Genomic DNA, 144,179 nt, shown 5'->3' on the forward strand with positions numbered 1-144,179 from the left:
GTCATGGTGGTATGCAACTTGCTCTGTAGTCATGGCTTGCTATATGGGTCTGTCTGCTTACCCAGGGAACATTGCATGTTGTGTGAATTGTGACACATTGGTGTTCCATTTGCCACGCACCCAGCAGCGGCTGCCTTACTGCATTGACTGTGTATGACCCGTCACAGGGGTGATGTTATATATGGGTACGAAGCATCAACCACAGATTGTCTGTTTGTAGAGTAGTCTGTTGCTATGGGGCATGTTTGGTGTTGTGTTTTCGTGTAATTGGCACATACAGGTTGTTGACTGTGTCTCTCTTTGCAGCATTGCAGTGCTCCTGTAACCGGACCTGAGAGTGCGCAGGCAGGAGGTCAGCACTCAAAACCAGAGCTAAGTGTCTTGTTGTTTTTCTTACGAACTGCTCTGCATAGGCTTGCTGGGGAGTGTACTGATGCATGGATGTATGTGTGGTTCAATTTGGAATGTTTTTTTCTCCCTAATCACCCGTGATCCTATGCAATTTTGAAACCTGTACCCTCTACCCGGTGTTCCTGCTTCCCGTGCCTATCCAAGCAACGTTCCCTGACCCTCTTTCCCCACTGGGGTTGCGGATGCCTGTGTAAGCCCCGAACTTGCAGGCGCCAAAACCCTAGAGGGGGTGGTTGGTTCGTACCACTCCTGAGCCTGGACTACAGAAGGCCATGACAAAGATGTCCAAGTCTGTTTGGATTGTGTATGTGTTCATGCAGGTTGTACATTTTCGTGCATTCCCTAGTTTCATGTGTCATTCCTCCTCCCCTCTCCTGCTGCTTATTCCAGTCATCCAGTGTGTCAACACCTGTCCCGACTGCATATCCCTGAACCTCCTTCCCCACCAGGGTCTCAGGGGCCTGTGTGAGTCTGACCTTGCAGGCACCCGGGACATGGTGGGGGTGGTTGTTTCGTGACACTCCCGCGCCTGTACAGGGGACCTGTGACAATAGACATCCATTCATGGTGCATCGTCCTATGTCATGTACCACACATGTCTCACATCCTGTCGTGACATTGTTTTGCTGTGCTACCTTGGTTGTTGCATCATTGTGGTAGTACTTGGCCTTTGTGAGGTACTGCTACGTCAAGTCATCTACTGGAGGGTGTTTGGGTTCGTTTTTATGCCTTGGATTTTGTGATTTTGGAAATGAGTGTGGATTCTGAGGGTTCAGGCATCTTTTTACACACAAGGTGGGAGATGGTGACGAAGGGTAAAGGTGATCATGTGGCCAGGTGGAATTGAGGTTTGGTGGCTCCATGACCCAGGTGCAGTTGTTCAGTGGGTCATGGTCATTTGTGAGGGAGGGTGGGGGGGGGTTGTAGTTGATAGTTGCCTTGCCCTGCAGTGTGATGGGAACTCTGACATAGTAATGGTGGTATCCTATGTACATGTTGTGTTCTGCTGATCAATGCCTGTTCATGTGTTGTGTTTTCCTTTCAGGTGCGAGGGGATAGTTGTGGTTTGACATGCTGGGGTGTACACATGGTGGATGTTCACATGTAATGTGTAGGGAACACTGATGGTCACTTCAGTGCACATGCATATGTGGAGTGCATGTCCTTGCAGAACCACACACTTGCACTCTGATGCACTACATGTACTCCCACCCTTGCATATCCACGTGTACACTGTTTGCCTTCTGGTGCCCACTGTGTCCCGGCAGCACATGTTCTGTGACCGATCATGGATCCAGTACATGCCTAATTTGCTGTTTGACGTGGTCTGTCACTTAGATGTGATGCTCAGGGTGTGCATCACACACAATGGCTGTTCACTGTGCTGTGCGCTGAGCAGTGTGATGCAGGAGTAGGACACTGCACACATGAGCTGCAGTGTTGATTTTGCAATGCATAATGTGCATGTAGACAGGCATTCATTGTGATGTTACGTCTACGACTGTTGTAATGCATTTGGAAATGACTTATTTTGGGTGGGAGGTTGTTGGTCTGTCATTTCATCTGATTCCGGGTCAGGAAGCAGTGTCCGATGCCACTGTGCATTTAGGACATGGAAATGTGTACCTTATCGTTACTGCGTTGGTGTATGGGTATTGCGTGCCATGTCATGTTGATGTTTGGGATGGTTTGAGTGACATGACAGTGATGGCCATGGCCTGTTTTGCAGGTGTGTGTGATGCACACCTTGCATGTCCGTGTCATCCGCTTCTCAGAGCAACTAGCTGGGGGTAGATTTCTCTCCACAGCAGGGCCTTCCCCCTGGAACAGACTTCCGGTCTGACTTGAACTTGAGGGGAATCATCTGCAGTTCTGGAAGCACCTCAAGACCTTCCTCTTTGCTTCTGCTTACTGTCTGCCTCTCCCTTGCAGAATTCTCCACTGGAACTGCACAGGAGCTGCAACTGGCCCACTCTCACCGACCTCGGTCCCTGGCCCAGCCACTCTCCACTTGCACTGCCTCCCTGGCAACCCCTGCACTGCAGTACTGTCTCTCTATCCCTACAGCCCTCCCTTCCCAGCACTTGTCTGCACTTACCTTTGTAGTTGCCACCAGGCGACCTATGTATTATTTTTTTGGGCTACTTCCCCTGTACTGGACTCCCCCCCACCCTTCCCCTTGCACTTTTCCCATTCCCCCTACCCCTGCACTTGCACGATCCCAATGACACCTGGCCTAGTAGTACCGTTCCCTGTGTTCCCTTGTTCCCCCCTCCCTGCCTCATTGCGCCTTGGAATACTTGTGTATGGCCCATATCATGTCAAATGTCATATGTGTGCCTTTTGGTCACACAGGATAGCTTGTGTTTAAGTAGCTAGGGATGCAGACGATGTGGCACTTCCATGGCAACTTTCTCAGGGTGGTAGGGTTGTGACAGTTAACTGTCTCTTTGTCATCATCGATTGTCACCTGGTATGTGCCAGGCCTGTGTGCACTCCGCAGGGGTGGGAGTTTAGGTGAAAAATGTGGCCACAAGCTGGGTCCGGGCTTCCATGCCACGTGCCCTGTCCCCTCCCATGGGCAGCGCCTGTGCCTGTGGTTGGGGATGTGGGGGCACCACCATGTCCACCGGGACGCCCTGCCGTGTTGCAACATTGTGCAGGACACATGCTGCCACAATGATCCTGCACACTACTGGTGGTGCATAGAGTAGTTGGCCACCAGAGCGGTCAAGGGAGCGGAAACGTGACTTGAGCACTCCGAATGTGCGCTCCACTATGCCCCTGGTTGCAATATGGGCGGCGTTGTATCTTACCTGGGGTGGTGTGGTGGGGTTCCGGATTGGCATCATCATGTGGTTGCTCAGAGGGTAGGCACTGTCCCCTGGGAGGTGATAATAGTTGAGATTATTAGGGTTTGGATATTTGTCTCTGTGTGACTTGCATGCATGTGCAAGGGCATTTGTACTGACCTAGGAGCCATGTGTCGCCATGCTGCCCAGCTTCCAGGGCCCGGCTCAGGGCGGACATTCTGTATATGAAACTGTCATGGGTGGAGCCAGGGTAGTTTGCATAGACAGAGGTGATGATTCCCTTTGCATCACATACCACCTGTACATTGATGGAATGCCAGTGCTTGCGGTTTCGGTAGATGTGCTCAATGGCCCTAGGTGGACGTAGGACCACATGGGTGCAATCTATGGCACTGAGCACTTTGGGGAAGTGTGCCACCCTGAAAAAATCCAGGACAACGGCCTGCCTTTCTGCGGGTGTTCTGGGCATGTATATGTGCCTGCGGACTGAGGGGCGCGCTGTCATGATTGCCAGTACCTGGTGTACGCAGCGTGACTGCGTGGCCTGTGAGACCCCCCCACTATGGCAGTAGTCCGCTGAAATGACCCAGTGGCCAAAAAATGCAGGACATTGAGCAGCTTCTCCAAGGGGCTCAATGCTTGGGAGCAAAGGGTGGGGGATGTGAGGTCATCTTCCCACTCCCTGACCAGGTCTAGGATGATATGGGGTGGAAACCTATACCTGCCATAGACCTGGTCATCAGGCATCCCAAAAAGGCTTGTCCGTGGTGCGAAAATGCGTGCCCTGGCTATTCTCCTCCTCCTGCGGTGTCCCACGATCAGTGCAGCGACAAATGGGGCATTCATCGTAGCTGTATATACGCGTTTGTTGTTTGCGCGCACTTTTATGCTGTGCGCGGGGACGCTTCCGCCTGCCTTCGTGTGGCAGACGCGTTGACGCCTGTGCACGTCTTTTGCCGTGCACGGGTTTCCCGTATTCGGATACGGTCGGAGTGTCATCGCGTGGGATCGGAGGGGAGTGAGCGTCCACGCAACTGGCCTGGGTACGTGTGTTTCGGGGTGCGCGGGAAGTTCCACACGCGATTAGCCTGGGTACGTGTGTTCCGGGGTGCCGGGAACTTTCACACGCGATTGGTGGAAATCCACGTGTGTTCTGTCATCACGTGCAATGAGGGAAACACCTGCGCGCGTCACGTCACAGACGCGCTCACGCGCTAAGGGCCTTTGGTCCAATGAAATCGCATATGCGTGCTGCCGTGCATAAGCGCATGGGCCCTTTCCTCGTATTACACGTGGACGTGCAGTTTTTCACGCGCGCTGAAATGCGCATGCACTTCTGTAAGCGTCACGTCACAGGGGCGCTTGCGCTTGTGGGGCCTTCTGTCCAATGAAAATGCATATGCGTGCAGGCGCGCTTACGCGCTAAGGGCCTTTCCTCGAATTACACGCTGACGTGCAGATTTTTCACGTGCCAAATCACTCCGTATTAAGCTGGCCACGCGTAAGCACACGGAAGACCACGCTCCTGCCCAGAAGGCCGAACTACTGCCCCCCAGAGCCCCTAGCACGCTCCCACCTGCCATCTGCTGCTGCCTGACTGCCTGCTGCCCATGTGCCCTGCCATTTGCTGCCTGCACATCAGCCAGGGGTGCTGTTGCTGTGACCACCCCTGCTGGAACCGAAGACTCCCGACTGGGATTCCATCGCTCCACAGCCCAGCCCCAGGACCCAGTTGCCCACCCACTCCTGCCTCTGGGGTTGTCATGTCGGGGCAAACACCATCTGTGACCACTGACAACCCCCGGCCAGAGAGGCAGAGGGGCACCAGCTTCAGTGCCACCGAAGTTGGTGTCCTGGTGGAGCAAGTCCTGGGGCAGTATGATGCCCTCTTCGGAAGTTCCCGCGCCGACAAGGAAGGACGGACTCGGATCTGGACTGACATCGTGACTGCCATCAACGCGGAGGGGGTGGCAGTCCGCGACTTACAACATGTCAAGAAGCGCTGGGAGGACTTCAGGTCCAGGACCCTGAACAAGGCCCGGCGCCTCTTGAAGGCAGCGGATGCCAAGGGGCGCCGGGGCCACTTGTCGGAAGAACAGATGAGGGTCCTGGAACGCATATCCCCAGCGCTCCATGTCCAGGTCCTTGAGAAGCAGACCCGTCTGGAGTCGAGCGGTCAGTCTACATGCATCCTGATTGTGAGCAGTGCGTGTGGTGATTATTCAGTAGTGTGCAGGTTGCACATCTGTTTGTATGGAGTCGAGTATGGGTGGGGGTGTACAGGGCCGTGGGGCTGACACATGCGAGGGCTGTAATGTGTGAGACATGGATGGTGCTTGTGTGTGTAGGCTTGCATGCCAAATGCAGTATTGTGGGCACACATGTTTGGATGAATGTGTATGTAAGTAGACATGTCCGTGATGTCACGCATGTATGTTGTTTTCGGCTGCATGTATCAGCACTGTGTACATGTGCATGTGTGTGTATTTGACAAGGGTGCAACAGTGATGCAACATGGATGCATGTGACAGCGGTATTTGGAAGCCTGATTGACAGATGTGACATGGATGCCCGTCTGAACAGTGGGACACTTGGCAGAGGTGTACACATGCATGCAAGTGTGGTGGTGTGTGTACATGTGTGGTGCACTTCCTGTGTTGCATGTGATGTCTGGCTCACCTTTAGCTGCTCATGCTGTTGTATGAGTATGGATGGTGGTGGCAGTTACGATATGGCTGTGGTATGGCTCATGTGTGCAAGTTGTAATGACATGTGTGTTGGGGATTGGGATGACATGTCTGAGGTTTGCCAATGCCACTCATGTACAACTGTCATGTGTGTATGTGTCCATTGTACAGTGCCCTGATGCCTGTGTTTTGTTTCTCCCTGTCTGCAGCGTCAACTGATGAAGAGGGCGGAGAAGGTGCTGTGGAGCACAGCGGCGGGGATCCGACCGCCAGCCGGAGACGCAAGGCCCGGCTCCCCTCCCAGGTTGTCATCTCATCGGGGAGTGAGGAGTCCGGTGCCGCGTCCCAGGCAGCAGCTGCCGGGGGGAGGTCCAAGAGGCGGAGGTTGGAGTTGGACTCCTCGGCAGCAGAAGGGGCAGCTGGGACACCACAGGGCCCAACAGGGGAAGATGGCACGGAGTCATCCAGGTTGGTGGGGGGTTTGGTGGAGGAGGAGGCCGTGCAAGCACCAGAGACGGGGTCTGGAGGTGGGGATCCCACTGGTGCTAGTGGTGCAGTGCAGGACCAGGGACAGGAGGCAGCACAGGCCGCCGCGGAGGTGCCTGTGTGCAATCCTGTCCCCGATCCTGTCCCTGCATCATCTTGCACCAGCAGGGATGCCTACGTCCAGACCTGTTTTCAGGCAGGGGATGAGCTCACGTCAACTGGCCTTCCTCTGCCTGCGGACGTGGCTATCCAGGTCCGGGTTGAGCCTGTCCTGGCTGGTGTGGCGTTGCGTCAACGGGCCATGCGAGGTGACCTGCAGTCTTTTCATGAAGAGACTGCGAGTCATCTCGAATGGCTCGTTGACCACGTCAGCCTGCTGGGACAGGTCACCCAGGCCGGATTCCTCCGTCTGATGGGGCTTGCTCCGACCCCCTCCTCAACTGGACCCCCTACGCGCCAGTCGTCCTCTGTGCCATCTTCCCACCCATCAGTCACCTGGGTGCCCTGTGGAGCTGCCTCTGACGGTGCGGCCAGGCTGGTGGAGGAGGCATCCCTGCCACAGTCGGGAGTCGGACGTCCAGCAGGGGTGGCCACATCAACAACTGCACCCCAGCCGGCGGAGGATGTGCAGGCAGCAGGAGGCAGTGCACGGGCAGAGGCACAGCAGCAGCAGCAACGTGGTGGGAGCCATGAAGGCTCGGGGCCTTCGACATCGGAGGGGCAGGCATCGGCCGGAGGGCAGGAGGACCCAGGACAGAGAGTGTCTTCCGTGTGGTAGCGGTTGGGCCACGCCATAGATGCGGAGCGGCAGCGGGCAGAAGAGGCACGGCTCACAATGGTCAGGGCGGAGAACTCCATGCGGAGGGCCCTGAGGCGGGCCGAGTGCCTCGAGGCAATCCGCAGAGGTTTGGAGGTGGAGACATCGGCGGCCCTGCGGACCCTCGGGGCCATGGAGGAGGACCGCCTCCGGGACATTGAGGAGGAGTTCGATGATGCCCTGGCCCAGAACATCCACAAGTGAGCCGTGAAACTAGCCCGCTGCCCTTGTACATAGTTTCTAGGTAGTGTTAGGTTTCATTTTTGTTTTTATTTTATTTGGACCTTTCGGACATTGGCCACATTTTTGTATATAGTTTATTTTATTAGTTAGTGTAGTTAGATAGGTTTCCTTTATTTTGTTGGGATGATGGACCCTGGATTGTTCCCATGTACATACTTGACAGTTGGATTGTATTTTTTTTTCTATTTTTGACCATGGAGCAATGGCTTTCTTTTTTATTTCACATTGGATTTTGTTTCGTGGACATTGACTTTGGACATTACTTTGGATTTTTATTTTTGGTTTTGCTTTTTTTGACGGACATGCTTCTTTTCATTTTTGTACATTCACGTTTCTGTTTCTTCATTTTTTATTCTATTGATGTTTCCTTTAATACATATTATTTTTGGTGAACTTCAATGTGTGGTATCTCATTGGTTTCATGCATTTCATGATATGTGTTTTGAGATTCACTGACACCCATTGGGTGTATGTGAGGGACATGTGTTTGTTTCGGAACTTGCAATTGGTGTTCTGTGATGTAATTGCAAATTCATGAGTGGGTGGATGCAATACTCGGGTGGGTGTTTTGGAGGCTGACCATAGGGACCAGGGATCTAGAATGTGATGACATGTTGGCTGGGGAACATGAGTTGCACATGGGTGGGGGCCTGGTGGAGGCTGCCCCTGCACTGCTGGGGGTGGGGGTGCAGGGAGACATGAGTGGGGGCCTGGTGGAGGCTGCCCCTGCACTGCTGGGGGGTGGGGGTGGTGGGAGACATGGGTGGGGGCCTGGTGGAGGCTGCCCCTGGTGGCTGGGGGGTGGGGGTGGTGGTAGACATGGGTGGGGACCTGGTGGAGGCTGCCCCTGGTGGCTGGGGCGTGGGGGTGCAGGAAGACATGAGTGGGGGCCTGGTGGAGGCTGCCCCTGGTGGCTGGGGGTGGGGGTGATGGGAGACATGAGTTGGACATGAGTGGGGGCCTGGTGGAGGCTGCCCCTGCACTGCTGGGGGGTGGGGGTGCAGGGAGACATGAGTGGGGGCCTGGTGGAGGCTACCCCTGGTGGCTGGGGGGTGGGGGTGGTGGGAGACATGGGTGGGGACCTGGTGGTGGGTGCCCCTGCACTGCTGGGTGGTGGGGTGGTGGGAGACATGGGTGGGGGCCTGGTGGTGGGTGCCCCTGCACTGCTGGGTGGTGGGGGTGGTGGGAGACATGGGTGGGGGCCTGGTGGTGGGTGCCCCTGCACTGCTGGGGGTGGGGGTGATGGGAGACATGAGTTGCACATGGGTGGGGGCCTGGTGGAGGCTGCCCCTGCCCTGCTGGGGGGTGGGGGTGGTGGTAGACATGGGTGGGGGCCTGGTGGAGGCTGCCCCTGGTGGCTGGGGGTGGGGGTGATGGGAGACATGAGTTGGACATGAGTGGGGGCCTGGTGGAGGCTGCCCCTGCACTGCTGGGGGGTGGGGGTGGTGGGAGACATGGGTGGGGGCCTGGTGGAGGCTGCCCCTGCACTCCTCGCGTTGGGGGTGCAGGGAGACATGAGTGGGGGCCTGGTGGTGGGTGCCCCTGCACTGCTGGGTGGTGGGGGTGGTGAGAGACATGGGTGGGGGCCTGGTGGTGGGTGCCCCTGCACTGCTGGGGGGTGGGGGTGGTGGGAGACATGGGTGGGGACCTGGTGGAGGCTGCCCCTGCACTGCTGGGGTGTGGGGGTGGTGGTAGACATGGGTGGGGGCCTGGTGGAGGCTGTCCCTGCACTGCTGGGGGGTGGGGGTGCAGGGAGACATGAGTGGGGGCCGGGTGGAGGCTGCCCCTGGTGGCTGGGGGGTGGGGGTGCAGGGAGACATGAGTGGGGGCCTGGTGGAGGCTGCCCCTGGTGGCTGGGGGTGGGGGTGATGGGAGACATGAGTTGGACATGAGTGGGGGCCTGGTGGAGGCTGCCCCTGCACTGCTGGGGGGTGGGGGTGGTGGGAGACATGGGTGGGGACCTGGTGGAGGCTGCCCCTGCACTGCTGGTATGTGGGGGTGGTGGTAGACATGGGTGGGGGCCTGGTGGAGGCTGCCCCTGCACTGCTGGGGGGTGGGGGTGCAGGGAGACATGAGTGGGGGCCTGGTGGAGGCTGCCCCTGGTGGCTGGGGGGTGGGTGTGCAGGGAGACATGAGTGGGGGCCTGGTGGAGGCTGCCCCTGGTGGCTGGGGGTGGGGGTGATGGGAGACATGAGTTGGACATGAGTGGGGGCCTGGTGGAGGCTGCCCCTGCACTGCTGGGGGGTGGGGGTGGTGGGAGACATGGGTGGGGACCTGGTGGAGGCTGCCCCTGCACTGCTGGGGTGTGGGGGTGGTGGTAGACATGGGTGGGGGCCTGGTGGAGGCTGCCCCTGGTGGCTGGGGGTGGGGGTGCAGGGAGACATGAGTGGGGGCCTGGTGGAGGCTGCCCCTGGTGGCTGGGGGTGGGGGTGATGGGAGACATCAGTTGGACATGGGTGGGGGCCTGGTGGAGGCTGCCCCTGCACTGCTGGGGGGTGGGGGTGGTGGGAGACATGGGTGGGGGCCTGGTGGAGGCTGCCCCTGCACTGCTGGGGGGTGGGGGTGGTGGTAGACATGGGTGGGGGCCTGGTGGAGGCTGCCCCTGGTGGCTGGGGGGTGGGGGTGATGGGAGACATGAGTGGGGACCTGGTGGAGGCTGCCCTTCGTGGCTGGGGGGTGGGGGTGCAGGGAGACATGAGTGGGGGCCAGGTGGAGGCTGCCCCTGGTGGCTGGGGGTGGGGGTGATGGGAGACATGAGTTGGACATGAGTGGGGGCCTGGTGGAGGCTGCCCCTGCACTACTGGGGGGTGGGGGTGGTGGGAGACATGGGTGAAGGCCTGGTGGTGGGTGCCCCTGCACTGCTGGGGAGTGGGGGTGGTGGGAGACATGGGTGGGGACCTGGTGGAGGCTGCCCCTGCACTGCTGGGGTGTGGGGTGGTGGTAGACATGGGTGGGGGCCTGGTGGAGGCTGCCCCTGCACTGCTGGGGGGTGGGGGTGATGGGAGACATGAGTGGGGACCTGGTGGAGGCTGCCCCTGGTGGCTGGGGGGTGGGGGTGCAGGGAGACATGAGTGGGGGCCTGGTGGAGGCTGCCCCTGGTGGCTGGGGGGGGGTGATGGGAGACATGAGTTGGACATGAGTGGGGGCCTGGTGGAGGCTGCCCCTGCACTGCTGGGTGGTGGGGGTGCAGGGAGACATGAGTGGGGGCCCGGTGGAGGCTGCCCCTGGTGGCTGGGGGGTGGGGGTGGTGGGAGACATGGGTGGGGGCCTGGTGGAGGCTGCCCCTGCACTCCTTGGGGGTGGGGGTGCAGGGAGACATGAGTGGGGGCCTGGTGGAGGCTGCCCCTGGTGGCTGGGGGGTGGGGGTGGTGGGAGACATGGGTGGGGACCTGGTGGAGGCTGCCCCTGCACTGCTGGGGGGTGGGGGTGGTGGGAGACATGGTTGGGGGCCTGGTGGAGGCTGCCCCTGCACTCCTCGGGGGTGGGGGTGCAGGGAGACATGAGTGGGGACCTGGTGGAGGCTGCCCCTGCACTGCTGGGGGTGGGGGTGGTGGGAGACATGGGTGGGGACCTGGTGGAGGCTGCCCCTGCACTGCTGGGGTGTGGGGGTGGTGGTAGACATGGGTGGAGACCTGGTGGAGGCTGCCCCTGCACTGCTGGGGGTGGGGGTGATGGGAGACATGAGTTGGACATGAGTGGGGGCCTTGTGGAGGCTGCCCCTGCACTGCTGGGGGGTGGGGGTGCAGGGAGACATGAGTGGGGGCCTGGTGGAGGCTGCCCCTGGTTGTTGGGTTGTGGGGGTGGTGGGAGACATGGGTGGGGACCTGGTGGAGGTTGCCCCTGCACTGCTGGGGGGTGGGGGTGCAGGGAGACATGAGTGGGGGCCTGGTGGAGGCTGCCCCTGGTGGCTGGGGGGTGGGGGTGGTGGGAGACATGGGTGGGGACCTGGTGGAGGCTGCACCTGCACTGCTGGGGGGTGGGGGTGGTGGGAGACATGGGTGGGGGCCTGGTGGAGGCTGCCCCTGCACTCCTCGGGGGTGGGGGTGCAGGGAGACATGAGTGGGGACCTGGTGGAGGCTGCCCCTGCACTGCTGGGGGGTGGGGGTGGTGGGAGACATGGGTGGGGACCTGGTGGAGGCTGCCCCTGCACTGCTGGGGTTTGGGGGTGGTGGTAGACATGGGTGGGGACCTGGTCGAGGCTGCCCCTGCACTGCTGGGGGTGGGGGTGATGGGAGACATGAGTTGGACATGAGTGGGGGCCTTGTGGAGGCTGCCCCTGCACTGTTGGGGGGTGGGGGTGCAGGGAGACATGAGTGGGGGCCTGGTGGAGGCTGCCCCTGGTGGCTGGGGGGTGGGGGTGGTGGTAGACATGGGTGGAGACCTGGTGGAGGCTGCCCCTGCACTGCTGGGGGGTGGGGGTGCAGGGAGACATGAGTGGGGGCCTGGTGGAGGCTGCCCCTGGTGGCTGGGGGGTGGGGGTGGGGAGAGACATGGGTGGGGGCCTGGTGGAGGCTGCCCCTGCACTCCTCGGGGGTGGGGGTGCAGGGAGACATGAGTGGGGGCCTGGTGGAGGCTGCCCCTGGTGGCTGGGGGGTGGGGGTGGTGGGAGACATGGGTGGGGACCTGGTGGAGGCTGCCCCTGCACTGCTGGGGTGTGGGGGTGGTGGTAGACATGGGTGGGGGCCTGGTGGAGGCTGCCCCTGCACTGCTGGGGGGTGGGGGTGATGGGAGACATGAGTGGGGACCTGGTGGAGGCTGCCCCTGGTGGCTGGGGGGTGGGGGTGCAGGGAGACATGAGTGTGGGCCTGGTGGAGGCTGCCCATGGTGGCTGGGGGTGGGGGTGATGGGAGACATGAGTTGGACATGAGTGGGGGCCTGGTGGAGGCTGCCCCTGCGTGGCTGTGGGGTGGTGGGAGACATGGGTGGGGGCCTGTGGAGGGTGCCCCTGGTGGCTGGGGGTGCAGGGGGACATGCATTGGTGGGCAGTAGTGCAAGTTGACATGTGGGTTGGCTGGGGGGCATGGCCATGGTGGATGGGGTGCCTGCAGGACATGTGCAGGGTAGGCCCCTGTGGGGTGAGCCACCTGCAGGGGCCGTGGAGGGTGTAGAGGGAACACCTGGGAGGGCCCACACGTGCAATTCACGTGTGGTGCTCCCCGCGCTCCCCTGAAATACACGTACCCTGCTGGAATCGCGTGTGTAACTTCCCCTGCACCCTGAAATACACGTACCCTGCTGATATCGCGTGTGGAACTTCACGTGCACCCCTGAAATACACGTACCCTGCGGAAATCGCGTGTGTAACTTCCCCTGCACCCTGAAATACAGGTACCCTGCTGATATCGCGTGTGGAACTTCACGCGCACCCCGAAATACACGTACCCTGATGGAATCGCGTGTGGAACTTCCCGCTCACCCCTGAGATACGCGTGCCCTGCTCGCACGGGCCCAATCGCGTGTGGAAATTCCCGCGCACCCCTGAAATACATGTACCCTGCTGGAATCGCGTGTGTAACTTCCCCTGCACCCTGAAATACACGTACCCTGCTGATATCGCGTGTGGAACTTCACATGCACCCCTGAAATACACGTACCCTGTGGAAATCGCGTGTGTAACTTCCCCTGCACCCTGAAATACACATACCCTGCTGATATCGCGTGTGGAACTTCACACGCACCCCGAAATACACGTACCCTGATGGAATCGCGTGTGGAACTTCCCGCGCACCCCTGAGATACGCGTAGCCTGCTCGCACGGGCCCAATCGCGTGTGGAAATTCCCGCGCACCCCTGAAATACACGTACCCTGCTGGAATTGCGTGTGTAACTTCCCCTGCACCCTGAAATACACGTACCCTGCTGATATCGCGTGTGGAACTTCACGTGCACCCCTGAAATACACGTACCCTGCCGAAATCGCGTGTGTAACTTCCCCTGCACCCTAAAATACACGTACCCTGCTGATATCGCGTGTGGAACTTCACGCGCACCCCAAAATACACGTACCCTGATGGAATCGCATGTGGAACTTCCCGCGCACCCCTGAGATACGCGTACCCTGCTCGCACGGGCCCAATCGCGTGTGGAAATTCCCGCGCACCCGTGAAATACACGTACCCTGATGGAATCGCGTGTGGAACTTCCCGCGCACCCCTGAAATACGCATAGCCTGCTCGCACAGGGCCAATCGCGTGAGGTACTTCCCGCGCACCCCAGTGATACACGTAGCCCGCTTGCTGTGCTGGTACAGGGTTAGCGCAGCCCTTTGCGCTGGATTGGGTATGTTGATGGCTTTTCCCTGCGCGAGAGGCGTTCTTGGGGGCGTAACTGGCGCTGCTGCAGGGTCGCTGCGCCACTGTGCGCCACGGCTGGTTTTGGTGGCTGGAATCCATGAATACGCTGTGCGTGGAAATGGATTTTGGCGCACGCGGCTGGCGCAGGGATTCGCACGCACACACTGTGCGCCAGCCGCGTGCGCCACTTGTGCGCTGAATTCTATTAATTACCCCCCTCCATGTCCACATACGTTTACTGCAGTGACAGCTATACTTCAGGTGGCAACGATGATTCCTCAGCGTTTTGTTGACCCGACAACACAGAGGAGGGCAGAGGGAGTGACAGCGGTTTCCAGACCTCACAGGTGATAGAGTCCAAGCCGCGCAGCCCTTCCCCAGCCATGAGTAACCCAGGGGCATCCTGCACTGCACACGGGGCATCACAGTGTTTAAAAAAAAAACTCGTTGCTACTCTACATCATTGGATCCTGAGTTAGAGGAAGGGACCCTGCAATGTGAGGCATCCTCACACTACATGCAGCCATTTTGACTGGCCAGGCACAACAAGGACATATTCATAGGGGCATCATGCTCTTCCTCATCCCAGTATTATTTATAAAAAAAACATGTTCTTCCATTGCTGCAGTGAACAAAACAGGAATGCACAGAATAAACTAAGAACACCAGGCAAAGTTAAAATTACGAGAGGATATTAAAATGTGCATTTCAAAAAGGAATATATATATATATTTTAAAAAGAAAACAGCAACAACAGTTACCACTCGCAAGTTATCACTCAGGCCATAACGGCCAATCTTAGTGGTGCCGGAGACATGCCCATGCATACCATCCCACCACCTGCAATGTTCCTACCTGAAGTGGGTGAACCCACATTAACATGGAAAGGATGGCTAAAAACGTTTGAACATATGCCAAGGTGGTTTGTGGCAGAAATTACAGTGTTGAAAGAAAAAAATCCCTTTTATTACATTGTTTAGGCCCAGCTGGCCAGGAGAAATTTGGGGACCTGCCTGGATGGATAGCCGATGAGTGTGGGGATATGAATGAATACGAGAAATCGATATTAAAGAAGAACAAGCACTATGAACAAAAACTAAGTGCCATCTTGGAACATTACAAGTTTGATAAAAGAATACAGGAGGAAGGTGAAAGTGTTGAACAATACATCATGGCCTTTAGAAAGCTGGCCAGGCAAGCAAATTCAATAAACAATTGGAATAGAGATTGAGAGACCAACTTATGTTAGAATGTAATAGTAACAAAGTTCGTGAGAAGCGGTGGACCAAAGATGATCCACCTTTGGAGACAGTTCTATGAATGGCCAAAGAGGTTGAACACACTGAGAAGTGCACACAAGTCTTAGAGAACAGAGTAAGAGAAGTTACAATCAAGAACATGTCATCAATTAATTCCCTATAGACAACAAATGAAGAGCTGGTTGCCAGTGTGAGTAACTCGAAACAGGAGGAGGGGAAGTAACAGGGATGTGAGAGAACCCAAGTTTACCAAATACAACTGGGAGAACAGAGATGCCAAAGAAACAATGATAGGTTGAGGCCATGGCACTGAATTTCAACAAGGTTGAAGTAGCCAAAGAGGAAGAGGATGTGCTACTATGAGAACATGCTACAGATGTGACAGTCCATCCCATTGGGGCAACAGCCAAGAGTGCTCTTCTCTAAGGATAATTTGCAGACATTGCAATGGGAGAGGACATCTAGCTAGATGCTTCATAAATAGAGGGACCTACTTGAAATGGATTGGAAATTAAGATAGCGATGAAGGAGAAGAATGTTTATCAGTAGTCGGTGGTGAAGATGAAGAGTTTGACAGTCCCAAGACCAACATAATAGTAAATGGCAAACCAATTACGAGGATGGTTGATTCAGATGCAAAGTACACACTCATCCGAAATGTAGTGTGGAAAAAAATGGGACCAGAGTACTTGCATGAAGTTGACATTAAGCCAAGGGCTTATGGTGGCTCACAAATTGACATAATTGGATGGTTCAAAGCTGCATTAGGATTTAAAGACAGATTGGCTGAGGGACTTGTATACGTCTCGAAGAAAGGATCATCTCTGTCACTTAGTTAGCACATCTACGATTACTCAAAGTACGCCTGGATCCGAATGTGGCAAAATCAGTCTTCTTGATTGGGTTACCTAAAATTGACAAAGGAAAAGTGAGAACAGAAATATTCAGGAATGGGATTGGTGTGTGAAAGGTTTTGCACATCGCATTTTTCTGAAACAAGGGTGCAAACCAGTAGCACAGAAGTTGCAAAGTGTCCCGATATCCATGAGCAATAAGGTGAAGTCTGAACTCAGTAAACTGGAGGAACAAGGAATAATAGAAAGAATTGATGCCTCCCAATTGGTCTCGCCACTGTTAGTGGTGAGAAAGAGTTCAGGAAAAGTATGGGTGTGCATCGACTAAAGGGAGCTAAATAAATGTGTAATCCCTGAAAGACATCGTTTACCAAATATCCAGGAATTGATTTAAATGTTAGGTTCTGCAAATATATTTTCAACGCTCGATTTTACTGCAGCATACCATCAAGTAAAGCTGCACAAGGCATTGAGGCATCTAACTGTCTTCATCACACCAGAAGGGCTGTTTCAATACCACAGAATGCCGTTTGGTCTAATATCTGCAGCCTCAGTTTTCCCAAAAATAATGTGCCGAATATTTGATGGTGATGAAGGCATAATTTTATTTCCAGATGACATCTTGATATATGCTGACAGAGAGGGAGAACATGAAAGGAGATTGGAGGAGGTCTTTAAGGAATTGCACGATGTTGATATGACGCTCAGCAGAGAGCAATCGAAGATCAATAGGAGAGAGAATAAGTACCTGGGACATGTAATATCAAAGGATGGAATCATGCCTAAGAAGGATTTGGCAAACTCTATAGAAAATATGGCCACTCCAACCTGAAAGGAACAGGTCAAGACATTTTTAGGTATGGTTGAATACCTGCAGACCACACAGTTGCTCAACGAAATATGATTCACGTGAATAAAAGATTCACTTTTGAAGGATGTAAGGATGAATTTCAATACATTAAAAGTGCTCTGAAGACAGCACTGGCATTGAGAAACTATCTGCAACGGGGATGAACAATAATCACAACTGATGCAAGTAATTTAGCTTTAGGTGCTGTTTTGATGCAGATCCACGAAGGAAAAGAGCATGTGATAGCATTTGCATATCATTTTCTGAAAGGAGCAGAAAAAGCATTTGCAAGCATAGAAAAAGAGGCTCTTGCAATTAAATGGGCCACAGATACATTTAGGAGCTTTGTGTGGGGAATCCAATTTGAGTTACATACAGATCATAAACCGCTAGTTGAAGTGTTCTCAACCAAGGGCCTTGACAAAGTATCAGGCAGGATAAGAAGATTGGTTTTCAGGTTACAGGAATGAGATTTTTCGATAACGTATATTCCAGGTGTGAGAAACTATGCAGCGGACTAACTGTCTGGAATGTTGAGTTATGAAGAGGAATCTGAGGAGGATGAAGAGGAGCAAGAGATGATTTGTGAAATTTGTGAACCCCCGATATCAAAACAGGAGTCTTGTGAAGAGATAGCCAAAGATGTGAAAATGGTGCTGATAATCAGAGGCCTGGAGGAGGACAGTTTGTCTATTAAGAAAATGTGTGAAGCAGGAATAGAAGGATTCTGGAAAATAAAAGATGAACTGTATATTCAAGATGGTGATTTGATGAGAGGAGATAAGTTGTTACCCCCAGAGGGGATCAGGGAGAAGGTGATACGTCTTGGACATGAAGGACATCAAGGAATTGAGAAAAACAAATGCAGAATAAGGGCTACCTATTGGTAGCAAGAATGTGACATGCTAATAGAAAGAAGCATCAGAAATTGTATCTATTGTATCAACTGTGATTAAGGATGTGTGAGTGAAAAGTATCTGATGGTTCTGACAGACATACCGAGAGGCCCTGGAAAAAATAGCTATTGATCTACTGGGGCCTGTGTGGAGTGAGGGGTGTCAGACTGTTTGTATTGTTGTCATTGATTTGTTGATGAGATGGGCGGAGCTAAGGATGACGCTAAATGTGACCACCAAGAGAATGATTGGTTTTTTGAAAGAGCTATGTGGTTGTGAAGGCTATCCTGAGGAGGTTTTGACTGACAATGCGTCACAGTTTGAATCTATAGAAATGGAGGAGTATTTTAAGGGGAAATCCATTACACACAAAACTAGGGCCATATATCATCCCCAGACAAAAGGCATAGTGGAAAGGTACAATAAAGTGATTAAGAAGGCTATTAGGTGGGCATGGTCTAATGGGAGAGATTGGAAGGAAGTGGTGAGGAGAACGGTCGTGGTTCATAGGTACACACAGCACAACACAAGTGGTGTATCTCCTATCGAGATTACCAGAGGGAGCAAGGCCAACACCAAATCTTTTCCGGGATGGATGGTGGAGGTGACTGGCATGAGAGTTGAGTTTGATGAAGTGGAAGGGAATGTCAGAAAGAGGCAATTTCCACAAGATAACAGGAAGTTTAGGGCAGTGAAGGTTCCACAGGTTGGATGTTGGGTTAGAATCAAACTGCTGGTGGTCATATGAGAAAACAGGTGTCATTGGTCCAAACCGATCGAGGCATGGCATAGTTGGATGACATTGCAGTTTTCAACGCTACATGAGAAGAACATGTTGCCCACCATGGACACGTGTTTCAGGCTCTTCAACAAGCTAATCTGACCATCAAAGCAAGCAAGTGCCAAGTTGGTTAGAGGTCATTACCTTGGACATGAGGTAGTAGGTGGTGGGGTAACACCTCTACCTAGTAAAGTAAATGCAGTACAAAACTGGGAGACCACCACTATTCAAACTCAGGTGAGGCCTCACTGAGTACTATAGGAATTTCATAGCTGACTATAGAACTATAGAGCACCTTTGAATACCATTTCCTCTCCAAAGTACTCTAAGAAGGTGAAATGGAATGTGGAGTGCCAGAAAGCTTTTCAGTGGCTGAAAGATGCCCTGTGTCAAGCTCCAGTGCTGAGAGCTACGGATTATGACCAAACCTTCCTTATGGAGACCGGTGCATACAATACAGGTATAGGGGCAGTCTTGAGTCAGATAGATGACAAAGGCAGGGAGCACCCCATCTGCTACATCAGCAAGAAATTAAAGGATATGGAAAAGAGGTGGGAAACAATTGAAGATGAGTGTTTTGCCTTTACATGGTCTTTGAAGAAGTTTAGGCCATACTTGTATAGAACTACTTTCAAAATTCAAACTGACCACCAACCTCTGAGAAGGCTGATGCAGATGAAGGGAAAATATCCTAAACTGCTCAGGTGCTCAATTAGCCTGCAAGGATTTGACTTCACCATAGTTCATAGGCCAGGAAGTAAAACAAAAGAATGCTGATGGACTCTCCAGGAAGTATGAACAACTGGAACAAGAGATCCATCCAGGAGTAGAATCAGGTCTCCAGTCCATTCGTCTGGATGGGGCGAGGGGTTTGGTGAGTGTTAGAGTAGATTTTCCTTTTTGAGTGAAATCCTCTCCACCTGTGAGAACCCCCACACTTTTTGCTGGTCTCTTGGGCCATATCTAATTCTCCTGAGAGAGTGGCAACCTTTTCCACACTCACTCATTCTTTTATTGTAACCTGTGAACCCTTTTACCTCTTCTGGATACTTTGTAATTGAGTTATGCTTTCCTCCATGTCTTCTGGCACCTACATTTTATTATTGCAGCACCCAGCAGCACCCAGCACTTTCTGTGCTGTGTTGCTGGAAGCTCCTTGAGCCTTCCTTTTTTTATTTTACCTGTGTTAACACATGTTACCAGGGCAGGGGGACTACCTTGTGTTCCTTCTGTATTTTATTTTGGGAAAGTGTTCAGGGGAAACATTGGGCCTCATTACAAGCCTGGCTGTCCGGTAATAAGGCACCGGCCCCTGCAGGCATGGTTTTCATGGATGCACTGGCACCGTTAGCAATGGTGCCAGTGCTTCTGTGTTCCCATTCCTGAGGAGTCCTATGGGGCTCCACGGGAATGGGGACTTACACTTTCCATCACCTGACATCCTGGCCCAATGCCGCGTGGCATTTCCCAGTGGCACCGTGATATCAGGCAGCAGAACAGTGTTACGAGGTCGGCGGCAGCCAGCCGGTAGCACCAGCGGGCTACCGTCGAACCCATGATGAGACCCACTGGGCCTCATTATAAGGCTGGCGCTCCTGTAATGAAAGGCTCAGAGCATAGCTGAGCCACTTTCAGCTGGGCCTAACTTCCAGAACCCATCCCTCCACTTAAAGGGAAAACCAAAGAACAGCCTGGCTGTGCTGTAACTGCTTGCCTGCCATAGAGTCATTTTCAAAACCCGAAGGGAAGATTGAACCCCGTGCCGTGCTGTGCAGTGCAGGCCAGAGAGCCATTGCAGATCCAGTCCAGTCGTGTGTGCGGTGTCCAGAGGGCCTTGCTCATCACTGACCAGACCAGTTCGGTGTGCCCAGCAGTCTGTCCCAGAAAGTATCCCTGACCAGATCCCTGACAGTTCCATTCAAAAATATATAGTGAGTATCCTTAGTATAGGACAGAAAAAACATTCATAATTTCTTCATACTTTATGCTAGAAAACATCCTAAGCTTTCTAAAGAACCCAAAACCGCATCTCAATGCCTTATAGTTTTTCCGCAATCGCGCTTTACCACGCAGAGAAAAGTTTGCTGCAAATGTTTCGTTTGGTTCAAATCTATAACGTTGAAATAGCTGTACATTGCACCCAACCTCAAAATTATGTTTTCTACTTGCTTATTACTCTGAAATCATTGTTAGTGTTTGTCTGATAGCATACAAAGCGGCTCCCATTAGTATGTCCACCATTTCAGTGATTGAAATCCATTTTCAGTGTTTTTACCATTCCATTCAAGCCAACTTTAAAACCATTTTGACAAGTTTGCAATCATTCCTGTTTCTCTCTCTGTGTTTGATGGGGGAAATAGGGATTGATACTATTTGCTTAAATTCTGCATTCCTGAAACCTGTACTCTCTCCTTCTATATTCTTTATATTGTATATTGGGGGGATTGAAGGATGTGCAGGGGGAAAATATTAACCACATTGCCATTTGATTGAACACACACAAAAGTATTATTTCCATGCTGCATTATTTTTCCCATCATTACTCCTTGTGATTAAAGAGATTGTTTAGTGTAACATCACCCATTGGTGATCATAGTATAACCATTAAAAATAGTACAATATATATATTGTGCCAGCCATAAATAAATATTTTAACTTTGCACACCAGCCTGCTTCCTGGTTCAGTGTGACCAGGGGTTTAATCAAAGAGAGGGCCGTGAAATAAGTGGTACATCGTTCAGAAATAAAAGAATTTATAGACACAAATAATTAATTAAGGGTTTCAGCTGTGCATCACACGCTAGGCATTGACTTAGGTGAAGTGCCGGGTTGAAATCACTTACAAGATTGGGGGCTCGTGGCTGGGATTTCTGAATTAGACATACCACTTGTGACAGCTTAATACAGTGTGCTAACTAACGGGGTACATAAACCCTGTTGGGCTACCACACTGTGTTACATTGTGAAAAGCACCCTTAAATAGGAACGCTCTAAGGAATATGGTCTGTTTTGCAAAAATAAAATAAACTCCTGTAAGTTTGAAAGGAAATTAATATTTTTGGAATGGCAACCTTGGTAGAAATCAATATGGCAAAAGAACACCTGCTGCACAAATTATTTATCAGGGGTGAATGGACAGAACAGGATCAGAATGTTTGGTTGCAGGGAATTAAGGAACAGCCCACTGCAACAGGATTAAATAAATGGCAAGATCAGGGTCCATTACATATGGCACTGAGTGAACTGTATATTGCCCCTAAGGTAAAAGAAGAGCAAAGTAAGATTGCCAAAATAGCGGCATATATGTACCTCCACATTGGAGCAATACAGGAGAGATATGCCGAGAACCTAGATCTGGCAAACAAGCAACTACAATCATTGCAAAAAGCCCAAGCTGATCTGGACTATGCAGAGCAAAAGCTACAAAAGAGCCATGAATCAGAAAATGAAAACAGGCAGTACCTGATAAAAATAAAAGAAGATATGGATATCCTGCAGCAGGAGAAGGTAGAGCAGGATACCAAAGCACTGGTCCTGCAGAAGGAGTGCCAAGAAAGTTTGGACTCTCTACTACAGAGCCAGAAAAAGCTGGTACAGCAAATACATTTTAATAGAGCATGCGCAGAGCAGGTAGTCACCCTGCAAAACTGCCTAGACCAAGAAAAAGAAGAGAATACTAAATTAATCCTGAAAGACCTGGACACCCAGGCAGAATTTGATTAAGAGCGCCAGTAAGCTGGTACACTCCAAAAGCAAAGTGACGACCTGGCTTCACAGAGGGCTACTCTTATTCAGGAAAGGGACACCTTAGGCCAGGAGGTCAGTTATTTAAAAGATAAGATGGAAGAACATCACCTGGCCCTTCAGGGACTGGGTGAGCTCCAAAAAGATTACACAAAACTGTTAGAGCACTTCAGGTGGATGGAGGATGCTCTGGCAAAAAGTGACCAGGCCAGTAAGGACAGGACTCAGGAGGTAACCCTCCTGCAGCAAAAACTGGCCCAGTACTCTAAAATGATACAAGAAGCACAGAGGGTCAATGAGGCTCTCTGTGAGAAAAATTGACAGGCTCCACAGACATGTAGCTATGCAAGAACAATTGATAGAGACTAGCAGGGCCTTGATAGAGAAACAGAAAGGTCAGGTTCTTGCATGGCAACAGGGAGCAGGGGCTGAGAGAGATGAGGTCTGTTGGGAAAGGGAAACACCTGAGCATAACCTTAGGAATCCTAGTACCCGAGGCTTCCATCTCTTCAACCCCATGGACTCTGCCACCACCATGTCCACTGGCGCACATGAGCCAAGTGCCACGGGGATGGCAGACTTCAATCCAATGAGGAATATGGGGCTCATAGATCAGCACCTTCCAAGATTGGATGGGCGGGCATCTGGGTTTGGGTTCCCAAGTGCTGTAAAATTTAGTCGGGAACTCCATGAGAGTAGGCCCACTAAGGGCATCCTGAAAACCTCTGCCCAGCTAGGACAGTGGGGGGGTACTTAGCAAATCCTCGGAGCAAGGAGGAATCAGAAGACTCCTCTGAGCACCTCAGGACTCAAGAATCTAGGCCCCCACATTCTGCCAGCCATTCCCAAGCTCACAGAATCCGGGAGCCCCTAGAAGACCAGACAGGCACCTCTGGTAGGATGAGTGGACCAGGGTTACCCGAACCAAAAAAGCCAACAAGGTCAAAAGAGCATTGCTCAAGGATCCCCTAAAACAAATAAAGGCCATTAGGAGTGTTGTCGCGCCCTATCATAAGAACGCAAAATATTCAGTTTGGGAGCACCTTGAGCTCTTTGAACAAATGATGGAGACTTTACATTTGAAGGACAGCCAAAGCTGTATTCAATATGTGAAATGGACATTCTCTCCCGAGTACTCCAGCTTCTTTGCGGGGCTGGAGGACCAGAATCATTCCAGATGGTCCACCTATAGAGCGGCCATCTTGAAACATTTTTCTGTGCACAGAAATCCTCAGGAGGCTCACAAGGCAGGCTATAACTTACAATGTGGGGAAGATCAAGCCCCAGAAGAATTTGTTCAAGAATTGAAGCGTGCCTTTGTGCAGACCACTAGGAGGGTATGCACTTACAGCAAAGTGTTTGTAAATACTTTCTTCCATGCTCTCCCCAAGTACATCATGACCCAGCTAGTGAGAGACTTTCACGAGAAAAGATCACTAGACTGGGTCATTGAACAAGCCACACACATTTATGAGGTCTAAACGCCATTGGAAAACAAAAATACTCCCAAAAGCCCTAAAACAACTAACACCCCTACTGCTGCTAAAGTGGTGGAGGTGAAGGTCACCCCCATTTTAGACTTAGAGATGGGGGGGCCTAAAAACCTGCCCGCACAGAGTCAAAACAATCCCAAACCCAGAAGGCCCTCTGGCCAATCACAACCAGGGAGCCAGGGAGGCAACCCCACCAATGGTACCCCTAACTCCCCTGACTACATCAGCCCTTGCTACAAGGGCAATAGACCCATCCTGCGTTATGTGTGGACTCCTCCAGCCCAAGGGGGGGGAATCCAACCAGACCGCAGCTAACCCAGGGAACTTCCCTCCTCACTTCCCCCAGGAGGGCAGTAATCCCCCAAATACTGGACAGAATTTCTTCCCAAGGTACCCGCCAAACTTTAACCCCCAAAACAATCCATCCTTCTTTCCCCACTTTCCTGAGCCCAGACAACCCAATCTGGGAGAGGGGAGGCCAAGGGTGGAGGGGTACCCAAATTTTCCTAACCCACGGTATTATGGGTGAAGGGATAGCTACCCTTCCCGGGATCAGCGCAGGGGAGACATGAGGACCCCGTACCAGCAAGAGCGGGTGTCCCAACTAGAGCGCCATGTCCAAAACATGGCACAGGATCTGGGTCACATGCTGAGGGCTCAACAGAACCCTCAGATGAGCATGGCGGCGCAGAATGCCTCCAACCCAGGACCTGGTGCTCCAGAGCAATGACGGGGGAAGAACCCCAACAACCCACCGGTTCCCAGGGAGGAGGCACAAGGGGAAGGGGTGTGTAAAGCCTTGGAGGAAGCTTCCTTCCCCACTTGTAAAAAGCCCCTGGAAACCCAGGAAAGGGAACCAAAATCTCCTGTCCCTGAAAGTCTGCAACCCAAGGAGCAGGGGGGGGGGTAGGAGAAATAAAGAGTTCAAAAAGACCCATTTTGAGAAGCAGGTATGAATCTTCCAGTTTGAAGGAGAGGGATCCTCAGAGGATCCTGGGAAAAGGATCTTCTCCTTCAGAGATTCAAATCCAGACTGGGTAGATGTGGGGACTGAGTTAGCACCACCCATCATCCAACCCCAGAATCATCAGCATGAAAATGCCCTGGTTCAAACCCATCCTGGTGACTGCCTCCAAAAAGGGGGGGCAGCCCAGAACCAGGACCAGGGGAACCCGTAACTTCCCCCATATATAGCTGTCACCATTTTCTTTCAAATTCTCAAGACTCCAAACAGAATCCTGCCCAAATGACCTCTCTACCAGTGTCCAAAACCAAGAAACTAACCCACCAGTTGTCCAAAAATGTACATTATCTTTGCCCCCTTGAGGAAAAGAAGGGAAGATTTTATGCCCGGTCCAAATACAGGGGCAGTGTACAATTTTGGCACTGGTGGACACTGGATCCCAAGCTACCCTACTGTCAAAAAGGGCCTTTGACCAACTGAATTCGGGAAGGGGGGAGAAATACCAAATTTCTCCCAACCCTATTCCTGGACAACTTCAGAACTTCGACGGGAAGGAATTTCCCGTCGAGGGGACTGCGGATTTGGATATTAAAATTGGGCGACACAAGGTGAAGCACCCGGTCATAGTTGTGACTCCAGAGGGCACCCCTTTTTTACTAGGTAATGACATCCTGCGAAAGTTGTCACCGCTAATAGATTGTGTAAACAAGGTCCTCTGGACCAGACTAGCCGACCAATAAAATTGAAACAGAATGTCAACCACGTTAGTTTAAACGGCACATGCCACATGGTTGAACAGAAATCTGATCAATTAGAATTTCACTTCCAGAACAACCAAATCCCAAACGTGACAGTAATAGCAGTAGGACAACAAACTGGTGATGGGAGGTCCTCTCTATTTCTGAAAATCAACCTTCCTTCCAGTCTAAGGTGGCATTCCACACTGGAAGGAAAAACTCTGAAATTCTTTACAAATTCACAATCAGAAAATCCCACTCCTATAGTCCAGAAAGATGAGAAATCAGCTCAAAGCCTGGCTGATATTCAGAAAATTGGAGAGCAGTTGTTCATCCCTATTCAGGTAAATGAAGGGAAGGACTCTGATCTCGCCCGAGTGTGTGTGAGCAACGGTAAGAGCTTAATCAGCGAGGCCTTGTTCCGCGAACTCCCAAAAGATCCAGCCATTCCTACATTTAAACTGTTAGACATGTGGGAAATGGACCTGGAAACACCCAATTCCAAACATCTCCTGCCTAGCAGGTGTATGCTCAAAATTTCCATAGGCAACAAGAGCATAGTCCATAATTGTTCGGTCGTGCGAGATGTCCCTGCCACATTTTACTTAGGCAGTGACATTCTCAATCGCTTTGCCATTAGTTTGGACCTAATAAACTTCAAAGCTTGGTCCCAATTAGTGGGTCATCCCATGGGCTTTGATGACCCAGAGAAAGCATTTAGGTCAGCTCAACTGCTGCCTTATGCAATTGAAATTCAGATTGGAGAGGAAGTCTCCATCCTAGAAAGGACCTGACAATTCTCCCTGGAAGTGAAAGTTAAAAGAGGACAGAACCTGACTAACCATGATGCCTATATTCTTCTTAATGCTCACTTCCAACAGCAAGGGTTGGGGGTAAACCCAACACCACTAGTCAATATAAAACATGACACCATTCCAATAGAGGTGAATAACAGCGACTTAAAGAGTATCACTCTAGCCGCAGTCACCATTCTTGGAATGGCTGTTGATGACTGACATTTTTCCATAGATTTAGGTAATGAACTGTTAGGACCAATCCCCAAGGACTGTTTGGACAGTGATAGTGACGATGACGCAACACCAGACAAGATCATCATCTGGCATGGGGGGAATTTCCTGGTGTACACTTCCTGCCCTTATGGCAAGGAAGATGTGACCTGTGACTTCAGGAGGGATGAGGTGAACTTCCAAGTCTGTGAGGCCTGCCTTCTCCACCTGAAGCCACCAGTCCAAATCAGCACTTTGACCAGGGACTTCTCCACCCAGCTGGAGGAGGTCGCTGAGATAGCCAAACCGGAAGTCTTTCGGCAGATGGTTGAAGACAGAGCCAATCTAGCTGATGCCTGTGAGACTCTGGAGCAAAAACAACAATTGAAACAAGTTTTCTTATTTTTTCAAGATCTCTTTGCGGTGGACTCATATGACTGTGGTTGCACTGACATCCACACAACAACAATTCCCACAGACCCTGGCATGACTCCAGTGTTTGGGAAGCAATATTGCTTGCCTCTCGCATCAATGGAGTCCCTTACCGAAATAATTAAGAACCTCGAGTCCCGTGGGATAATTCGTTCAGTCCACAGCACCTTCAATAATCCGGTGCCGGGGATTTTGAAGCCAAATGACCAGTGGACACTCTGTGCCGGCCAGAGGGAGCTCAACAAACAGGTCCATACTTCCCGATGGCCTCTTCCCTACTATTGACCAAGGGCTGGCCCAGATCCAGGGGTCAAAGGTATTCACTGCCATTGACCTGACCAATGGGTACTGGACTGTACCTGTCAGTAGGGAGGTCCAATACAAGCTGGCTTTCACCTTCGGGGGGCAGCAGTACACATGGACAGGACTCCCTTCGGATACATCAACTCCTGCAATGAATTTAACATTTTTCTACACAAGGCCATGCCCGACCTGGGTGAGAGGGGTAACCTGGCCTATACACAGTTGAGGGCTGCCAGAGCAAAACTCTCCTTTCAAAAGACACAGTGGTGCAGAACCTGTGTCAATTTCTTGGGGCATGAGATTACTCCTCAGGGTCTCTGTCCCCAGGAAAAGAAAGTGGAAGCACTCCAAAATTAAAAGACCCCACAACTCTGCGGGAACTAAGGAGCCTCCTTGGACTGATTAACTACAGCAGAAAGTTAATTGAGGACTACGCTGAGATCACAAGACCCCTGATCCATCATTTGAAGGGGGGGGTCAAGTGGAAGTGGGGTCCGGAACAAGCCGAGGCAGTAAGACAATTCAAAAGAAGCCTCTCACAAGCGCCTTGCCTAGCGTACCCTGTCAAAAACAAGGAGTTCTTCTTGGAGACAGGGTTCTCAAATACATGCTTGACTGCAGTATTATATCAAACGCATGACAAGGTCAATAAAGTAATCTCCTATGCCAGTAAAACTTTATCCTCTGTGGAGGAAAAATTCAACGAATGTGAGAAGGCACTCCTGGCAACGGTGTGGGCATTGAAGAATTACCGCCCTTTTATCCAAGGGGAACACATCATAGTGGAGACTCCACACCAGCCTCTGCAATATCTCCAAAGTGAAAGAATCCGGGCCGGAAATGTGAGTAATTCCCGAATCACTTCCTGGATTCGGTCAATGCAAGGCTTTCCTGTGGAGGTCAGATATGGCCAAAACAAGAAGAGTCCCCTCGCACAAGGTCTGGCTGACTTGCATGATTGTGCCAGAGAAAACTGTCTCGAGGACGAAAGTCTTAAAATCAAGGACAACATGGAGGCATACCTTAATTCCCCACACAAAGTCTTTGAAGAAGACACGTGTGAGGGAATGCCCACTGTCTATGTGGATGGATGCTCCTACCATGTTGACAACAACGGGGAAAAAGAACTTGTGGCCGGGGTAGGGAATGCATGGGTGAATGGGTACAAAATCAGTCCCTGAAGTAGTCAAGTGGCAGAGTTGATGGCTGTGCATCAAGCCATCCTCACTGCTGTCCAACACCGACTCCATGAACTGGTCATAATTACAGATTCGGATTATGTACGAAATGGGTTCGTGGAGCATCTGGTTAACTGGAAAACCAGAGGCATGCTATGTGCTAATAACAAACCATTGAAACACGGAGAATTAATCCAAAATATTGATGATCTGGTCACCTCGAATGGGGTGACCATCTACTGGAAAAAGATCAAGGGTCATTCTAAAGTAGAGGGACCAGACAAAACTGGAAATGACCTAGCTGATCAGCTGGCCAAAACCGGAGCCATCCAAGTGGGTCTACTTGAGATCTGGTCCATGTTGGGGGAAATCCAGGTCACTGCTATCACTAGGTTCCAGACAAATGCTCACAATGAACTTTGAACTGCACAATGGAGTAAGGAGACCCCAGATGCTGATTTGGTTACGGCTCAAAAAGTGGATCCAATAATTGGTAAGTTTTATCAACACATTGAGGACCCTGAGAACTTTCCCCTGACGGATACTGATTACATAGGGAAAGAGGACCTCAGAGTGTTGTGAAATGTCAAAAAATTATCCAAATCCAAGACGGTTTGTTGGTGAGGAGATCCCTACCGGCCATGATCAGTGGGTGGTCCCTACCTCATTCCGAAGCCTGATTCTAAGTCACACTCATGATGCGGCCACAGACGGTCATAGGGGGCTTCATACAGCACTTGAAAGGTTGCATACTGGCCACACATGGGGCAGGACCTCGACCAATATTTGAAGGGGTGTCTTGTGTGTGCACAATTTCAGCCAACATCCCTCACACACCGTGCACCTCTCCAAAAGAGGGGGATGACACTACCTTGGTCATATTTACAAGTCAACTTTATTGGGCCCTTATTTCGCTCCTCTTGGGGGAACAAGTACATGTTGACCGTGACATGCTTGTTCACTAAATGGGTGGAATGTCTCCCAGTCCCAAATTGCAAGGCAGAGACAGCAGCTGCCCTGATGACCAATCACATCTTCTCGCGTTTTGGACTAGCCCAAAGGATCGAGTCAGACCGAGGTAGCCACTTCACTAGCGAAGTGATGACAAAGATGTGGGTGATACTTGGGGTCAAAAGGAAACTACACATTGCCTACCAGCTAGCCTCTAGTGGTGCAGTAGAGAGATACAACAAGGCAATTGTGAGCATAATAACAAAGTTTGTGGCAGATTCTGGGCTAAATTGGGACATCCGACTACCTATTGTCCTGATGGCCATCAGATCTACCCCTTCATCTGCAACAAAAATGTCACAGTTTGAGCTGATGACTGGACGAAGGATGGTGGTTCCCCAGCATCTGCTCTACAGGACCCAAGAGCAGACATTGATCAATGCCTCCACAACTCATGAGTATGTTGAAAATCTGAGAAAACACCTTCAACCTGCTTTTGCCTAGGCTCAGCGAAATCTAGAAAGATCTGCAGACAGTATGAAGACCCACTATGACCTAAAGACTACCAGAAAAGAATACCAAGTAGGAGAATGGGTCCAAAGGAACCAGGCCAAACAGTGCACATTTTTGCCTAGCTGGAGGGGTCCTTTTGAAATTGTGGACAAAAACTCACCAGTCGCCTATAAAATCTGTATCCCCAAAGGCAGTTTGGCATAGGGGGAGGATAAGTCGGTCCATATCAACAAACTGAAGTGTTGCTATCCTAGGCACACTCTGCAGCCACTAGATAATTCATCTGGAAACCCAGAGGGGGACATTCCAGCTCCCAAGAATTCCAACCATAAAACTATTCCACCTGTTGAAAATGAGTAATCAATTGCAAATAGAGAAGATCGTCCTGATATGTCAAAATGCATGTGTCTGCCCCACCACATGAATAGTGGTGGGGAAATGTCTACAAATATGCTCTGTTTTGTCATTCTAGGACTGAAACCATGGATACTAAAACCAAGGAGGGCCACTCGAGGACCAGGAGGAAAGATCCTAGGGGCCTGGCATATCGCTCCAGACACTTCCATCTGAAACTGGCAAGGAGAACCTGTCGATCCACCACTGATGGGAGAAGCAGCAAAAGTTTTTTCCACTTGGACCAAGAACAAAACTGAACATCTCAATCTTGCGACTTCCCCTTGATGGGCGGTCAAAAGTCAAATCGTGAGGGGGGCTTTGTGGGATGTTTTGGCCTCACTGTGTGCTGGTGGCACCAGAATAAGCAAAATGGCAGCGAAAATCCCATGCGCGCCAAAACCTAAGGAAATTGCACTCCAACAAACACAAAAAGATGGCTGCCAAATCTACCATGCATGTTGTCAGTGGTGGAATGCGGACCGTACTCTGAAACATGCCATTGGGCTGTCCAACATGTAAAAATGGAACACAGATGAAAAGCAGTGCTTGCTGAAAGAAATCCGAAATCTGCTTTTAAATCTTTTCTTGGTTGCTAAAAATACAGAATGCTGGTCCCAAACACCCACAAACATGCAATCTTCTTGTTGGGTGTCCCATGCTGTAATACAAGGAATTATTGTGCATTTGCAATATCCAGGAAAGTTGAATTGGTCACAAAAACATCCACAGCCAGTTTGCCTGCCTAGGAAAGCTGTCAAAATCTGGGCGCAGTACCAGCGGCCACCTGTGACTGTTTCAAAAGACTGTTTAAAACTTTAAAAGTGGTACTATTAAGATCTAATGTCTCAAATCTAAGTGACTTGTTATCAAGAGAAAAGTAGGTTGTCACTAATTAAACTTCATGGTTTAGAGCCTAGAATCATTTTTCAGCGTTTGTTTGAAAATTGTAAGTTTATTTTCAACAAAGAAAAATGTAACAAATTTACTTTTAAAGTAAGCATGATTTGGCTAAAACTACAAAGAAACTTCCCCCACTGAGAAAGACACCTCCCTTCTGCTTCCCACCAAAACGCCACAAAATCACATTCAGGTGTTGATGAAGAGGGGAGGAGATTTGGGCTGCTGCTCCTGGGGGAGACAAAGTACCTTCCTGGGCTGAAAAGATATGCAGATTAAAGTGTCAACAGTACTCTCTGCCAGAAGGAAGAAGGCGGGGATTGCTCTTGAGCTACATGAAACCCTTGGAGGCAGAGAGAGACAGTTTTGTTGATTCACAAATGGACAAAAATCAGATTTATAATAAGACTGATAATTTATTGTGAACAATTGTTAAAAATATAGAAACCCCGGACTTCTGAATCTAAATTTTGGGGGCACATTTTAAGAGGTGTTCTGGGACATGACTGTAGAGATTGTGGTTTTATAGCAAATGCATTGATGTCAGAAATGTGAAACATCACACAGCTATGCCCATATGCAATACGCACATGTGTACCAAGTTTGGACAAAATAGATATTGAACCCGGGTAAAAAGTGTGAACATTTGTCAAATCCAGATCCAAGATCCTACAGAGGTTCTTGGATGAATCCTACAGAGGTTCTTGGATGAATACTTGCTCCACAAAATATGTGATATAGATATGCTATTGCTATTAAGTTTGCAAAATTGTAAATATGTATTATATGAAAAGTAGATTTCATGTGCAAAAACAAAGGGAAGGGGTTTCCTGCCTCATAAACCACATCCTCATGACGAAACTCTGTTTTCTTCTCCAATCAAGGGAGAGGAAAGACCCTAGCCAATGGAATACCTAGGGGGTGTGCTTGGGATAATTCTGCATACCCACCCTTTAGTAAATACATAAATAGGGACAGCTGAGGGCTCACAGAGAGACACACTCACCCAACAATTGATTGCTGGCGTAGCACTTTGCAAGCGAAATCCATATTCCAGACTCCAGATTCCAAAAACTTTGCAAGCAGAAAGGCTCAGAGCATAGCTGAACCACTTTCAGCTGGGTATAACTTCCAGAACCCATCCCTCCACTTAAAGGGAAAACCAAAGGACAGCCTGGCTGTGCTGTAACTGCTTGCCTGCCAAAGAATCATTTTCATAACCAGAAGGGCAGATTAAACCCTGTGCCATGCCGTGCTGTGCAGTGCAGACCAGAGAGCCATTGCAGATCCAGTCCAGTTGTGCGTGCGGTGTCCAGAGGGCCTTGCTGATCACTGACCAGACCAGTCCGGTGTGCCCAGCAGTCTGTCCCAGAAAGTATCCCTGACCAGATCCCCAACGGTTCCATTCAAATATATATAGTGAGTATCATTAGTATAGGACTGTCACTAGCATGTGTACTGTCCATAAGTCATCCCTATCCAAATCCATCCCATATTATATCCAGAACTGTATTGTTAGAAATCCTTTTTGTCTTGCCTGAACTTTCCATCTCATTCCCTATTATCTTCTGTACTAGTAGTGTAAAATTAGCTTTGCCCTGATATATCTTCTGAAGAAGGCGAGCGTCTCAGCAGGCAAAAACCATCCAGTGATGTCCTGGTATAGTGGCTGTGCTGTCGTGTAGTTTGCATTTTCATAGTCTACCCCTAGTGTAAACAAACATTGTTTGTAATTTCAAAAGCACATTCTTGTTTTGCAATTTTGCCTCTTTCTAAAAAAAATGACCTCCACAAAAACGTTCATAACTTCTTCATACCTTATGCTAGAAACAAAATGTAAGTGTCTACTTGAAGCTCACATCCAAAGCTTTCTGAAGAACCCAAAAATAGCATCTCACCTCCTTATAGTTTGTCTGCAATCGCGATTACAGCATGCGGAAAAGCTTGACGCAAATTTTTCATTTGGCTCAAATCTATAGCGTGTGAAATAGCTGTACATTGCACCCGACCTCAAAATTAAGTTTTCTAGTTGCTTATCACTCTTAAATCATTGATATTGTCTGTCTGATACCATACAAAGCGGCTCCCATTAGTATTTCAACCATTTCAGTGAATTAAAACCATTTTCAGTGTTTTTACCATTCCATCAAGCCAACTTTAAAACCATTTTGACAAGTTTTCAATCATTCCTGTTTCTCTCTCTGTGTTTGCTGGGGGAAATTGGGATTGATACTATTTGCTTAAATTTTGCATTCCTGAAACCTGTACTCTCTCCTTCTATATTCTTTATATTGTATATTGGTGGGATTGAAGGGTGTGCAGGGGGAAATATTAACCCCATTGCCATTTGATTGAACACACACAAAAGTATTATTTCTATGCTGCATTATTTTTCCCATCATTACTCCTTGTGATTAAAGAGATTGTTTAGTGTGACATCACCCATTGGTGATCATTGTATAACCATTAAAAATACTGTGATATATATATTGTGCCATCCATAAATACATATTTTTACTTTGGAAACCAGCCTGCTTCCTGGTTCAGTGTGACCGGGGGGGGGGGGCTTCAAAGAGAGGGGCGTGATATAAGTGGTACATCATTCAGAAATAAAAGAACTTATAGACACAAGTAATTAATTAAGGGTTTCAGCTGTGCATCACAGGCTAGGCATTGACTTAGGTGAAGTGCCAGGTTGAAATCATGTACAGCCCCCCATATTCTGCCTTCTCCCACTTCCCCACTGATCTCTATCCAAACCCCAGGTGGATCCCCTTAAGTCTGTACTCCTCCCACTAACCTGAATGCCCAAACCTCCCAACACCAGGCAGCTCCCTCAAGTCATGCCTCCTCCCACTACACCCACTGACCTATGCCCTGACCACAGGCAGCCCCTGCTAGTCTGCCCTCCTCCCACTAGCCCCACTGACCTCGGCCATGCCCCTTGGCAGCCGCTGCTAGTCTGGCTACCTCCCACTTCCCCACTGACCTTTGTCCCAAATCCAGGCAGCTGCCTCAAGTCCTGCCTCCTCCCACTATCTGCAGCACCCTCAAGTCTGCCCTCCTCCTAATACCTCCACTGGCTCAGCCCCCAAACCCAAGGAAACCCTCTCAAGTCCTGCATCCTCGTACTACCCTACGGAACTTAGCCCCAAACCCAGGAAGCCCCCTCAAGCCTACCCTCCTCTCACTACCCCTACTGCCCCAACCACGCAACCCTAGGCAGCCCACCAGGTCCTGCCTTCTCCCACTAGCTCCATTGACTTCATGCCAGACCCTAGGAAGCCCCTGCTAGTCTGCCCTCCTCCCGCTACCCACACTGACCTCAGACCTGACCCCAGGCAGCCCCTGCTAGTCCCCCTAGCTCCCATTACCCCCACTGACCTCTTCCCCAGCACCAGATAGCTGCCCCAAATCCTGCCTCATCCGACTATACCCACTGATCTTTGACCCAACCCCAAGCAGCCCGCTCAAGTCAGCCCACCTCCTAATGCCTCCACTGCCCCATCCCCCAAATCAAAGGCAGCCCCTTCAAGTCCTGCATCTTCCCACTGCCCCGACTGAACTTAGCCTCAACCCCAGAAGCCAGCTGAAGCCCACCCTCCTCTCACAACCACTACTGCCCCAACTCCCTAACCCCAGGCAGCCCCCCAAGCCCAGCCACCTCGCACTAGCCCCACTGACCTCCACCCAGACCCCAGGCAGCCCCTGCTAGTCCACCCTCCTCCCACTAGGCCCACTCACATCTGTCTACTCCCACTAGCCCTACTGCCCCAACTCCCCAACCCCAGGTAGCCTCCTCAAGTCCTGCCACCTCCCACTTCCCCACTGACCACTGCCACAACCCCAGGCATCCTCCTCAAGTCCACCCTCTTCCCACTACTCACTACTCCGACTGACCCAACTCCCCAACCCCCGGCAGCACCCTCAAGTCCTGCCTCCTCCCACTACCACCACTGACCTCTGCCCTGACCCCAGGCAGTACCAGCTAGTCTACCCTCTTCTCTCTACCACCACTGATCTTGGACCTGACCCCAGGTAGCACCAGCTAGTCCACCCTCTATCAGCTACCCCACTGACCATAGGCAGCCCAAGATGGTGCTCCCTATTCCCACTACCTTCACTGACTCCCCTCAACCCCAGACAGCCCCAACTAGTCCTACCTCCTCCGATTACCCCCACTGACCTCTGCTGCAGAAATCCCTACTGCCCCAACTGCCCAACCCCAGGTAGTCCCCATAAGTCTTGCCTCCTCCCTCTTCCCTACGGATGTCTGCCCTGACCCATGCAACCCCTGCTAGTCTGCTCTCTTCCCGCTACCCCACTGACCTCAGCACTGACCCAAGGCAGCCCAAGATAGTACTCCCTATTCCCGTTACCCTCATTGAATCCCCTCCCAACCCCAGGTGGCCCCGCTAGTCTGCCCTCCTCCCAATAAATCCACAGACTTCTGCCCGACCCCAGGCAGCTCGGTCCAGTCTGCCCTTCTCCCACTACCCCTACTGACCTCTGTCTTACCTAAGGCAGCCCCTGCTACTCTGCCCTCATCCCACTACCACCACAGACCTTTGGCATGGCCCCCGGCAGACACCGTGCCAGTCCACCCTCTTCCCACTACCCCCACTGCCCCAACCCCCTAGGTAGCCCCTGCTAATCTGCCCTCCCATCACTACCCCCACTGACCACCAGCCTGACCCAGGCTGCCCCTGCTAATCTGTATGCTTCCCACTATCCCCAATGTCCTTCGCCCCAACCCCAGGCAGCCACCTCAATTCCACCCTTCTCCTACTATCTCCACTGCCACAGTCAGCCCCCTCATGTCCTGCATCCTCCCACTACCTGCAATGAACTTAGCCTCCACCCCAGGCAGGCCACTCAAGGCCACCCTCCTCTCACTACCCCTACTGCCCCAACCCCCCCAACCCCAGGCACCCTCCCAAGTCCTGCCTCCTCCTACTATGCCCAATTACCTTCGCCCCATCCCCAGGCAGCCACCCCAAGTCCACCCTTCTCCTACTATCTCCACTGCCCAAGGCAGCCCCCCCCAAGTCCTGCATCCCCCCACTACCTGCACTGAACTTAGCTTCAACCCCAGGCAGGCCCCTCAAGGCCACCCTGATTGGCTGCCGGCCCGTGTCTCCTCCTCCTCTTATTGGTGCTACCAGGGCAGCCCCTACCCGGCAGCCCCAGCGGCTAAGGGCCCCCTTAGGCAAAGGGCGGCTCCCTCCTTTGCGTCTCCCGGTGTGTCTGCAGGTGTCCGCAGGGGACGCCAGGGCCATTCCACCGCTTCATCTTGTGAGCTCCACCTGCTCCCTTGGCCCACCCCACCCCTACCTGTTCACTTCCTCGCAGTGTGGCTACACTTCTTTGTGTTCTGAATTTGTGGTAAACTAGGGTTTTTCTCCCTCTGCAGGATTTTCAAAGTTAGGTGGCCTCTCCACTGTGTACCTGATACCCTTTACTGTGTTCACCGTGTTCCGAATTTGTGGTAAACTAGGGTTTTTTCTCCCCCCGCAGGATTTACAAACTTAGGTGGCCTCTCCACTGTGTACCTGATACCCTTTACTGTGTTCACCGTGTTCCGAATTTGTGGTAAACTAGGGTTTTTTCTCCCCCCGCAGGATTTACAAACTCAGGTGGCCTCTCCACTGTGTACCTGATATGCTTACTATGTTCTGAATTTGTGGTAAAATAACGCCTGCCGCTCTCTTCCTGTCTGCTTACGCTTGTCCTGTCTTCCCCCACCCACTCCCTCCTATTCTATGGTGCTCTCTATCTCACCGATCTTTTCTAACTGCTTCTCCATTGACTATCCTGCTCTCCTCACTAAATCTGGTAGGAAAATGTTTAAAAGGGACATCCTGGTCTCCAACCCAGGCCTCCCTATCGCTGACACCTACACTAGTGCCTCCTCCAAGGAAACTCTCACTGACATCCTCTTTTTCGTGCCTTCTCCTGACCTATGGACCCTTCATATGGTCTCTGTGCTCCCTCCTTTCTCCTCTTCTCCCATTAATGGTGGCACCCGTTGGGATGTCCTCTTGGCTTCCTTCCACTCCTCTAAGGCCATCATTAATATCTATGCTAATGGGACCGTCTTGGTCCAAGGCCCTCAGGCCAACCTTCACCTCTTCGATAGACGCTTCCCACGCCTCATAAACTTCCTTTCCTCTCCTGCTGTGCCCCCTCCTCTGTCCTCGACTAACTTGCCTCTTCCCTCCCTCCCCACCCCCTCTCGTGCTCCTTCTTCACCTCTGCAGGGCATACCTCTGATCTGTACCCCTCCCCGGAAGTCCTTCAAAGATGGCAAACTTCTCCACATTGTCACTCTTAACTCTCGCTCTGCCGTCAAACATTCCTCTGATATCTGCCGCCTTCTTGAGGAACTTGACCTTGACGTACTCGGTCTCACTGAGACATGGTTCACGGCCAGCTCTGTCACCAGCTTTGACACACTCCTACCCGACGGTTACAAGATCCTCTCTGTTCCCAGGCCCAACCGTGCGGGGGGAGGTGTGGCCCTTATCTTCCCTGAGTGGATTCCTGCCACTGTTACTCCCACGCAGACCTACTGCTCTTTTGAATGTCTTGTCTGCCGACTCTCTCTCTCTCCTAGCCATTCCCTTACCGTGGCTACTATCTATCGGCCACCTGGTCAAATTTCCTCCTTCCTCTCCTAGTGAGCGGACCTCTCCTCCTGACTCCTGTCCTCAACCACTCAACTCCTCTTTCTTGAAGACTTCAACATCCGCCTGGATGCCTCCTGTCCCCCCTCTGGACTCTTTCGCAACCTCTGCGACTCTCTCTCACTCTCTATTCTCCTGTCTGGGCCGACTCATTCTGCAGGGCACACTCTTGATGCCCTGATCTCCTCTGACCTTCCCCTCTCTGTCCTTCTCTCCACTCCTATCTCCTGGAGTGATCACTTTCTCCTCTCCTCCCACCTCACCCTCCCTACCCCACAGGCAAAGCCACCCCCATCACTGCCACCTTCGTTCTCGGTCATCCGACCCATGAAGCGCGTGTCAGTTGAGGCTTTCGCTGCCACCTTCTTGCCCCTTCCTCCCCCTTCGGCTGACTCCCACCCTGACACAGCCCTCTCCACTCTCCACTCTGCTATATCTGATACTCTTGATATCCTTGCCCCTGTCATGAGAATCCGCCTGAAGTCCAAAGCCAAATGTAACTCCTGGTATGACTCGGATCTCGTCACCCTTAAACGCAAGTGCAGGGTGGCAGAGAGGAAATGGCGTGCTTCATGTTCATCCTCTGACAAACTGGCCTGTCACCTGCTCCAAAGGCAATACCGGCTCTCCGTTCTCACCAAGAAGAGAGCCCTTATCCAAGCCCGCATGTCTGCGCCATCTAACAATTCGGCCGAACTCTTTAAAATCTGCAAGGAGCTGGCCAACCCTGCTGCAGTCTCTACCTCTCCTGTCCCCTCCCAGGCCCTCTGCACGGCACTGGCCTCTCACTTCATTTCAAAAACTCAGGACATCCTGTCCTCACTCTCCTCCTATAACCTCCCCCCCTCTATTCCCTGCCCTTCCTCTGGCTCTTCTGCAGCCACCCCTCCTCTCTCCTTCTCTTCCTTTCCCCTTTTTTCTGCTGACGAGGTTTCAAGACAAGTCCGATCTATGAAAGTCTAGTCAAAACATGTCCACCCCTGTTCCCCCAAAACTATCAAGGACCACATTGACTCCTTGGCTCCAGCCCTTGCTGACTTCTGCACTCATTCCTTCGCCTCTGGAGTCTTCCCATCCCCTCTCAAGCACTCCCTTGTGTACCCCCTTCTTAAGAAACCCTCTTCCGACCCTTCCTGCCCAGCTAACTATCACCCAATCTCTATCACTCCCTTCCTGGGCAAGCTCCTGGAGAAACTGGCCATCTCCCAGCTTAATCTCCATGCTGAATGTGTTGGTAGTCTTCATGACCATCAGTCTGGCTTCAGAGCTGCCAGAAGCACGGAAACTGCTCTCCTGAACATCCGTGAGGACCTGCTCCCAAACCTTGACTCTAACATTCCATGTGTTCTCATTTTGCTTGATCTCTCTTCTGCCTTTGATACTGTCAACCATACCATCCTGCTCAACCGTCTCCGTGATAACCTCAGTATCACTGGTCAGGCTCTGGTGTGGCTGACCTCTTTCCTCTCAAATCGACCCTCCCAGGTCCAACTGGGGTCTTTCCTCTCTGACATCTTCTTCTCTACCTGTGGTGTCCCCCAGGGATCTAACCTCTCTCCCTGGCTGTTCAACCAGTATCTGGCACTTCTCGCCCACCACATCGCCGCTCTCTGCTACTTTCAGTGCTATGCGGATGATACCCAGCTCATTTTCAGGTTACCCTCGGCCTCCTCTTCTCCTTCCCTCATCTCTGACTGTCTTTCTGCTATCCAGGAATGGTGTGCCGCCAACGACCTCTGCCTTAATGCCAGTAAGACTGAGATTCTACTCATCGGCACTCCCACTCCCTCCTTCCCTGCTGCTCTCTGGCCGGCCTCTCTGGGCCCTCTTCCTGCTTCTACCTGCAAGGCAAAAAACCTTGGGGTCATCTTCGACTCCACACTCTCCTTCTCTCCTCACATATCCGACGTATCTAAGAAGTCACACTACCAGCTACACCTCCTCAGAGGTATCCTTCCTCTCCTCTCCTTCCCCCAGAAGCTCACTGTCTCTAGAGCCCTGGTTCTCTCTAAGCTGGACTACTGTAACAGCCTCTATCTAAATCTGCCCGCCTCTACTCTCCCCCCTTTGCAACTCATCCAGAACAGGACTGCAAGACTTGTCCTTGGCCTCAAGCCCAGGGACCGTATCTCTCCAGGACTGAAATCACTACACTGGCTCCCAGTGACTGCGAGGATCAAGTTCAAAACCCTCTGCATTGTCCACAAGGCCGTCTGGGGCCTTGGGCCAAAATACCTTCAACTCTCTCTTCCTAAATATCTTCCTTCTCGAGCTCTTCGCTCATCCGCCTCCAACTCCCTCATGGTCAGCCGCTTCTCCAAACAAAGAGTTGGGGGCAGATCACTTTCCACTGCAGGGGCCTCTCTCTGGAACAGCCTTCCTGCCTCCCTGAAACTTGAGGAGAACCACCTCCGCTTCCGGAAGCACCTCAAAACTTTCCTCTTTACCTCCGCTTTCTCTCCCCCTCTCCCCTGCTAATACTACTGAAACTGCACTGAATCTGCAACTGGGCCATTCACCGTTCTCGGCCCAGCCACTCTCCCCTGCACTGCCTCCATGGCAACCCCTGCACTATGGGACTGTGTCTGTATCCATACAGACCCCCTTCCCAGCACTTATCTGCACTTACCTCGCACTTGCCACCAGCTGGCCCTTGTTATTTACCCTGTATGCTGTATGCTAATATCCCTGTACTGCACTTTCCCCTCTCCCTTTCCCCCATGCACTTTTCCCTTCCCCTCTACCCTTGCACTTGCGCGATCTGAATGACACCTGGACTAGTAAGATCGTTGTCTGTCTCCCCTTGTTCCCCCCCCTGCCTCGTCGTGCCTTGAAACACTTGTGTATAGGCGCGTTACAAATGCCTTATCATATCATATCATATCTCTCGCTACCACTAATGCCCCAACCCCCAAACAAAGGCACCCCCCAAGTCCTGCATCCTCCCACTAGTCCCACTGACCACTGCCCGACCCCAGGCAGCCCCCGCAAGTCTGCCCTCCTCCCATTAACCCCACTGACATCGGCCCTTATTCCAGGCAGCCCCTGCTAGTCCCCACTTCTCCTGCTACCGTCACTGACAGCCCGATCCCAGGCATCCCCTGCTCGTCCGCCCTTCTCACACTAGCCACACTCACCTTTGTCTTAACCCCAGGCAGCCCCCTCAAGTCCTGCCTCCTCCCACTACCCCAACTGCTGTCTGCCCCAACCCCAGGTAGCCCCCTCAAATCCTGCCTCCTCCACCTAGTCCCACTGACCACTGAACCAACACCAGTCAGTCCATTCATGACCACCCTACTCCCACTTCTCCTACTGCCCCAACTCTCCAACCCCAGGGAGCCCCCTCAATTCCTGCCTGCCCCCACTGCCACCACTGACCCCTGTCCTGACCCCAGGCAGCCCTGTCTAGTCACTCTCCTCCCACTACCCCCACTGACCTCTATCTGACCTAAGGCAGCCCTTGCTACCCTGCCCTCATCCCACTACCCCCACTGACCTCTGTCCTGGCCCCGGCAGACACCCTGCTAGTCCACCCTATTCCCACTACACCCACTGCCCCAACCCCCTAGTCTGCCCTCCTATCACTACCCCACTGACCTCCACCCTGACCCCAGGCAGCCCCTGCTAGTCTGTGTGCCTCCCACTATCCCTGCTGACCTCTGCGCCAACCCCAGGCAGCTGTTTCAAGCCCTGCCTCCTCCCACTATCCCCAATGACCTTCGCCCCAACCCCAGGCAGCCACCTCAAGTCCACCCTCCTCCTACTATCTCCACTACCCCAGGCAGCCCCCTCAAGTCCTGTATTCTCCCACTACCTGCACTGAACTTAGCCTCAACCCAAGGCAGGCCCCTCAAGGCCACCCTCCTCTCACTACCTCTACTGCTCCAACCCCCCAACCCCAGGCAGCCCCCCAAGTCCGGCCTCCTCCCACTAGCCCCAGTGACCACTGCCTGACCCCATTCAGCCCCTGCAAGTCTGCCCCCTCACAGTACCCCCACTGACATCAGTCCTGATTCCAGGCTGCCCCTGCTAGTCCCCGCTCATCCTGCTTCCCTCACTGACATCAGCCCGATTCCAGGCAGCCCCTGCTAGTCCGCCCTTCTCACACTTGCCCCACTCACCTTTGTCTTAACCCCAGGCAGACCCCTCAAATCCTGCCTCCTCCCATTCACCCAACTGATGTCTGCCCCAACCCAAGGCAGCCCCTTTAAATCCTGCCTCCTCCACCTACTCCCACTAACCCAACACCTGTGAGTCAATTCATGACCACCCTCCTCCCACTTCTCCTACTGCCCCAACTCCCCAACCCCAGGGAGCCCCCTCATTTCTTGCCTGCTCTCATTAACACCACTGACCCCTGTCCTGACCCCAGACAGTCCCCGCTAGTCTGTCCTCCCCCCACTACCCCAACTGACTTTGGCCCTGATGCCAGAAAGCCCCCGCTAGTCTGACCTCCTGCTGCTACCCCCACTGACCTCAGTACTGACCCAGGCAGCACAAGATAGTCCTTCCTCTTTCCACTATCCTCACTGACTTCTCCCCAACCTCAGGCAGTCCCACTAGCCCTACTCTTACTGACTTCCGCCTGACCCCAGACAGCCCAGGCTATTCTGCCCTCCTCCCACTACCCCTACTGCCATAACTTCTCCTCCCATTACCACCACTGACCTCTGCCCTGGTACCCAGGCAGTACCCGCTAGTCTGCCCTCCTCCCACTACCCCTACTTTCCTTAGGCCTGACCTGAGACAGTGCCCGCTAGTCCGCCATCTTCCCGCTTCCCCACTGACCTCAGCACTGACCACAGGCAGCCCAAGATAGTACTCCCTATTCCCACTACCCTCACTGACACCCCCAACCCCAGGCAGCCCCCCCGCTAGTCCTGCCTCCTCCCACTACCCTCACTAATTTATGCTGCAGAAACCCAGGCAGCCCCGCTAGTCTGCCATCCTCCCACTAAACCCATAGACTTCCGCCCGACCCCAGGCAGCCCTGTCTCGTCCGCCAACCTCACACTACCCCTACTGACATCTTTCTGACCTAAGGCAGCCCCTGCTACTCTTTCCTCATGCCACTACCACCACTGACCTATTCCCTGGCCCCCGGCAGACCCCCTGCTAGTCCACACTCTTCCCACTACCCCCACTGCCCTAACCCCTCAGGCAGCCTCTGCTAGTCTGCCCTCCTCTCACCACCTCCGCTGGCCTCCACTCAGACCCCAGGCAGCCCATGCTAGCCTGCAGCTTTCCACTATCCCTGCTGTCCTCCGCCCCAAACCCAGGGAGTCGGCTCAAGTCCTACCTCCTCCCACTATCTTCACTGACCTTCGTCTCAACCCCAGGCAGCCCATTCAGGTCCACCCTCCTCGTATTATCTCCACTGCCCCAGGCAGCCCCCTCAAGTCCTGCATCCTCCCACTTCCCACACCGAACTTAGCCTCAACCCGCTGCAGTCCCCTCAAGGCCAGCCTCCTCCCACTACCCCTACTGTCCCAATACCCTGAACCCCAGGCAGCCCCCCAAGTCCTGCCTCCTCTCACTTGCCACACTGACCACTGTCCAACCCCAGGCAGCCCCCACAAGTCTGCCCTCCTCCCACTATCGCCACTGACATTGGCCCGATCACAGGTCACCCCCCAAAACCTGCCTCCTCCACCTACTCCTACTGACCTGGGCCCCAGCCCCAGGCCGTCCATTGATGGCCACCCTCCTCCCACTACTTCTACAACCCCAACTCCCCAACCCCAGGGAGCCCCCTCTTTTTTTTTATTAAGAAGTTGTTTTAATCAAGAAAACTTGATTTTTCAACAAATACATTACACATTATTTAAAAGAAGAACATTATTTCGAAATGAAATAAAATGAAATGCAATGTACACACACATTGGGTTACAAAAGCAGTAAAAAAAAATAAAAACAACTTGAGTAAAGAATAATTCAAACATCCATAAGATAATATAAAAGAAAACATTATTCAATATCATAAATAAAGAGAGAAATTTACAACAACAATAAACAATAAGCAGAGGGCAGAAGCCCTTAATTGTAAATGTGATAACATGCTCACAGTTTGCTGTGGTTTGGGTTTATGAATAGGAGTTTCAAACTGTAGAGATAATTCAAAATTGCATATCTAATCAGTTGTGAGTTAGAATGAAACAGCAGTTCCCATAATTTTTCAGTGGTTGTTAATAAAGTTTTAAAATGCAAGATTCTCCGCATAAGTAATGAAGGGCATTCTGTACAAAGGTCTTTCATGGATTCAATGGTTGATTTGCAGAATCTACATGGAAGCTCAGCAATCATTATTATTTTACGCTTATACAATATTTCATGCGTTGGTCAGATATTCAAACGAAAGCACAGGAAATCATTTCGCAATCGAGAATCAGGGAAAATCATCAAATATTTTTCGATAGTGCCATAACGTTTCATATTGAAGGGATTGTCGGTGAATGAGCGGTATTGATTACACGCACTTCTAGTTTATATCCAGTCAAACTCCCATAAGCGAATCTTGGCTTTATTTGGATTCTCGATTAAGAGGGCTGTAGATATACCCGATTCGCTAATGTTCTCCTGCGCTTTTGTTCTCCAGGTCAAAGGAAACACATCCTTTGAGGATAAAAGGTACTTCGCAATGATATTAATGAGTCCGACCCTGCCATCCGCCACTAAGCATTTTCTGTAGAAGGAACACATTTTCCACTTGTGCATAGCGTACATGGACAGCAGGCCCAACTCATGTCTTACAGTACAAATAGGTTTTGATAAGGGAAGGCCCAGTACTCGTTTTCAGAAACAACCCTTGATTACTGACCAGTAACTGTACGATTTTTTCGGGACAGCTTCAGTACCATACTTTATTACTGGGACAAACTTCTGTTTGTAGTAGGTTATTATTGGGAGTAAAGAAAATGTACAATATTTGCTTTAATTAAACGAGCCTGTGAGACTGATGTCAATATTTTTTGCTTAACTCTCGGTTCATCGGCATTTAAACTGTAACTGTTTGTAACAAAAGTGCCTAAATAGATGTAGGACGACACTGTGCTTAGGGTTATCAATTGAAGAGGCCATTGATGTTTGGTGCAACGTTGTTTTGATGTTCCAAATTGAATCACTTTGGTTTTCATTATGTTAACAGTTATACAGTTTAATGATGTATATCTGTCTAGGATTTGTACTAATGCACGGAGACCATTTGCAGTCTTTGAGAGAAGCACCTTATCATCTGCGTACAGTAGATGTTTAATCTGGGTATTATTGATTTTAGGTGAATCTGGAACAGCAGATTCAAAGTCTTGCCTTATGTCTGTGATAAAGAAATTAAATATCGCTGATGCTAATAGGCAGCCTTGTTTTAGGCCACGGGCAGTATGTATCGGTTCAGAGAGTAAACCTTCATTATCTAACCTGATTTGTATGAGGTGTCTGAGTGCAGTTGGATGATCCACTCCAGGACAGACCAAGGACAGCCTTTGTCCATAAGTTTTTTAAATAAGATCTCGCGGGGATGGCATCAAAGGCCATGCGGAAGTCAATAAAGGCCATATATAGTACTAGTTTTCGCTGGCGGGCATGCTGAATGATAGAATTTAGGGTGATGACATTTACCGCAGTGCCCAAGCCAGGAAGAAATTCTGTTTGGAATGGATCACGCAACTTGCACTTGTCCAACCATGTATTGAAGTGTTTTAATACTAATAATAAAGCGTGCAAATATTTTGCTTGTGCAATCGAGAAGGGCAATGGGGGGATAGGCTGAGGGATCTGCTCTTTTGCCCTTTTTGAAGATCGGAAGAAAAATAGAACATTTCCATGAGTCCGGTATACTACCTACAGTGAAGACCTGGGAGAAAATTTCAATGAGTATGGATGTCCATTCATGAGGGTGGTCTTTTAGCATACCATTATGTAGGCCATCGGGACCAACGGCTCTTGAACGGCTCAGATTTTTAATGCAGAGAAGAATGTCTGCATAATTGAGTGGAAATGCATGTGATGATACCATTTCTAGAGAATTCCAGTGGAAGTCTGGGAACGGGGATTGATAAAGGGCCTTAAAATGCTCACACCATTTGCTGTTCGGTACAGCTGACCTCAATACAGCTGCTTGACATTTGAAGGTAGCAATATTTAAACAATTCCATATACCACTTGTTGATTTAGTAAGTATCTGTTTCAACATTTCTTCTCCGTTCTTTTGATATTGGAGGAATCTCTGACTTTTCAACCAGCATCTGTAGGTGGCTTTCAACTGTCTTTTTAGCATGAATCTATTAATTAAAGGTTCAAATCTAAGATTACGGATGTCTTGCCTAAGCTTGTTTTTTTTTGTTGAAGATCGGGGTTGTATATATGTTGATGCTTAAATCTGATAGTGGAGTCTGGCATTCTGATTTGCTTAAAAGTCTGCATCATGCTAACATAACATTTGGGGGTGTTATCCAGCGAGGAATTAAAGGAATCGCTCAACAAACGGTTGTAATGCGCTAGTTTCACAGGATCCCATCGGAGGCGGGTGCCACTATTATTCACCAGAAGGGAACACAGTTGGGGAGATCTGTGAAGAGTGTGTTGAGCAGATGGAAGTCTAAGGAGCACGGTTAGTTTGTGGTGATCACTTGCGTAGGAAGGCGTGATGCGCAGGGTCTCTACTAGGGATAAATATCTTTTGCTAATATAGATATAATCCAAGGTGGCCCGGCGCGAACCACACGCCCAGGTCGAACAATTAGGCAGATTACCTAACAGGGTGTCATTGACCATGACACGCCCCCTTTCTCGCATGATTTTGCACCACCTTAATTCTTCTGATGTATGATGGTCATTGTTAGCTGGGAGAATATGCAAGTTCAAATCGCCAAGAATAATGGAAAACATTATACTGGGATCCATGGCTATATTATCAAGATGATAGGAAAGGTTTGTGAAAAATGAGTCAATTGATAAGTTTTGTCTACTCCAGTAAATGTTGACAATGGCTAGATTTAGAGTGTCTCGAGTAAGTTTCACAGCCTGAAAGTAGGGAGACGGAGAAGGATACTGAACAACTCTGAAGCCACTGTCAAGCTTGGCGGCTATAAGAAGACTGCCAGAAGGTCGCCCCAATGACTTTTTAACAGCATGTATTGAGACAATTGCATGCAAGGCCCAGCAAGGGTTATCCATAAGCCATGTTTCCTGCAGAACAATCAAGTCATATTGACACAAGTCATTATCCATGGAATTTACAAAATGAGTATGACCTCTGGTGTTCCAACAGAGAAGGGCTATGATGTCTTGCTCATGTTCTTGTTATGACTTCTTACCATACTCTTGCGAGCCTGGGAGTGTAGATGTTTGGGCAGACTATACAATTTTAGATGCATCCCTTTGTTGGGACTGGTATATGGGCGTTTGGAATTTCTCAGTTTTGGGGATACTCGGATTAGTTTCCTGAGATGAAATAAAGCCCATATCAAATAAGATCACACTTGCCTGCCAAAGAAGGTTGAATACTAGACCTGAGCGGACAAATATTCTAACCTCCGCTAGGTCATTAAGGTTTGCAAATTCAAATAACTCAATGTCAATGCTGGTGAGATCTCTAAAGTGGCACATCAGAGCAGATGTTCAGAAAACTTGTTCTATTAAGAACATATCTTGGAAAAGGTGCTGCGCGACACTTTAAGTTAAATTAGTAGAGTGGCGGTTTACCTGGGGCATGCAATTGTTGTACATTTGCACTGGATTTACGAGCCTGCAAATCAGAAGTCATGTTCATGTTTTGCCGATAAGCCTACTGGTCATTTATAATGTTAGATTCTTGTAATGTGGGGTGCGAGTTGGGCAGGGCAGGTGCTGGTGTTGCTCTGCACGCCCAATCGCTAGATTTAAATTCACTCAGGTAGGAATCGATAGAAGATTTAATGTATTCTCAGAACTCTTGCAGTGAAGACGTGAATTGTGAACTTAATTCACTCTGTGTATTACCAGCATTATTTGGAATCAACTCAGAACTTGCTTGAGTCTGAGGCGGATCTGGCAAAACAGTCTGGGCATTATTGTTCTGGCTTGTTTGTGAAGTCAGATCAGAGAGTGGCTCTCCAGTCGAGTCTGTCATGGGGTGTGTGATCGAGAGCATTGCAGTTAGCTATTCCTAAATATCTTCCTTCTCGAGCTCTTCGCTCATCCACCTCCAACTCCCTCAGGGTCAGCCACTTCTCCAAACAACGAGTTGGGGGCAGATCTCTTTCCACTGCAGGGGCCTCCCTCTGGAACAGCCTTCCTACCTCCCTGAAACTTGAGGAGAACCACCTCCGGTTCCGGAAGCACCTCAAAACCTTCCTCTTTGCCTCCGCTTTCTCTCCCCCTCTCCCCTGCTAATACTACTGAAACTGCACTGAATCTGCAACTGGGCCATTCACCGTTCTCGGCCCAGCCACTCTCCCCTGCACTGCCTCCACGGCAACCCCTGCACTACGGGACTGTGTCTGTATCCATACAGCCCCCCTTCCCAGCACTTGTCTGCACTTACCTCGCACTTGCCACCAGCTGGCCCTTGTTATTTATCCTGTATGCTGTATGCTTATAACCCTGTACTGCACTTTCCCCTCTCCCTTTCCCCCATGCACTTTTCCCTTCCCCTCTACCCTTGCACTTGCGCGATCTGAATGACACCTGGCCTAGTAAGATCGTTGTCTGTCTCCCCTTGTTCCCCCCCCTGCCTCGTCGCGCCTTGAAACACTTGTGTATAGGCGCGTTACAAATGCCTTATCATATCATATCATATCATATCATATCATATCATATCATATTCTATCTATTGAGGTGCTGATACTGCTGGGATGCTTGGTGGCGAATGTAGGGTGTAAGCCTGGATTGAGGCTCTTATTTCCTCTCTCAATTGGGCAATATTTGACTCGACATGCTGCCGCGAGTCTGAATGAGATATTGAAGGTTTAGATGTTGTGGTGTTTGCTGGAGCTCATGTCTTTGACACAGCAGTCAAAGCGGTTATACCTTTGGTTGGAAACATGGATAGGGGGGCGGTATTCGCTAAGGCGGCCTGTTTTGCGAGAGCCACTAGGTCATCAAGGGGTTTGTGTTGGACTATGGCAAGAATCTTTTCAGCATGATCAACTGAAGGAAGAACGACTATGGGCTTCTCTAGTCGGGTTGGAATTTTGACGTATTTGCGAACATTGTCTTTGGACTTAGGGCAATGGTTTCTTTTTTGACTCGCCTTTTTCATTCGTTTCCAGTCTTTCCTTGATCGTTGAGAGCCTGTCAGTTTATTTGATGCTGTGGACGAAGATTGCGTGAATAGCTCGAAAATATTTGGTGAGCATTCTGTGGTAACTTTGGGAATCAATACCAAGTCAGAGTCAATCGATGGTTGGACTGTGTCGTTGGCTTGGTGGGGTTGAATTGAGCCTCGATTATCAGATGAGTCGTGCACTAGGGATGGGGTTTCGGTAGGTGGAAGATGCGATGCCATGTTATTAGGCAACACATTAATCGGCTCACAAGGTGTGGAAATTTCCAGTTGCTTTACATTGGTACTGATAGATGCCATGGCCACGCCAAAAGGAGTTTTGACAATATTCGACTCACCGGGCATAGGAATTACCACGTGCTTAATATTGGTATTGATAGAAGCCACGGGCACACCAATAGGAGTTTTAACAAGAAATTGTTCGATGAGTTTGGTTTGCTCAGAAACCTTATGATCTAGCAACTCATACAATTTTGCAATGGTGAGTAGTGCAGTGTTCATTGCACTCAGTGTATTGTTAAGTGCCGGGGCCTCAGGAAAGGAGAAGCATTTATCTTGGGGTTTATGTATGAAGAATTCTGATATCTGATCATCTTCTTGAAAACGTGTGCACCGTGGAGTTGGCGCAATGAAGGATAATGAAGGATAATGACTCATTGATGGTTTGGTAGTGTGATTTCTCTAGCACTGAGGAAGGTACAGGATTGAGGTGGCTTAGGTGAGGAGAGGAAACACAATTTGCAGGTATTATTGTGTCATTATGTGGGTGATCTTCTTGTAGTTGGATTAGATTGAACATATGTACAAAACGTCTGAGTTAGGGCAAGATGAATTATGAGATAAATTCATAGATTCCACGGTGTCCTCGCCGACTTCGCCCGTTATTCGCAATTGTTCGTACGCTTGACGTAAATTAATTTGGGCGATTACAGTACACTGGGAAGGTTCAGTTGCTGACACTGGAATTTTATTAGTGTCTTTTGCATTTGCATCGATAGTGACTTTCGGCGTGGGGGCACAGAGTACCTGCGTAATTGGTTCGAGATAAGATGTCACTTGTATGTCTCCTGTTAAACATGCAGATTCCAGGGTGGTATCTGTTACCTCACTGGTGCTACCTTTGGGCAAGACGTTTTCAACAGGAGGACAGAGAGGTTCTGAACTGGTTGAGGGGTGGGGGGGCAGAAAGAGGGAACTTGTTTGGTGCCGGCTGGACACTCAGCAGTGCCGAGGCCTGCAAGGGCTCCTCGACACTGGTGGTTAATGGAGTCTCAGCTCCGGTATCTGTCGATGTCGACGGGAGCACAATAGTTGAAAAAGGTGTGCTGCCCGTGGACACAACGTTGCTCATCAACGAATGATCGGAGGATGACAATGGGACTTGGTCTTGTGCTTTCGGGGCGGTGGGAGTGACGAAGGGTAAAACTGACTGCTTTAAGGGTGGACGGGTTGCAACAGTGGGTTGGCTCGGGACTGTAAACGGCATTCCGGTCTTCAAGGTGTATTTAGAAGACACCATTATGTTCAGCAATATTGAGATGACAAACCTTGAGGAATACACAGAATTGTGTTTTACAGTGGTGCAAAGAAAAAATGAAAAAAATATAAGCCTATCTAAAACGAAGGCGGCAGAGGAAGTAGATAATAATAAAAAAATAGCAAGAAAAATAATAAATAAAAAAGGATTTACCAATAAAGGCTGTGGCTGTGCGCTAGTACGCTAGAAAGCGAGACAGCACCACACTTAGCACCGCACTTCACCACTGCGCGCGCGCCACTGTGCGGGCACGCTGCTAAAGTAGGATGCTGGGAAGGGAGGCGGGATCAGACCTCTGAAAACAAATGAAAAGAAAAGGGCTATTGAAAAGCCTTTCCCAACAACAAACAGGCGAAAGCCACAGGCGAAGCCAGCAGAACTCTGGCTGATTGGGTAAGTTCGCTCGTTCCATTTCCAAACAGTCCAATCACAGCGCTCGACGTTCCGTGACTTCGATTCTACAATCCTTGTGCAAACTAGAAAAGCAGCAGGTATAGCGGGTTTAAAGATGCCGAGGTTCAGAGCAGCGAGAAAGCACCACACTTAGCACCGCACTTCACCACTGCGCGTGCGCCACTGCGCGGGCACGCTGCTGAAGTAGGATGCTGGGAAGGGAGGCGGGATCAGACATCGTTTCCAAATAGTCCAATCACAGCGCTCGACGGTCCATGACTTTGATTCTACAATCCTTGTGGAAACTAGAAAAGCAGTGGGAATAGCGGGTGTAAAGATGCCGGGGTTCAGAGCAGCGAGACAGCACCACACTTAGCACCGCACTTCACCACTGCATGTCCCCAGGGAGCCCCCTCAATTCCTGCCATCTCCCACTTCCCCACTGACCACTGCCACAACCCCAAGCAGCCTCCTCAAGTCAGCCCTCTTCCCACTACCCTGACTGCCCCAAACCGCCAAACCCCAGGCAGCCCCCTCAATTCCTGACTCCTCCCACTACCACCACTGAACTCAACCTGACCCCAGGCAGTCCCTGCAAGTCTGTCCTCCTCCCAATACTCCTCTACCCCAACCCCAGGGAGCCCCATCAAGTCCTTCCACCTCCCACTTCCCCATTGACTGCTGCCACAATCTCAGGCAGCCTCCTCAAGTCCTGCCTCCTCCCACTAGAACCACTGACCTCTTCTGTGAACCCAGGCAGTCCCTGCTAGTCTGTCCTCCTTACACTACCCCAACTCATGCTGGCCCTGATGCCAGGGAGACCCAGCAAGTCTGTCCTCTTCTCGCTACCCCCACTGACCTTAGTGCTGACCCCAGACAGCCCAAGATCATCCTCCCTATTCTCACTACCCTCACTGACTTCCCCCAACCCCATGCAGCCCCAGCGAGTCCTGCCTCCTCCCACTGACCTCTGCCTCAACTAAGGCAGCACCTGCTAGTCTGCCCTCCTCCATGACTCCCCTGACCTCTGCCCTGGCCCCAGGCAGACCCCCGGCTAGTCTGTACTTTTGCCACTACTCCCACTGTCACAACCCCCAGGCCCAGGCAGCACTTGCTAGTCTTCCCTCCTTCCACTACAATTGACTTCTGCCACAACCACAGGTAGTGCCCTCTAGTCTTACTTCCTCCAACTATCCCCACTGACTTCTGCCCCAACCCCAGGCAGCCGCAGCTAATACCGCCGTCTCACATTACCCCCACTGACTTCTGACATGACCCCAGGCAGCCTTTGCTAGCCCTGCCTCCTCCAACTACCCCCACTGACTTCCACCCCAACCCCTGACAACCCCCTCTAGTGTGCCATCCTCCCACTACCCCAATGCGCCAATGCCCAGCCCCAGGCAGCCCCTCAAATCCTGTTTCCTCCCTCTAGCCCCGCTGACTGCCACCCGGAACCAAGGCAGTCCCCACTATTGCACCCTTCTGCTACTACCCAAACAGCACCAACCCCCAAGCACTACAGAGTCCCTGCTAGTCCACCCTCCTCCCACTTCACCCACTGATTTCTGCCCTGACCCCAGGCAGCCCCTTTAAGTCCACCCACCTCCCACTACCTGCACTGACATCCACTGGACCTTAGGCTGCCCCCACAAATCTTGCCTCCTCCCACTACCCCCACTGCCTCAATGCACAGGACCAAGGCCCTGCTAGTCCAGCCTCATCTCACTACCCCACTGAATTCTGCCCTGACCACAGGCAGCCCCCACTAGTCTTCCCTAGTCACTCTACACCCACTGACTTCCACTCCAAGTACAGAAGCCCCAGTTAGTCTGTCCTCCTCCCAGTATCCCAACTGACCTCCACCCTGATCCCAGGCAGCCCCTGTACATCTGCCCTCTTCCCACTACCAACACTTCCACATCCCCCCAGGCCCAGGCAACAATGGCTAGTGTGCCTTCCTCCTACCACCCTCACTGAATTCTGGCCTGACCCCAGGCAGCTCCCTCAATTCCACCCTCCTCCCACTACCCCCACTGACCTCTACACAGACCCCAGTCTGCCACCAGTAATCTGCCCTCCTACCACTGCCCCCACTACCCCAACCCAGAGGACCAGGAAGCCCCAGATAGTCCTGCCTCTTCCCACTACATCCACTGACTTGTGCCCTGACCCCAGGCAGCCCCCACTAGTTTGCCCTTCTCCCACTATCCCCACTGACCTCAACCATAATCCCAAGCAGTCCCTGCAAGTCAGAGCTCCTCCCAATACCCCCACTGCTCCAACACCCCAGTCACAGGCAGCACCGGCTGGTCTGCCCTTCTCCCACTAGCCCCACTCACCTCTGTCTCAACCCCAGGCAGCCCCCTCAAATCCTGCCCACTCTACCTACTCAAACTAACCTCATCCCCAACCCCAGGCTGTCCATTGGTGGCCAACCCTCCTCCCACTACACCTACTGACCCAAATCCCCAGCCCCAGGGAGCCCCCTCAATTACTGCCTCCTCACACTTCTTCACTGACCATTACCACCACCACCCCAGTCAGCCTCCTCAAGTCTGCCCTCTTCCCACTACCACGACTTCCCCAACCCCTCAACCACAGGCAGCCCCCTCAATTCCTTTGTCCTCCCACTACTACCACTGACCTCCTCCGTCCTAACCCCAGGCAGTCCCTGCTAGTCTGTCCTCCTCCCACTAACCCCACTGACCTTGGCTCTGACACCAGGGAGCCCCTGCTAGTCTGCCCTCCTCCCGCTATCCCCACTGACCTCAGTGCTGACCTCAGGTAGCGAAGGATAGTCCTTCCTCTTCCCACTAGCCTCACTGTCTCAGCGATGTTAACAAAGATTTCCATTAGGTGCACTTTTCCCTCCATTTATGGACCCCCCAAACCTTTTGGTTTTGTTTGGCTGACCTACCCGACTTTTTCCAGAGGAGCACAGCCGTCAGCTGCGCTCCTCTGGGCGTTTGCTCATCTGTTACGGGGAAACTCAGACTCAGACTGTCAGTACTGGGAAACCTTGTTCACCTTAGTCTTTTAGTCTTTAACTATGTTGCCATTTCTTGGTAACTTGTTATCTATGTGCCAAGCACCTCACAGAACATCGCATAGGGGCCCTTTCGTTTTATGGCCCTATACACCCTTTAAGGATTTTTGGGTGATTGTACAAGTGTGCCTAGGATGAACTGGTGGCAGTAGTTTACTTTTATAGTATTTTTACTTCTTTTTAATCAACCACATCATGTTTACCATGTTTGGCTCAAAACTGTGGCCAGTGCCGAAAATGGCTGGGCCACAAAGGCTTTTGTTCTGTCCTTTGGCTATTTTGTCCCTTTGTCTTTCCCCAGGTCGAGCAGACCCGGGAATTCCTTTTTTGGGCATGCTGCCTCCCATGAAAACCGCAACTTTCACGGGCTCCTACATGTCACGTGTGCCAGTGCCCATGAAGAGGATTGGGACTGTCTGGTCCCAATCCACACTACTGGTGCCCGTATGTCTACGTGTGCCTGAATGACTGGGACCACCATGGACAGTGATTGGTCCACGTCTGGTGGGCATTCAAGAGAGCAGATCTTCGATTAGTTATCCCAGATTTGAGCACAAATCGAATCTTGGATAAGAGAAGGGGCTCTGCATCCATTCCAGGTTGATCAACGAAAGTTCAGTCTGAATTATAGAAGAAGAAATGCTAAAGCAGACCTGTGTAGCCTCTGGAGACATGCTGAAAGGTCTGGCACCCTGAACCTGCTATTGTTCCGTCAGACCACTGTTTGTGCATAGATCACTCAAGGACTTCAAGGGGGCGCCGACCCTTTGAATTAGTGGGAACTACTACTCTCTGCACCTTCTGAATACACCCACAAAGAGCCTCATCGGAAGTGTTCCTGGGCCATCCAGCAAAATGACCAGCTCAAACCTTGGCTATTGTATAGGAGCACCTCTGTCCCAAGTTTAGAAATGAGATTTAAAGGAATAGTTCGGTCATTTGTTTTTAAGCCTAAGTCGCTCGATTTTAGAAAAATTTCCTATGGACCTTACCCGAGTTTTCGTCCATTAAACGCACGTCAAAACAGGCATCAGGGAGCTGCCATTTTGTGATAATCCTATCATTTCCTCCATCGCCCTGGCTGACCTGCTTTTGCTGCACTAAATCATATCCCCCGCCACTGAGCCTGACATTATCAAAACATTCACATTCCCCGACTCTCTCCGTGACGTTTCTGTGCTGCGTACGCAAACGCACCCAGTCGTCTTCTACGCAACTTCACACAGAACCCGGAAAGCAACACAGATCAGCTCACAACACAGCGCGCCACAATTCAGAATATGAAACTGTACTTTAAAATCAAACAGCAACACGGTAAATTTGGTAAAGTACATTTATTTGACATTAAATGTTTATAAAATATTCAGCAATTGCCATATGAACTCCGAAAGTCATTTATTTTCTTTTATTTCTATCCACAAATCCGTAAAAGTTTATTGTGAGTCATGCACTGTTCCTTTATGGTACACAGGGTGTTCGTTTCCGTTCAAAGAAGCACTTTTGTCGCACGTTGAACGGCAAGGCTGTTCCATCAAGTAGGCACTAGGCCAGCGTAAAGGTTGATATGTTGCTTCTAGCCGCTAGTACCACACAAGGGCATATGGGCCCTTGGCGATCGTCCCATAAAATCATCAGGATTGTGCAGTTGTTTACATTAAGCTGCAGCTGGCGGTTAAAAAAAAACATCTGCCGGTGTCTGAAACTGGTGGCAGTGGCAAAAGGGAAGGATATACCTGTTTTGAAAACATAAAATTTGTAATTAGTCTCGCCAGCCGATCTTTATTAATATTATTCATTTTATTTGTTACGGCCGAGCTGAAACTATTTGCTTTCAAGGATAGTGCAATGGAGTATGTTCGGCTCTAAAATCAATGCGAAAACTAACGAAATAAATCGAGGTTAGTACACAATGAGAAACGACTTTTTGTCTACATGCGTGTTGAATGTGGACCTGCATGCCCATGTGCCCGCTACAAGGACGACCCCACAAACGTTTTCAAAGCTCTTCATTCATTCATTTATTCATGCATCCATTCATTAATTCTTCATTCCGGTATAAAAGCGTCTAAAGAGTTACTTACATTATATTTGCAATTTACATTGTGTCTCTGCGTAATGCAGTCCGTAAATCCCACTGTGTTCTTGACAACGATTTTTTGTATACTGAACTAACATGAAACTCGGTCTAGTTTCAGAATGTTCTGCCTTATCGTCTCTTACGTTATTGCACCCCCACCACCCTTCAAATGAAGTTTTTTCGGCATGGTCCCTGTCTCTCAAGGTCAAAAAACAATAGAAACTTATACTGCCAGTGCGAGTGTGGGCCTCTTCAGGGCGCGAGCTAAAAATCAAAGCCGCTGACCTTCACCAGAAATGAGCATACATTCTTTCTTTGCAACATCCCGTAGTAAAGCCATCTGTGAGAACTTGAAGTTTCGAATCCATCTATGTAGTGCGCCTCAATGTGCAAAGGAGAACTGGCTTCTCTCCCATCTGCAACGGCTCGCTTGGCGCATTCTAAGACCCCCAATTTTGTCCTCATTGTCTGTGAGCTTTGAAGCCCCAAAGAACCATAACTATTGAAACTTTAAATTTTTTGGGGAAGGTCAGGGAAAGTATAAAGTACCCGAGGAGTTGCGTTGAAAGTGAGATTTATTGTTTGTTTGTTTTATTATTTGCAATACACAAGCCTCCCCTCGGTTAACAGTGCCCAGCATTTAGAAGAGATTACGGAAATTAGTTACATCAACAAAAATATATACATACACATATAGACAAGGTCAGCAATATGAGGTGAATAGAGAGAGAATTCAAAGATGACACCCAGGTTGTTCGGCACCCAGAATGGTGAAGGTAGGGGTTAGGGTTAGCGTACTTTGTATGCACACTGTACAATAACATTTATTTACAAAAAGACAATTGTATTACAATTATTTAAACCGCGATTTGTACTTCACAACCAGCTCTCCTTTGGGTGGACATGGCACAGTGGCAATGTTGGGTGGCAATGGATCAGTGCTCTGCACAGAAACGTTCAAAATTCCATATCTGTGCTTCTCTAATACAGCAACAATAATGCTTTTTACAAAGTCGAACTTCATTTCCTCATAGACTGGTTTGATCACCCATTGCTTACTTCTTTTTGAAAAGGCCTTAGTGTAGCCAGGCATCCTTACATTACCCTTAGTCCTAGATTGTTCACGGCTGAGATTCTTGTTATGGGCCAAGACCGCTAGTAGAGTCCTATGTCTCATGCCCCGTATGCTGAAATGCAAGCGCTTTGGCCTGTACTTTAGGCACATATTGTGGACACCTCCAAACCTCCTGTGTGACAGAATTCTGTCAGTCCCCTCAAATCTCTTGATAGAGTTTTATTGAAAACAATCTTCTCAATGGCTTTGTGTGTCGGTGAAGATCGATTCAACCACTTCTTCTTCCGTGCCTCAACTGGGGACAAGGGCCATGTTCACATTGGTGGAAATGTAGCTTTTCTGACCAGCGGTGCACGTTGGTACAGTGGTGCATCACTGACCGCCATTTTTCAAATAGTATTTCCACTGACCCTTCACAAGTTTTGGAGCTCCACCAAAGATGGTTGTTGATAGACTGGGACCACTCTGAAATACTTTCCAAACCTTTTTTTTTCCCTGCAGCCGAGATTTTCTTATTGATTGATTTAGCAAGATGCCATACATCAAATTGATGTTTAATATGTGGGAACTGCTCTCTCATTGTCTTGGCAATTGAAACGTATCTGTCCGTGGCTATGAGGTCGATGTGCATTCCCCTCGATTGCAGATATTCCACTGATTTTATAAATCCTAGTTTCTCCATGGCCACTGAGGATGTACATTGTGTTACCTGCACGACCACCAAACTCACAATTTTCTTACTATCCATGTCCTGAAAGTGGTAGGTGCAGTACTTGGCAGAAAATCCAGGGCTGTCGCACTGTCCATCGCCGGCTAGGCTGAATCGTTTGCCTTTGAATGTACTTGCTAGAGACAATTGTTCAATTTTCCAAGCATCACTAATGGCCGGAAACATATAATCATGTTGGTATTTGTAGTACTGCGTTTTTGAAATGAAATGGAGTCCCACAAACTGAAAGAAAGACTTTAACTTTCTAAAACTGGAGCCACTAAAAAGTGATGCAGCTGCACACAGTAGATTGCCTGCTGGCAGTTTCCCCAGCATCGGTTGTGCAGACCATGAGAACGTATGATGTAATCTACAGGCGGCATGTATTGTGACGTTACTGCCTTGTTTTTGACGAGTCACATGAATCAATGGCTTCCCACATACTTTCCCTCTGACGGAATGCCCACATTTCAGCATACTTATAATATCCATCAAACAACTGTCGAATACTATGTATTTGACCTCTTTCATTAGACTGTCATCCTGCGTCAAAGTTGTTTCGGCCTGTGACATTGTGGACATATCACCACATTTGAAAGAAATATCGCTGCTATCAAGTTCTGATGCGTCGGTGAATGCTGCTGCTGGTTCATTCTCTGTCATTTCAACATCTGCTACTTCAACATTGATGGGAGAACACAACAATGTCGACAGCTTTTTTGGAGGCAATTTTTTGGCAGGTGTAGATTGTGTGAATTGATCTGCGACTACTTCAGAACTATCTTCAATACATCCAGTATCATGTTGTTGCAGTGGTGCGGTTGTACTGTAGCAATGGTCCAATGCAACTTTGCCGGATTCTCCGGACACATTCATTTCATTTTCTGTACATTGGACATGAGCATCCCGAGTCTCAACATGCCGCGTCTGAATTAATAGTTCCTCCTTAGCCTACATAGTGTAAATGGTCTGGCAAGCAACATCTCTCATTCGCTTCACTGTCTGTGTATGTATAGTTCGTAGACCCACGGGTAACTAGAGGACAGATTGGAAAAGGGATGTTCAGTTTAAACACAAGATAAAGTATAGTACAACTTACTTGAAAAAAACATAAAATAGTCCCCAGCACAAAAAAATTCTACATTTATGAACTGTTTGTAACTAAACTTATTTTTGTTTCTTTTCTTTGCAACTTTTTTGACTCGACCTTCAACATCTGCACGCTGTTGCTCCGATACATACCCGCATGTCTCCCCTTCCTCTTGCGCTGCAATTACTATATTTTCTGTATCCGCATAGACAGCACGGAATGAGGCTCCATCGACTCCCTGAAACATAGTATTTTCATTACTGTGTATCAAAATATTGTTAGCATAAAATACACGTGAGGACGAACACACATGTACATCTCAATAGCCAAACACGATTTAAACATTGTGTGGAAGAATCAAACGACAAGTATTCAAGCTCTGATGACCTCGTTCGATGGATCTGTCAGTATCCATACCTGTGACTCTGCATGGACTGCCACGAATGATTGTGTTGAAGAGGAGGCATCAGTAACTCCCTGAAACACAGTACTTGCATTAGTATGGTTTTCAATATTGTAAACATAACACACACTTGGGGTCGACGGCACAGGTACATCTAAAGAGATAACCACAAATGTTGCATTGTCTAAAAGAATCAAGGAATATTTAAATATGATCAGATTTAATCGACTTATTTCTCCGATTTCTTTACATCTGCATCATCTAAATGGGATCTTGTGATTGTAGTGGAAGCTCCATCGTCTCCCTGAAACACAGCACTTGCGTTAATAGGGAAGAAAGTATAGCAAATGGTATCACGTTGTATGATCACGCTCCATGGAGCTGTCAGTATCCATACCTCGTGCTGCTCAAGAATATCTTGGGCTGTTGTCAATGTGGTGCGCACTTCTGAAAGCTGTTGCGCTGATTCATATCCGCATGGTCCCGCTTCCACCGGAATTACTTGAATGTCAGGCTCCGCATCAAGTGCGTGGGTTGACGATTCAACAACTGCCTGAAACATAGTATTTGCATTAGTAAGGATTACAATATTGAAAACACAACACACGCTTGGGGTCGACCGCACAGGTACATATCAACGGCTAACCACGAATGAAACATGGTGTAGAACAATCAAACGACAAGTGTTCCAGTCCTGATGATCACGGTCGATGGAGCTGTCAGTATCCATACCTCGTGCTGCTGAAGAACATCTAGGGCTGTTGTCAATGTGGTGGACGCTTCAGCATCTCCCTGAAAGACAGTACTTGCATTAGTATGGATAACACTAATTATAACTGAAAACAAACACCAGGGGACGACAACTAATGTGTATATCAATTGGAAAGCACTAACCAAAAAATTGGTAAAATAATCACACGATACATAAAAACTATTACTTGACATGCATAAAACAAGTCTGTAGCGGAATAGCCAAGTATGATTACCTGATACGCGCTAGAAGTGGTTGATAACTGCGAGCACGTGACGGAAGTAGAATGTTCTTGCTTCAGATTCAAGGGATAGTCAAGAAGTTGTAAAGGTAAATGAGTGTTTGATAATGAAATGCTAATATTTAAAATTGCCATGTAAGGAGACAGAATATTTGAGTAATGCGCAATATAGCACAGTTGCCTGTGCCCATATATAGATTTCGTTTGTGGGTTATGAAATCTAAAAATAATATATTGATAAATGTCATTATTCAAAAAGCTATACACTCACATCAATGTCGAAAGTATTACAAATTGGAAACAACACCTAAAATATCAATGAATCCATTCGGCTACCTACACACTACTGCAAGGCCTAAAGCTAAAAACGGGCAATTGACTCACCAGTGGCGGATTGTGGACGAATAGAGTGGGAATAGCGTTTGCGAGCAATTTTCGTGTCGATCGCCGTTTATTCTTCTTTGTTACCCAAGATGTGGTGTACATGTTCGAGGGAAAGTGCCGGCTGCAGATGCGGTATCAATCACCCCTCTTGTCCTCAAAGACTTGTTGGACTCTACTTTCCAGCTCATCCAGTGGATATCTGCAATGTCTGACCCATTCTCTTATTCGATCAACAGTTTTCGGGAATACATGCATTGCAGTGCCTTCAGATTTAGCATGGGTCTTCGAAGGGCAAACGATAATCGAACAGGCAGGCATTGTTGAAAATTCTGAAAATTAAATATCAAGATTATTATAAAACCTTGATGAATAAAAATGTCATAAAAAAGTAAATGAACCATACCATGCTCAATGCAAGGTTTGTTTTGGTCGTCGGAACTATACCAGTTCATCATGTGCGGCTTAGTATTTGCATAAGTTACAGAAATGTTTTAAATTATGTGACTAAACTCTGAACATGTGACTCGTCCCTTGGATGTTCTGTCTTGCACGAAAAGGAAACATGCTTACATTATAGACTGGACCCCGAAGAATGCCATTCTATGACAATTGACACAGATGAAAATAAATAGATCTATTGATAGCATAAAATTGAAACTCAAGTCAATAGCAATGAGACCGCAGCTCTATTGGATACTGTAATAGAAAATAGATTGAAATGTAAAAATGACCGAAATATGACTAGGATACATGGCCTTACCTTGACCAACAAACAGTTGGATTCAGCAGGCCGAGCAATATGTTGCAGGAGAACAGGTAGATGGCCACAAGTAGCACACTGACGAGTTTGCTCGAAGTGGTTACAGATAGCACGGCGACGAGCAGATTAGCATAGATCTCAGTGCTTCTCAGGTAGAAGGTTCAGTAGTTGACTTGCAATGCACAAAGATGTTCTCATGAGGCAAATCAAGTGGTTTATAAAGTATTAGAAACAGGGGTGTGTTTGTGAATGAATGACGTGTGTATGTCGTGGTATTATGTTTATTGCAGGGGTGCGGCCTGCCTCGGGGGAGGCCTGCCTGGAGACACGGGGTCTGAGGAGGCCATGTGAGCGATGGCCCCTGGGCACGGGATACCTTTTCAAGTGTACATGCTGTTTGGCACCTTGGCCGTTTGCGCCCGTGACAGCCCCCCATGCCAGCCCTCATCCCCGGGTGCGAACCGCGTTTGATAGAGGGGGTGGGATGGATGGGCCTGGGGCGTGCAGATAAGGCACAGGAAGACTGCTGAATGGAGACACACTTATGTGGATTGCAGGGGTGCGGCCTGCCTCGGGGGAGGCTTGCCTGGAGACACGGGGTCTGAGGAGGCCATGTGAGCGATGGCCCCTGCGCATGGGATACCTTTTGAAGTGTACATGCTGTTTGGCACTTTGGCCGTTTGCACCTGTGACAGCCCCCCATGCCAGCGCTCATCCCCGGGTGCGAACCGCCTTTGAGAGAGGGGGTGGGATGGATGGGCCTGGGGCATGCAGATAAGGCACAGGAAGACTGCTGAATGGAGACACACTTATGTGGATTGCAGGGGTGCAGCCTGCCTCGGGGAGGCCTGCCTGGAGACACGGGGTCTGAGGAGGCCATGTGAGCGATGGCCCCTGGGCGTGGGATACCTTTTGAAGTGTACATGCTGTTTGGCACCTTGGCCGTTTGCGCCCGTGACAGCCCACCCTTGCTAGCGCTCATCCCCAGGTGCGAACCACCTTTGATAGAGGGGGTGGGATGGATGGGCCTGGGGCGTGCAGGCAAGTGTGTGGGAGCAAGGGGCCATCAGGCCCCTCTCATCCTTTACTTCTCAGTAGAAACTCGTACCAAGTGCCTCCAGTAGTGGGTTCGCCCCTTGCCCTTATGTGATGTTAACTTTGGATGACATTCGCGTATATGGGAACACTGAGCAGGACATGGGGCATCCATTTTTGTACCCCCTTTCCACTCCATCTTGGTGACCAGGCCTCACTGCGATAGTGCAGCGCGCAGAGCACATGGCCCACACCCTCGTTCCCACTCTGACTGGAAAACTCCAGAGGTATTTGCAACAGCTAATAAATGTAACGCATCATTCTTCCTCTGAGATCACGGTCCTGCATGTGAACCGGCCTGAACCAAGCACATAGCTCGTTCATCTCCACAAACGTGTCCTTGCCCACGCATCCTCGCCAGTGGAAACTTACTGCCATTCTGACCCTGTGTCCCTGCAAGGTATTGTCTTCATGTGCCAGACCACTGACCACGCCATGATGCCCACCTAGCAGATCCCCAACTAACATTAGACCCCTAATGCAGTATATCGTTGCCTATCAATAACAAATGCCACATACCGGAGATTCTTGTGAGCACAGACCCACACTTCAAACAGTGTATTATAGTGGTCAAGACCCTTGACCTAAGGCCTATATAATCCAATGTTAATTGATAGTATAGATATATGTGTGACTTTTATAGAGACATAACTGACTGAAAGACTTTGAACAAGTGTTATTTAGTGCATGCATTATTGATAATATATTATGTTAGCTTAGATAGTGACCACCCCGCTTCACAGCGACCTGAACTTCACCCATTCCGAGCACAGATGTCTGACGTCCATCCTTGAATGGAGACACACTTGATTCATTTAAAAAATCGAAACTACCGTTGTTAAAATATATGTGGTGTTTTAGTTTGTATCTTATTTTGATGACACAAAAATACAAGACTTTAAACATTGTACAGTTCAGGTTGCAGCACAGCGAGAGAAAATCCCCTGTACTGACCGCTGTCACTCGGGAACGTTTCTCTTATGGCACGAATGGCACAGGCGGGTATCACTCTTCGAACTCGGTGTCCAAGCCTCTTGTGAAGCCACCATGTAAAGGAACGATAGGCAACCGGCCTGTACCACCTGTGAAAAGGAATGAAGCAAACTGTTTTTAAATGACCAAGATGAGTTTAATAAACGTTTGTTGTCAATGACAATTCTTGTAACTAATGTCATTCTGCTCGGACAACTGCTATCTAGACACTGCACACTATTGAACGACTTTCATGCATCACAATGATATGTATATGTAATTTTGGATATAGTAGAAGACCATGAAATAGGAGTGGCATGACAAGCAGAGTATACTTACTCGTTACTCGGATTACGAGGACGAACAGTTGTGCGAAGTACGTGCATAAGCACCATTATTATCCTCAACACAGACCGTGTGAGGCAGGCTGCCCTGAAGTCTGGCAGCTCGGTGATGCATTGCGGTCGTGGCTCGCCTTCCGAAATGTAGGCCACGCATCCCGAGTTTTCACAGCAGCAGCAGTTCTCATCCTCGGTTGGCATTAGCTCGCACCGATTGCATGTGCACCAGGTGGAAACACCGTCCATGCGACTAGGTCCAGGCTCTTCAGCTGTTGAATCGTCTTCCCAACTGCCGTCTGAAGACCCATCGTTTTCGCGTGTACCCCTTTCCAGTAGTTTCTCCTCGGTATACTCGGGCTCGTACATGTAGGGCATTATTGTAGCCATTGTGTGTTCAGAGCACAGAAACGAGTCACAGAATACTCAAAGTAACACAGAGAGAGGAATGGAATCGAAAATCTGCTGATGTGTGTTGTGAAACGGTCTGTTTATACTTATTGAGGAAAGAGGCGTCCTGCCATTTCCATGGCGACACGTCATTAGCTGAAGCGCAGCGAATGTTGACACGAGACGTGCTTTAGTGTTGTGAAATGGGCGGCACGCGTCTGCTGATGACAGGCTCAGGGGCGGGGAATATGATTTAGCGCCGCAAAAGCAGGTCAGCCAGGGCGATGGAGGAAATGATAGGATTATCACAAAATGGCAGCTCCTGATGCCTGTTTTCGCGTGCTTTAAATGGACGAAAACTCGGGGAAAGGTCCATAGGACATTTTTCTAAAATCGAGGAACTTAGTCTTAAAAACACATGGCCGACCCGTAGGTGCAATACATTTTTTTTTTACCAAACCATTCCTTTAAGGTATCGCCAGTTTGTGGTCCTGGGTCCTCTGCGGCTGAATTATGTAGTCCTAGTCGTGATTTAAGAGAGTGCACCATGCAGTGAGCATTTTAGGTCCCTGTGTCACCCTACAGTGGTGACGGTCACTGTTGGGGCCCTGCATGCCTGCCCCCTTGTGCCCTGAGACGTGCTGTACTGGAACTGTTCTCTTTTCTTTGTTGAGAGCTGAGAAAAGGCTCCTGTCCCATCAGAGACGATCTCAGAGAGCAGGAGCGATGTGCAACTTCAGGGGTTGAACCTACAGCGACCTGGTCTACACTGGTAAAGTTTGGCTCAGACTGTGTGGAAGGTAGGTGAGTACTTTCATCACTTACTGGTGGCCACTGGCACAGCCACTGTACTTTATGCACGAGAATCCTTAAAAAGATACTCACCTTAGCTGGACTAGCATGCACTCCCTAGCTATTCCCAAAACTCAAAAGTTGCTCTGCCTACAAGGGAATACCCTCCTCGAATAGTAGAACACTGTTTTTCATCAACTCAAGCCCCTTCCTGAACTGCTACAGCTCCCTGCAGAAGACCTGCTTTCTTTCATTACGTACAACCGCATGTTTTCAACACACTACTGTTCCTTTGAGCACCAGGCTCCCCACATCGTAGAGCTGTACTGCTTAAGTTAGGGATCGATTCTGAAGAATTGCCAAATGCTATATTTGTGTTAATCTACCCTTCTGTTGCAGGTTGTTGCTGTGTTTTCCCCTTTTACTGCATTAGGTGAAACGTAACTGTATCTATGTTAAATAGTGAAAGGCATGTGTGGTAACTGTTTTATATTACTGTGGTTTATTCGTGTTTAATTATTAAGGCCTATAATAAATGTATATGTATTTTTTATATTCGCTTGTCTAAGCGTATTTGGTGGAGTTTTACTGTGTGTGCTCATTGTGGGCTTCCGATCACTCTCACCCCTCCTGAGACTTAGTCTTGACCACCTGTCAAGCTACTGTGACTGGGCCCCTGTTCCACTAAACTAGGGTGGCCTCCTAACTTCTGAGCACCAGGTCAGAGTTTCGAAATCCATCTTAACAACCCCAAACCCAGACAGCCCCTGATAGTCCTGCCTCCTCGCACTACCCCCACTGACTTCCTCCGCAGACCCAGGCAGCCCCTGCTAGTCTACCCTCCTCCCACTAAAAAAACGGACTTCTGCCCCGACCCCAGGCAGCCCACAGCTACTCCGCCCTCCTCCCACAACCACTTCTGTCTCACATAAGGCATGCCCTGCTAGACTGGCCTGCTCCAACTACCATACTGACCTCTCCCCTGGCCCCATGCAGACCCCTCGCTTTTTTCCGCCCTCTTCTCACTACCCCCACTGTCTCAACGCCCAGGCCCAGGCATCCCCTGCTAGACCACCCTCCTTCCACTACCCCATTGACTTCTGCCACAACCACAGGCTTCCCCCTCTAGACCTCCTCCCACTATCCCCACCAACTTCTGCCCGGACCCCAGACAGACACAGCTAATACTGCCTAATCTCATTACCCTGTAAGACTGATTTTTAGGGGATTGATACTAGGACCCGTGCGCTATTCACCAAGCCTATTCAGTTTGAAGCAACTAAATTGGAAAAATTAAACATCCAGCAGCGGGAGTCTCACAATCTGAGAACCCTCCACAACAGGTTCGCACGACAATGAAAATGAATTAGAGACTGTTGCAAGACTGTCTCCGCGCTTGGAACTAGTATTTGCGATCTGTGATCATCGACACTGTACAATTTATCATGCAGTCAGCACAAATAATATAGTCCACACATTAAATCCAGACTGATATTTTCTTTTTGTTCTGGTTGTGCAATGGTGCAGGTTATACCCGACACATGTTTCAACCAAAATTGGTCGTTCTCAGGGCTATAGATGTCCGTATTAACCATGTACAGCCACAAACAAATGCATTGACATTGCCATTCGGTAAAGCATCCATGCAATTATTACAATAGAAAACAAGCAAAACATTGTGTTTCATGTAAAAGGAAACTATTGTGCAAAAACATACAGCACAGGTTGATGAGGGTTATGCAGAATGCAAGCATCCATGGAAGAATAAAAATGAAGGAAAACACATATTCAATTCACAATAGTATCCAAACCAAAACGAAGTGTCAATAAGTCGTTGTTATATCAAATAGATACTGTGATAAAATGAAGCCAAGCTATGTTTGTGCTCTGTTTTCAATAGCATGCGTCCATTACATCTGACCACCTATTTAAAGCCCTTGGTGTGGTGTCAAAAATAAGCACCCTTGTGTAGAGTAGCTATAAGTGTATGGCCTAAGCCCATAATCATAGTCCACCCAATTGTGCTCCTAAAAAAGTGTCTCCATTTGCATACAATACGCTTACCCTTGAGCATGCATTTGTTCTTTTAAATCTATGGATTCAAATAAAATGTGCAATGTATTATAAGTATGCTAAATAGAGCCAATGTGTTATGCAAATGTATTTTATAATGAATAGAAAAATGCCCACCTTGTACAATGTTCAGTCTAGCATCCAAAATTAATGTTATCTTCTAATTGGTCCAAAATACGCCCTGGGTTAGCTCCCTGTGCCCTAAAAAAGTCAAAAAACAAACTTGAATAGTATCAAAGAGGCTATGGTTCTGAATATTTTGTCAAGTTCTGGCTTTCTGGTCCCCTTACTTATTGATTGAGGATCGATCCCTCCATCAACATCCTCTTCCTTTCTTCTGCTCGTGCGAGCCGTGTTCCTTTGTTGTAGTAAAGATGCGGCAATTCCAAGATGGTGACGTGGTTTTGGTGATGACGTCACGCATAAAATTGCGCGTGACATCACTATGTCAAAAAGCAGAATGTCACGTGAAAGCTTGTCTTGGATACTCTTCACGTCGTGCCATATTATGTATTAAGTTAATACTCTGCCCAGGTGCCAATGTGTATAAGACCCAAGTCCAAGATAAAATTGCAAAACTCTTTAAATTTCCAAATGAATTGGCACGTTATCTGGTGCTTGTGGGCCCATTAAATTTCAGTGTTATTTATATAGGCTACCCGGTTTGTATTGGCAATAAATGTCCTCACGTACTGTACCAGCATAGTCAGAAAAAAAAATATTTATATATATACATAATATTTTTTGATTGATTGGCATGGCTCACAGAAGCTAGTTGCTAGTGGCAATGAGCCCTAATATGCTAAGTGTTCATAAAGTTGAGTGAATTAGTTCCTTGAATTATACCCTAGTGTCTCGAAGGGTGGTCAGCAGTGCCGGACACAGGCTATCCAACAGACTGTTCATAAATTAACTCAAACAAATGGTCTTCCATGCATTTACAAAAAAACATACATCTCAAGGTCTGAATTTAAACCACGCTCCGTAGATCTCTAAAGACAAATTAATTTGGCTTCCATTTTGTGTAATGCCAATTGTATGTCCCCCCCTCTTTCCTTTTTTAACTTTCATCAGACCGAAGAATCTTAAGTCCTGCACATCGTCCATTTGGTGCTCTTTTTGCCTATGTATGGCCAAAGGTGTCTTAGGTTCCATATTCCTCAAGCTCAACAGATGTCCCCTAATGCAAATCTTTGTCTGATCTTAAGAATATTGAGATTTTGACCTCACTTAACACAGAAGGGAATTCAGACTTGGATTCAATTTGTTCGGATTTAGGAGTGCATCCTATGAACTTGGAAATTCAGGAATTAAAAAAATCATCCAAATTCACCCTGCAAATCTCTACTGAAAATGTTATTAATATTTTTCACAAATCTATGATCAAAGATATCCATACCATAATGGACAGATCCATGTATTCTAAGAGCATCTCCAAGAAATGTATCAAAGTAGCACATAATCTTACCAAAGAAGAATACAAAGCTCTGAACTCTCTGACTGTGAATCATTTGATTACCATTAAGGAAGCCGACAAAGGGGGAAATGTGGTTGGACTTAATACCAATGACTATATTCAAATGGGCATGAATCATTTAAACATAGCACATTTTTACAAAATCTTGAAAACAAATCCTACTAAAAATATAGTTATTGAGTTGGACAATCTAATTTCTAAATTGCATTACTTGGGACTCCTAACAGATGAAGAAAAGAAGTTATCTTATTGTTACCAATCCTACAATGCCGACTATATATTTTCTACCGAAAATACACAAAACACACCAACTGCTGCCAGAAGTGAGGCCAAATATGAGTGGCATAGGATGGGACACAGAGGGCCTTTCCCAATACTTGGATGAGGCTCTAAAACCATTTGTGGCAGAAATAAAATCCTATATTAGAGATAGCACACATGTGTTGCAGTTTCTAGACTCTGTTGAATGGCATTCACAATATCTACTTGCGACTTTGGATGTGACAGCGCTATATACTAGTATTGGACATGATTTAGCAATAAGTGTGTTAGAATTTACCTTTAGGAACTGTTCAGCTTCACATTGGAAGCATGTCGACATGCTGAAAGAATTTTTACTATTTACGTTGAGGAACAATGTGTGTCTATTTAATGACCAGTTTTTTCTACAGGAGAGAGGGGTAGCAATGGGCGCAACATTTGTGCCTTCTCTGGCTAATCTCTTTATGTCTCAGTCTGAAGAGGAACACATATATAAAGACAATGGGCCTCATTACATGGTAGGCGGTAACCAGGGCGCTATTAGCGCCATGGTTGCCGCCGGTACCGTACCAAGTCCGCCATGGTGAATGGCGGAATTACCGCCACATTCCAAGGTTGGAGGGGGCGGTAATTCCCCATTCGCCATGTCACTTCCCCATTCCCATTTGAGCCCCCATAGGGCTCAATGGGAAGGGGGAAGGAGCACAATAACGTTACCGCTATTAGAGGTACCGTTATTTGCTCTGGAGTCCCTCAGCGGGTCCCTTCCTTAACGTGTGGTCTGCCCACATGTTAAGGACGGGACCTGCTGAGGGACCTCGTAATATGGTGGTAGGGGATTACCGGCACTGGTGCCCTTACTGGTGCCGGTAAGCTCCTACCGCCATCCGTTTAGTGAGGCCCAATGTCTTTGCAAATAATATCATCGGATGGAAGAGATTCGTAGACGATATCATTATAGTCTGGGACGGTATATCAGATTCAATTGAAGATTTTGTGAAACATGCTAACAGCAATGCATTTGGGATTCAGCTCACGGGACATGCTAGTCCATCACAGATTGATTTCCTAGACTTGCACATTTTTATTTTAGACAACTTAATACATACTACTACTTATCGGAAACCCACCGAGGTCAATTCCGTATTATATGCAGATAGTTGTCACCAACGAGGAACCATCAATAACATTCCCGGCGGAGAATTGTACAGAGCACGTAGGAACTGCAGCAGAGATTGTGATTTTGAGAAAGAATGCAAATTACTCACAAAAAGGTTCCTTGAAAGGGGATACAGCCATAGGAGTGTTAATCTAGCAGCGAACAAGTATATGCAAAAGAATTGGTTAACAACGGGAAAAAAGACAGGTCTCAAACACAACCCATTGTCATCATAACACAATTCACTAGGGATAGTAGTGCTTTGTATCAAATGGCAGCCAAACTTTGGGATATCCTTAAACTTGATAAGGATTGGATACCTTTTCTCACAGATATGCCTAAATTTACTTTTACGAAAGCACCAACCATCAGGAAAAAACTGTGTCCGTCTTTTTTTAATGTAACACCGACAATGGAGGTACCAAGATGGCTTACAAGTGGTGGTGGTTTTCACAAATGTGGGCATTGCAATCAATGCAAATATGCATGGGATAAATGCAAAATCTTCAAAGACCAGTTTGGTAAGGAAATTAGCATTGATGATCACATTAATTGTAAGACATGCTATGTTGTGTACATAATCAAATGTGTTTGCGGTAAAAATCTTGTTGGCAGCACTATCAGGCAGCTGCGGATTCGCATTAGGGAACATCTGTTGAGCTTGAGGAATACGGAACCTAAGGCACGTTTGGCTATACATTGCCAAAAAGAGCACCAAATGGACAATGTGCAGTCTGATGAAAGTTAAAAAAGGAAAGAGGGGGGGGCATACAATTGGCATTATGCAAAATGGAAGCCAAATTAATTTGTCTTTGAGATCTATGGAGCATGGTTTAAATTCAGAGCATGAGATGTATGTTGTTTGTAAATGCATTTGTTTGAGTTAATTTATGAACAGTCTATTGGATAGCCTGTGTCCGGCATGGCTGACCACCCTTCGAGACACAAGGGTATAGTTCAAGGACCTAATTCACTCAACTTTATGAACTCTTAGCATATTAGGGCTCATTGTCACAAGCAAATAGCTTCTGTGAGGCATGCCAATCAATCAAAAAATACGATATATATATATAAAAATATTTTTTTTTCTGACTATGCTGGTACAGTACGTGAGGACATTTATTGCCAATACAAACCGGGTATCCTATATAAATAACACTGACATTTATTGGGTCCACAAGCACCAGATAACGTGGCATTTAATTTGGAAATTGCAAGAGTTTTGCAATTTTATCTTGCACTTGGGTCTCATACACATTGGCACCTGGGCAGAGTATTACCTTAATAAATAATATGGAATGACGTGAAGAGCATCCAAGACAAGCTTTCACATGACGTCCTGCTTGGTGACATAGTGACGACATGCGCAATTTTACACGTGAAGTCATCACGCAAAACGACGTTCGCCATCTTGGAATTGCCACATCTTTACCATAACAAAGGAACACGGCTAGCATGAGCAGAAGTAAGGAAGAGGATGTTGATGGAGGGATCAATCCCCAATGAATAGGTAAGGGGGACCAGAAAGCCAGAACTTCCCAATATTCGGAACCATAGCCTCTTTGATACTACTCAAGTTTGTTTTTTCGACTTTTTTAGGGCACAGGGAGCTAACCCAGACAGTATTTTGAACCAATTAGAAGATAACATTAATTTTGGATGCCAAACTGAACATTGTACAAGGTGGGCATTTTTCTATTCATTATAAAATACATTTGCACAACAAATTGGCTCTATTTAGCATACTTATAATACATAGCACATTTTATTTGAATCCATAGATTTAAAAGAACAAATGCATGCTCAAGGGTAAGCATATTGTATGCAAGTGGAGACACCATTTTAGGAGCACAATTGGGTGTACTATGATTATGGGCTTAGGCCATACACTTGTAGCTACTCTACACAAGGGAGTTTATTTTTGACACCACACCAAGGGCTTTAAATAGGTGGTCAGATGTAATGGATGCATGCTAATGAAAACAGAGCACAAACATATCTTGGCTTCATTTTATCACAGTATCTATTTGGTATGACAACGACTTATTGAAACTGTGTTTTGGTTTGGATACTAATGTGAATTGAATATGCGTTTTCCTTCATTTTCATTCTTCCATTAATGCTTGCATTCTGCATAACCCTCTTCAACCTGTGTGGTATGTTTTTGCAAAATATTTTCCTTTTACATGAAACACCATGTTTTGCTTGTTTTCTATTGCAATAATTGCATGGACGCTTTACCGAATAGCAATGTCAATGCATTTCTTTGTGGCTGTACATGGTTAATACGGACCTCTATAGCCTTGAGAACAACCAATTTTGGTCGAAAGCCCCCACTAGTCTGCCATCCTCTCACTACCACTACCCCCACTGATTACCCCCACTGGCATCCACCCACACCCCAGGCAGCCCCTGCTAGTCATGCTTCCTCCCACTATATCCACTGACTTCTGCCCCAACCCCAGGTAGCCCCTGCTAGTCTGCTCTTCTCCCACTAGCCCCACTGACTTCCACCCTAATCCCAGAGAGCCCCCGTTAGTCCACTTTCCTCCCACTACCCCCACTGACGTCCACGAGGTCCCCAGGCTGACCCTGCTAATCAGCCCTCCTTCCACTGCTGTGTGCCCTTCTCCCACTAGCCCCACTGACTTCTACAACGACCAAAGGCAGCCCTGATAGACCTTCCTTCTCCCACTACTACCATTGACTTCTGTCCTGACCCCAGGCAGCCCTGGTTAGTCTGTCCTAGTCACACTACCACAACTGACCTCTGCCCCAAACCCAGGTAGCCCACACTAGTATGCCATCCTTCGACTGCCCCATTGACTTTCACCTGACCCAAGGCAGCAGCCGCAAGTTCAACCACCTCCCACTACCCCCACTGACGTCTGCCCTGACACCAGGCAGACCCTGTTAGTACTATCTCCTCCTACAACCCCCACAAACTTCTTCCCTGACCGCATGCAGCCACTGATAGTCTGCCTCCTCACATTACCCCCACTTCCCCTATCCCAGAAATCAAGGCATCTAACTCAATTCCTGCCTCCTTCCACTACCCCAACTGTTCTTTAATCAAACCCAGGCAGCCCGTCAAGTCTGCTATCCTTCCACTAAACCCACTGCCTCAGCCCCCCATGCCCAGGCAGCCACCACAAGTCCTACCTCCTCCCACTACCCCCACTGACCTCAGCCCAACCTCAAGCAGCCCCCTCAAGTCTGCCCTCTTCCCACTACCCCATTGACCCCTGCCCTGACACCAGGCCGCCCCCTCAAGTCCACCCTCCTCCCACTACCCTGATTGAACTCTGCCAGACATCAGGCAGTCCATGAGCCAACCTCCTCCCGCTACCCCCACTGCCGCAGCCAGCAGGACCAGGCATCCCTGACTAGCCCTCCCTTTTCCCACTACACCCATTGACGTCCCCTCGACCCCAGGCAGTCCCCCTACAGAGATAACGGAATTGACAAGTGCAGAAACATTCAAGGATATACTAACAGACATCAATAATAAACTTGAGGGGTACAAAACAGACTTGGAAGTGAGAAAAATAAGAAAGTTCAGACATGATGCACTGGATTATCTAAGAGACGAAGTCTACACATGGGCGAATAAATATCAAAACCAACCGCAAAGACCGAGGAATCCCAATCCTAACTCAGATAACAGCAGTTCGGATACTGACTCCAGCAGAGATGGACACAACACACAGCAACCACAAACAGCAACAGAATCAGAGAGTGGAGTAGCAGGAACTGAAAGACCAAGTACAAGCAGCAGAGTACCACATCTGGCTTCTTCTTTTTTAGAGAGGCACCCAAGCGCAAGCAAACGAGGAGGGGGAAGAGGAAAAGGCCCAGGAGTACAGACGCGATTCCAAGCCCGAACAACCTAGTGGTAAACATCTCAAATCGAATATTGAGCCAACGAGAGGAGCAAGTACTACAGAAGGGTTTGAAATTCATACCGACATTTGGCACCAATCTGTTCAATACAAAAGTGGAACTCCACAAATTAACAAGAACATTGAAATTAAAAGTATTCTTCGCAGAAATGGGCCATTAGTCTTCCAACAAAGAAACAACAGAACTAGTTGAGTTCAAACCAAAAAGTACCTTTACACCACCTATTAGTGTACCTGCCATCAACATCTTCGAACGTATGGTAATCTCTGACTTAAAGAAAATTAAGTATGGAACTCCGAAAAACAAAAACTTAAGTAGAAGTGAAATGGCCATAATATGCAATCTTTATTCTGATGATAACATTACCATTAGACCAGCAGATAAAGGTGGTGATCTAGTGATTCAAGATACTCACGACTATGAACAGGAATGTAGGAGACAATTAGATGATCATACAGTTTACGCAAAGATTGAACAAGATCCTATAAATGGCATTCGAGACAATTTAGAGATTCTATTAACCAAAGCGGAAAAAGAAGAGGGTATGATTACTAACAAGACTAAAGCATTTCTACTGACACAGAAACAAATCACTCCACATTTTTATCTTTTGCCAAAAATCCATAAAGGGCTAATAAACTCACCGGGAAGACCAATTGTTGCTGCCACAGGAGGTATATTACAACCACTTGGAACCTACATTGATTACTTTTTTAACCCTATCATACAAAAAACTGAAACTTATGTGAAAGACAGTACACATTTTCTCAACATACTCGAGAACATTAAACTGACAGAGAACGACACATTTTTCACAATCGACGTGACAAGCCTTTATACCAGCATCCCACATGATTTGGGGCAAGAAGCGGTCGAATGGCTCCTTTTGCATGAAGACAATATAGGAGCAGTCAAAGAATGCATAATGTCCTTGTTAATGTTCATCTCAACCAACTCGTACTTCAAATACAAGAATGAGTACTATATACAAACATGTGGCACAGCTATGGGGGCAATGATGGCACCGGCTTACGCAAATTCATTCATGTATCAGTTTGAAATGTCACATATCTTACAAAATTCGCAGTGGAAAGACAAAATCAAATTGTGGATTCGATACATAGATGACATTTTCTGTATATGGCAAGATACTAGATAATCTTTGGATGAATTTCTTCAATATATCAATAGTATAGACCATCAAATACAATTTACTTCTGAGATAGGGAACTCTGGGATTCATTACTTGGACATTCAAGTCAACGTACATAATCAACAGATAACTACATCATTATTTACTAAACCAACAGACAGAAACAATTTACTACATCGGATGAGTTTCCATCCGCAAAACACACTGCGCAATTTGCCTTATGCACAAATGCTCCGTCTGAAAAGGATAATCAGTGATCAAGGAGAATTTGAACAAGAATTAATCAGATTGAGCAAGAAACGTGAGGATCGAGGATACCATGACGAAGATGTACTAACAGCAACAGAGAAAGTAATGACAAAAACAAGGGCTAGCACCCTTACGCCAAAAGATAAACCAACATCACCACCATTGATATATGTGTCCAGATTTTCTACACAAACATGCAAATCAAGAGATGCATAAATAAAATTGGCAAATATTAATGAAGGATGAAAGAACCAAAGATCTTTTTGCTGTTCCCCCAACATTTGCGTACCAAAGATCACACAACTTGAGAGATTTACTTGTTAACACACGAGAAGACAAACCCAGAATAAACACCTTGACTAAGAGAACTGGCACTTACCCATGCCTAAATTGCGGGAATTGCAACAGTATAATTAAAGGAGAAACAGTGGTGCACCCTTACACAGGTGAAAAAATCAAATTAAAATGCCATGCAACTTGCAACACAGAGAACTACATTTACTGTATACGGTGCCCTTGCGGTACATACTATGTTGGCGAAACAGGGCGGAAAATATGTATATGCATTAATGAACATAAATCATGTATCCGCAACAAAAATACCAATTCCACAGTAGCAAAACATTTCAATGAAAAAAAGCACAATATCTCACAACTTAGATTTCAAGTACTGGAATTCATTGACAATACTTGCAGAGATACCAAAAGGAAAAGACAGCAGAGAGAAGCATATTGGATCGATCGGCTCAAAGCACTATCACCACGAGGAATTAATGATGAATTTGACCTTAATTGCTTTCTCTGATAATGCTATACGTGACTATGTACATTTCACTGTAATCTGAATAGTGATTGTAATTAACCAAGTTTCTATACGTATTTCACTATATGTTCATAGTTGTAGAGCATTTTTTTCTCACCAAGTTAATCACAAGCTGAATTAGTGCTCCATAAGTAAGTATCAAACAGAGTAGTAAGTATCAAACAGAGCATGACGAATTTGCATTTCTATAGGTGACATAAATAGAGTTGCTCTACCACTCATGACTTTCTTGGTCTGCACTCTGCATTTAGTTGACAGGAAGAGTATCCGTGAACATCCACTACATACCTACCAGAATGCAGATGGACATTGCCCACTCATTTTTTTAACATCACAACTTTATTGTGCACTTAACAACAACACACGATCCACACAGGTATCTCTTCATCTTTGACATCGAGTGTACTCGCATATACACTCCATAATTACGTTGTGCTTTGGGACAACAAACGGGCATCAGTTAAGTAATATCAGCAGTTTGAGTCAGCATTTTTCAGTTATTTACATCAGGCAGATTTTATTAGCCCACACCAAAATGGCCGGTACACCTTGTTGCATTCGGCCATTTTAGATATACACGTTGCCTTGACAACGATTTACTTCTCAGCCACATTCGAGATAGTCAGCAGCTCAGGAGAACACACACGCAAGGACTGTACGAACGGATTGTAAAGGAAAGCTTTATAGGTAAGCACGAGTAATGATGAAGTGGTAACCCCATAAGTGCAGCATCGCGCTTTATCATGATGAGCACGCTAATGTTTGTCTTCGTTTTATTTCAGTAGTTATAGCATTACTCGAACGCACATTACAACGTTGACCAGCGCAGGCAGCGCCTGGAAAATAGATGCACTTTGAAGGTTAGTGCTCGTAGGTGTAAAGCAAGAATAGATTGCAACAACGATTGGTGAAAGCTTATAACACACAGAGTAACTATTATTACATTTTGGTTCAGTTGCTTGTATGGAAAAGTGAGCAACCATTTTTGAGAACATGTAGAATAAGATGTTCATTGCATTTTATGTTGACGTAATACGAACATTATGTTATGCCATTTAATGATGAGAGTACATTGATCAATTGAAACGTGGATCTTGCAATAACCATCAAGGACTGTATCCCAAGCAACTAATTATGACATATGTCTTTTTCTCTCTTCTTTATGTGTTATTTGTGAATTGTCTCTGTTTATTGTGGGTATCCTGTCTTGCTAAATGCCTTCCCAACTTGTTTATTGCAACACTAATTGCACGATGTTGATTTTCTTGATTATTGAAGAATAATTTATACATTCTTGCGTAGTTTTACCTGGCTCTGAAGAAGGAAACCATGATTTCCGAAATGCATTAGCCATAGGGTTGTTCATATGCCTATTAAAAAGCAGGCTACAAATTGGTGTTGTTTAACCAATGACAAACATTCATTGATTCACATTTTTGTGGATTAAAAGATATCATTTATACATCATGTGAACTGTTTTTATTTATGGTTATATATTTTTTGATCAAGTAATTTACGCAAATATTTAACCATTGGTGGGAATTACAGGTGTGCGGCCCGCACCGATGGCTAATTAGCCTAGGTCCTTTTTTCTACAGCCCCTGCTAGTGTGCCCTTCTCCCACTAGCCCCACTGACTTCCACCCTAACCCCAGGGGGCCCCCGTTAGTCCACTTTCCTCCCACTACCACCACTGACCTCCAGCCAGACCCCAGACAGTTCCCACAAGTGCAATCTCCTCCCAATAAACCCACTGTCCCAACACCCTAGGCCCAGACATCACCAGCTAGTCTGCCCTCATCTCAGTACCCCCATTGACCTATGCCCTGACCCCAGGCAGCCCCTTCAAGTCCACCCTCCTCCCATTACCTCCATTCACCTCTTCCCGGACCACAGACTGCCCCGACGAGTCCATCATCCTCCGACTACCTCCACTGCCCCAATCAACAGGATCAGGCAGTTCCTGCTAGTTCTGCCTCCTCCCACTACCCCCACTGACTTCTACAATGACCAAAGGCAGCCCTGATAGACATTCCTTCTCCCACTACTACCATTGACTTCTGTCCTGACCCCAGGCAGCCCCTGTTAGTCTGTCATACTCGCACTACCACGACTGACCTCTGCCCCAAACCCAGGCAGCCCACATTAGTCTGCCGTCCTCCCACTACCCCATTGACTTCCGCCTGACCCAAGGCAGCAGCCACAAGTTCGACCACCTCCCACTACCCCCACTGACTTCTGCCTTGACACCAGGCAGACCCTGTTAGTCCTATCTCCTCCCACAACCCCCACCAACTTCTTCCCTGACCGCATGCAGCCACTGATAGTCTGCTTCCTCCCACTACCCCCACTTCCCCTATCCCAGAAATCAAGGCATCCAACTCAATTCCTGCCTCCTCCCACTACCCCAACTGTCCTCTAATCAAATCCAGGCAGCCCGTCAAGTCTGCTATCCTTCCACTACACCCACTGCCTCAGCCCCCCCCATACCCAGGCAGCCACCACAAGTCCTGCCTCCCCCACTACCCCCACTGACCTCTGCCCAACCTCAGGCAGCCCCCTCAAGTCTGCCCTCTTCCCACTACCCCATTGACCCCTGCCCTGACACAAGGCCACCCCCTCAAGTCCACCCTTCTCCCACTACCCTGATTGAACTCTGCCAGACATCAGGCAGTCCATGAGCCACCCTCCTCCCGCTACCTCCACTGCCGCAGCCAGCAGGACCAGGCATCCCTGGCTAGCACTCCCTTTTCCCACTACCCCCATTGACTTCCCCTCGACCCCAGGCAGTCCCCAGAAATCTTCCCTCCTCCCACTGCCCCAGCCCCCACACCCATGCAGCACCAGCTAGTCCACTCTCGTCCCACTATTCCCACTGACTAGTGCCCTGACTTCAGGCATCCCCTCAGCTCCACCCTTTCAGGCAACATTTTTCCTCTATACTCCATCTAGAGCACTCCGCTCTCAAACCTCTCTGACCATTCAAATTCCATAGACAAAGCTCTCCCGTGTTAGTGGACGCACCTTCTCTGTGGCTGCATCAAAACCTTGGAATGCCCTACCCTATGTGAGGATCATTTTTTTTTATTTTCATTGTGTGTTAAAAACCTATCTTTTCTAATCTTTCTGCTACTTAGTCTGCTCCCTTTCGGCTCTCCTTTCTGGTCGGGGCCAAGTTGCCCTAGGATGAACGCCATGCTCTACAAATTCCTATAACATAAGATAACATAACATTACCCTCTTCCCACTACCCGCACTGACCTCCGCCCGAACCCCAGGATGCCCCTTCTAGCCCACCTTTTTCCCACTACCCTTACTAACGTCAGCCCAACCCCAGACAGCCCTTGTTAGTCTGCACTCCTCCCACGACTCCCATGGACTTCGGCCCCCACCCTTGGCAGCTGTGCTAGGCCACCCTCCTCCCACTAACCCCACTGACATACACCTCAATCCCAGGCAGTCTCTTCTAGTTATGCCTCCGCCCACTAGACCCACTGGCTTATGCCCTGACCCCAGGAAACCCCTGCTAATCTGCCCTTCTCCCACTAACCCCACTGGCTTCCACCTCAACCGATGCAGTCCCCGCAAGTCTGCTCTCCTACTACCCCCACTGCCCCAACCCCCCAGGCCCAGGTAGCACTGGCTAGTACGCCTTTCTCCCACTACCCCACTGACCTCCAGCCCAACCCCAGGCATCCCCTGCAAGTCCACCCTCCTCCCACTACCCCCACTGACTGCTGCCCTGACCTCAGGCAGCCCCATCAAGTCCACCCTTCATTACTTTCATCACTGCTCGCGGAGAGGCTGTAGCCCTGCTCTTCCATGACTGCAGGAGCAGTCCTCATCGCATCAGCTTCCAGCCCAGCCTGATCACCGGTACATCCTGCAAGCACCCACCACGTCCGTGTGTGGTACCTGGATGCTGGCATAATCGCATACTTTGCAACCCATTTTCACGTCCCCAGCACAAAGAGTGCATTGCCCGACCTCGGCATGGCCGGCTCGATGCGGGGTGAAACCAAGGCTCACCTCGGTTCCTAAGCAACAGCATTGCTTAATTTGAATGAACCGCCGCCGATAGGCAGAAGCCAGCCTGGCGGAAGAAAGCCTAGTAACAAAGCCGACTTCCTGTTTGCCGCCTGTTTGCCGTCTAGAGCCCATGCCTGTGATATCAAGGTACTATGCTACCCATCTCGCTAGATGCGTTTGTCTCTCAAGTCATCCCAGCCACCTCATACAGCCCAAACCAATCCTTGGCTCACAAAAGCAAGGCCTATACCAGAATCTTATAGCACCTCCTCTTTCTCTGCCACCAGGATCAGCACGCTGATGTATTCTGCTGCCTCATGGTCTATCGGAGCGGCCACTGCTAGCAGCATTACACCATTCTCCAATGAGCAATCTCCTATTGCGTACCCTGAACCTATAATCCACATTGCAGTCGGTATTACCTCCGACCCCACCATCACTGACAATGCCCTACACTGCTCTGACCCAGCCCATGTAACAAACTGTATCCCATTGATCTTATCAGCTGTTTGATTTTGACTATTTGGCACTGTGTAACAATCTGTGTCCCACTGAGCTCACCTTTTGCTTGATTTTGACTATTGCGCACCGTGTAACAATCTGTGTCCCATTGAACTCACCTGTTTCTTGATTTTCCCCATTGCGCACAGTGTAACAATCTGTGTCCCATTGAGCTCACCTGTTGCTTGATTTTGCCCATTGCGCACCGTTTAACAAACTGTGTCCCATTGAGCTCACTTGTTGCTTGATTTTGACTATTGCGCACCATGTAACAATCTGTGTCCCATTGAGCTTATCAGCTGTTTCATTTTGCCCATTGCGCACCATGCAACAAACTGTGTCCCATTGAGCTCACCTGTCGCTTAATTTTGACTAGTGTGCGCCGTGTAACAACCTGGGTCCCATTATCAGCTGTTTGATTTAGCCTACTGCACACCATCATGTCGTCCTTCCATAGCGCCACCCTAGCCTTAACCTCCATCCTCCCTCTAGTTCAGAGAGTCACTCCCTCCTACACCCAATCCACACCACATACCCTCAACCCCAAACCCTCCATTACACTACGCCTTACCACAGCAACTACACACCACACCAACACTCTTACACCCCTCAAATGGTTAATCCATTTCGCCACACCACCTACACCACTCATCCCTCTCCCAGTCCACATCAGGAACCAGAGACTAGGCTCTCTCCTCCCAAAACACAAAGGCACTGCCCTCACTAAAAACTACCCAACTGATACCATTAAAGCAAGAACACGCCATATCTCCCTCACCCTCTCACCCACCCCTAACACTATCTCCACACCAGCCCCTTGTATCAAAGGCACCCTCATCAATGCTAGATCCATAGTCGCCCATGCCTCAGAGATAGCAGATCTCATAATTGCTAATAGCTTAGACTTCTTGGCTTTTACAGAAACCTGGTTACACTAGGCAGCAGTCCCGGCACTCTCTATAGCACTACCAGATGGTTACACCATTATCAGAGCGGACATATTGTCAGGTAAAGGCAGTGGAGTTGCATTCATCGCCAAAACCCACCCCTCCCTCAGAGCCACCTCCCCATCCAGCCTCCCCTCCGTCGAGCTCTTGTAAGTGAAACTTAATCTTTCGCCCACCCAAACTATACTCTTGCACCTCATTTATCGACCTCCCGGCCCCTCCCCCTCTTGTGAGGACGATACCCTCAATCCCCTCTCCACGCACACCAAATTGGGCTCTCAAACAATCCTCCTCGTAGATCTGAACCTTGGCCTCCACGACCCCAAAGACCATCTCGCTACAGCAGTGGATAATGCCATTTCTTACCTGGGTTTTCCACATAAAATCTCATCTCCCACACATGCCAAAGGTAGAACTCTGGATTGGGTATCTGACCTTAATTGTTCAGTTGCTATTACCCAAAATGAACCAGCAGTCTGGTCAGACCATCATCTCATACTATTCTCTATCCCGGGACTCTCCCCACCTAAAGTAGCACTAGCTTCCCCCTCACTCTGCAGAAATTGCTGCAACATGACCATTGATATCCTCCAACCTCTCATTGGTGATATCCTCAACGAGTCAAAATTTCGCAAGCTTGACCCCGCTAACCTGGTAGACCTCTTCAACAATACTCTTAAGTCAGCATTACACTGTACTGCCCCGTTAAAACTCAAGAAAGCCAAACCCTTAACACACCTCAATAAATGGTTCGCCCCAGAATTAAAACACCTCAGAACCACCAAAAGGTCTGCGGAATCAACATGCAGTAAATCTCTGACTCCCATCAACAAAACAGCCTTCACCACTGCTGCCACTACCTACAAAGCAGCCATCCTCTCCGCAAAAAAAGAAACTTACAATTCTAAAATTCAGAATGCCAAATCCTGTACTAAAGACTCTTCAGTATCTTAAAAGAGCTTGAAACCCCTGCACCACCCTCACAAGACAGCATCAAAAACACAGAATGGTGCATTAAAATCCAGAAAGCCCTTGCAGATAAAATAACCCAACTCCAAAACAAGATCAAAGCAAAAAAGCAAGCCTCTCCACCTGCCGGCTAACGCCCCTTGACCCACCTCCAAAACCCCATACCTGCACCCCATTCTCTTTCTCGCAAGTGACTGCTAAAGAAGTCAAAGACATCATAAAAAGTCTAAAACCTTCCCACTGCCAAGTAGATATCTGCCCAGCCACCATCATTAAAGAGGGAGCCAAAAACCTAGCCCCATTCATCACCTCTTTAATAAATTCCTCATTCTCATCCAATCAGGTACCCAACAACCTCAAAGGGAAGCTTGGGTCATGCCACTACTAAAAAAAAAAACAACCTCGACCCCAATGTCTCCACCAATTACAGGCCCATCACTACCGTCCCGTTCTTACTAAAAATCCTGGATAGGGTGGCCTACCTGCAAATCCAGAAGCACCTAGAGGACAATGAACTCCTCGGACTCAGACAATCTGGTTTCAGACCTAAACACGGAACTGAGACAGTACTGTTGGATCTAAAGATCCAAATGGACGAGGCAAAGGATAACGGCAAGCTAGCAGTCCTCTTGCTACTAGATCTTTCCGCTGCTTTCAACCTTGTCGATCATCAAATTCTCACTAAGCACCATCAAACAGCGGTGGCATTCTCCATCAATACATCCGACTGGATTAAATCCTTCCTCTCTAACCGGACTACAAGAGTCTTCTCCCCTTCTGCATCTGCTGATCCAACTCCAATACTGTGTGGTGTCCCACAAGCATCCGGTGTGTCGCCCACATTATACAATATTTTTACTAGGCTACTTTTTGACCGCTTAGATAAGTCGGTGTCATCTATGCAAACTACGCTGACGACACGCAAGCCCTCACCCCCCTCACTGGCTGCTATGACCACTATTCAGAACTGCTAAATAACATTTACAGCAAAATCCAAGCTTGGATTGCTACCAACAGCCTTTGCCTCGATGATTACAAGTCCAAGCTAATGATCGTTGGCACTCAGGCACGCCTGAACAAACTCGACACCAGATACTCCTCTTTTGTCATTGTAACAGGATTAACGTCTCCAAAGAGATAAAACATTAGGGGTTTATCTTGACTAAACCCTCTCTCTCAAAAGAAAGGTCAGCAGTGTTGCATCCTCCATGGCCTACACTAACAAACTGATCTACAGTTGCAAACCATTCTTCTCCACAAGCAGTTGTCTAACGCTAGCCAGAGCACTCGCCCTATCTAAATTGGATTACTGTAACACACTATTCTTTGGTACGACTGAACAGAATCTAAACAGACTCCAGGTACTCCAAAACAATTCACTAAGAGCCGCACTCAGTCTTCCTAGAGCCTGCCACATTTCCACCCATAGAAAGAATGCCAACTGGTTGCCCAACCGTGATAGAATCACACTACACACCCTGGCCATCACTTTCAAATGCCTTACGAATTCAGCCCGAGATATCTGGCAGACAAAATCTGCCTGCACAAAACTACTTGCACTACCCGATCTGCTCTATACCATAATCTGGTAACACCAAGGTTCAATCTCAAAACCGCTGGAGGAGCCAGCTTCCCGGTCCAAGCTGCCAAACGCTGGAACTCCATTCCCATTGCACTTAAACAAGAACCTTCCTTCCTCTCTTTCAAAGCCAACATAAAAAAACTGGCTCTCCAATCACCACCAAGATAATGTTAACAAATTGTTACTCCTGTACTGTACTCTCTGACCCATTGTATGCCACTGTCTCCTCTGATCCTTATGTAACCAGGGTCCATCTTATTTATATTTGTCCTATGCCTGTTTGTATCTGCCTTCCATTGCATGTATGTAACCTCAAGCTTTCAAGCGCCCAGCTACCTCCGGGTTTGGTGCGCGATACAAAAATTAAACAAATGCAAGTACAAATACCCTCCTCAAGTCCCTGCTTGTCCTGCCTCCTCCCAATATACCCACTGACTTCTGCCCCAACCCCAGACAGACCTTGCTTGACTGCTCTCCTGCCACTACCCCACTGACTTCCACCCCAACCCCAGACAGCCCCTGCAAGTCTGCCCTTATCCTACTACCCCCACTGCCCCAACCCCCCAAGCACAGGTAGCACTGGCTAGTCCACCCTCCTCCTACTATCCCCACTGAATGCTGCCCTAACCTCAGGCAGCCCCCTCAAGTCCACCCACCTTCCACTTCCCCACTGACTACTGACCTGACCTCAGGCAGCCCCCTCAAGTCCACCCTTCCCCCACTACTCCCACTGACCTGTGTCCAGACCCGAGGCTGTCCCGGCTAGTAAGTCCTCTTCCCACTGCCCCCACCACCCAAACCCACATGTCCAGGCAGCCCTACTTGTCTGCCGTCCTCCCACTACCCCCACAGACTTCCACCCTGACCCCAGGCAACCCCTGCTAGTCTGCCCTCCTCCAACTGAAAGGGGCCCCTAGGGTTCCCTCGTGCTATGGAAACAAGACAATAACCATACACGAAAAGATGCGCCAGACACGAGGTTCAAATTCCCAATGCTAGGGTTTATTGCAAGCAAAAGATAGTATCAATTGGCCAATTCTGATCTCACGCCCCGCGTCGTGAGTTTCCTAGACCTCGAGGGACGCAAGAGAGCGAATTACGTACATCAGTTACATATATACAAAATGCATATCATACAATCAGCAAAGTCATGTTCAACACCCCTCTTTATTAAGTTCCTTTGAACTCGGGATGACGATGGACATATCCAATGAGTATGACGATTATAATGCTTTCGATATCTATTCTAGTAACAATGTGCAATTAGAAAGTGCGGAGGCATCTTTTAGAACACGGTGGTTCTGTTCTTTGAAGCAAGCTGCACACGGGGGAAGAGCCACATTCCAAGCTTTCCTATCTATGAGGTATTATTCGTGTCCTGGGAGCCGACACGTTCTAAAGGGTTTTGCGAAGGGGGGCCGTATAAAAAGCATAATTTAAGCCTTTAACTGTATTATTCTAAAATATTCTACCATCGTACGAGACTGACTGGCAGCTGTGAAGTGATTAAATGCCCTGCAGCTTCCTACCAAGGCTACAGAGAGGGAGCGTGGGCATTCCTCTCTGGGCTACTCATGAGGTGTTTCAGCAAACTCTTCAGTCCTGCGACCTTGCCCTTTCATATTTAGACAACAATGTTAACAGTTGAGCACAGTAAGCAGAATCCGCAAGAATTGTAAGCTGCAAAGCAGTTTTTAGACAGAAAGCAATGAGCAATGGTTAACAAGCAAAATGGCGATTCTTGCTACATTTAAAATGGCCGCTCCTTGGTCAAGCATAGCAGTTTATATTTCTATAATTCTGTGCATAAGACGGTTGGCCCACGGCCATCAAGTTACGTCTATTATTCAAATGAAGGGTATTCATTTTTCCAGATTGACACAACTACCCCCACTGACTTCCTTCTCAACCCCACATGGCCCCTGCTAGTCTGCTTTCCTCCCACTATCCCCACTGATCTTCACTCCAACCCCAGGCAGTCCCTGCAAGTTCGACATCCTCCCATTACCCCCTCTGCCCCCACAACCAAATCCCTGGCAGCACCAGCTAGTTTTCACTCCTCCCACTACCCCCATTGACCTCTGCCCTGTCACCTGGACCCCATTCAAGTCCACCCTACTCTCACCTCCCCCATTGACTTCTGTCCTGTCCCCAAGCAGCCCCCTGAAGTACACCCTCCTCCCACTTCTCCCACTGACCTCTGCCCAGACCCTAGACTGGTACTACCTCCACCCACTACCCCCAATGCCCCAACCCCAATGCCCCAGGGTGCCTCATCAAGTCTTGCATCCTCCCTCTAATCCAACGGACTGCTGCCCAGCCCAAGGTAGTCCCTGCTAGTCCACCTTACTCCCACTACCCAGACTGCACCAACCCCCAGCACCATGCATCCCCCACTCGTCCACCCTCCTCCCACTACCCCCCACTGACTTCTGCCCTGACCCAAGCAGCCCCCTAAAGTCCACCCTCCTCCCACTACCGACACTAACCACCACCCATACCCCAGGCTGCCTCTGCTATTCTACCCTCCTCCCACAACCCTCACTGCCCCAACCCACAGGACCAGGAAGCCCCTGCTAGTCCTGCCTCTTGCTACTACAGCCACTGACTTCCTTCCTGACTCCAGGCAGCCCAGCTTTTCAACCGTCCTCCCAATATCCCCACTGCCCCCACCCTCAACCACAGGCAGGCCCCTCAAATCCGACCTCCTCCCACTGCCCCCACTGACCTCCAACAGACCCCAGGCAGGCCCCTAACGTTTACCCTCTTAACACTACCCCCACTGCCCCAAACACTCAACCCCAGGCAGCCCCCTCAAGTACTGCCTCTTTCAACTACATCCACTGACCTCTGCCTGATCCCAGGCAGCCCCTGCTAGTCCATCCGCCCCCCACTACCCTAACTAAACCCTCCAGCCCCTGCTAGTCTGCCTTCCTCCCACTGACCCCACCAACTTCCGCCCTGACCCCAGGCATACCCCGCTATTTTTCCCTCATCCCACTACCCCAATGACTTCCGCCACCAACCCCAGGCAGCCCCTGTTAGTCCTGCCTCCTTCCATTAGCCCCACTGACTTTGGCCTCGACCCCAGGCAGACGCCTCTCGTCCACTCTCCTCCCACTACCCCCAATGACTTCTGCCTCAACCACAAGCAGCCCCTGCAAGTCCCAGTCTCCTCCCACTACCCCCACTGACCTCCACTCATACACGAGAATACCACTGCAAATCTGCCTTACTCACAAAGTCCCAACCCCATAACCCCAGGCAGCTCCCACAAGTCCTGTCTCCTCCCACTACCCCCATTGATATCTGCCCGACACATGCAGCATCCGCTAATCCACCCTCTTCCCACCACCCCCACTGACTTCTGCTCAGCCCCAACACCAGACAACCCCTGCTAGTTTGCCCTCCTCCAACTACCCCCACTGACTTTGTCCCCAACACCAGACAGCCCCTGCTAGTCCGCTCTCCTACCACTATCCCCACTGATCTCATTCTCTGACCCCAGGCAGTCCTCCCAAGTCCGACATCCTCCCATTACCCCACTGCCTCCACAACTGAATCCCAGGCAGCACCAGCTAGTTTTCCCACCTCCCCTGACCCCCATTGACCTTTGCCCTGTCCCCAGAAGCCCCCTCAAATCCACCCTTCTCCCACCTCCCCCATTGACTTCTGTCCTGTCCCCAAGCAGCCCCCTCAAGTCCACCCTCCTCCCACTTCCCCAGCTGACTTCTGCCCAGACCCCAGACTAGTGCAACCTCCTCCCACTACCCCAATGCCCCAACCCCCAGGGAGCCTCCTCAAGGCTTGCCTCCTCCCTCTAATCCCACGGAATGCTGCCCGAACCAAAGCAGCCCCCGCTAGTCCACCCTCCTCCCACTACCCCTACTGACTACTGCCCTGACCCCAAGCAGCCCCCTAAAGTCCTCACTCCTCCCACTACCCCCACTGACTTACGCCCATACCCCAGGCAGCCCCTGCTATTCTGCCCTCCTCCCAATACCCTCACTGCCCCAACACACAGGACCAGGAAGCCCCAGCTGGTCCTGCATCTTGCCAATACCGCCACTGACTTCTTACTTGACCCCAGGGAGCCCATGCTTGTCAACCATCCTCCCAATATCCCCACTGCCCCAACCCTCAACCACAGGCTGGCCCCTCAAATCATGCCTCCTCCCACTGCCCCAATGACCTCTGCCCGACCCCAGGCAGACCCCTAAATTATACCCTCTTCCCACTACCCCCAGTGCCCCAATCTCCCAACCCCATGCAGTCCTCTCTAGTACGGCCTACGCCCACTACATCCACTGACCTCTGCCCAACCCCAGCCAGCCCCTGCTAGTCCATCCGCCTCCCGCTACCCCCACTAATCTAACCCCCAACCCCTGCTAGTCTGCCTTCCTCCCACTACCCCCACTGACTTCTGCCCTGACCCCAGGCATATCCGCTGTTTTACCCTCCTCCCACTATACCCACTGACATCTGCCACGAACCCCAGGCAGCCCCTGCTAGTCCTGCCTCCTCCCAATACCCCCACTGACTTTCAGCCCAACCCCAGGCAGATCCTGCTAGTCCACCCTCCTCCCACTACCCACACTAACCTAACCCCCAGCCCCTGCTAGTCTGCCTTCCTCCCATGAACCCCACCGACTTCCGCCCTGACCCCAGGCAGACCCTGCTATTTTGCCCTCCTCCCACTAATCGCACTGACTTCTGCCGCCAATGCCAGGAAGCCCCTGCCCTTACACCAGACAATCGCTGCCAATCTGTCTTACTCCCAAAGTTCCAACCCCATAGCCCCAGGCAGCTCCCAGAAGTCCTTTCTCCTCCCAGTACCCCCACTGATCTCTGCCCAGCCCCACGCAGCATCTGGTAATCCGCCCTCCTCCCACTACCCCTACTGACCTCCGCCCTGACCCCAGGCAGCTCCTGCTAGTTCCCTTACGTACCAGTCCAATGTGGAGCGGCAACCTACCTCAACTCCTTTGTCCTGCCTCCACCATGAAGTACAACTACTACATATCCTCCTCCTACATGAACAACTGTGAGCACTGCCATTGTATTCAGGACCTTAGATTCTTCCATGACTCCCTGGTGGACCACACTCAGCTGCACATCAACAGCACAGCGTACTGTTGCATCAGCTCCACTTTGACCACTCCATGTACGTGTGACATAGTAATGCAATGGAATGCAATATGATATTTATATAATGACTTTGTGCCTCTGAAATTGCCTCAGAATGCTGCAGGTGAAAGCCCTTGGAGGACTGAATAACTGATTGGTCTGAGTGATTTCGAATGTGTGTGTGCATTTGAGCTTGTACAAAGATAAGCAGTTAGGTAGAGGTGGCTAAGTTGCTGCTAGCAACCCAAATAGAACAGGCTTGTGGTTGGGCGATGTGAAGCCGGTCAGAAAGCATATAAGTCAAGGAGATTGATAATGTGTCCATCTAGACTGAATAATCAATCATGGCGCTCAGCTACATTCCAGTGGCAGAGTTGATGCATGATATGAGAGCAGGTACAGGGTGAATGCAGACTTGGGAGGCGTACAGTAATCTACCACATATTGTACAAGTGTTGAGTGTACCCCACTCATCCACAGTGAGGCCAAACCCCACCTCATCACCCACAATGCTAAATTCCTATACCAGTGAATGAAGTATGGGCACATCCACCTTGACAATCAAGTGCAAAAGGAACTCCTAAATATACATGACCAGAAAGGAACTCAACGTGCAATAAATTCAACCTCCAGTAGTAAATGGGCAGAGGTGAATGAGCTGTCACCAGATACAACAAAAATACAAAACCACGTGGAACATGTGGCAATACACATGGAAGAGTGAGTATCCATCCCCAAAGAGAGACCAAAAAACGCCTTAATGAAACATCTCACAAATCAGCACAACCATCTCTGTATGCAAACTATTTCACACACACACACAATGTCACTCCAAGAACACTAACACACTAATACCAAACACACACTACCCTTTCACAAGAAATGTTATCAGATAAACAGTGATTGGCACCTCCAGCCGTCTGATGGCCCCACTTCTACATGTGAAACACATGTGCAAATGTCAAGAATGCTACCGGGTCAAACACTAGCAATACACAACATCACCAAAAACACATGAAAACATTCACCAGTGGAGTACAATCTCAACCACAGCATCCACACCATGTACACTATTGAAGAAAATGCTTGTATTGCAAAGCACGCAAGTAGGCAAGCAACAGATGCGCATGACAATGCTGCCAAAAAGTTGAATCCCAAAGCCCTTCACCTCCCCACATCTACAAGAGACCATCCATGTTCATTGAGCATGGATGCAACATCTATCGCACACAGGAACATGAACACACCTTCCCCCAGTAAACATCACAGTAACAACATGACACACATAGTGAGGCCCCAACCCACATGACTGCCATGGGACATATGCACTTGAAAAGAACATGGACAAAGTAAATGTGCACATGGAAAAAGAGGCCGCAAGAAGTGTGGTATGAACAGGATGAAAACATGTATTAAAAATAATAAAGTACACAAAAATGAGGGGAAGGGTAAACATGTCCATGGAATAAACGACAAAAATGTCAAAATGAAACCTAATACTACAAAACTATTTACAATAACAGCAGGCTGGTCGATTGGGATGTCAGCTAGTGCCTTGACTAGTGCTGATTCACCATCCACATGCTCAGCCTGTAGCCTGGCCTCTATTGTTACCTGGGGGGCCTGTAGGCTGTCCAATATTTGCAACTCTGCCTTACCTGCGATCCTACAAGACTCCCCAAGGAGCCAGCCTGCATCCTTGCCACCCTTTTCTCCACCTCTGCCCTGGCCCTAGGTAGGCTAACGCATCATGTGCCATTGTAGGGACTTACACCTCGGCAGGGACAAAGGCACAACCAGACTGGCCGATGGTGGGACTGGTGCACAGGGGTCATGGTGGTAGATTACATGGAGGCCTGACTGGAGTACGACTGGGTCACAGATGAGGAAGTGCAGGAGGGGGTCATTGCATTGACCAGCCCAGAAAGACAACTTAAGAGCAGTTCAGTGTCCAACTGTGCCAGGGAGCATCTTAGCTGCCTGTGATGCTGTTCTAGCTCCTCCCGAGATGCATGTGTGCATCCCGAAATGATGACATATGCCCCACACTACCCGCGAGTAGCAGCTGCACTACATCCCGGATGGCCACATTGGCCGGAAGTGGGGCATCGGTTTGGGTGGAAGCACCACAGAAGGTGGTCGCTGCCATAGCAGATGGCCCAGGGAAAGGAGGTTGTGCTGACCCCTCCACAGTGAACTACCAATCCTCATGTCTCTGGGCCAACCCCGATGCCGCGCTTGACCTGGAGGGCTGGGCTGCAATGGCCTCCTCCTCTTCCTCCACCTTCATCAACACAGATGACTCCAGAGAGGCCTCTGTCATTGTTGGCCCCTGTGTGGCAGCACTCTGTCCCACTGCTTCTGTCCCGCGAAACATTAACCACCTGGGACTTACTCTCAGCAGCCTTGCCTGATGGTACTGGTGCTTCCCCAGGCACGCCGCTCTCGGGAGGGGAGGTATCAATTGGGCGTGGCTGGGGTCTGCGCCTGGTTCTCGAGGTGGGTATCTGTACTCCTGCCCTCTATATGGCAGAGTAGAAGCACAGAGCACCCCAGCCAAGATGCTCTACAGGGTAGCGTAGGATGAGCAATCAAGTCTCAGGAGGTGATGCAGGCTGTTTCTTAAGTACAGTGTAGTCCCCCAAGCACCCACAAAGGAATGTCCACACGCTATATTAGGTGATAACACAGTTCTTTATATAAATAAGGTCCAGAATATATACACAATCAATAACACACTTTGTGCTTTGGCAATTCTAATATGATAAATATGTACAATGTCTATGTGGTACCAGAGTTCCCGCTTGACTCCTTTAAAATGCACAAACTGCTGACAGTGTCAATGACATACAAGTCCAATAGCAACGTGAATCAACATCAGACATAGGAAGGGAGACAAGTTAGGTTAAACAATGACAGAATATTTCTCTTGCTTCTAAGACACAGTTCTGTATGAGGATCCACCCACCTAGGCAACCTGTAAATAAAGGGTATCAACAAGCCCAGTCCATATATGTTTAAGATAGTCTTGTTTCCTGCTAGAAATGTTCTAATACCTCAATGTACCTGGTTTAGCAGAGTTTCTTCGACAGATCCCTTGTGGGTGAACTCCCTTTAAAGTAGGAGCCAAAGGGTTTTGAGATTCCTTGAAGAAAATGTGAACACTGTCATGGAGAGAGCAGCTTCCACCTTTGCGGTGCTCGTCAATGACCGGTCGTGGACATCCTGTGAAGATGAGGCGTGTGGTACACTTCGATGACAAGAGTTTGTTTCTGTAAAGCAGATCAATGACGACATAGGCCCGACATCGGGCGGTGGGCATCGGGTTTTGGTGCTGGCGTCAATGCTCAGGACTCGACCATGGCTGGCTTTTGGATCTCCGCTGGTCTTTGTAGACTTCCGGTGGCGGGAAACCCACCAGAGGATCTCCACGGCTTGTTGACAACTTTGACTTTCTCCGGTGAGACAAAGCGGTCGAGGGTGATGGCAAGGGAGTCCTTTGTTTCAATGTCTTAGGCAATGGTGGAACTTTGCGGCTCGTCGAGTAGACGGCATCAAGCTGTCCCCGCTTCTGGGCAACACGACTCGACAGGTTTCCATCCCGACTGACTTCCAGGGTGCCTTGGTGAATATTAGCTTTTGCACAATGTTCCCTTGTATCTCGGGAAGAGGTCTCCTAGCCAGGTCCTCTCTTGGATCAGTCCTTGACAGACATGACAGCTTTCGGATTTCGATGACGGCAAGCAGCAGCAAAACATTCTTCTTCTAGCTGGGCTTCAAGGTGAAGCATCACGTTTCGACTTCAGCTTCTGAACCATTCTGGTGAGAGGTCCCCAGATATACTGTTTGGTCTCTCATTCACACTGTTGAGCCAAGCTCAGGAAGTCAATCTTTCAGATGGGCATTCATGCAGGCAGGCAGCCAATCAAGCTCACAGTGCATTCAGGCCATTCTCTTCCATCCAGACACCCATAACAAGGAATGTGGATTGGGGTAAGCACCCAGCCTTCCAGCATAACACACTACAATAATGCCAGTTTCGGGCAGTGTTGTCTCATTCTTTGTGTCACACACCCAGCTACCAGACACCCATAACATGAAGTGCATATTGGTCACACACTCCATTCACCCAAGTCCAACCCCAAGGGTGTACCCACAACATAAGTGACTTGGAAGGCTCCAGCCAGTCTAGCCTGGACTTCCCGCAATACCATATTGGTATTACCATACCATATGGTTCTTCCACCCAACAGCCAGTCAGGGGAAGGGACAGAGTGACTGAAACCCATAAGGCTCCAAAGTGGGAGTCTCCCAGTCATGTACATCCTGTACTTTACTGGGGAGAGGTTGGATTCAACCCGCTCCTACCTCATGACCAAGGTAAGTGACTTTCCCCTGAGCTATCTGGCATTTGGTGACCTTGATAGTGAGGGTAGCCCTTCGCAAGGCCTGCAACATGCTATCCAAGTGAGTCAAATGCACTTCTCAGGTGGAACTGTAGACAGCAATGTCATCTAAGTAGGCCAAACAAAAGGCCTCCAGCCCACTGAGTGCATGGTTCACTAATCTTTGGAAGGTAGCAGATGCATTCTTCAACCCAAAAGGTATGACTCTAAACTGGTAGAGCCCCTCGGGTGTTGAGAACGTAGTCTTTTCCTTGGCATGGTCTGTCAGAGCTATTAGCCAAAACCCTGAGGTAAGGTCAAAGCAGCTTACAAATATGGCAGCGCCAATGGTGTCCACATGCTCATCTGCCCTGGGCAATGGGTGAGCGTCAGTTTTGATGACAGCATTGACCCCTCTGGAATCCACACAGAACCGCCAATCCTTTGTACCTGCCTCAGGAACTTGCCTTGGGGACAAAGACCACTGGCCTGGACAAGGAACTATTTGAGGGTTCAAATACACACAGATTCAATATCTGTGTGACCTTAGCCTGGATGTGGTTCTTTACAGTATCTGACATCCAATAGCACCTGCTTTTTACAGGCACACTGTCACCCGTGTCAATTTCATGTATGCACCACGGGGAGAGGCCTGGTGTCAGTGAGAACAGAGGGGCATAAAACCAGAGCAAAGACATGCAGGCCCTCTGCTGCTCTGGTGTAAGATCTGGAGAGAGATGACCTCCCTCCACTGAACCATCCTGAGGGTTTCTATGCAGTGAAAAAGGAAGGGGCTCGCTCTCATCCTCCTCTTGCTCCGAAGCTAGCCGAAGACACCAGACTTCCAATTGCCTGTGGAAAGGCTTGAGCCTGTTAACGTGGAATACCTGAGGAACTACAACAGGGACTCCCATGTCAATGACATAGTTGATTTAGCTCATCTTGGAGATTATCCTGAAGGGTCCAGTCCACTTATCTGTCCCGAGTCCAATCCACTTCTGAGGCCTTAAGATCATGCCAGTACTTGTTTAATTCTTGTTAACTCTTGGCTCGCCTTAAGATTCGCTGTCGTCTGACCCATCATCTGTGCCATCCTCCGTCTAAGGCCTAACACATAGTCCCCCACTTGCTTGGCAGGACCTGTAGGGGTGGATTCTCTTACTAAGGCAAGGGGCCCCCTCACTGGATGTCCAAAGAGCAGTCCAAAGGGGTTGAAACCATCACCCTTTTGAGGCACTTCTCTATAAGCAAACAACAAGCATGGTAGGAGGAGAACCAATTTCTTGCTTAGGGGCTCTTCCAAAGCATGCAGCATGCCCTGACAGTTTTAGCAAATCTCTCAAACAGACCATTGGTCAGTTGATGGTAGGAGATGGAGAACTTATAGGTTACTACGCACGCTCTCCGCATCGCTTGTATGTACCTAGACATGAAGTTGGATCCTCTGTCAGAGATCACCCCTTCAGGGAATCCAACTCTGTTAAAAAATGCTCAGGAGAGCCTTGACAACCGCCTTGGCAGTAATCGTCCAAAGGGGTATAGCCTCAGGGTAGCTGGTGGCATGATCACCCAGGACCAGGATGAAAAGGTGTCCACCTGATGTGGGAGGGTCAAGGGGACCCCCAATGTCACTGCCAACCCTCTCAAATGGAGTGCCAACCACTGGCAAAGCTGAAGTGGGGAAATGACACTGCCTCCAGTCTTGCCAGACAATTGACAAATGGGACAGGTCAGGCAGTGGGACTTCACTTCTACTCCCACCCAGTGCCCATAGAAATGTGCAGAGAGCCTTTGCTTAATCTTCTTGGTCGCAGGATGACCAGCTAAGGGTACCTCATGCGCCAACTCTCTGTCCCTCTCTCCACTCCTCTCTCCTGGAGTGATCACTTTCTCCTGTCCTCCCACCTCACCCTCCCTACCCCTCAGGCCTTTCATGACCTCTGTGACTCTCTCTCACTCACCATTCTCCCCTCTGGCCTGACTCATTCTGCAGAGCACACTCTCGATGTTCTGATCTCCTCAGACCTTCCCCTCTCTGTCCCTCTGTCCACTCCTCTCTCCTGGAGTGATCACTTTCTCCTATCCTCCCACCTCACCCTCCCTACCCCTCAGGCCAAGCTACCTCCATCACTGCCACCCACCTTCTCGGTCATCTGACCCATGAACCGCGTGTCAGTTGAGGCTTTCGCTGCCACCTTCTCACCCCCTCCTTCCCCTTTGGCTGACTCTCACCCTGACACAGCCCTCTCCACGCTCCACTCCTCTATATCTGATACTCTTGATATCCTTGCCCCAGTCATGAGAATCCGCCTGAAGCCCAAAGCCAAGTGTAACTCCTGGTATGATTCAGACCTCGGCACCCTGAAACGCAAGGGCGCGCTTCATGTATATCCTCTGACAAACTGGCCTGCCGCCTGCTACAAAGGCAATACCGGCTCTCTGTCCTCACCAAGAAGAAATCTCATATTCAAGCCTGCACCTCTGCAGCATCTAACAACTCAGCTGAACTCTTTAAAATCTGCAAGGAACTGGCCAATCCTGCCGCAGTCTCTACTTCTCCTTTCCCTTCCCAGGCCCTCTGCTCGGCACTGGCATCCCATTTCATCTCTAAAACTCAGGACATCCTGTCCTCACTCTCCTCCTATCGCCGCCCTCCCTCTATTCCCTGCTCTTCCTCTGCCCCTTCTGCAGCCACCACCCCTCCCTCCTTCTCGGCCTTTCCCTTGTTCTCAGCAGATGAGGTTTCTAGCCAAGTCCGATTTATGAAAGTCTCGTCGAAACAGGTTCACCCTTGTTCTTCCAAAACTATCAAGGACCACATTGACTCTCTGGCTCCTACCCTGGCTGATTTCTGCAATCATTCCTTTGCCACCGGAGTCTTCCCATCCCCTCTGAAGCATTCTCTTGTGCACCCTTTTCTTAAGAAACCCTCTGCCGACCCCTCCTGCCCAACTAACTATCGTCCAATCTCCATCACTCCCTTCCTGGGCAAGCTCCTGGAGAAACTGGCCATCTACCAGCTTAGTCTCCACACCGAATCTGTTGGTTGTTTTCATGACCATCAGTCTGGCTTCAGAGTGGCCAGAAGCACGGAAACTGGTCTCCTGAACATCCATGAATACCTGCTCTCCCACCTTGACTCTAACACCCCGTGCTTCCTCATCTTGCTTGATCTCTCTTCTGCCTTTGACACTGTCAACCATGCCATCCTGCTCAACTGTCTCTGTGATAACCTGGGTATCACTGGTTAGGCTCTGGCATGGCTGACTTCTTTCCTCTCCGATCGACCCACCCAGGTCCAACTTTGGTCCTTCCTTTCCGATATCTTTTTCTCTACCTGTGGTGTCCCCCAGGGATCTAACTTCTCTCCTTGGCTGTTCAACCAATACCTGGCACTCCTTGCCCACCGCATCGCCGCTCTCTGTCCCAATTTTCAGTGCTATGCGGATGATACCCAGCTCATTTTCAGGCTACCCCCGGACTCCTTCTCTCCCTCTCTCATCTCTTAATGTCTGTCTGCTATCTAGGAGTGGTGTGCCACCAATGACCTCTGCCTTAATGCCAGTAAGAATGATATTCTACTCATCGGTACACCCACTCCCTTCTTCCCTGCAACTCTCTGGCCGGCCTCTCTTGGCCCTCTTCCTGCTCCCACCTGCAAGGCTAAAAACCTTGGGGTCACCTTCGACTCCACACTCTCCTTCTCTCCTCACATCTCTGACGTTTCTAAGAAGTCACACTACCAGCTGCACCTCCTCAGCGGTATTCTTCCTTTCCTCTCCTTCCCCCAGAAGCTCACTGTCTCCAGAGCCCTGGTTCTCTCCAGGCTGGACAACTGTAACAGCCTCTATCTAAAACTGCCTGCCTCTACTCTCCGCCTTCTGCAACTTACCCAGAACAGGACTGCAAGACTTGTCCTTGGCCTCAAGCCCAGGGATCGCATCTCTCCAGGGCTGAAATCTCTGCACTGGCTCCCAGTGGCTGCGAGGATTAAGTTCAAAACCCTCTGCATTTTCCACAAGGCCTTCTGGGGCCACAATACCTTCAGCTCTCTCTTCCTAAATATCTTCCTTCTCGAGCTCTTCGCTCATCCACCTCCAACTCCCTCAGGGTCAGTTGCTTCTCCAAGCAACAAGTTGGTGGTAGATCTCTCTCTCTTCGGCAGGGGCCTCCCTCTGGAACAGCATTCCTGCCTCCCTTAAACTTGAGGAGAACCATCTTTGATTCCGGAAGCACCTCAAAACCTTCCTCTTTGCTTCTGCTTTCTCTCCCCCCCCTCCCCTGCTGAAGTCGTGGCTGTTACTGCACTGGTTACCTGCCCACCCTTCTGATCTCAGGACCAGGCCCCACTAGTTTCACACTTGCACTGCCTCCCAAGCAACCCTTGCACCTCGAGGACTGCTTCTCTGTATCCCTATAGTCCCCCTACCAGCACTTACGTATGCACTTACCTTGCACTTGCCACCTCTGGCCTTTTTACTATCTTATTTATTCTACTTTGCCATGTACTACACTTTCCCCCCTCCCTTCCCCCTCGCACTTTTCCCTTTCCCCCTTCCCATGCACTTGCATGATCTGAATGACACTGGGCCTAGTAAGATCGCTGTCTTTCTTCCCTTGTCCCCCCTCCCTTGCCTCGTCGTGCCTCGAAACACTTGTGAATAGGCACGTTATAAATGCCATATCATATCATATCATAACTGCAACAGAAAGGGCCTGTAAACCTGGGGTACAACCAACCTCTTGAGGCCACCAGGTTCAGGCTTAGTGGGCTCACTACAAAGGAGATCAGCCTCCCAATAGAGTTTGAAAGACCTAGGCACTTCACCTTGTGCCTGGGCCTGGGCCTGTTTTCTTAGACCCTCGCGAGAGTGGCACTCTCACTGACCCTTACCGAAGTCTATCCGAGAGGGCCCACCTTCAGCAAGCAGGCATTGAAGGTCAGGGTGATCCTCTGGGCTGAGGACCTCTCCCATAGGAGGGTCTTCTGTCTCTTCTCCCTTAGGAGTTGAGTCTTGGGTTACCACTGTACACAGCCCATCTGGAGCCTGAATCCCAGTGGATGCTGCTGAAACAGCAGGAAGAGAAGGAGCCCCCTTCACAGAGGTGGCCTTCTTACTCTTCTGTCTTGCTTTGGGTCTCCCCTTTGGCTTGGGTACCTGACTAGCAGTCAGACCCGGTGTGACCTGTGACCTAGTGACTGCAGCAGCAGTCAGGGGTAGTCCATCAGAGATCAATGCCAACTCCACTAGATCATTCCCCAAAAAAAAGTGGGCAGGTACATTGTCCTGAACCAGGGCGGGAAACTTTGCTGTCCTGTCTGCAATCGTGATGGTGACGAGGGCAATAGGAGATAATTTGGAAGGCCCACCAGCTATCCTGGTAGTTCTCAGAGAAGCACCTACATATTCCTCTGGCAGGAGCAGGGCCCTGTCCACCACTGACATACTGGCCCCAGTGTCTCTTAAACCAGTAGAAATCTGCCCATTCAGGAGGACACTTCTCAAAAATCTGCTGGTGTTTTGTGGGATTGTAGCCATTACTTCTGTGTCCTGGTCCCAGACCCCAAGGGACACTAGTGAAATCTCTGCAGGAGCACCAAAGGTGATTACTATAGAGGAGGGGAGGATAGTGGCCTCCACCTCAGGCATGAAGCAAGGGTAGGTCAGGCTGACAGCCTGGACTCCAAGTGCCTTACCTTTACACTACACTTGGGGTCACCCTTCTTGTGGTGCAGAGCCTCACAGTCCAAACAAATGCCAGGAATGCGAGGTACGGTACTGGATCCACTGGGATCCTGCTTTGCAGCTGGAGAACCGCTACTCTTACTCCCACCCACATACGACTTATCCCCACCAGATGTATGGGTCTTAGGAGAGGAAGGTTTAGATTTACTCAACCGTGAATGCTTTTGGGAAATTAAGGCTTTCTGAAAGGTCCCTTTCACTTTGTCCTTGTCCTTTCCAAAGGGTTCCTTAGGGGACACCCAGTGGGAGGCCCACTTGTCAGCCAGCCTATCCAGCTTAAAGGTGACCAAAATGTTCTGGTCTGCAACATACTGATCCAACTCTGGTGAACAGGCTTCAGAAAAATACTCACAAATCAAAAGGTGGGAAAATCCAACAAATGTTTTCACCTTATATTCATCAATCCACCCCATCATGTTCATATGTGCAGCAGTCACCCAGTCAAGCCTAGACACATTCTCTCTTTTCTTGTATTCCCTGAACCTTTTAAGGTAGTGGGTAGGTGCCTTGCCAAACTTGGCAATCAAAGCAGATTTCAAGCACTTATACTGACCCCTTTCTTTCACACTCAGTTGCAGAATACATTCATAACCAGTCTGAGGCATTCTACTTAACACTTAGCCCAATCTCTTTTATCAACATAATGGATTCCACAAGCCATTTCAAACGCTTGAATCCATCGGAGGTTGGCAGAACCCTCCACATACATACCAACCATATCTTTCATAAATTTGGAGGCAGGAGACCTGACACACTCAACTGATTTAACTGACTTCTCCACTCTAGATTTCTCTTGCTGGATTCTCTGACATTCAATATCCTTGGATTTAAGTTCAATATCCCTATCTTTGAGTATCACTTGATGTGCCGAATCCTCCCTCTTTAGTTCAGCTTCAGTTTCCAACTTTTTATATTCAAAGGCCGTTTTCCTCCTCAATAAATTAAGTTCCAATGCTGGGTTTCAGAATAGAGGCAGCAGGGGAGGTGGCACTCTCAGAAACAGATTCAATAACAACCCCAGGGGCAGGGTCCTCAATGTTTGCACCCCCCCTCCTTCTTCAAGAGCATCACAATCAGTCTGGTAGTCCGCCAGGGCAGCTATCAGCTCAGGCCTACACTTATCTTCAAAGTCTAACTCCCTGGCTTCACAAGCAGTCTGGAGACGTCTTCTAGCCAGGTCCTCTCTTTGTTCAGTTCCTTGACAGTCACACAGCTTTCAGATTAGCGAAGGACAGCAGCAGCAATTCTTCTTCTTCCAGTGGGCTTCAAGGTTAAGCATCAAGTATCAACTTCAGTTTCTGAATGATTTCTAGCAGTGAGAGGCCCCCAGATATACTTTTCTGTCTCGCCTTAATTCTGCTGGGTCACACTCAGGCAACCAATCACTCAAAAGGCCATTCGGGCAGTCAGACAGCCAATCAGGCTCACAGTACATTCAGGCCATTCTCCTCCCTCTCAGACACTCACAACAAGGAATGTGTATTGGGACCCAGCCATTCAGCACTCCACACTGCATTCATACCAAATTCGGGCAGGGCTGTCTCAGTCATTGTATTACATACCAGAAACCAGACACCCATAACATAAAGTGCATATTGGTCACACACTCCATTCACCCAGGTCCCACCACAAGGGTGTACCCACAACATACAGTCACTGGGAAGCCCCCATAAAGAAGCTATTTTAATTGTCACTTTGTTGACAGTGAAAACAGGTGGCATGTTTTCTCTCAGAAAACAAGCATCTGGCCGCCTTTCCCATGCATCATGCAATGTTATTTGAATATGATATGATATTATATTGCTAGAAAGTAGAGTTATAGGTGATAAGATACGTTTAATGTTTGCCGTTTTCATCCCTAATGTAAATTCAAGAGATATCCTTCTCACAGAATATTCAGTAAAATGGTGAAAGTTTAAGGAGAGTCACATGAATAATCATTCAAGATAAATAGGCAAGTATATATACTGCACATTAGTAGACCACATTACAGTATAGGTGGATTGGATTATGTTTTAGAATTAGTGAAACGTCAATGGAATCAAATTCAGGGTATTCATGTCAGTTAAATTTGATTGTATTAAAAATGAAAACATGCTCCATCAAACTTACAAATATATTTTTAAAAAATTCAAAAAGTGAAAAAAACACAATTTAACATCCAATACAACGTAAAATATTGAAGGTCATGTACACACTGCCCTATCTTTTCCGGAATTCTCAAAGCTTTCCTTTAAACAGTATTCGCTGTAAACCAGGTTAAAGCATTCAGCAACAATAATGAATACAGTAAGACAGGTTTCCACTAATGACTATAACAATGGTGCAATAGTTTTTTGATGTTTAGAATGATATAAAGGACACAGAAATATTGCACAATCATAAACACTTACAGACGTGGTAAATGTCCTGCCTTCCTTTCAGGGTTGCTAAAGGGAGCAACCCTCTCTCGGGAAGATAGCTCAGGGGCAATGTGCTCGCCTTGAAAGCAAAACGACACGGGGCAGCACAGATTTGATCCACAGTTCCGTGCTAAGAAACCTCTGGGTCTATATAAATAAACAATTATGATAATCTGAATGTGGTTAAAAATACTTTATGTTGATACGTATGGATATGAGACAGATAAAAACAGGGACAAGGAATTGGAGAAATTGGGTATGAGCTCTAACTGTTGATTTTCCAATATTTTGCAAGTTATTCTTTGTCACTCTGCTATTGCTCAGTCGTATCACAGTCTAGGAGATTTTAGAAATGTCAGTGAACCTGAATGTAAGGTAACTGGGGATTGCAATTCTACTTTCACTGGCCTGTGGGCCAAGCATTATGTCTTTGGTAATGGTCAAGAAGGTATTTGAACAAATGGAAGCTTGACATTGTAAGGACTTGCCGGTAATTACGTTTTAAAAATAAAATAATGATGCTTTCTGCTTCTCCCACATAATCACTTCGAAGTGGAAATAATGAGTGATTTAGGTCTTTATTTTTTCAAGTGTAATTCCTGTTGGATATCTATTCAATGTGGTCGCACTCCTCAAAACTGCCCCACTATCTTGCCACATATTATTCAACAGGTGATATACATTGTGTGTCTGCTTTTCCATGGCATCCCATCTGCAACCATATTATCATGTATACCGCCCACAGCTGCATGTTTTGCTGTTGTCAATTTATGTGTAGCAAGCTTTTCAGTCCCAATACATACAGATAGTCGGTATCATTATGCTTTAACTCAATGAAGGCATCAACCTACGTTGACCTATTTAACTTAGGGGTAGACATGAAGTCAGACCCTCTTTTCACAAGTCCTGAAAGATCTACATTATACTACTTTTCTGGGGCTTAGACATTGCTACAGTAAGTAGACAACCTGTTGGTCATACCATCTTCATATGAAACATGCAAATAAGACATGTTAGTACTTTTAACTGATCTGGCAAGTATACAAGTAGAACATACATGTCCTAGTACCTTATATTTCAGTTGGCAGGAGAAGGAGAAACATTACATATTAATGAATTCGTATGATTCTAAATTTGTCAAATGAGGCCCTTTTTAAACACAGCTGCATTATGCCAGCAGTGGATATCAGCTTATGCAGAAATAATAAAGTTTTTATAAAAGATGACACAATTAAACACACCTGAACTTGTATTATGGACAGAGGAAGCAGACAAGGATTGCCTGCCATAAACCTAGCATTGGCAAGTTCACCTGCTCTCCGTTTTCCCGATTAAAAGAAAGTAAAACATGTATATTTTATTGCCATGACAAAAAGTCTATGCTCAAGCAGTTTTAATACAGAAACACGAGGACTAACATCTCCTGATAGCATATTGAAGTACAGCACTCGATCTCATAACTGCAGGCCTATCAGTCTACCTGTGAACTGTGGCCAGAGCTATACTGTGATCCAGTGGGCTGAAAATATAGTGCTAAATATGCCCCTTGTTGTAGTAGTACTAGGCGCAGCTCCTACACCATTTATCAAAACTAAAACTCAGCTTCTGTCTATGTCAAGACTTACACATTATTACTGTTGTATTCGACAAGTGTCACCCTCAGACACTGGCGAGTGCTAAATCTAGACTCATTAATGTCATGCCTTGCGGATGGTAAAACCACATACCTGCGTACTAACGAGAGCTGTACTAACAGGGCTGTGAAAAGACTTGCTGGTAACCGCATTGCAAAATCAAAACAGTATTTGAATGATTCTTGTATGAGGAATGAAAAAGGGGAGTTAAAATTGGTTTAAGCAATGCGTAGCACACTAGTGGTGATATAATGTGGACAGTTGTCAGATGTCTTTTCAGTGAAGGTAGCTGAACTAGTTGCATCGACGTTTACATGTACCATAGCAAAGGGTAAGTGAGCGAATGATTTCACAGATTTCCCTTTTGTATTTGGGATACATGATTATGGAAGTCTGTGGAAGGAGAGGTTTCATAACAGCAGCATTGTCAATTTTTTAAATGCTCTGTTAGAATCAATAATGCCCAAAGAAATAGCAATCATAAAATGGTTTACATATCATACCATATGGCGTCAGTCGTGGGAATCCTCTTGCAGAGCAAACAGTGAGAAAGACTGGCATTTCTCTCGATTCCTTGGCAGAGAACGTTATGGTGTAAACACACAAGAGTATAGGTCCATCACGCTTACTGGAATAATTTTTCAAAAGACAAAGTGCATCATTTGTTTGTTATTTCCCTGCAACCATCACTGACTGACCCTCTAAGAAAGTGATGCCCCTTGGAGTAGTTGGTGCACTGCCTATATAGGGTGACGATAGAAAAAGAAGCTGACCCTTCCAAAATGCAGTAGGTTCTTATGCAATTAATTGTGTCTGTGCAGCAAACAAAACTTTACAAAATCTGGCCTATTAGGGTCTGTAGTATGAGCCGGAGTGGGAGTAAATATGCTTTAATGCTCCTTCTTACCTGCTTATCAATAGTTTAAAAACTTTACTTGACTGTGGGTGTCCAATTAATGATTGAGCATCCCCCTTAATATATGGTTGACTGGTTTTTAGTGGGTTATACAATTCATTGTATCCCACTTTCTTCAGGGCCCAGGACACTTCAATTTAGTGTTCAATTCTTCCCACTTATGTGCATCAAATATTCACTATTTGGGGCCGCCATGGAATAAAACACATCTTGCACCTTCTCCAAGCGTGTCAAGATATGGACTGCCAAATGCAAAGATATGCTTACTTAAATGTCAAACTGGCAGCCATTTTTGTCTCAAGACTGCGCTCTTCATCTCTGCAAGTGATATTGTCATTCATTCCGCCACTGTCCTTCCCTGCAAAGCAAATCGGGAGAGACCGATTTCCCATTGTTGCCTTCGGAACGCGTTTATGAGAAAGTAATGGGGCAAAGACAAGTGCAGTCTTCACTTGCAATATATGTCACACTTGAACAGTTGGCAGATATACAGGAGCAAGCCCCGAATAAAGATAAAAATGCGTACAGCAGAGAAGGTTGTTCCCTTGACAGCAACAGGATTTCTAAATTGAATGAATGGCATTTTGTAGCTCCCAGTGTATTTCAGCATTATGCAAAAATGCTGCAAAGCATTGGCACACATTGCGAAAGGGCTAATAACAGCACTGATAAAATGATCAGTATACTCCAGACTATATAATATTGCACAGGAATTAGTCAGTGTTTGATTTGCCAACAACTAAACCTAGGAATATAAGTGAACTTGGAGTGGAGGACACACAAGGCTTCTTGGGACCCATTTGCACAGTTACAGTGTGATTTTATCTAGATGCAAAAGGTGGCAGGTCTTCCATTTTTGGTGATTGCTTTTGTTGTGTTCCTGAAATGATAGCGCCACATTTGACACTTAAAGCAGGTATTCAGGCTTTGTTAAAGACTTTGATGCATTACTGCATCCCTAGGATTGGGGTTCCAGTAAGTATCAACATTGATACAAGCATACACTTTCATGGAGGAACTGGTACAAGAGTTAGGTAAACTACTTAATAAACAGCAAAAGATTCATTGTTCTTATTATCCACAATCACTAGGATTGGTAGGAAGACAAAATGGAATTCTGAAAAATAAATTGCCAAAATATAGTGGCCAGAAGTACTGCCGCTGACTCTAGTGAGATTGTGGTATATGGAAAACAGGGTGAAAGGAATGAGTCTGAACGAACCACCCCAGGAGGATAGCTCAGCGGCAACTTGTTCGCCTTGGAAGCAAGACACGACGAAGCAACACAGGCTCAATCCGCGGGTCTAAGCGCGTTATAAATACACAACTAAGACGAAAAGAAAAACAATTACGCAACTAACATTTCTGTAACAGTGCCTCGATGTCTGCAGGTTGTGTGGGCGCTTTAAAAATGCAAATAAATAAAAAAATACCCACTTCATGCATCTGCCAGAAGCTCCAGTATTTCCCTTGAGCCAGGAAAATGTGGTGTTAATATGCCACAGTGTTTAATTACTGCAACGTATTATTGAAAGTTGTTAAATGTCTCAATTAGCAGGTGCAGGAGACTCTCCCATAGGGGCCAGTAACAAAGTGTCATTAGTTTCTACCTGGCCAGTGGAACTTTGTGACATATCAAAACGGAAAGTAATGCTTAAAAGTCAGGTGGTCTGGTTTTTGCAATGTGCTATTCACCACAGATACTGTGGTTTGTAGGGTATTTTGTGGAGATTTGGGGCCTGACGGTATTTTATTACCGCCGAAAAATAACTTAGCAATAATCACTCCTTGTATTCAGATTTGGCCATGTGCAACAATAATACAGTGGACATGCATTATTTCAGCACCCAGACATGCATATTTGGTATGCGTGGTTGGTATGCGTGGTTGGTGGTATTTTGGTGAGCATAATTCCCTTGTTTTATTTGTGGCCCCAATGTCCAGAATCCCTTATCTTTGCTTAGATTTTTCGTGTAATCACTAGAGAGACCTCAGACCTACATTTTAGGAATAGCACATTTTCAGTGTTAGTGTTAGTGTGCCACCATGGGCGATCTCACTGACTTATTTACGACAGAGAGCTATATGTGGTAATTTTGTGGTAATTTCCACTACCTTATATACGGTAGGGAACTATGTTCAGAGAGTCCCTCTTCCCGTTGGCTCATGTACCTCCAACGAGCTATGCTACAAACAATCACTCTCAACTGTCCATACTGAATATGATCATGCACACATCTGTCTTAAAATGACAATTGCATTGTTTAAAAATCTCCCCTCATCATCAGCACTGTATTGATAAATAGAAGACACACCACCCGTCTGCTTTCAAATATTTTTCTGTATTATAAAAGTTGCATTTAAACACGATCTCACTCTTTACAGAAATAAATAAAACAGCACATTAACAGCATTGTCTGTAATACACTGAAAAAAAAAAATGGCGGAGAACAGAACATTGCAACATTAACGTGTGATTAAGGCACCGGAGTCTCTTTTCCTACTCTGACTGAACATTCTCGTACACACCCAGCTCCCACACTTATGTAATTACCTTATCTGTTCAGAGTTTTTTTCAGTTGTTCTCTTTCTGAATGTGGCTCCCTTGAAGATTAACCCCAGTGAAAAGGAACGCCTGCCGTTCTCAAACCGGGGTCATTGCCTGGAATTCTCAGCTTTTGCAGATAGGAATGCTCCAACCAGGAAAAAATAGGTCCTTCTCCCAGCTCTGCCAAATCTTGACTGTCCTTTTCTCTCTTCAAACTCCCCCCAGCAAAACTCTGATCACTCCCTCTAGCATGATACTTGCTATGACGCTACTCCAATCAGAATCAATCATGCCATCTCCTCCTTCTCTACACAATGGCTCATTTTTATAGTAATACTTTGTAACCAACTGATTTCCTGTTCTTTCGAGCTCTTTTGCTTCCTGTAATTATGTGGACAGGGCAGCAGAGAAAAAAAAATGGATGTGCGTTTAAAAGTTCACTTTCAGAATAGGCCTAATTCTGCAGTGGAGACACATTTTTATTAGTGGATTATGTTTCATTAGTCAGGTTAGTTATAAGTAATGTTAGTTATTATTTTCAAATGTGTCTCTCGCACCATAGGCATTTCAGGTGAAAAATAGTGTGCATTTTTGAATGTGCACGTGTGCTTTTAACTGTGAAAATAGATTTGCATCTTATGTGTTAAAATCGTTTTTTGACTGAATAGCCTGTCTTTCCTTGTTAATCTGGTAACACATATAGCAATGCACCGCACCCTTGTGGTGGTGCTGCAAAAAAAAAAATTGCTACCTGTGCAGTAGTGCTGTACTCTGTGCTGTAACACGCCAAATATCCTTACATACCCTCCTTTTGTTTTTAGAATCTGGCTACGATCCAAGCCAATTCCTAAAAACAACTTGTTCTTTCTTTTTCTTTTAAAATGCACGTGTATTGGGATATCTTTCTCTTCCTGACGTAGCGAGTAAAATCAGTAACATTTTCATTTTTACTGATAGCACAATCAACCATCCACCCATGATCAGCACCAGGATAGCCAAACCCACTATTGAGCGTTCCCCCCAGGTTCCCCAATTAAATCTTTCCACTTCTATTATGCCCAGATTACTAATTGTAATATTGTTTTTTCTCAAATTCATTTTTATAACATGTCTTTCTTTGTGATTCAATAAATATTCCACATCCGGATCTATTGGAAAAGTATCCCTTTGAAAAAAATCGATATTTTCCACTTGGCTTTCCCAAACATCATTTGTTACATGAAACAATGTTAATCCCCCTATTGACACAATTGCATCCTTTGGAACCTGTAAATAAAAAACATTATATTTCACCTGTTTAACCACATATGTTCCATGGTTTAAATGTACTACCGTCATGTTCTTTAAGCAGGTGCTGACCAACCATTTACCTCTGACCATCTTAGCCTGTGCCATTTCTTCACTCCCCATATTACTAATAATCACTTCACATCCCTCTGATATACTTGGGTCAGATTTCAAACCACAAATAGCATCTGTGGCATCAGGAACAAACGGTTTACCTGGACACATATAATTTTGTTCTTTAAATGTTACACATGTTTCCAGGTTTGGTATTAAATAAACTTCAGGTTCCCATGACTGAAATGCCACCACTCCTGGAGTCTTAATCTTAATGAATTTGTCCTCTTGCCAAAATCCCACATTGTGTACCCACTTCGTTTGATAAATACGTTCAGGGGCTACATATGGGATGCATAGCAAAAATCCGATCTCTAGTCTTTCCAAGTCCACATATAACGGCATTGCATTCCCCATTTTGAATGCAATTTTTACCTGTATTATGTCAATTTCCCTCCTGGTCAATCTTTCTATCATTTGACGAATGATATCCTGCGAAACAAAATACAATGGAATATGTCCTTGAATCAATTGTGAAACTGCAGTTTGAACTTCTCTCATATAATTCGTTAATAGTCTATCAACAGGACTCATTATGTTCAATATTTCATTTAAAGTTCTGTCATGCTTAAGTATTATTTTAGTCGCCCGTTGCATTACATCCGCTTGTTCATTTAGAATGATTGCAGTTTCATTTATGAATCTTACTTGTTCATCCAGTCCCCCTCTAATTCCATCTAATGTTTTTTGTATTATTTCTAGGTCAATACTTAGTTGTTGTGCTTTAGTACTCAGTGTTCCTACCGAAATAGAATTGGCTGTTGATATTGTGGTACCTATTATTGCTCCAACTATAGACATTACCATTGATATCGCGAGCATCACCGCACCTCTCTTTCCTCTCTTCTTCTTAATGTCTGCTGAATTCACGAATGTTTTTTCCAATTGCATTAATATATCTCTTATTGATTGCTTAGTGTCCTCTTTTCTTATTTCCAGCCACTCTTTAGTCTGTTCAATCTTAATTCCGGTATTGTTCAAGTGTTTTTCAATCAAAATCTCAGGATTTAATGGTATGTATATATTTTGGAAAATCATCCTTCTATCACTCATGATGAATCCTGGTGCCTCTTCCACCGCAATACCAGATGCTGGTCCAGGTTCAATGACAACCTGTCCTTCTGAATTCTTGAAGATCCCTCCAAATATCATCATCATTAACCATATCATCGGTATCATCTTCAATGCTGATCGCTTTGCAGCCTTGGTCTTCACCCCTCTTTGGGGCTTTCTCGGAATCCGTCCACATGGGCTCCAGGACTCCATCGTCTCCCGTGGGCTCTGATCCTGGAACCTCCGACCAAATAATGTTAATTTTCTAAATCAAAATAGAAAATAAACAAATTAAGTACATAGCACAATATTAACTTTACCCTTTTGCCAAAAATAAAACATGCTTGGTAAAAATATTTCATTTTTTTTTTTTCTATTATTTATTTATTTTTTTTTTTAAATTAAACACAAGTTAAAAAAAAAAACAAGCACACATAAACAGCATTCAATATTTAATACATTTTCTCTCTGCACACCAACCATGAGCTTCCGTTGTATGTGCATTTATTTATTTATTTATTTATTTTATATTATATATTTTTACATATACTACAGTGTTTATGTGCCATCATAACAATCAACTTTTTAACTTCTTTGTCACTGCCTCCTGATTACACCCATTTATTTTCTCTTTTCGTGTTCAAGGGACTTTATCTGTTTCTACATGCTCAAGCTGCCTGATCTCATGTCTGGGATGGCATGGTTTGATTTGATTTACATGGACAAACTGCTCTATTGCTGTTTCACCTTCATTTTTCGAAATTTTATGCACTACAGGAGAGACCTTATCTATAATTCGAAATGGCCCCTGCCAGGCTGCTAGAAATTTAGAATTTTTCTGTTTACTTTTCCAAAATGAAACTTGTATACCTGATCCCCTACACTGTATTCCTTTACTGATGTCTTTTTATCATAATACGATTTTGCACTGTCAGCAGCTCTTTCCAGATTTCTCTGCACAAAAGCAAATACATGTTGCAAATGCCTCCTCAGTTCATCAATATATTCATGAACTGTGGATGCACTCACAAGGGTTTGCTCATGTGTTCTGTATAGTAGGTGTTGTGGTAACACCATTTTCCTACCTGTTAAGACCTCATGGGGGCTAACACCTGTTGCTTTGGCAGGAGTCGATCTGATTGCCATCAAAACCAATGGTAAACGCAAATCCCAGCTGGAACCTGCTTCTGCCACAAATTTCTTTAAAATATCCACAACAGACCTATTGCTTCTTTGAACTGTACCTGAAGACGCCGCCCGATATGCGATATGTAGTTTCCTTTTCACACCTAGTATTTGCCATACCTTACTCATTAGAGTACTTGTGAAATGACTTCCTCTGTCTGACTCAATTCTTTGTGGCAACCCAAACCTTGAGAACACATGGTTCACCAGCAATGTGGCTGCTGTTTGCGCACTACAATGCAGGAATGCATTCAATCCACTTCGACATCAAACATACCACACTCAAAATATAACGGTGTCCCCTGCTCGACCTTTTTAAAGGACCTACATAGTCTATTTGCAAATCTGACCATTGGAGAGTTAGGCCTCTTTTCATCAATGGTGCTCTATGCATTGGTGAAGCAGGTTTAAATTGGGCGCATACTAGACATCCTCTAGTATATAATTCCACATCTTGGGACATATGTGGCCAGTAAGCATAATCTTTTAGTATTTCTAATGTTTTTTGTGAACCTCTATGGCCTGCGGTTATGGCATCATGTGCATGGTGTAGCATTAGTCCTCTGAATGAAAGGGGTACTACCCACTGTATTTGTCCTGTTATGGACTCTCTAATCATGAGTCCATCCTGTAATCTAATTCGTGTTTTGTTCTTTAATAGCACCCTCAACTCTTCTTTTCCCATACAGTCATTTTCTGTTAAAGGATTTTGTTCGGGATCTATCAAATGATTATAATAGATTCCCAAAATTTGATCATTCTTTTGTGCCTCAATCAAAACTTGGTCTGGCGTGTCATGACTCCACTGCACCACCGGTTGATCTCCCTCCTTTGGTGCTTTAGAACGTGTGACTGCATCAATTTGTATTTCACCCATTAAATAATCAATAGGTAGCAATTCTCCCATCACAGCCCCAATCTTAGCCAGGTGGTCTGCCTTATCATTTCCCTCCTTATCCTCTCCTGGTGTTTTTAAATGCCCACAAATTTTTCTCCAGTATATTGTTAACTCATTCTCTGACACCAATTTGTCTATGGCTTGTATCATTTTTCCATGCTTAAGTGGCTTTTTGTTATATGTAACCATGCCTCTTGCTTTCCAACCAGGCAAATACTCCACAAAGCTATTCCGTGCATAGTCAGAATCAGTCACCAGGACAATTTCACTGAACTTTTTATCAACTGCAGTAGCAATTGCTTTATAAATGGCTGCCAATTCCGCCACCTGACTGCTCCTATCTCCAATCCTCATCCCTATACTGGGGACACCTTCACATTTCAACCAGACATTTCCTATTCCTGCCACTAACTGTTTATTACTGTCATTTTCAATGTGAAAAGCACAACCATCTACATATACAGTTGGCAAATCCTTGCATGTTTTTTCATCAAAAGCTTTGTGTGGTGATTGTTCAAATTCCTGCAAACTAGTTTCTACTTCCATTTCATTTGGTATTTGTTCAGCTGCACAGTCATGTAAGTCAGCTAACCCTTGAGCAATTGGGTTTTTTTTATTTTGTCCATATCTCACTTCTACGGGAAAACCTTGTAATGCCAGCGTCCATGAAGTGATTCTGGATTGCGCTAGATTACCTGATCTAATTCTTTTACTCTCTAAAAATTGCAAAGGTTGATGATTTGTTTCAATAATTACCTTTTCTCCCTGAACAATGGGGCGGAAATGTTGTAGCGCCCACACAGTGGTTAATAGGGCCTTTTCGCATTCGATAAATTTCATTTCAACTTGGGAAAATGCCTTACTTGCATATGCAATGGTTTTGTGATTCAAATCGTGTTTTTGTGATAACACTGCTGACATACAATGTTCAGAAAAAACTATTTCTATAAAGAAATCCCTGTCCTTTATGGGGTATGCTAAACATGGTGCCTTTACAAGACATTCCTTTAATTTAGCCACTGCATCAGACTGCCCTTTTTCCCATTTCCAGGGAGTATTCAGTTTAAGCAGTTTAGTCAATGGTTGAGTGATTTCTGCATAATTTTCAATGAACTTTCTGTTATAGCCTGTCATCCCTAATAAACTTTTTACTCCTTTCACATTTTTAGGATCTTTTAATCTTTGTATGGCCTCTATTTTCTTCTTTTGTGGATTTAGCCCATGTTGTCACTTCATGCCCTAGAAAGTTCACTTTTTTCTTGCACCATTGTGCTTTCTGCAAAGATACTTTGGCGCCTGCTTTCTGCAATTGGCCAAGTACATGTCTTATTTCATCAAAATGGCTTTTCAGGCTTTCATTTTTTATCAGGACATCGTCCACATAAACTATTGTTCCTCTTTCCGCTGCATCCGGCATGGCCTTTCTCAGAAATATGCCAAATTCACTCCCACTATTGATGTACCCGAACGGAGCTCTAAGCCAGGCATATTGAGTCCTGTCAAATGTAAAAGAAAATAAATGTTGTATCTCCTCTGCCAATGGCACGCACCAATATCCAGAGGTGAGATCTAATGTGGTAAATACATTTGAACCATGTACCTGAGCTAGGCCCTGATCAATGAATGGCAGTGGCCATCTAGATATTGGTACTCTTTTATTTAACTCTCTCAAGTCTGCACACAGCCGCCATTGACCATTTGGCTTCAATACATCTAAAATAGGTGTATTGGATGTGCTATGAATGGGCCTGATGATTCCCCGTGATTCCAAATTTTTAATAATCTCTGCCAATGATTCTAAACATGCCAGCGGTAGTCTATACTGGCGTACAAACACTGGGTTTCTGCTACACCCTTCTGGTAGTGTGGCCACATGTAAATCAGTTAAACCACAATCATAAGCATCTTTTACAAATACATCCTTAAACTCCATAAATATCTCCCTCAGATTGTCCCTCTCTTCATTGCTTTCACATGCATCCGCTAAGGAGATCTGCTCTTCTACCATTTTGGAAAATTCGGGAAAATCTTCTGGTAAGGGAATCTTGGCGCTTTCTTCTAACTGTGTGGCTGTGTCTTTTTGTAAAGCTGCCACTTTTAAATATTTTGGCATATCAGCTTCCACTTCAATGGGCTGATTTTCTGTTTCATTTTCATTTAAATTAAATATTATGCAATCCTCCTGATGGCAGCACACTGTCTCATTTGAATCATAAGGATACACAGAATGGATTTTAAATATTCCTTTGGGCTGAGAGTCCAGGTGTTCTGGCAACTCGCCCTTGGAATCTACGTATTTTTCAGGAATATTCCCAATCACCATGTTATTTAAATCTGCCGTATAATGTGATTTTTGTATGGCCATTCCTAATGGGGAGTTTTCCTCTAAATGAATATCCTGACAACCTTTATTATTTACCATGATTTTTACAGATCCCTCACCAATGTCTACCAATGGAATGTATTCATAATCCAGGCCTTGCTGTTTTATGGATTCATTCAGGCATACAAATGCATCAGAGCCTTTCATCTGCTGCCCATTTTTGCATTTCAGTGTTATTGCAAACTGTTTTGTAAATGCAGGAACAATAGTATTTTTCCTCATTTGTAATTCGATTGCATAAGGAACCAGTTGTGCACAATGATAAGCCCTTCTTTTGTCTTCAAATTCAGGTGCCGGACCACCTAGGCGTGACCATATTTTTTGATTAAGGAAATCTAACACCATACACATTCTGTGCATGATGTCATTTCCCATGTAAAATTCATTTTGTGCTCCACTCACTATCCATACATTATGGTAAATTGTTTTCTGCCCAATGCTAGTTTTAAGCATGCATCTGCCTGCAATTCGGTTTTCAAAGTCTGGACTGTCCAAGCCAGAAACATATTGGTTTTTAATCCTAAATCTCGGGATTTCTTCCCTTTCCATTATTTTTTGCAACAATTTCTCATTAATGAAACTCCTTTCATGTTCAAGCGCTAAAGTGGCTTTTATTGTTTTAAAATAATCATTTATACCAACATGAACCCATGGTTGCTCATCTTCCATGTGTATTTCTGCCAGAGTGGTAATGTGTTTTTCTGAATCTGTTTTAGGAGCAATATTCTGTTTGCACGTTTTCTCTTTTAGATAAAAACATAATGTGTGCTCATCTATGGCAGTCTGCCAATCTTTCCTTGGGTCCAAGTATATTTGTACAGGTAGTTTTTCATTGTCGCTCTGTATTTTGTCTTGACACATTAATATGACAGTGACACTAGGTATGCAGCTATTCTGGAGATATACCTCCACAGTATCATTTGTTTTGGCAACGGTGTGACATTCATTTATATTGCTGTTTTGTGATTTTAGTTTCTTAGGCCTCAATGGTTTTTTGGTTAAGGACCACAGCACTCCATTCACCCCATCTATGAGAGGAGACAATCTTTTCAGGCAATCTGTACCCATCAGAAATGGAATTTCACAAATAGATGTGATCAATACCTCTTGTTTCATTCTGTGCTTTCCTATTTTTATGTCAACCTCAGTTACACCTATGATGGGCACCTCCTCCCCATTAAAGTTATGCACTGGGCCTTGATTTTCCTTCACTGTGATCTGACTCTGTGGAGGTCTCCCTTCATTGATACTCTTTACCAGCTCCTTGGACATAATTGTGGCCTGTGCGCCAGTGTCAATCATAGCAAAGGTGTGGCATTTTTCTTCTACAGTGATGGGTGCATAATATCTGTCCTCAACTTCCTCTAATACACATAAGAAATGTGAATTCTTACTGATTTCAGGGCTCACCTTTCTCAGGTCTTTTTCACTTTTGGCTAAGCACATTGGTAAATGAAAGGACATTTTTCCCTCCTTTTTACCCATTTCTGTGCGAGAGATTTTATTCATTTCTCCATGATCAGAGGTTTTTTGGAGTGTGGCCACTGTTCGCCCATCCATCTGGGTAACATCAGAGACCACATTACAATCCTCCAACTGAACATGTGTAACAACATCATTCAGCAATTTGTCATGTTTTAGTTCTGTGCATTTGTGATCATTTAGTGTGAAACCAGCCCTTTCAGCCTCTTCAAAAATATGTGGCTCAAAGAATTCTTCAGGTGATTGACTTGTACCCTCCTTGTGAGTATTTCCTTTTTCTGTCTGTGTTTGGTCATTGTTTTGCTTGCCCAGGGAAGGAGCTATAGCATCCCCACTTACTCCCTGTTCACTGGTATTCCCCATGCATGAGTCATTTCTCTTAAATCTGTTACTTTGTTCTTTTGGAATTCCTAATGTTTCTTTTTCATTTGTGCAAATCTTTACTGTTTTATTTAGCTCTAAATTAAACCGTACCTCTTTTTTAGAAGTATTTGCACTTTCTGTCACAATTTCATTTACTGGTACTTTCATTTTTAATCCATTAGGCATCTCAGAGTCGTTATGTAAAATTATATCAGAGCAATCTGTCATTTTGGCACTGCAGTTATCATGAGTACTTAGTCACTTTTCGGAAGCCCCCCGGTCATTGCTATGGCCATCAGCCCCCTCTTTGGAAGGTTGTTTTTGCACTGTATAGAGCTTTCCTATTTGCTCAGCTAACATTTTCACTTGGGCCTCAAGGCACTGGAACCTTTCCATCTCTCTAGGATCCTCTTTCTGTGGCCTAGGTGGATATTGGTTGTTTTCCCCCTGATTGGATCTATTCTGATACCTCTCAGGTGAATGATGTCGGTTGGGATGGTTTCTGAACTCTTGATTCATTTGTGGAGGGGAGCGGGTTGCACCCATCCTTTGATTATAGTCCCCTGGTGGGGAATCATTGTACTGGCGTGGACTGTAGTTCACGTTTTGCCTCATGTCCTGTCTCTCAGATTGTGGGTACTGGCCCCTATGTTGATTTCCATTATCAGTAAATCGATCCACATATCGGGGCCTATCCTGATTACCATATATCATGGTGCTGGGATCAAATCTGCTCTGTGTCCCCAATGAGTGGTAGGGACCATCATTTCTTTGATCTTGATTTTGTCTCTGGTTATTGTTCATACCTGCCATATCAGGCCGGTATCCTACCCGGGGTCTGTCCCCTAAATACCTAGGGCTGATGTAGCTCTCTCTATTACTAGGATCATGTGATTGGAACATTGGTACAGGAAATGGCGATTTTTGTTGATTACCCCTTTGTTCAGGTGTCACATTATTTTTACCTTGGCTTTGAGCAGACTCAAGGGACATTTTGGCTGACCTGATTTCCATTACTGTGGCTGAGGGTTCTTTAGATTTAGGTCTAGTATCTTTCATTTTATCACTTTCTCTACCCTGACAATAGAGTACCTCATATAGTTTTGTGCTTTGATCTACAATCCATTCAAGGGACTTGTCACGGTCAAATTCACGGACCAATTGGGATATGATGTCTTTCTGTAGCCCATAGAAGTATGCAGTTTTAAACTCATTGGAATTTGAGTCAAAAGATACATCAAAGCGAGAAAATGCTCTTTTTAAGTCTTGTAAAAATTGGCGAGGGGATATATTAGGTCCAGCAGTAATTGTGTACGCGACTTTCTTTGCCTCCTGCAATGACTGAAAAGGAGAAAAATGACGCCTAATTTCTTTTTCAAACTCCAGCCATGCCATATTCTGCTGTTCATTTAATCCTCTTATGATGCTGGCTGTCGGGGCATCTAAAGTTAAATGAAAATATTGTCTATTCTGTTCCTTAGGTATCTGGAGTGCTTTAAAAATGTCATGCACCGCTTCTAAGTGATCCTCAATGCAGCATTCACCTCCCTTTTCAAATGGTTTGATCAGGGCTTTAATGGATTTCATTATTTTTATGGGGCTACTTGTTGCAATGCATGGAATTGCATTATTTTGTGATTCAATCCTGTTTTCAGGTGTATGAGATTGGTGGCTGCCCCCAATGGGAGTATCAAATCCCCCAAGGGCGCTGCAACCAAGTTCAGTCACCGGCCCAGTCACTGGAGCACTAGCTTTTTGGGCAGAGCTAGAATTCACCTCCACTCCATTGAATGTGGTACCCTGCCGCCTCTCCTGGGACCTGGGAATGCACATTTGCTGTTCTAAGTCCTTACACTTTTTAAGGAGTCTGTTGGCTTCATCTTGCAAATAGTTGTTTTCACCATTCATTTTATTGATCACCTCCTGCATGTCGCACATTTGCATTTGGCATTCATTGAACTCTTTATTTCTCTTGTCTCTTTCTTGAATCATTTTAATCATTTCTTGTTCTGCACTCTGGAGATCACCTTCTTTTTCACAATGTACTTTTTGTAAAATCTGCATTTCTGAAACAACCTCATCTTTATCCTGCCTAATGTGATCCACTAAGGCTTTTAAGTGTGCCAATTCTTGCTCACTATCTTCAAATTGTTTCTTGCTTTTGGATAACTGAGTATCAAAGTCTCTGCATTTTAATTGCATGTCTTTTTGGCATACATCCAATTCTGCTCTCAACATTTCCTGATTTTTACTTGCCCCATCTAATTCAGTCTTTAACCTGTTAATTAGCTGAGTATCATTCTCTTGCATTTGCAGGGACTTGTTTAAAATAAACCATATTTTGCCGCATAGCCGTATTAAACAGTCTTTCTCTGCACTTTTATCGTCTGCATTCAATAATCTTGTAAGGCAGACCTGAATTATGCTGCCTTCTGCAAAAATATTGTCTAGTTTTTCTTTCTGCACCTCACCCTGAATGCGGTTACTCCATTCCAACGTGCTATTTGACGACCAATTCCCATGTGCAAACAACTTTGCCTCTAAATATTGCACTAGATCTGAGAATGTGGTTTCCCTTTGTGACATTCTGAAATTCGTTTTTAGTGGCACACTGCTATTATAAAATGGGTTCCCTTTAATGTGCAAATGGCAGTGTGAGACACACTTGCCACGCCCAGTAGGTACTCTATGATCACTTTCCCGGCCTGCAATGCACCATAAATATGTAGGGTATTTTGTGGAGATTTGGGGCCTGACGGTATTTTATTACCGCCGAAAAATAACTTAGCAATAATCACTCCTTGTATCCAGATTTGGCCATGTGCAACAATAATACAGTGGACATGCATTATTTCAGCACCCAGACATGCATATTTGGTATGCGTGGTTGGTATGCGTGGTTGGTGGTATTTTGGTGAGCATAATTCCCTTGTTTTATTTGTGGCCCCAATGTCCAGAATCCCTTATCTTTGCTTAGATTTATCGTGTAATCACTAGAGAGACCTCAGACCTACATTTTAGGAATACCACATTTTCAGTGTTAGTGTTAGTGTGCCACCATGGGCGATCTCACTGACTTATTTACGACAGAGAGCTATATGTGGTAATTTTGTGGTAATTTCCACTACCTTATATACGGTAGGGAACTATGTTCAGAGAGTCCCTCTTCCCGTTGGCTCATGTACCTCCAACGAGCTATGCTACAAACAATCACTCTCAACTGTCCATACTGAATATGATCATGCACACATCTGTCTTAAAATGACAATTGCATTGTTTAAAAATCTCCCCTCATCATCAGCACTGTATTGGTAAATAGAAGACACACCACCCGTCTGCTTTCAAATATTTTTCTGTATTATAAAAGTTGCATTTAAACACGATCTCACTCTTTACAGAAATAAATAAAACAGCACATTAACAGCATTGTCTGTAATACACTGAAAAAAAAAATGGTGGAGAACAGAACATTGCAACATTAACGTGTGATTAAGGCACCGGAGTCTCTTTTCCTACTCTGACTGAACATTCTCGTACACACCCAGCTCCCACACTTATGTAATTACCTTATCTGTTCAGAGTTTTCTTCAGTTGTTCTCTTTCTGAATGTGGCTCCCTTGAAGATTAACCCCAGTGAAAAGGAACGCCTGCTGTTCTCAAACCGGGGTCATTGCCTGGAATTCTCAGCTTTTGCAGATAGGAATGCTCCAACCAGGAAAAAATAGGTCCTTCTCCCAGCTCTGCCAAATCTTGACTGTCCTTTTCTCTCTTCAAACTCCCCCCAGCAAAACTCTGATCACTCCCTCTAGCATGATACTTGCTATGACGCTACTCCAACCAGAATCAATCATGCCATCTCCTCCTTCTCTACACAATGGCTCATTTTTATAGTAATACTTTGTAACCAACTGATTTCCTGTTCTTTCGAGCTCTTTTGCTTCCTGTAATTATGTGGACAGGGCAGCAGAGAAAAAAAAATGGATGTGCGTTTAAAAGTTCACTTTCAGAATAGGCCTAATTCTGCAGTGGAGACACATTTTTATTAGTGGATTATGTTTCATTAGTCAGGTTAGTTATAAGTAATGTTAGTTATTATTTTCAAATGTGTCTCTCGCACCATAGGCATTTCAGGTGAAAAATAGTGTGCATTTTTGAATGTGCACGTGTGCTTTTAACTGTAAAAATAGATTTGCATCTTATGTGTTAAAATCGTTTTTTGACTGAATAGCCTGTCTTTCCTTGTTAATCTGGTAACACATATAGCAATGCACCGCACCCTTGTGGTGGTGCTGCAAAAAAAAAAATTGCTACCTGTGCAGTAGTGCTGTACTCTGTGCTGTAACACGCCAAATATCCTTACATAGGTGCAGGAGACTCTCCCATAGGGGCCAGTAACAAAGTGTCATTAGTTTCTACCTGGCCAGTGGAACTTTGTGACATATCAAAACGGAAAGTAATGCTTAAAGGTCAGGTGGTCTGGTTTTTGCAATGTGCTGTTCACCACAGATACTGTGGTTATATGTTAGAATGCCCCATCCTGGACTCACTTCCATCACTAGTGATGCTGCTGATCAGTGCATTAGCTGCTGCCACAGATGTTGCTGGTAGATAGTGGGTTAGTTGTCTTTGCCTCTTTTCTAAACTAGGACTTAGGTGGGAGGATCTACAAAGAGACTTTATTGTCTGAGAACCTAACAATAAATCATGCAAAAGGATTTGCACACAAAATACTCAAAAAGGAGATCAGGCATGTTGGTGGCTTAAACACTCCATTCTGGTTTTGTAGGGAGGAAATTGTGGACTGTTTCTTGGAATGTTGGTTTGGATAGCACCTGGGCTTTTTTATTGGCTCAAAGGAGTGGACTTATAGACTAACAGACTGGGAGCGGGATATACTAAAAAAGGCAACACCCAATCTGCCTTTTAATGAAGCTGAATTTCTGAAAAGCCAATCGTTTAATTATCTCATTGAAGCTCAAACTGAACTGATGATACAATGTCATTGCTTGCGAGGAAAGGAAATGCCCACGCAGTATGTATTACCATGTAAAATAACGAACATATGTACAGTTATTCAGCAAGTACTTTAATGATTTTTCAAGTGCAGAAACACGAAAGAAGAAATCAGTATATAAGACACTCTGTAACCTACATGTGCACGATAGGATTTGTCTAGAAAAATGGAGGACAGTGTTGAATACCACACTTGATTCAGTGTATTTTGTTCTCCAACATTGCACTTTACAGAGACATCTGATTTTTTGAATTGTTGAAAAAGTTGAAAAGGAGCAGCAATCAGCCAAAGGATTTTTGCCACTACTTTGAGAATGTTTTGTTTATTCTGAGCAATTTCTGGAATAAATAAAACCTGTACAATGTTAGTTCTATCCAAATTACTTTGGTAAAACAAAGTTTCATAATAAATGAATGCCAGGCAGTAACAATTTCCCACAGGAAAACCAACCGTTTATTAGGGCACCAGAGAACAATGGACAAATCACCAATGTTTTTGGTCATGATCTATGTACTGTCCCATTGCACAGCTGAGAGTGACCTGGTCCTATTAACCTACAGTGCAGTGGTGGTCTGCCACAAAGGGCTGGTGGGCACACGCCATATTACCGTAGAGGTTGGCCACCACCTTGCCTGTCTGGCAAGCAGCTAAGTCTATGTGTGCTTTATTTGCACAGAGGGAGTGTGCTGCCTGCATCTTGGTAGGGGTGCATCCCCAGATGCACATTTTTCTTTTTTCATTTGTATTTGGAACACTTTGGTCTCTTCAACAAACATAGCATAGAATAATGGGAGCTGGTGGGGTGGTGGAATTCTGGCCCCACCAGCTCCAATTAGCGCTAGCAGTGTAGACACGCTGAATAACAGTAGATGAGTCCTCTCTTGTCGGGCAGCAGGTCTACGTCCCAGAGAGGATAATAGGGCCATTCAGCCCTCCACGTGGCTGTTCAGGCTTGTGTGGAGGTTGCATGCAAGTAATTGTTTTTGTTATGTAATGTGTATGTAGGTATTTATGTATGTATACACGCATGTATGTCAGTATGTTTGTTTTTATGAATGCATGCATACATACAAGAAGTGGTATGAATAAAGTGTGAAGGCTCCAATGGAAGTGTTTGACTGCCTGCATGCGTGTTTCTTGCCCAACCCTGAATTTAGCATCCCTGCTCAGCTGGACCCCTACACTTAGGGGTGGGGGCTGTTCGGGGGCATAGCATTGTTTTTTGCTTTATCCTTGATGAACAGTATTGTGCATCAAGAGGAACGCAGCTGTGATATGTGAAGCATTATCACATGGCTAGACTGGCCTACATTTAATGTAGGCTAGTCTAGCCACATGATAATCTGTGTTCTGGTATTGGGTCTCTGGCTATAGTGCCCCCCATATAATTAATTCCTCAAATAAATACATATTACTGAGTGTGCAAAAGCAATGCTGTATTATGATTTTGTGGGATTCCATATAGATGCATCAAAGAAATTGGCTGGACTCACAGAGGGACAAGTGTTACTAAGGAAATGTTAAATGCACTTGGGAAAAAGGTGGACCTGTGGGACTGGCTGGAGAATTTTGCCCATTTAGACACCCTTAAATCATTTCACTTTGTGAATTACAGAGTGTATAGGTTCATGAAACCGCAGGCCTACTTTTTTCTCTGTCCCACTAGAAGACTCCGCCGCTTCATCATTCTGTTCCGAATAGAACAATTACCGACCTTATCCATCACAGGAGCACGGGAAAACATTCCTGCAGTAGAACGAACATGCCGGATTTGTAAATCCCCCTTGTGCTCAGAGACAGCCAGGCATCTACTAACTCAATGCCCGGCATTAAAGAAGACAATTGTCCATTTCCTGGGTGAATTTGTGCATGATCCGCTCACTATACAAGAATTTTCATTCTGGCAGTATTGTACTAACACTTGCAACATGCACTTATTCATAGCACTTTATAATATCTGGCAACAGATAGAATCAGGATTGGGGCTTTAAGCATGCCCAATTAACATTTCACATGGAAGAGGCTAAGGATCCAGCTGGGCTCTCTTAAGTGTACAGGACGAGCGTAGTCACAGGTTTTGCTGTGACCTCCCAGGACTAACAGTAGTAAGATCCATCTAGTCATATTATGATTGAGAGCTGAACTTAGGCTCTTGGTGGAATTGGATTGTTAAAGCAAACAGAAGTGGCTTGTATTTGAGAATGTTACGGGTCATGGTGGGACTGCAACATACTGTTTAAAGGGTCTCGGAGGATAACATGCAAGTTTGTAAAAGTATCTACAAACAATATTAGGAATGCATCTAATTATTGTTTTTCTCCAGCTTGGATCTCCTTCTTTTTGTTTTTGTGATTTTTAATTTATGTATTATAAGTTAGATGGAGTTTTTGACTTATGATTGATGATTTTATGAGTATGATTTTACGTGTATGATCTTATGCTTATGTTTATTAATATATGTGTAAAGTTTGAATTTATTTTCAACCTATAGCACATTAAAGAATTTGATATAGATGCATCACTTATTCAGATGCACCAATTGATGAATCAAACCAAAATGTATAAATGCATGTGAACTGCTGACTGTTAAATCTTTGGGAGTGTTACACAAAGGTCTGTGTGTATCCAAAAAGGTGACTTTCATTTATATTTTCTCATACGTCAAAATGTTCGCTCACCAAAAGCAACAATTGCTGGACAGATGTGCCCCAAGACGTTCAGTAGAATTTGCTGCTTGGTCACAAAATCTTGCAGAGTGAGAGAGGGAAAGTGGGAGCAAGGGTACTTACTGGAATTAAGGCAGAGATCATTGGATGCGCACCAATCCTGAATTGTGGATAGACAGGCAGGAATGAGCGAGAGAGAAGAGGAGGCTGAGGGGAGCCTGAAAGAGAGCTGAGTCTCATCCATATAACACTGAAAGTTAGAGCAGAAGGTAGAGATCAGGTGTGTCAAAGGTGAAAAGAATACATTGAATAGCTAGGTTGAGAGGATAAACCCCTGGGGAACACCATGTGTGGAGAAAGAGGTGGTGGAAAGAAAGGACCCAAGATGAATCTGGGAGGGTCGGTCCAGGAGGAAGGAGGTCAACCACCCCAGGGCCTGATCTGTGATGCCCAGGTTCTCACAGAGTCGTTTGATCAGGATGGTGTCATTGACTATGCCAAAGGCAGAGAAAAGGTCAAGGAGAATGAGGACAGAAGGAAGACTATAGTCACGATTAGAGAGCAGATCTTCATGTGTGCTCAGGAGAGCAGTTTCCTTGCACCTGGCTGCTCTCAAGCCAGTCTGATGGTCATGAAGATAACCAACAGATTCAGTGTGAGTGCAAGCTGGGAGATGGCCAGGTTTTCCAAGAGTTTGCCAGGAAAGGAGTGATAGAGATCGTGCAATAGTTTGCCAGACAGGTGGGATCAGCAGAAGACTTTTTAAGGAGGGGTGCACGAGGGAGTGCATGAGGAGAGAAGGGTAGAATCCACTGGTATAAGAGTGATTGCAGACATCGCCCAAGGCTGGAACGAGGGTGTAAGAGCAAGGAGACATGGGACTGTGGGTAACAGTTACAGCCCCTAAGGGACCGCTGGCCTGGGGGCAGTACATGGGAGACTGATCATGGAGCAACCTGTCACCAAGTGGACTCTTAGGGTAGCCAGGCAACCAGTCTGCAAAGGAGACAGGGAGGTCAGCAGGGGAGATAGGTGCTCCAGCTCAAGTTTGAGAGAGCTGAGAGGCCATTCCAGATGGAGGAACCTGCAGAGGAGCGAGATCTACCCCACACTCTCTGCCTGGAGAAGCGTCCGACCCTCAGAGCATTTGAGTCAGCTGAGCAAAGGTCTCGAGAAGGAAAGTATTTTGGAATAGAAAGTTGGATGAAGTGCAGGCTCCTGCCCCAGAAAGCCTGGTGGATGGCGCAGGGAGTCTTGAACATGATTCTTGCAGCCACTGGGAGCCACTGGAGAGAATTTAGGGCTGGAGAGATACAGTCCATGGGCTTGATGCCAAAGACACGTCTTTCAGTCCTGTTCTGGATTAGTTGCAGAGGGCGGAGAATAGAGGAAGGCAGATTGAGAAATAGGCTGTTGCAGTAGTCCAGCCTAGAGAAAACCAGGGCCCTGGAAAATAGTGAGCTTCTGGGGCAAGGTGAGGGAAGGAAAATACCTCTGAGGAGGTGCAGCTGGTAGTGGTTCTTCTTGGCAAGGTTGATGATGTGAGGAGAGAAGTAGAGAGTGGAGTCAAAGATACACCAAGGTCTGGCCTCTCAGGAAGGCAAAGGAAGAGGGCGGAAGGAGGGCGGCCAGAGTGAGAGAGCACCAGCCCTGTCCTCCTGGCAATAGGTGATTCTTTTTTTATTTTATTTTTATTTTTAAACTTTATTTTGGGAATTTTCAACAACTACAAATTACACAACACCTAATGGGTGTTTCAAGAGTTGCGCCCTGGAACCCACACTTCCACCCCTCCCTACATTAATTACATGCAAAGGATACTATCTCCTCGGAAAGTCAATTTTGGTTTGAACTCTTCTGCGAATGAGTCGAGTGACAAGCCTCTTTAGACTGCCTGTTGGTTTTGCGTTGGCGAAGTGGAATTGTCGGAGGTAGAGAGTAGGTATGCAACATATGGTCCCCAGATGTCAAGGGGGCGTCCGTGCACTGATAGTGTTCTGGTGATCTCCGTTTCCACGTCTTGGCAATACAGTATGTCTTTCAGACAGTTTGCCAGGGTGTGAGCCAGTCCGTGCCCCATGACATGGCGACTCTTCTGCATGCAAGCACCAACAGAATAGCTGTGAGTTTCCTTGTTGCTGATGACAAGTGCCTTGTCAACCCAAGAAGGGCTACAGTGGTGATGGGTGACAGGTCCTCACCGATTATTGCAACTGTAGTTTGCAGCACCTGAGACCAGATCCGGGACACATCGGGGCAGTCCCAGGCTAGATGAAGAAAGTTTGCAGCCGGAACACCACATCTCTCACACAATGCTGCTGATTCCGGTCAATGTATGCATTGTTTTTCTGGGTTATAGAACGTTTGATGGAGATAATTGAAGTGGATTTGCTTGAGGTGTGTGTTGAGTGACACTTTTTGGCATTGTCGGAGGATGTATGTCCAATCTTCGTCGGGTATTACAGCTCGTAGAGACTTTTCCCACCTCGCCTTCGTGCGGGTGTTCGTTGGTACGGCGTCTGCCAAAAAGGAACTGTATATTCTCGAAACTAATCTGCCGTTGCCCTGCGCTTGAATCATATTGTGTAAAATCTGGTGTAGGTGGTTGTTGCGGGAAGGTCTGGAAGAGCGTTTGGAGGGTATAGCGAAGTCTAAAGTACACAAATGCGCCCAGGGGTGTACTGCTTCCCTTCTCTCTAGCCAGCTGGCGTGTTATAAATATGCCCTCTTTAAACAAGTCTCCCATGGTTTGAATGTGTAGTTTGTCTGCCCATTGGTGAAAGACTTTCTCTGTGGTTAGGGGAACTCCTGGTATAAACTTGACTGGCAACAAGGGGGAGAAACTAGTTTCAATGGCATATTTCTGCGCCATCTTTTTCCAAATCACGTATGTGGTTAAGACTACATTTATTGTGGCAAGGGGCACTGGAAGTGACCGATAATGACAGCTCTCAGTAGATTGTGGGTTGCGAGTGCCTGCTCTATTTGAACGTGTGGTCTGATGAAATGATTGGTGTACCAGTAGCTGAGAAACTGTGCTTGGGCTGCCCAGTAGTACCGCTACAGGTCAGGGAGTGCCAAGCCTCCTTGGGACGTTGGCAATTGAGCATTGCATAGGCCACCCTTGCTGGTTTACCTGCCCACAGTAGTTCAAGTATTAGACTCCTGGCCCTTTTCATGAAAGATTGTGGCAGGAAGAAGGATATATTGGCAAACAGGTAAAGGAGTTTAGGAAGGACCACCATCTTGACTAGCGAGGATCTGCACCACAGTGTTAGCGGGATTGCCCTCCATCTGTGTATTCGCTCCTGAAGTGACCCCAGCGTTTTCTCATAGTTATCTTTGTATACGTTGTGGAGGTTTAGGGACATGAAGATTCCCAGATAGCGAATGTGAGAGTTTTCCCATATAAACCAATAATCATCTATACATTTTCTGGTGCCCGGTGTCAGGGGAAATATCACTGATTTAGAGTAATTGGTTTTTAAACCTGATGTGGTGCCAAACTTAATAACCTTGTGCATTATGGGATTCAAGTTTTCGTTTGGGATAAAGAGAACCACGTCATCGGCGTAGAGAGAGATCACCAGTTTATGGGGCCCAAGAGTGAGGCCCCACTGGAGCTGCTGGGAGCATAGCCCTGATGCTAAGGGTTCCATTATTAAAGCAAATATTAGAGCTGATAGTGGGCAGCCCTGTCCGGTCCCCCGTAGCAAGTCTAGCATGCAGATTTCTTACTACCTAGAATGATGGAGGATTGCAGACTATTATACAAGATGGAGACCAACTTGATAAAGTAGTTCTCTAGGCCCGGCTGTCTGAGTACTGCGAAGAGATAAGGCCATTTGACGGAGTCAAAGGCCTTCTCTGCAGCGAGTAAGACCGTGATCGCTTGGAGTGTGGGATCAAGTGCTTCCATGACTCCAAACAGTATTCTGATACCAAATGTGGAGTTTCGCCCGGGAACAAAGCCTGACTGGTCGCCTAGTACCAGTCCTGGCATAAGAGGGAGTAGCCTAGCTGTGAGGATTTTTGCCAGTATCTTGTTATCAAGATTAATCAGTGAAATTGGTCTATATGTAGCACATTCTTCGGGGGGTTTGCCTGCTTTATGTAGAAGGATTACGTTGGCTTCACAAAGGGTCGGCGGTAGGACCCCGCATTCTAGTGCTTCTTCATAAACACGTAGGAGGATTGGGGCCACAGTGGCCATGAAAGCTTTATAAAATTCACTGGTTAGGCCATCAGGGCTTGGGCTTTGGTGTTGGGTAGATTTTTGATGACTTGTATGATTTCTTCTGTCGAGATAGGCATGTTTAGGGGCTTGTGTAGTTCCCTCTCTACCCAGTAGAGTTCAATGTCGATTAGGTAGCAATGCAGGGTCTCAGGGTCAGTGGTGTGTTTGGAGCTATACAGTTCTTGGTAGAAAGAGCGAAATGTGTTGATGATTTCTTCCTCTGTGTGCACCAGTGTGCCATCTGTGTTGCGCACTGTTTCTATACTAGTGGGTTTCCTGTCTGCGGCTATCAAGTGGCCAGGAGGGCTCCGGGTTTCTGACCCTTGCCATATTGATGGATTTGATTTCCGCGTCCCAGGAATTTATGCTCTCGCTCTGCTGCAGCTCTGAACTTCAGTAGTTCCTCTTTGAGTTCTGCTTGGGTATGTGAATCATTCGAGCTGGAGCACGCCAGTTCGAGTCGTTTTAGTTGGTTCTCGCTAGTGGTCAGTTCCCACCTGATCAGTTTCAAGATCCCATTCTCCTTTGCTATGCACACACCTCTAATGTAGCATGTTAGCGGTTCCCAGAGCGTGCCTGGCGAAGTGACAGAGTCTTGATTGGCATCTAGAAATGTTGTAATTTCATTACGTCGTACTGTTGCAAACACCTGGTCTGACAGCGAGCCTGGTTTAAACCTTCAATGGGGTGTCCTTGGCCTGACGTCAGGGACGTCGCATTCTAGTGTCACTGTAGAGTGATCGGAGAAAGTTCTGGGGATGATTTGGCACGTCCTCCACTAGAACGGAGTCTGAGAGGATACCAGGAGATAGTCAATGCATGAGCTGGTGTTCTGGACAGCTGAGTGAAAGGTATATTATCTGGCTTCCCAGTTGGTGTTGTCTCCATACGTCTACCAAGTCGAATGCTTGGCAGATTTCTCGGACCTGGAGGCTTGCCTTGGACGGGCGTGTGGTCATGTTTTGTGACTTGTCTTTTAGGGGGTCCATTGGTGTTTTCAAGACTGTTCCCCAAATGATCGTTGTGAAACCTGACCCCTCGAGATGTGACAGCACCCAATTGAAGTTGTTCGCCCCATCGACATTGGGTGCATATGAGTTCACAAAGATTACTTCTTTCCCCGCGAAGCTGCAATTATTTAACGGTGACAACTGCAAAGATTAGCAAAGATGCTGAGGCAGTGTGTGGCGAGCGGTTGGTTCCGTCTTTCTCGAAGTGGTGAGGAGTTGAAGTTTGAGAAGATTAGAGGGTAGGGTGGCGGGGGCAGGGTCTTCGTAGGCGCGATCCCATAACAGTCTCTCTGTACCCTCCCCTACGTGGGCAACCCCCAACTGGCCCGGGTCAACATCCCTCCCAATATGTGAAAACAGTAACAGTGCTGCGCCTGGGGCGCTAGTGGCCTTCCAAGGTAAAAGGCTACATTAACATTGCAGGGTTGTGATTCTCTGGCAGTAATGTCAGCCCCGGCTGTGTTTGGCCAAGTTCTGCAATGTAGCTTGATGGTGGATTTCTCCTTGCTCGCTTCCTTTGTGGTGGCCTAGGGTTGTTGTTGGGGGGTCTGCAGCCGACCCTGTTGAGCAAGGAGTTAGCCTCCTCAGGCGAGTTGAAAAATTGGGCCTTCCCATCGTGCTGGACGCATAGTTTTCCAGGAAAGAGCATTAAGTAGGATATCTGGTTGTCTTGTAAACTGTGTTTGATGCCCGCGAAGGGTCTCCTTTGCACCTGCATGGCCGGGCAGAAGACCGGGTAGAATTGAATGGTGTCCCCATCAAACTTGAGTTCTCCCTTTTCTCTAGCGAGTCTCAGGATTGTGTCCCGGTCTTTGTAGTTGAGTAATTTGGCAATGATTGGCCACGGGGGTGCCCCTGGAATTGGTTTGGTAGTCGGGATCCTGTGAGCTCTCAAACAATTGTGACAGTGCCTCCACTCCAAAAAGTTCTGTGCATATTTTTTCAATGTGGTCTTCCATTTTCATCTGTAGTTGTTGTTCTCTGACACTGACTAGCTGTTTGTTATTCCTCCGGGAGCGTCCCTCAGGTCCTCATTCTTCGCATTTGCCGTTTTCATTTGACCTTCCAAAGTCGACGCCCTGGCCAACAGCGACGTCAAATTGTCATCCAGATCGGAGACTCTTTGTTCCACTGCATCAAGCCTGTCTGCATGTTTGTCGAGGCGGTGTTGTAACAAATCCACCTTGGAGGACAGTGCACCGATTTTGCAATCAAGGCCCCGATCCCAGCCTTTAGGTCAAGTAGGATCTCTCTGATGTCCAGCGCTTGGGGGAGGTCATCCTCTTGGATTGCATCCTGTGTGCGAGATTCCAGCCTGCTGTTGTGCCTTGGTGTTTTGGCTGAGGCTCAAGGCTCAAAGTTGAGTTTACGTTGAGATTTGTCAGACTTTCCCATGGTGAGACCTGAGGGGCTGGGGACTGGGCTCCAGACAGCTCTGCAGCAGCGATGGCGTGTGGTGCAGTGAGGCTGGATAGGGTTTGGATGGGCTCCTTTTCTCTGATTACCTGGGATGAGAGAGGATGATAGGTCGATTACAGTAGGCTTGACTCTGACTGCCAGTCAAGCGTTCAGCAGGCTAGATGCACCGGGTGGTTGTGTTGGGAATCCGTAAGTACTCAAGTGGGAATTTCTTCTGTGGATGTTCGAGTGTCTGCGATGCTTGGTGACCAGCGGTGCACGGATTGTGTGCTGGCGAGTTGTCTCCGATGTGGTCTCTGCTTCTGCTTTTTGGGAGCTCTGGGGGGTGTTGGGTAATCAGACTTCTCTAGTGCTTTGTTGTGGACTCGTTCCTGGCTGGCTGTGCCCGTAATATAGCTGGTTGATAGGGTAGTGTCTGCGGGACCCAGCTTGGGTCTTTGCTCTGCTAGCTCCACCCAGGCATGTGTAGGACACATGTCTGCAAATAGTCAGGGGGTCTTCACCATGGAGTGGAGCGGATGTCGCTCCTCCCTTGAACCTCTCCGCACGTAGGCTTTTTTCGGGGTCAACCAGGTATGTGAGGTTGGAGTCAAGTTTCCACTGTGATGGTCGTTGCTGTTGGTCGTATGGGGCACAGTGTCTTGTGCATAATGGGCTGGAGGATTTTTCTCTCATTCTCTGTGTGCTCTATTGTTCGCTGGGATTGTCTCCCTCTCAGATTTGCTGCAGGATCGCCAATATATGTGGGGTGCTGTGGGCGGGGGAGCGCGTCGCTCCGGTCGGGTACACCAGCTTCTTTGAGGGCCACTCATTGCGGGGGGGGCAAGGCGGCCGATTGCCACCATCTGGGGAGACCGCTAGCCCCCTGATCACTGGACGGCATCTGAGGCACGGAGCGTGGGGGGCCACCAACGTTTAGGACTCCCGGCGGATATGGCTGGCAGCTGCTATCACCTTCTTTACTCTTTTTTTCCCCCATTTTTTGCCTGTCATAGGCTGCGCTCATCTGCGGGGGGGCCCCCTCCTTCTCAATGCTCGTCGCGGGTCGTTAGCTTTGGGAAGTTATTATTACACGGTGGGTGAGCTGAAGCGCAGAGACTGCCGGGTCTCACCCGCAATGGAGGGGTGGGGGATTCCCTGCTGTGCAGCGCCCCCGCTCTGCAGCACTCATCGGCTAGTTTGTTCTTTGCTCTTGCGGCCTCCGGACCTCCGTGTGACAGCCATGCTGTTGCCTGCCCTGCAGGTCCTGCCTCCAGCGGTGCCCACTGCCCGACACTGACCTGATGCCCCGTGGGTGCGTGGCCCTCCACCAGGCCTGGGCGCTCCGCCCTCTAGCCAGGAATGTTGGGCGATTTTCTTTCGCTGTCTGCAGTTAGCTGTTAGGTGATCTGGGAGTGTAGTGGTGATTATGCCGCAGCACTGCTGACTCGTCGCGCGCGGCGGCATGGCTAGCTCTCATCCACTATGATCAAGAGGACACTTGGGCCACGGTAACATGGCTAGGGCCCAGCTCCTCCTCGGTTCTGCATGAGCTCAGATACACAGGCAAAGGAGGTTCTGTCTGTGACGGTTCAGGCCTTGCTGCGGGTGTTCTCACTCAGTGATGTTTTCTGTTGGTGAGCCGGTCCTATTATACACCAGAGAAGCGGTGATTAAACAGGATTAATTTGGAGCTTCACGGAGCTCACAAGCGAGCCGCCATCTTGAACAGCTCTCTAGCGCCCTCTGGCAATAGGTAATCCAACCTTTGGTATAAGTCGGTACTACACAGGTTGGTAGTGTGGCTGAGCAGCCTGGCTTATCTCCAGAGAGGTCAATGTGAGCAGTAAGGTTGTTACACAGAGATTCACAGTGACAAGTATTCAAATAAACTCTTACACTCAAGTTTTCTTGATTAAATAATTATTAATATATTTAACAGTCAGTTAAATAAGCCTTCTTTAGAAGGGAGCAATCATATAACACAATATATACTTCAATAAACACCCTCACTGTTTCTCTAAATCAGTTCATACCCATTGGGGATGGCGCACAGACACTTCCTACACCCTCAGGTGACTAAAATAACAAGGCCAATGGGTACATTGATTTATCACTGGCACATTTAAATCTCCCGATCAAAAGGGCAGGTTTCAGAGGGAGAAAACAATGGTTAACAAATATTCTTAAGCAGGTAATTACTTTTAAATCCCTCCAACGCAAAGTAAATTAACCATTTCCTGGATGAAGGCAAAGAACAAAGTCAGAGGTAAGAAGAATCTTTCAGGGAGCCAGTACAGCCAATGTTAGTTGAGCAAATGTCTGGGTGAGCTGAAGCAGTTCTTGCAGGTAGGTGACAAGTCTTGCACAATGTTTTAGAAATCTTTGTAGAAAATGAAATCACTGTAGGGACACAAGCGGGGAGGCTTAATCTATCACCAATATGTAATATAATGTGAAGTGGTCTGGTATGGCACAACTATGGCCATCAAGTCTTTCTAAATATAACTGATGAGATGGTAATCAATGCATGTTTAGTAGTAGGTATGGCATTAATAAAGCACACATGCAACCGGGTAGCAACCCAGTGCTAAACATTTGGGACACACCAAGAGGAGTACACGTAAGGAGCTTGGGTAGCAAAGGATCTGGGATGAATCACTTGAACAGGCACAGGATGAGTCATACGCGATTCAATGGATGCTTTTGAAGAAGAATAGTCTTCAGGCTCTTTGTGAAGGGTAGGCTAGAGAGATCACCTTATCTGCTTTGGTTACTTGTTCCAGAGATATATCATATGTCATTCATAATGTGCCTATACACAAGTGTTTCAAGGCGTGACAAGACAAGACAAGGTAGGGAAGACAGAGGGAGAACAAGACAAATGATCTTACTAGGCATTGTGTCCTTCAGATTGTGCAAGTGTGACAGCAAAAGGTGCAGGGGGAAGGAAGAGTGGGAAGTGCCAGGGAAATGGAGGAGTGGGAAGTGCAATCAGGGCACCATATTTTCAGAGTAAGTGCAGACTGGGCAGCATGGCTCTGGGTAAGTGCAGGGAGGCAGGGGATTGTAAAGGTTACAGTTACAGCCCCTCTGTGATTTGAGGAGGGAAGTAGGCAGTGGAGTTGAAGATGAAACCAAGGTTTTTTGCCACACAGGAAGGTGAAGGAAGATGGCCCAAGGATGGCAGCCAGAGTGAGAGAGGAATGCAGGAACAGGGGTCCCAATGAGAAGGATCCCAGTCTTGATGGCATTAAGGCAGAGATCATTGGAGGCACACCAATCCTGAATTGCGGATAGACAGTCAGGAATGAACGAGAGAGAAGAGGAGGATGAAGAGAGCCTGAAAGAGAACTGCATAACTCTGAAAATTAGAGGAGAAGGTCAAGATCAGGTGGGCCAAAGTGGCCAAGTAGACATTGAAGAGCCAGGGTGGGAGGGTAGAACCCTGGAGAACACCACATGTGGAGAGATAGGTGGTGGAGAGAAAGGACCTAAGTTGGGCTTCAGAGGGTAGGTCAATAAGGAAGGTGGTCAACCACTCCAGGGCCTGATCCATGACGCCCAGGTTATCGTGGAGTTGATTGATCTGGATGGCATGATTGACTGTGTCAAAAGCAGAGGAACGATTAAGGAGGATGAGGACAGAAGGAAGGCTGGAGTCAAGATTAGAGAGCAGATCTTCACATGTGTTCGGGAGAGCAGTTGTTGTGCCTCTGGCTACACTGAAGCCAGACTGATGCTTGTGGAGGCAACCAACACATTTGGTGTAGAGAATAAGCTGGGAGATGGCCATATTGTCCAGGAGTGTTCCCAGCAAAGGAGTGATAGATATCGGGCTGTAGTGTGCAGAGCACTTAGGATCGGATGAAGGCCTATTAAGGATGGGGTGCACAAGGGAGTACTTGAGGAGTGAGGGGAAAGAGATAAGGTGCATAGCAGTAACAGGCTAGTGCCATGCTTCATTTCCCTATTGCCTTTGGATGTTTCCATCGTGGTGATGTTATTGCTTTTTGTGGTGTGCTATCTGCCTGAAGTTGTGTGTATCTCGGGTAGGTAAGGTGCTATTTTGGTTGTGGCTGTTTTGTAGGTGATGCTAATTGTTTTGAACATTAATCTTATTAGAAGGGAAGCCCAGTGCAGCTCCTTGATGATGGGGGCGATTTATTGGAATTATCATATTCTTATGATGAGACGAGGATGAATATGGGACTCCTGCTAGTAGGGCTTGTCGCAGCCCAGGTGGGAGATCACCAGGGCTTGGACACATTTTACAAAACGAGGGGAGGGATGATAGGCCTGTCCTTGAGGATGATTCCACATTGGTAGCATGATGCTTGGGTCTTTTGCACTTGGTGAGAGTTGAGTCAAGGATCCACCAAACTTCATGTCCGGCAGCCATTTCTGTACTTTGACCTGCTGGTTGAGGTTTGCTAGGAGAATACACTTTGTTGGGTTGAGCTTGAGGTATGCACTTGACTGTCAGGCGTGGATGAGGTACAGACAGTGCCTGAGTGGATAGGAGCCATTATGTGCTTGATCTTTATGTAAATCTGCAAGTCACATGCATATTTCTGTATGTTGATGTCAGTTTTGATGAAACGTTTGCAAAGGGATTCCGTAAAGATGACTGGAAGGAGCCTTGTGACACTCTGTTGCTACTGGCTGGTGCTGGGAGTTGTTAGGGACCAGCTAGATGAGTTTGCCTCTGTTACTGAGGTGGCTGGTGAACTGTGGCAGGACTCTCCCATCAAGGCCCATGCAAAAACCGAGGATTGTGAGGAGGGGCTGTATGGTTATCAATATCAAAGGTGCCAGAGAGGTCAAGTCGGATATATAATGAGGGGTCTACTTGGTGCAGGATGTTTATAGCATAATTGATAACATGGATGGTGGCGACCTCTGTGCTAGATTGTGATAGGAAGCTGTTTTGTTTAAACCTGCAGAAGAGTGTACTGAGTGATCGATTTGTGCAATTGGATGGCAACCGTCTTCCCAATCACTTTTCCAAGTAAGGCTAGATGCGTGATTGGTGATAGTTGCATCAATGCTGTCCTGCACAATAACTTTGGATTGTGGAACTTATAGTTTTAATTCTCACGTGATAAGTATGGGCATGCAATCTCATAGATGAAAGGTGTCATAATTAGAATTCAACAACTGGATAGCTATACGTTGACAATCAGTTTCTGCTGCAGCAATTCTCGTTAACAGTCATTATTCAAGCAATTCCTATATGCCAAAACACTTTCCTATCATACACAACCAGCACATATTTTCTTTTTATTATTTCCAGATTAACATGCTATAATGCTAGAAGCAAATTCTGATATTGTGTGCTTATGTATTTCACAAAGCTATCTGTTAATGCTCTGAGATTCGCTGTAGTTACGGTTTATATTTTTAGCCCTGATTTATAATTGGTGCTATATCCTTTGCTTGCTATCTCATTGACTTAATTTCCGGGGTGAGGATGTTGAGATGATTGACAGTTTCAGAAGAAGAAGACGACATGATGGGTGTGATGGAGGGCAATAGTTCACCAGGCTAAGTGGACTAGACGTTTCAATTTCTATCATGTCAAAGTCTCCATAATAAGCTTAAAGTGCACACTTTCCCCTACATGAGAGTTGACAGATCCTTTGAACTTCCTTGGGAAATGCAGTTGGCCGCGTAGATTTCCAGAGAAGTTACTTTAGTGGATAATAATTGGGCCATCGAGATTTGTATTTGATTTTTTAATCGATCTTGTGTCATCAGTCACAATCTAAGTTGCTGTGTTATATTTTTTTTTTTGCTGTAGTTAAGTTTTGAACGCCTCATTTCAGGTATTACGATAATGCTAAAACAGTATTTTACAAATACAGCCTATTTGAGTTCCCGCCATACTACCACTCTTATATGTAACTACAAGCAGCGTCATTCCAAGTAAATATAGTTATCAATACAAACTGGCATATTACAAAGGGGAAATCCACTATGGACAACCTTCCAGTTTTACCACAGCCCAAGAGATGTAGTTAAACATTTTGAAAAGTTCACGGAAGTACTTTAACGTATTTTTCCTGTACAGAAGATAAGTTGCAAGTGCTTAACTCCAATACAGGAAAACATAAATCCATGAGGACATAGAAAAGCAGTTTAAAAAAAAAATGAAAGTTCATTTTCTATGTGCTCTGCTATTGTACATAATCCACTCAAATATCCAAGTGGAAAATGGAAAAGGTTAATAAATAAATGCATAATGAAAAGCAAATAAATAAATAAATAAATGTGGATTCACTGAAATACTGCTATTGGTGTTTGAGTTAATAGACACCCGTTGCTACTGTTATGTCAGTACTTCTGTTTACCCGGATGACCACCAAAGGTTATCCTCCACATCACTCTACTCACGCTTTAATGAGGCCCTGGGTGATTAATGATAACAATGTATTCATTTTGGGGAGGCAGACTTGTGCAACGGTTTGGCACATACAGACATGTAACTCTTGGCTGGTGCTCCTTGTCAATTCTACCTGAACAGTGGCCAGAATCGAATCGATTTGGAAGCTGTAGTGTATGTGAAACAAGTTGATGCATTAGGCCCAGTTTATGGTATGCATTCAATAACACATACATTTACAAATGTTGCCTTTGGATAGAAGATTCAGCTCTCCCAGCAGAGAGGCCAATCTTTTTGAGAACATATTTAATATGCCCTCTAATGCTATAGAATAAATATTTCCAAAATAGGGCAGTGGCACAGATTTAGCTGTATCACAGATGGGACGTGCAGAAGGGAGTAAAGCTACTAGGGGCATAGTAGAGCACATATTGGGAGTGCTCAAGTCACGCTACTGCTCGATGGACCACTCTGGCAGCACATTGCCATATACCCCACCAGTAGTATGGAAGAGCATTGAGGCATCTTGTGCGCTGCACAATGTTGCCACACGGCATGGCGTACCAGTAGAGCTGCAGGTGGGACATTGCCCTCAGCCACAGGCACTACCCATCACCTTGGCAGGCCAAAGGCCACAGGGACAAGATGCATGCAATCAGGGCGTGCAAACCTTCTACGCCTGAATAGAGACCACTGTGGTGCACACACGATGAAGCCACATTCCTGGTGCCCTTCAATGATGGATCAGGGCAAATCCCCCTTATCCATAACAACATCTTGAGAATGTACAACTGGAAGCGGAAAACTGTGTGTAGTCATTAAATCAATTGAACAAACTACATGCACAGTCATAGCAAGTGGGAACAACGTATGCTTGTCGCTCCCACAAAAGCACACAATACATTCAATGAAACCTGTAATCACTTCCACATGCTCACCACCAACAATTGTTTACTCAGACACCAACAACACACAGGAGAAAACACAAGTAGAATGTTAGCAGGAACAGTTGTGAGGACTGCTCTGGCCACCCCAATACACAGGGGGAGTGGCTACTCCATACCCTGCCAACAATACAACTCACAAAACATAGCTACATATAAATAGTCACACAGACTGTGAAAAGTGGAAGTTCAGTTCACAAAATATGCCCATCTCACCTAAGCTCTTTTTTTTGAGAGTCTACTCCAGCTGTATTGTATTGTATTGTACGGGTATTTCATAGAGCGCTAAGAAAGACCAGTAAAGACCTCACAGCTCGAGGGATGAGCTTATCAACAGGAGAAACTTTAAAACAAAAAGAGTTTTAGGTGTTTACAGAAAGACCGAAATTGAGCAATGTTCTGAAATTCTGCTGGGAGACCATTGCAAAGAGTGGGAACCAGGATCGAGAATGATCTTCATCCGGCCCGAGAGCGTAGATAACGAGGGATGCACAAAAGTGACAGATTTGCTGAGCGTAGATCTCTGCTGGGTTTATACCAAGCAAACTTGGATTGCAGAAATTCCACTCCATTACCATGAACAGCACAGTGAACAAGGCAAAGCGCCTTAAATTCAATATGTTTTTTCTTTCACCGGGAGCCAGTGAAGCTGAGAAGTAGAGGTTTCTAGGAATTTGCTAATCTGTCGGCTTTTAAAGCCAAGCAGGCTGCCATGTTTTGGACGATCTGAAGATAATGTAAAAGGAATTTTGGCAGGCCTAAGTAGATGCCATTGCAGTAGTCAATGGACCCCATGATCGAGACCGTGACCACTTTCGCACAAGCAATTTTAGGAAGAAATGGGTGTACCTTTCTTTAGACTTTAAGTTTGGCAAAGCCCGTTTGACAGATGGTGGACACATGGGGTGACCTTGAACCAGAAGAAAGAATTTTTATGCCTAGGCTCTTCACCAAAGGAGCAGGTTCTAGACTGTTAGGGAGAATTCTCTGTTTAGGCTGAATTTCCTAACCTAGTGAGTCCCCCAGCAGCTTTGCTGGATTTTTTGGGGTTTATTTTTTTCTCCTGCCAAGAGTGAGACTCTTTCACCCTCACTCTTGGGCATGATTTGAGTGTGTTTGAGTGTGAATCTAGATGTGTTTAATGGGCTATGGGGTCTTTTACTCCATAGGGCTTTATGTGTTTTTGTGATATGTGTTACACAGCACCCTCCGTGCAGTAACACAGGGGTGTCATAGTGACCCCCCCAGTATAGACTCCATACCCTGGGACTGACTACTGTCTTCCAGGGCATGTAAAGTCACCATTGACTTTACTAGTCTTAAATTCTGAACAGAACCTGTACAAACCAACATATTGTGGACGTACTGGCTGGGGCAATTCAATTGCCCCGGGGTCTGTTAGTCGAGGGGGCACGTCTCCGTCCCCCCTGATCGAGTTTTGGCTGGTGGCAGTGGATACTACTTTTTATATTCAACCGCAAATATTTTCCCATGGGATTTCCCATTGTTTTAGGCTACTATCTTTATTTAATTATTTATGGTAGCCTCAAACATACCGCTGGTTTATTTAATTAATTCTCCGGTTGGTGTTTTTTGCCAAAACTTGATTCAAAAATGGCGTTTGTGTTCTCTTCTGTGACTCCAACCCAAGTCGAGCCCTTTGTTCCACTTTTTGGCGGGCTTCTCCACAGAAGCCCTCCAAAGTGGTACCACTCTGTCTGGGGTACTTAGGAGGGGTGGAGGGAAATGTAGGCACCCTGGACTGAGTTGCCTAGGCAACTCAAGTCGCACTCCATCCTGATTGGCCCAAGAGGTGAGCCGGTCGGCTCACCACTTAGCATGAGTGACAGCTAGGCTGAGTGAATTGGGGGTTTGCTGCATAAAAGCAGGGCTTTGGGGACTGGAACTTCAGAAGTCGCCACAGGACCTAAGAATCCGACGAGGGAGAAGCTGAGCCGACCTGCCACGACACCACCACCGGTGGAGCCCTGCTGGACTGCCTCACCACTTTTCCCAACGACAGAGGAGATCTCCCACCGGAGAGTCTTCTTCCTTTGACTGGTGGGGAAAACAAGTTTCACCGTCTTTTCTCTTTCCCGACGTACCTCGTGGCCACCTTGCCCGTGCCAAGCACCCCGGCAACCGGGATACCACATTTTACCACGACGGTGAAACAAAGGTACCACCTTTAACCGGAAAACTCTGCGGCTGGTTTCTTCCCTGGTAGTGCAACGACCTTCATCTTTCCTCCAAATTGAGATCTTCTCTTCCCATGGATGATGACGCAACTTGCACTCACTACCAGGAACAACTGCCACCGCTGGAGGATCCTTCCCACTTAAGGTACCATGTCCCGCCTGGCTTCCCTTGCTACCGACTGTACGGGGTAGATTTATCCCCCGGCTTTCGAACCTGGGTTAGTCTGGGACACCCTGGCTAAACCTTAAAGCCTCTCTAAACTCTTTTTGAACCCTCTGCAAGACTTTCTAAGCCTAGTGTAACTGTGTGATCTTGAGGGCGCATTTGTGCTCTGCTCTCTCTAAGAGTGGGCCCAGCCTTTGGACTTTGGCTCACCAGTGACTTTTTGCTCTCTGCCTTGCTAACAGTGTTCCTGAATCTTAGAGTGGTGTACCTTTTCATAATCTGTCTTTTTCCCTCCCTTTCTCACAAACTTATTAGAGTGCAATCTAGTTAAGCGCTCACCTCTGTATGAAAATAAGTGGTGTTTTACTGTGATTTATCTGATAAGGAAAAAGGGTGTATATATTACAATAGTAACTGTGTTTAGAATATTTTACAATAAGAGTGCTGGAGTGTTTCAACTGTGTGTTTTTAAATAAATAATTATATATTTTGATACCAAAGGTCTGGTTAGTGTTTGCTTGTATTATTGTATCTGAGTGCCTATTGTGTATACTTTGCATACTGCCTAACTCTTCTTGAGGGAAGTCTGACTGCTCAGCCACAGCTACCAGGTAAATCTGGGTGGTACAGACTGCTACCAAGTGGGTTTACTGCCAACACCTGTAGTCTTAAATCTTTTGCAGTGGTCCCTAAGGGAACTGCACAGGACTCTGCCTAACATAGACAGGGCCCGAGGGACAAAGGCCATTACTCAGAGGTCCAGGGGGACTCAGGAGAAGTAGAGCCAAACAGAAGGACCTTGGTCTTGTCCCTGTTGAGCTTAATCCAATTTTCTGACATCCAGTCAGCAACAGCAGAGAGGCAATTCTTGAGTTTAGAGGGGGGATCAGTGGATGAAGAATTAAGATGAAAAAGAATTTGAGTGTCATCGGCATAGGAAAATAGCTGTCCCCACTCATGTAGCAATGCACTTCTCTGAAGGTGTTCAAACCAGCCTACACAGCCAAGGTGTGAAGTGCAGGCATTCCATAGACCTCTGACCTTGCATAGCAGCAACCATCTCCCTTAGCATAATCCTTCAGAAGAAAGTAAAACACAAGGTCAGAGCAGGTACACATACCCTGCACCCAATGACACTGTACCCTGTGCGTCCTGAGTGCCATGCAACAACTGCAAGCAATGACTAGCCAGCCTCCTATTTCCATGTGTAAGAGGATTCAATTCAACACTACAGCTAAGTCAATGCCTAGTCTGGGATACTGAATGGAAACCCTTATTGATATATTTTATGTCCAGTTCATGCGTTCTGGATGACTACCCCTATATAACACCCCTCTCTTGGAATCCCTCTGACCCCACTGAGCCAAGAAGTAGTTCTGTTTTGCAAGTTAAAAGGTTTATTTGATAATTTAAACAATAGATATATATATCACACTTTATAATAATTTAATAATTGAATATCACACTGAATCTGAGCAGTAATCAATAATGGATAGTCTGGCACTAGCCCACTTGTGAATAGGAACAGAAGAATAAGGTGGTAGAGAATGCTTTATATAAGTTCAGATGGATGTAATGTTGAATGAAAATGCAATACAGAAAATACTCAATATGATTTCAACAAAACAATGTAATCACTTTTCTCTGGCAATCCCCTCCCCCCTTTATGCAATGCAAGGAAATGGAAGGAAAGCACACAGTCTCAGAAATGCAATCAAATTTAATTCAGTTCACCCCAGCAAGCTTAGACAGCAGAAGTTTGAAACACAGGCCCAAAATGCTTTTATATATGCTGGCAATGAAGTGAAAAATATGCTAAAATGCTTTTAATTCCCTCTTGAGGTTGAGGGTGAGTGGTATCAAGTTAATATTAGTCCAGGCTCACTCCTCTAGCAATGATTCAGGGATGGTTCTTAAGAGGCAAACGAAATTTTAGCAAGGAAAGCAAGAACTGCTGTTTTCACACGTGGAGAAATTTGCAAATCGCGGCAAATTCGCGAGTGCGTTTTTCGCGATTGCGGCGAAAGTGTATGGAATAGGAATGCGGTTCTGGGTTCGTTGAAAAGCCACATTCCCAGCTTTCAGAGGAAAGTTACTGCAAGTCTCTAAGACAAACGGTCACGGAGATATGAGCGATATGGTAAAGGTCGTTTTTCAGATTTGAAATTTTAAAGTTCAAAGTGACAAGTGACAGCTAGCAACTAGAAATGACAGGTGACAGCTTTACAAATGACAGGTGACAGTTAGGAGGCAGTTCTACTTAGATTAAAATAGATTGAATTATATTATTTTAACTAAGAGATTGGTTCTGCACAGTCTGCTAGGTACTCACAATATATTTTTGAAATAGAATGGGCCTCGCCACGGATCTGGTCAGGTTTTAGACTGGACTCTGGTCTGGTCACGGCACTTCACAGTGATCTAGGTCAGCTCTCTGGTTCTGCTAACAGTGGTCTGGGTCAGCTCTGCTCTCTCTGGGTACAGCACTGCTTCTGGATCTTTCTGCACAGCTTTCTCTGGAGATTGATGGATTTGAAGTCTGGATCTCTGGATGTGGTATGGTCCGGCAGCATGCTCCGCAGCAAATGAATTGAATATCCCTCTCTGTCCTGACTGTCTGCTTTTATGTGTTTTGAAAATGGGTGTGTGTGCAGCATCACTAGGCTCTACCCCTCTCCACTTGTCATTGGCCACTTCATCCTCTTCCCCTTGATTGGGGGAATGAAATGAAGTGTCATCATGATGAGGTCTGTTTATGGTACAGAGAACCCACCCCTGTCAAATTACACACAATCTATATTTTGACCCAAAAGACATATTTGCACAGGTACACATTTGTTTAAAATTACATGCACCCATCACATATCACAGGAGGTATACCCTGTCCAAATCTGCTCTTCCTGGGAGCTTGCATTCAGAAATGGCAACATTTGCACTTTTTAACTGGTTTCGTAATATCGGACATTACCCCAAATTTATACACATGTGCGCAAGGAGTATGGACATTACTTGATGAAGTGTCAGATTTTTAACATGCATACATTTTAAGTAATACCCTCTTAACTGCTAGATTGCCCCCAGATCATACCACCGGTTCTAAAAACCTCTTAAAATGTGGGCAGAAAAATCACAAGAATTATGGTATCATTTAAATAATTTTCACAAGTCCGTACTATGAGTTATTCATCTTTTTCTAAAACCATATTCTGGCTACAGGGGTGTGGTTTCCCCCCAGCACAAGGTTGAATTTCAGGTTTTTCCAGTTCTGCCAAGCCAGCTTGCTCTCACATGCAGTGCTCCTCCCCTTTCCTTCCAGGAGGAAGCCACTTTTTACGGCCCCCATAATAAAACATTTGCCTGAGTCAGGACTGGGCTTTGTTCAATTTCCTGCAGAGCCCAGGTAATTCAATCAGGGAAGTGTCATATCCCTTTTGGTGGGAGCAGCAAAAGGCAGATAGGCCTGGGAACACAGCTGTTGTGCAAGTCTCATCTCCTGTCGGGGGTAGCTGGTGGGCAGAATTCAGTTCCTTAAGCCAGGCCCCAGCTAATGTCACTTTTAGTTACCCAGTTTTCTGCATTCAAATAAAATTAACAATTTCTTACATATGCAGCTAAAATGCTGATTCTAAGTTTAAAACTATGACATTTAAACTATTGCAACCTATGTGACACTCAAAAGTAGGTCACTCATTTCTTTTAAACATTTAGATTTTTAGTGTCTTTCAGTCCAAATTTACTTAAACTGCTGAAATCCACAACTCAGCCAGTCTTGTTATAAACCTTCAAGTCACTTCAGAATATAACTTTAGATTGTATTCACCTCTCAGTAAGTCTTTCTTTGGCCTGCTTTGGGTTCATTTATTCAGTTGTACACAAAAAAAAAAATTCTGGTGTTGTTTTAAAACGCCGGCTATCTGATAGTGGTGAGTACAGGTAATGCACCCATTTTTGGGATTTAAGAAAATGAATTCCCCACAATTCTAGGTTGCTTTTGGCAATCAGCATTGCCATTCCCAATGGTTTCAGACTACTGTGTGGGTAGTCCAATGGTGGTTTTAGGCAGTGCCCTTCTGTGCCCATAACATCGGCAAAAAGAGTGGCAGCCTATTCTTCATGCATTTCCCTGTACATTTTCTGGGAAGCTCTGGCCATCATGATGTTTTCCATGTCAGTACTGCACAGTTTTTGAGGTAGGGCTCGGATGCATGGGTAAGAACATCCCACAAGCCCCCCTCTTGCGATGGCCATTCTGTTTCACTGATGGGACTCGCAAGACCTGGGATGTTTCCTCATCTTCTTCCAATAGATGGCACAGATCAGCATCTTTTCCTCCATCCGGTCGGATCGATCGGTTCTCCTCGCCGGTCCTGATGGGAGTATTGGGCGGTACACTGGGCCCCTTGCGTCTCTGCTCCCGGTCTCCGGATCGTCCTCCTTGGCCCGTCTCCAGGTTTTCTTTCATCTAGGACGACAAAGGAAGAGTGGCAATACCTATTCATAGACATTTT

Source organism: Ambystoma mexicanum, chromosome 8 (genome assembly GCF_040938575.1).
Source record: "Ambystoma mexicanum isolate Mex_15411 chromosome 8, UKY_AmexF1_1, whole genome shotgun sequence".
NCBI lineage: Eukaryota > Metazoa > Chordata > Amphibia > Caudata > Ambystomatidae > Ambystoma > Ambystoma mexicanum.